This window comes from Electrona antarctica, assembly GCF_951216825.1.
Source record: "Electrona antarctica genome assembly, chromosome: 18".
NCBI classification, from domain to species: Eukaryota; Metazoa; Chordata; class Actinopteri; order Myctophiformes; family Myctophidae; genus Electrona; species Electrona antarctica.
The window spans coordinates 8,819,999-8,964,177 of NC_136799.1; the positions used below are offsets into that span (position 1 = coordinate 8,819,999).

Below are 144,179 nucleotides of genomic sequence, written 5' to 3' on the forward strand. Positions count from 1 at the left end.
TAGCATTATATTACATGTTTGTCTCATGTGAGAGCGACGACTGGATGTTCTGATGGAACTACAATGAGTGCTTTAAGACAGTGCTGGGAAGTGTTTGAGTTATTTCACAGTAGTTATGGATGTGTATGAAAGCAACTACAATGTAATTTCAGTAAACGTGGCTGTACTAGTCTCATCAATCTGATTAATTGTTTTTTTTTTGTGATTTACATCTTGGAGACACAGAGTCTAGCATGTGTTTTGAAACGGTGTCATTTGATACTTTTCCCCCGTGACATGGCATTTAAGTATCGCACACAAACAACTTGGGAATAGAATAATTTATTACTCTCATCGGAGGGATGCAAATCAATCGAGCGCAATCAATCATCAGCATTTTATGTCGGAGGCCAAGAAGGTGTCACTGTCAAAGTGAGCGCTGGTGAACGGTACCAGAAGCAGCCTTGATGGCACCTATCGGGTTATATCGGGTGACTCAGGAAAAAACATGTTCAAAAGAATCCTAGTCTCCTCTGTTGGCAGGCCCTTGGCTTTCGTCTGAGTTTACTCTCGGAACAAAGGCAGTTTTCAGTGCACCTGCCGACCCGCTGGCTGCCTGAAAAGAGTTAGTGCGACGATGATGTATGGTGTGTTTGTTAACCAGCATGAAATATGATACAAGGAGTGGAGTAAATAGCTCGTTTAAAACCACAGAACACGAGGAACCTTGTTGCACCACTGTTTGTGGCGTTTGAGGTGTTATGATGATGACATAATCATGTGGGACAGGCCCAGGGTCCATTTGGTTCCATGTGTAAACTCTCGGTTAAATCAAACAGTGGATTGTATTGTGTGATAGAATTGGTGGTGGGAAAACTTCTACGACAGTACCCCTCATGAGTATTAACGAGTTGTTTTGTTATTTGTATTATTTAGAAATCATTTTTACTTTGCAGGCAGGGCAGGAATTTCAGGGAGGCCACAAAGGTCATGGCCGTCGTTGCCCCTCAGTTTGGCCTTGTGCCCCTCAAGAAAAATGACATTCCCCAGCCGACTGTACCACTTTCTCCTATCTTTCTTGTCAATATGTAGACACACCAGTGTCTTGTTGAGATTCTGAATTCTTGACTCCCGTGAGTCCCCATCTGTAAAGCAATCCAGTGACTTTCATTGGTACAGGGCTGAGCATGGATCAAATTGTAAATAACATACCGGTAATTAATTCTTTCAATGGACTAAAATATTGTATTAGTTTTATTTGATGGGCCCTTCCTGCCCTGTCATTTGGCCTTTGTACCCTCAGAAATGGAACTTCCAGGCCTAGTTGTAGGATAATTAGACTCTGACAGTCCCTTCATTTGGTCTCAACACTATTAGCCTCAGTTGGAGAGCATGTGTGTGTGAAAGTGTATGTAGATAATGTTACAGTAGGTGTGTGGGTGCATATTTGTGTTGTGTAGCCCATTGGTTCCCAACCTTTTTATACTGAAGTACCAGCTCAGAAGATATTTGGCTCTCCAAGTACCACCATAATAACTGATGTTAAAATACAGGAGCGTAGACCTGCCCCTTTTGTTCCATTCCTAAGTCAATAATGCTGTAGCCTCGGAAACCCAGACGTTTTTATTTCCAGGGAGAAAAAATGCTGCTGCTCTGACAAAACTCTGCACAGCTGATAACTCTGCACAGCTGATAACTCTGCACAACTGATATTCCGAATGTGATTAATCTGTTCTCAAATCTTCTATTAACGGCTATGCTACGGCTATGCTGTCATGCTCATTCCAGCATGGCTGGATAGCCTATTTCAACCAATTGCTTGGTCAGAACTTAAGAACTACCTGTAGTAATTTAAATATTTCATTCCACTTCTGTTCTTTTTTGGGGCGTCTCCTCTGTGTACCACCAGTGGCACTAGTACCAGTGGTTGGGAGCCTCTGGTGTAGCCTATGTGGGTGAGGACTGGGGACACAAACATTGGTTATGGTTCTTGGGGCGGGCCGTTGTGTTGCATAGGCTGCCTACAGAGTACAGACCCCCTGGACCCCACTAGGATGGGTGATTTGATTGGCTGAGCAAAGTACATATTGAAGCTAAAAGTGAGGGCAGAAAATGAGATGATGTATGTCATGATAAGAGCGCCCCTCACTTCAATTCTAGAGGAAGTGTTACGCATGAGGATCTCACTTAGCCTGGCTAGATCTCACTGCCTGCAATAGCTATGTATTGTAAGCATGACTGTGCTAAAACCTTCCAACTTTGATACAATGATGCCACCATGTGGACATTGTGGAGAAGGCAGCTCATTGTCAACACGTTACTCTGCCTGTAGTTTACAGGTATGAAGTGTATTGGCTTATCTTTAATAAGTTTAGATCCTCATTTAGAATCCTGATTCCATTTGCTAGTAGTGTCCCATGAACATAATGGCTGATATCAATAGTGTAGTCTACTGATTTATAGGTTTATGGCAAGTACATTTAACCTGAGAAAGTTCATGTATTCTGACATGTCACTGGTAAGATGGGTTGTCTTGTCTAATTGCCAAATATAGCTCAACAATAATAGATGAATTTCATGTTTCATGGGATGAAATTGCAATACTTCATACTATCAGGGTTCCCACACATTTTTACCAATGAATTTCCAAAACTTCCAGAATATTAACCCAATGTTGAGGCATATAACAATCATGCCGCAATCTTCCTCATAAATGTGCAATGCCCACAGACAGGCAGTGTAGCAAAAATAAAGCATAGAATGCTATTCTATTCCAAAAGTTGAGCCAAATGTTTAGCTACACCCATCCCAGGGCATAGGATCACGCTGCAGCACGCTGTGAGCTTGTAGTTGTTATTTGTCACACATTAGGCTGCAATCACGCTGGATAATAACGACTGGTTACATTTCGTATATTTACGTTTTGGAATGAGTAAAAAAAAAAAAACATTCCAAACCTTTCCAAAATATTTCTAGAAATGTTAATTGTCTTGAGTAAACTGCATTGCAGTACAACACATGTATTTGGTATTTAGCACATACATTGCATCATGCCAACACAATTCTCCTTAGTATCGTTTGTTCAGCAGGTTACAAATAGGACAGAAACAAGCTTCATATAAATATCTTTATTAAAATCTCAGGCACAAGACGATGATACACCAAGAGAGAAAAAAAAAAAAAAAAAAACATCCCACCTGAGTAAAACCTTCAAGTCTTCTTCTCACCTAAGTCTTTTACGTCTGAAAATAAACACCTACCCTGAAATCGAGACAATCTCTGGTATATATACAGTATATACACAAGCTATGTTACAATATTTAGGGTCCATACTCCATATGATCTTAGCAGTGGTTTGGGAGGTAGAGTGGTTGCCTGGGCGTTCGATGCCCGGCTCCTCCTAGCTTCATGTTGAACTCTTCTTCAAAAACCCCTTCCCAGAAACCCTAACTTAACTGAACCTGGAACTGCTCCAGGAGTGCAGGTTTTGGTCCCCGGGGGGGCAGGTTGGGCCCCGATGAGCAGCGTGCCGGCTGTGTCTGTGTGTGTGAATCTGTGAATGTAGTAACGCACATTGTAAAGCGCTTTGGATAAAGGCGCTGTTGAACTGCAGAACAAGCATTACCATCTTGCTACACTATCTAGTGAGTGTGTGCGACAGGGAGATTTTGCCTGTCGCTCTGACTTGGACCCAGTGTCCGTAAGGCTTCCTGCTGCCGACGATATCCATTCGGGACGTTACCTTAGGGCAGTTTGGAGCTACGGTTGGCTTAGCCACAGAGTTCTGAGGAAACAAGAGAATCACGTATGAGAATCAAACATTTAACAAAAATGCCCAACATTCTGAACGTTGTCTTCCACAGCACTGGTACTCACATTAACGCTGAAAGAGATGATCCTCCGTTTTGGGGACATTCTTGGGCTGGCATCGTCCTCGTCGGACTCGTCAGTGCTCTGTTTAAAAAAAAGACAGAGACCAAAACCAGTTAGAGGGGAGCAGAAAACTAAAGACGGATTGAGCGTTAGCAGTTTGTGAAGCGTGGTTAGACTAATATGTATGTCTATGTCAATCCATTGTTCTCTACAAGTGTTAGCTTCCACAAACTGCAGCTCTCATGCATACAACCCCAATCCCCCCCAACCATTATATGATGGCAGCCAAAGTTTAAGCTCACACATAACATGAGGGATACAACTTTGGAACAACCAAAAGTATTAAAATAAAAAAAGATTATCTCTTCTCTGGTGATGTTGATGCTGGTTTTCAGCAGCACACGCCTTGTGTACCAACTTATCTTGGCATACGGACGGAGAGACTCAGGGACTTCTTCATCTGTTTTAGCTCTCAGTCACTATAATGCAGTCCACACGCCCTGCGATCCTTCAGCAAGTGGAAGATTCTGCTAAATAACAACGATCCATTTTCAACGGCAAGCACACATTTTCCCATTTGTCAAATGTATCAATTATGCCTTGCCTATGCATGTCAACTTGTCAAAAGACTATGTGAAGTGTGTACCAATGTAATACAAAATATATGAATTGGTCAAGAGACTGGTGTGTTACCAATGTGATACAGAATATAATATGAATTGCAAACATGTGGCCTACATCTATAAGAGGAATTAGCATTGATAACAAGAAATGTGTGAAATTGTGAGAAATGTTGATACATGTTCTAGTGTTTGAAAAGCAATCTTCTACCTTATGAATACTAAAAGGGCATTGTGAACAGTGACAACATCATCAATAATTGACCTTTCACGCAAACAATGGCTTCACCCATGTCACATGACTGGCACTCTTATTCTCCTAATCCCAGGTGCTGATGAGCGATCTAAGAAGACAAGATATAGATACAAAACAGAGCATGTGTGTTCCCTCGCGGGTCCAAGGGTTCACTCATCACAAGCAAATGCATACAGAGAACGCAAGACCTTATCAGCAGACAGTTACAGACAGCAGGGGTATGTGTGGTGGCCTAGATTGTGTTGGCTTCGGTTTCTAGTTCAACAATAGTCCTGACAGCTGGGAGCCACTTTGGTTATAGGACCGAAATGTACTTTTCATTAAATTCTAAAAAGTGCTACGGAGTGTTATGGTTGTGTAAAACAAACCAATTACAAACCTGCTTTAAAAAAAAAGAAAAAACTGTATAGCTTATACTAAAATATATAGAAGTCAAAATAAGAATTTTAGGCCCATTTATTTTTTAAATGGAAATCTATCATTAAAATGAAACTGCAGTTTGTTGCTGAAATCACTTCAATATAATTTGATGGTGTATTTCAAGTAAGCTCCCCAAAAACTAAAAAGTACTTCCTGAAATCACTTCAAAATAACCTGAATCTGATGGTGTAAGTAAACTTCCCCCAAAACAAAAATGTACTTACTTCCAGTCCTTAAAAAAACAAAAACAAAAAAAAGGCATTGTATATGATTAGAAGAAGAGCGGGTGTGTCTGTGTGGTGCTGTGTTAATATTCTGTGACTCTAATGAAACCCACCTGTGAGCGAGTCCTTTCATGGACAGGTTCTGGTCTCACCCGTTCCTCACGTTCAGGTTCTGGCGTGGACGAGCGGGAGTCCCGGTCCTCCAGGATGGGCCTGACGCTCTCTGGGAGCTCCAACGTCTCCACCCTGAGGATCTCTACGGCGTTGGCTGACGCACTTCTGAGGAGTTCTCTCTTTGCTGAAGAAGAAGGCATAAAAAAATAAATAAAAGGAAATCAGTCACCACATTCCTCCTAAGGTCTTTTAATCCATTGAGAACTGAGGACGCATCAGTGTCACAGAATAGCTTTTAACCACTTTTAACCATTATTTTAAACTTAGTTGTTGAAAAAAATAGCAGATCTACAATAGCTTGTAGATCAAGCTCATAGCAACTTGTAGATCAGCTTTTGAAAATGTGGCACAAATCCTTGAATATATATATATATTCTTTCACAGCAAACTTTTTTAACTCAATTATTTGCTTCTGGGAGGTCCCTGGAACAAAATATTTTCAGATGGGGGTCCGCAGCAAAATACAGATAATTCTGGGGGTCTTTCACATTTGAGCACCACTGAGTCTTAGGTCTCAACGGGTTAATGCTTTCAATCCCGATAATAAAACCTGTAAACAGCCGAGTCGACAGACTTCAGCGGTCAGTCATTGACACCGTGGATTAATGATTAATCCCATCACTTCTTACCATCTACACTCAAGCGGACGGAGCGGCCTGAAGACCTGGACCTGGAGCGGTTGCTTCTGGAAGGAGACTGGGATGTCTTGACGACCACCAACCTCCTGCTGCTGCTGCTGCTGTGGTGGTGGTGGTGGTGTCTCTTCTGGCTGTCGGACCGGCGGCGCGTGGACCGGTCAGTCGAAGGGCTGTAGGAGCGAGAGCGGGCCCTGTAGTGGCGCGGCGGGGAGCGCCGGCGGTGTCCTCCTCCGTGGCGCCGGCTGTGCCTGCTGTAGTGGTCGTCGCAGCGGCAACGGTCGGCCGGCCTGTGGCAGCGCGGGTGAGAGCGGGACCTGCAAATATGTCACATTTTAGTCACCTGGAATGTTTTAGTGTTAGGTTAGTCGACTAAATCTACAGTTGATGTAGTCAATTCCTAACATTTTAGTCTAGTTTTTATTCGTTGACAAAATATATTTAGTCATCATAGCATAGTTTATTTAGCTTCCATCGGTGAAAAAAAAACGGTAGTCAACTTTTTTTTGTGCCATAGACGAAATTTACACTGACCTGGGGCGGTCTGCACGGGAGACGCCGTTGCTGCTGGCCGAGGAAGATGAAGACGAAGAGGACCTGTGGTGCCTCCTGTGGTGGGCGGCCCGGCGCGAGGAGCGAGCTTTAATCTCCCCGGAGCCAGTTGACCTGGTGGTGTCCTCCTGGAAGCTGGAGCGCGAGTCCTGGTCAAAGATCACCTCGATGCCATCGGTCAGACGAGCACGGGCCATGGCGGTCGTCATCTTGGTCGACTAAAGGTGGGGGGAGATAAATCATGTTACGGCATGAAGTCGAGTTAAATGCCAGGAGATATTACCACAGTGAAAGCCTAAATTATAGTCATCACTACAATATAATTTGCTCACAATGTAGTGAGGTTTTATTTAGTCATATTCTTCTATAGGACCGTGTAATGACGATTTCTTGTATCAGCAGGGAGCTGTCAAAGGGCTGGTGCAAAGAGGCTCCTTGATGGTGTAGTTTAGGGGAGGGAGTCGAATGGCTTGAGTCCGGTATCTTAGTTCGGGTTTTATATTGCTTGAAGTATATTATATTATTGAGCTTCTTTCTATTGCTTCTTCTTCTTCTTACTCTGACTGACACTTAGTCTGTCTTGTGACTGGTAGATCTGTGCCACACTTTATAGGGTGACATGCTCCTTTTATATACTGTGGTGACATGACGTCGTGGCCTGACGTCACGCCACTGACCGTTTCCGTGACAGCAGACCGCTTCCCAAACAATGGGTTGGCCGGGACCCATTTGTGGGTCGCTGACCAATTTAGTTACAAACCAATTCAAAAGTTTTTCGAAAAAGCAATACGTTTAAGTAGTGAAAATAGCTGATCTACATCAGAGGCTCAGAGCCTTGTATTAAATGACAAGCTCACAGCTAAATATAAAAGCTACATATAAAAGCCAGCATAGCGTAGTTTGACCGTTTTGACTTGTGCTTTCGTCTGAATAAATGTACCCAGTCTGCATACTGTGAATTTGTGAAATAAAAACTTCAATCAATCAAGCATGAGATAACGGCCTGGCCTTAATACATAAGGCATGCTGCCCCCAGTCGGTGGCAACAGTGTGTAACTACAGCTTGCTGACTGGTCAGACTGGAGTGGAAATTTCCAGAACGAGGACCGTCTGAGGCTGAACGAGGAAGTAGGCCTCAGTTCAAAAAACACGTTCGACGAGTAGAAAACTATGATAAACACTGCATTATTTGCCAGGAAAAACACCACTTAATACGATACATACAAATCACACGGATATAGATTAGCCTACATTATTAAACAACCGACTGTTTTCCTATAACTGTTACTTTGCAAATAATAATTACGTAATAACGTTTACTCACCAGTGTAATCAACGGTTGATTCAGATGGCTAGTAAAAGAGATATATTCGAATTCTTCTGAAAGAGCGATGTATAATCAGAACGAGTACAATCGAAAGACGGATCAACAAAAATCGAGCGTTAAGTTATAGTTGTTTAGGTTTACAGCTAAATGTTCTTCGAAATGCGGCTGTGCTATTGTTGTCCGTTGTTCTCCGTTGTGTGGTCGTCGTGGAAATGATGAAGTCACTCGAGGCGGACGTTGCTTTATCGTCACTGTGGAAAATTCCACTGGCTTAAAAAACAACCCGGCTGTTCGCGAGGTTCACACTGGCGCGACATTTGCGCATGCCACTTGTTGCTGGGTGGCGATAGCGTCGTGTTTGTTAGGTGTAATAATTGTGTAATTAGCCTACTGTTATTAGTCAACACATATGTGACAATTGGCAGGAAAATACATGTAATTTAACAGATAACGTCGCATCATTATACAGCCTTATTCTGATTCAAATCCCTATGTTATATTTCGTAGATGAAATTAATTTATTTTAAATGAATTAATTAATTAATTTATTTATTAAGTATTTTTTTCTGGGATAGTTTTTGTATTCTATTCTATGGACATTCATTTAATGCGAAAATACAATTATTGTGATACGATAGTAAAGATACATATGGATAGAGTTACGTTGTCTTTTGTTAAAATAAACCGTTATCACTTCGGTCTGTGTCGTTTTTTGTTATAAGATTAGAGAGTTCTGCTTTTATATTTTACTATTATTTGTATATATCTTTTTTAATACTGTTTTTATTCGACATTTTGTACCATGAAAAATTACATCAGATTATGAAAAAATGCAAATGTTATATATGATACCCAAAAAACAGCTACACTATTATTTTGAGATTGGATTGTTCCATTCATTTATTGATTGAGTGCATACTTTATTGACAGTTTGCAAATAGTACAGAGCTACGATTTTACAATGACTGTTAAAAATAACACAAAAATCCCGAGGTCTTATTGTTTCCATTGTCTTGTGAGAGTGAGACATTTAAAGACATATAGCCTATAATAATTAATTGTAATCAACCCTATAATGAACGTATGACGAACTGAAGTAGATGATATGTAGTGGTGTTGCCCTTTAAAAACTGTCGGGAGCCTTATCGCGAGATCGTATGTAATCGCTGTCCCCTGCCCCCTGTCAATAGTTTGCTGCTGCACTTGAGGAAGCTTCTGAAATTCACATTTCTTCTCTGTTTGTACATTCCTCCACGTCGAATTGCGATGGATCTTCTAGCAGATTTGCCTCCCAGCTACGGATATGTCATATTAACGTATCTATACAGTTGGGTCATGTTGAGCTATCTTGGGATTAAGGTCGGGGGTGCCAGAAAGAAGTACAATGTCCAGGTAAGCCATCAGTTTTCCTATTCAGCTCGACTAAAGTTTGCTCGTTTTGCTGGTTTGCAGTCGGATTTTAATGTATCTATGGCTGCCAATTCAGAATACAGGAACAGCTTATATATTAATTGCTTTTTATGTGTCCGTTATCTTTGTAGTATCCCACAATGTACAGTGACAAGGATCAGGTGTTCAACTGCATCCAGAGAGCACACCAGAACACCCTGGAGGTCTACCCACAGTGGCTGGTCTTCCAAACCATTGCAGCTCTTGCCTATCCGGTATGTAAAATATGCACGAGATAAACACAGTCAAATCTTAAGTGTTAATTTTAATTCTGAGAGTGTACCATTTTTGCTGTGTAGGCTACCTCTTGGTTTCTATAGTCATTTCAAATCATCAAGTTTGTTGTTTTCATACATGTTAAATAATCTCTGCTGTCGGGCAGAAACCAGCAGAAACCAGTTCCAAAATATTAACTTTTCGGGAAATGGAGAGTGGGTGGAAAAAGAGAAAGAAAAACATCAATACTGCCTCATCAAAGTTGGTATTGGTGACTGACTTTAGAAGGTTTTGAAGGTTTAGTCATATATTGAGTTAGGGTTTAGTCAGAAGCGCTTTTTAATACATTAATACATTTCATTTGTTCAATATTTGTAAAATCCACACACAGACTTAAAGGGTGTTCAATAGCACTGATTTATAAAACATAATTTAAATAGTAATAAGTTGAAAGAGATAGTTGCATGTTTCTTCCCGACACTGGCGATATCTTAAAGAATGTGAGCGATGAGGGAGCGGACGGTAAGCCATGATCTTTGGCATAAATACTGAACAGATAACAGATAATCAAGGCTAAGGGTCAAGCTCGGAAAGCACTAGTTGTCACAGTGACATGGCATCTTTTCAGCCAATTTAAGAATTTTACAGATGAAATGCTCGCATCCAGAGATCAAGATCAAGATCACAGTAAATGGTAACCTCGTTCCAGGTTTTATCTTCATCTCAGTCATGAGGACATAAACCTATGAGAACTATTCTTACAGGAAGTACAGGGCTGCTATGTGGTACAGCCAGTGTTGCCAGATTTCAAGAGGAAAAACAAGCAACCAGGTCTAAAAACAAGCAACCAGGTCTATTAAAAAAAGCCAAAAAAATAAATTAGAGTTGCTTTACTAACGTTAGTTACAGTCAGAGAGTCAGTCAACCACTCCAACCTAAGTCAAACAAGCTACCCTTCAGGAATTCGTCACCGGTCACAACGCGAAACAATCTGTAAATCTCGGCATGCGTTGGCTACAGCGCTTTTGATGCAGATGTGTGAACAATGATGCCCTATACTTCATCATTTGTCTTTCAGTTGTCATGTCTGTGTCTTTCATCTTTATTTTATGACATAAATCATCTAGCCAATAAAGTATTCTATTCTGTTCTTTTCAAAATAAAATAAAAAATCATGTCACTAGCTTCCATTGAAAATGAATGGTAGCCTGTGTCTTTGTCGCTATCAAGTGACTGTGAACGCAGCAGTGTGAAGAGCATTTCTTGTACACACTGCCAGTAGGCTACAGAAGTACTTCCACAAATGTGTTCCCATATAGGCTATATATTTGTTTATACTTTTTGAAATATTTAACTTGAATTAATTTAATGTTTTGACCGTCTCAGTTAACAGCAGCTGTGCTGGGGGCCATCTGGGTGACCAGCAGGTTCTCATATGCCTGGGGCTACTATACAGGAGGTAAGTTCATTACTCAAACATCAGCACTTTTATTTGTGATGTAATAATGCTTTATCACCTTTTTTCATGGAATATAGAATATAATTCACACTTTAGATTAATAATAATAAACAGTTATTTTTTGTGAGTGAATACAGCATGGCTGATATTGTGTTTTGTTGGAAGTTAGTCTTATTATTCAGTTTTTTGTTTCGTTTTGATTCCCAGATCCAGCCAAGAGGATGAACGGTGCCTACGGCTACATTGGATACTTGGGAGTCATCGGCGTCTCCATACGCGTGGCCCTGCAGTTGCTTGGAGTCTTTTAACCACTTAAAACCCGAGGCCCATTCCACATAATCGTCTCTGTTGGGTAGAAAACTGTTACTTTTCAGGATTCAAATTCAACAGCAGCAAAAGTGCTGCATTTCAAGCTTGTGGATCCGCTACTTTTGATGATTTTGTGTGACGCTGTATGAGCAAGTACTACAAGTAGGGCATTCATTTACAAAAAAGAAAAGTTAGAAGAGATTTCTTCCCAACGGCAACGTTCTAAATGCTAAGGTTTTTCTGGAAAAAAACGTAGCTAAAATGACACGAATGCTTTCCCTGTTTTAATGGGTTAACCACTCAAAGTTTAAACCCTATTAGTTGGCGGGGTTCTGGCTTTGGTCTTATCTCTTTTACCCCTCTAAAAACCAAATATCTTCGCAGAAAATAAACATTCTACATGTAGTTGTATCTTTTATTATTGCTGAATATTCCCTCCCAGGAATAGGCAAGCTATAAGGTTCATGTGTTAAATTGATTGAAATCTGGTTTTGCTACAAAATTGAGATTTTTTTGGATGGTATTTGAGACAAAATTGAGATTTTTAGATGGTATTTGTGACATGCTCTTACATGTATGTGCAAGTGAAATGTTGAGGTAGACTCCATCAGGGCGTGCTAATAATGCCCAAGTGAAGGTATAATGCTATATGGTAATAACATTGAGGAATTTGATCTGTTTTGGCAGATATGCCAAAACATTGAACCACTGGAGATGTACAAATGCTGTAAATGCTTTTTTATATCATACAAAATCAAATGTGAAGCAAAATGTATTTAGTGAGTTGCTACTCTTGCTTTGTTGATGACCACTAACTTTGATGTGTCTTTCTGTTTTTACAATGTCCATTTCAGTTATTAAACAACACATGAATTGCAATAAACAAGGCATTGAGCGAGCATTTACCTATATAACCAATTGAATGTATGTTCACATTTATAATCTTTCTTTGTAACAGAGCTATATAGAGTGATTGTAAGCATTCCAGCAGCAGCATCAAGTAGGCTACCATGTGACTCACACATGAGCTCTGGCAAATCTGTTAGTTAAGCCTATACCAAATGGCTTGTTCAATATGTACAAAAAAATACAATAAACTAAATCTTGACTGATATCTTCCAAACGACTAATATTTTATGTACAACCTGACCTGATTATAAATGGTCATAACCTTGGAATTATGTTTATGCATGTTTGTAAAAAGAAATAAGGGAATGTAAAATAAAAATAAAGAGTGGCTGTTGTTATAGTCACTTTTGTCACTCTAGTGTTAACATAGTTCAATTATTGAACTATATTGAACTTCAATGCGTATATCCATCTATTTTGCTTTCATTGTTCAACCACAAAAGCTGTTACGCCGGAATTCGTGGCTCGTCGATTTATTTGACGCCAGATGATGCAGTTTTGCTATTTTCACGCTGGTTCCCTCTGAAAAGATTGTTTTGGTCTGCTTTGTTTACAATACCAGCCTTCGCATAGATCTGGAATGTAGTTGTTGCGGAAAAATAACCCTCATTTTGACAATTATTGGAGTTACTGAAATCGATAGGCCACTGATATCGTTGCAACAGACCTCCCAACATCAACTGGGTGTGGAGGGACTGCGCATGTGCATGACCGAATAGAGCTCTCTCGGAAGCAAAGTAGAGCGTCCAGGGGGTCTACATCAAAAAACCGCACAGAAAAGGTAATATTACCATACAATATGAAATGTCATTACTGTAATAATGTCCAGGTGGACATTTTGGTGTGTTAACGAGGTTGTCTTTTGAGTTAAACCGTGATTCGATGCGATACGCAACAACATGAAGGAACCTCCAAGGAAATGCTTTTAATGCCAGAGCCCTGAACAAAAGACTCCGACGTTGAAGCCCTCTTTTATCAGGCGTCACTTCGTCGTTTGTTGTGACACTTATAAGATGAACACTTTAAAGTCTTTGGTATGAAATGAAAGTTCAATAGGGGTGTTATTTATTATGAAAATTGTGATTTTTACACGATTGTTGGTTTGTGTATAAGCCAGAGATTGTTTCATCGGCGTCGTTATTGCACCGCATTTACGCATAAGGATACAGCGAAATCGAAACAACAGGAGACATTCTAGGGCTAAATCGAAACAGGTTTTTATTTGGCTGTCTCGTGTTAATTTCCATCATTTGCTATTTGCTGGTGTTGGAATATGGAATATATAATATGGTGAATTATCTATGACCAACAGATATTACATTTTAGTATTTGCATAATCTTTTTTCATACTGTCTTTTATTGATTGGTTAATTTGGTTGAATACTTTATTATACAGAAATGTAAACATCACAAGCCAGAGGTACAGTCAGACATTTAGGGCTAAAGCCTAAGGAAGGATAACACAAAAAGTCCTGGGGACTTGTTGTTTCCATTGTGGTCCTGTGTATTCAATTCATCAACATAGCATAAAAAATAACACCAAAATACAATATTATCAACACATATAAAACACTATGTACAGAGTAGCGAGGGGGGGAGGGGACAACAATGTATGAGTGAGTGAATGCCATCACCTCTACTCTATGGGGGAGGTGAGTTTAGTTTAAACCCTCCTGAAAGATGGCTTTTGTGTGTCAGCGTGTTTAAGACAGTTAACTTGAACCCTAACCTCAGAGACCACGGGCATTTTAACTTGAACCCTAGCCTCTGTCCTCTTTCATCAGTCATGTCAGGATTCCTGGACGGAATACGGTGTGGAGACTGTGAGTGCAATGTGGACTGGGGCGAGAGGAGGAACACCATCGCATCGATAGCAGCTGGAGTTCTGGTATGTTGTCAATTTTTTTAATTATAATTTTACCCCAATTATAGTCTGTGGTGGTTTGCCATTGTTTGTAATCATCATACTAATCAATACAACAGACTGACAACATGTCAAAGTCCTATTTGAGGGTAATTTATTAAGTAACCAATTCCAGCTATTTAGATGTACAATTTGGGAATTTAACAGCTGTGCTTATCCAGAGAGAATCATGTTACGTTCTCACTGGCAGCTACAACAATAACGGTCTACTCATTCTATTCATTTTCAATGGAAGCCAGCTGCTACAAAGGCTACAAGTCCTACAATAGCTACAATAGAGCTCTACAAATAAGTTGAGCTGGCTTCAACTTCAGATAGGGACAGATATAGTGCTTACATGTACATTCTGAGAACAGATATCCAATGCATGTTTCATAGTGTTTAAGTGGAATCTAGAAGGGCTTTTCTGAAATTAAGAGATTTCTAGAATTTCTAAATAAAAACAGTGAGGCTAAAGGTAAAGAGATCAAATTAATAGCTCAAGAAGAACACAACATATTTAGTAATTCCGTAGCACAGAAAAGTACATCAATGAAACAATAGGACAAGAAATGATTCAAAGTGGAGAGCTAGGGGTGAGGTGGAGACTGAATATGGTTGTTTTCAGACTGCTTGTTTACCTGTTGACTACTTGTTGAAGTACAGGGTGTCCACGATAGTATTCAATTACCCTATTGTGCTGAATACAAGACTACGTTTTTTTCAATGGATATATCCTAAAAAACTGGGTCGTATTACAATCTTTTTCCGCAAATGAGTCTTGAAAAATGGGGGTCGTCTTATATTCGGCACAATACAGTATTACGAAGTTATTACATTTATTTATGTAAATAAAATTCAAATTCGCATTTAGCAATACAATGGAGTTGTCGGATCTCCAGAGTGCTGGTTCTCAGGTAATGAATAGCTACTATGAGTCGATCTAGTATCCAGGTGACAAATACACTGGGCGCGGTCCCACTCCCCGGGCATGGTACTTCATAAACAATAGATGTTTTCACCTCATGTAAACTAGCGGTATCAGGAGTGACGACCGTCGATCAACATCGATTCATTCATGTCATTTCAGTTCTTCACCGGGTGGTGGATCATCATCGACGCAGCGGTGAAGTATCCGGATGAGACGCAATTCCATCATGCTTATCACACGTGCGGAGTCATCGCTACGGTGGCCTTTCTCATGTGAGTCATTTTACAGTATGAATATCCTTTAACCGTCCCTATTTTTGACAAGGCACTACTGGCGAAAATGCCCCCCCCCCCCCCCCCCGCCCACCACCCACCATGATTCAGTCTGAGTACCCTAGCCTACACATTTGTGTATTGGCCTCTCTATGAGCACCGCCTCTCTACTCTGTCTGTCTGCTCTGTGCCCGACGTGTGTGAATGGCCTTTTTGCACTGAATGCAACACCAGGTGAAACCCATAAACTGCTTGGTGTGCTAGAACAATAGAAGAGAAACTACCCGTTTTGCATAGACACTGACTTGCATCAACTCGTCCGTGTGTAGCTGCTAGCCTGCTACGCGCTGCGGACAGAGATACCAGAGAGGAGTGGTTGAAAAATGAATGAGCCAAAGCAAGTGCATTTTTTTACGGGAAATTATTAGTTTCTGGGCATTTAAAGAACATTCTTGGGATTTGACACCCTCCTTAAAGGGGCATTCCACTCATTTTCAACATTTTACTATGTCATTAATGTACCTTAGAGCTGTTGTGTGGAAATTTTAAAAAAAGTCCCCCCATTCTGTGTTTCCTAGAACTGGAGATCTGAAAAAAATCATTAAAATGGTGAAACACATCTTGATGATGTCATAAAGATGTGTTTCACCATGTTAATGATCTTTTTCATAATTACAGTTCTAGGAAACACAAAATGGGGGGACTTTTTTATTATTTCCACACAACAGCTCTAAGGTACATTAATGACATAGTAAAATGTTGAAAATGGGTGGTTTTCCCCTTTAAGTAGAATACCAGATCTGTGAATGTGTAAAGGTTATTGAAATGTTACATTTTGGGTTTAAAATAATAGAAACAAGTTTCTCTCCCAGTGTGACACCACAAGTTAACCAGCAACCTGGCCCATGTTTAGGCTATTTACACTGACGCACCATTGCAAAGTGATGATGTTACTGTTGTTTAGACTAGAAAGGGGTGCTTCAGGTGTTCAAGAGAAAATCACGGTATATTTATAACACAGCTCTCCTACAGATGCAAAATCTCCATCTCTTTTTAACTTCGCAAAATTGTAGCAGCTTCTCTCAAGCTTTATTTTATAATCAAATTGAAAGTTTCCATTGAGTTTTGTAACTCAACTTGTTCTTCCCTTATATAGACAGTCAGACAATTGCACTTACATTTACAATCTAGGCATTCTTGGTCTTCACCAGAGTCACTTATAACGTTTTTATGGTTTTGTATAAATTGTTCTTTTGTGTTTCTGTCTAGGATAAATGCTGTTTCGAATGGCCAAGTAAGAGGAGACAGCTACAGCGAAGGCTGCATAGGGCAGACAGGTATGTGTCTACACTACAGTCAACTTTGTTGTCGAGCTCATGCACAAATATAGGAACGTTAACATTGAATACATTAGATTTAATAAGCTATGAGAGATGTTTAGGTAGACGTGAATGGATACTGCATCAATAAGGAATCCTTTAATTATAGCATTTTACGTTTGTATGTGTGCAGGTGCTCGCATTTGGCTGTTCATCGGCTTCATGCTGGCTTTCGGCTCCCTCATCGCCTCCATGTGGATCCTGTTTGGAGGCTTCGTAGTGCCTCGTAAGTCCTGCATGTCTATTTTAGTTTACATAGTCAATTCATATGTTCAATTAATCTACGTGATTCATTTTAGCTTGTAGATCTGCTGTTGTCGCCTCAATTTTACCCCATACTAGAGATGCTAGGTTTCATGTGGTTAGAGATTTTACACAATTGAATGTAATACACAGTCATGTGCAGATCCCTTTCTCCATCTCTTACAGAAAAGCCTGTCGTGTACCCTGGTATTGCTATTTTCTTCCAAAATGCTTTCATTTTCTTCGGGTAAGTTGATGGTTCGCAAACAGTTTATATTTGCCACTGATCAAGTTGTTGCTGTAATTAAAACCTGTATGGTGCTTCATTATATTATGTAACAGCACATCCACTTTTCTCCTTTAGGGGTTTGGTGTTCAAGTTTGGAAGGACAGAGGACCTGTGGCAGTGATGGACTTTGTGTGTGTGTTTGCCTGTCCGTTGTTATACTCTCTGCTTTCTATATTGTAAAAGACAATATGCTTTAGTGTTTGTTTATATATAAAGACATTTTTTTAGCTTTCAGATTAACATATGTACATTATAATTTATATATCTCGCTGTACAAAGGCTTAATTCAGAACATTCGAAGCACAATTTACCATGATTGATACCTTGAAAGCCACCGTTCCTTTTTTATGTACCTTTCCAAATATGACATAGCTTGCCGTATGTCTCTCTGCAGTCCAGAGTTAACCACTCCAAATAAGTGTATCTGTAATATCTGCTTAGAATGGTTTACAATTACATCTTTGAAATCGTGTGTCTTGGGAGTCTAAAGGTCTTTCCTATGGAGAGTATGTCTGCATACTCGATTGGATCCGCAGGGATCGCGCTAACATGCTCCTCGTTTGAATAGACACATTTCTACACGCTGTGCAGAAGAAAAGTTCAACACGTTTCAACTCTGGCATATACCGTGAACTGTTCACCCTTTTTTTGTCCATACATAGTGCGTAATGAATACTGAGTAATGTTACTCCATCAGTTGAAACTGCGCTTGGATGGGAATTGTCTAAGACTCTAAGTCGTTGAGGTACAGTAACAGTACAAGCTTTCAGTGAGAGCAACGTGTCATGAATAATACTGTATGAAAATGATATATTTACTGAATGTAACGATATGGGATGAGGCTGTTTTTATTTCTCTCTCTGAGATAACAGTGTGGGATCTTCAACCTGGCAGTCATGAAGATGTATTGTTGATGGTTGATCTAACATGTACTGATGAACTGAGATAAAAGGAATGTTTGACAGTTGTGCTACATTATTTGAGTGTATCCTCCAGGCATACAGTACGTCTGCAATGCTTCTACAATACTGTACATGTGCCTATCACACACGGACAACAAGGTATTAACAGTCATGGCAACATTAACCCATTCAGGCCTAAAAAAAAAAAGTTTTCTAAATCATGACAATTTTCGGAAAGATTTGAGGCACATTTTAACGATTTTTCAATAGCTAAATTATAACATAATGTTTAAAACACCAAAAGGGGTTCCCGCCCAAAATGGGTTAATGGTTATTGTGGTTAAACGCTAACGTGACATGGATGCGTTTCTCAATGGATTAATAACCATTGATGTATTTCCAAAGATTTCAAAATGTTCACAAAAAAATGAAACGTGAAATTGGCAGATCTACAAGAACGCTACACGCTCCAAGCTTTTAAATCTGCTATTTTCACAGTTCAACAAAAGTGTATAGGGCTTTTGCACACTTACAGTTTATTAATCGTCCTCATCAACTATAAAAATGAAATTACTATTCACGAAAGGTAACAATTGTATGCAATTTCATACAAAGCTTGCTTCCAATGTGAGCCTCCCATCACCTGCTTCTTACTTCCGCACTGCAAGATGGGGGAACTGCAAAACACGAAAGCGCTGATTATCATGTCATCAATACATTTTGTTGTATTTTTTGCTACATTGTAGGATTTTTTCCCCCTTTTACATTAGTAATTGAATAGTAACAAAAAAAGTGAACAAGTGTTTATGACTATTATTACTATTTATTTCTCCTCATAGCAGTAGTAGTAATAGTAGGTTTTGAAAGCAGTAAAGTTCTTTACATGATGAAATAGGAATCAACACTGAAGTTGTTTTAAAAGATCACTGATTTTCAACAGCTGAGTTTAACAACTTTAACTGCTATATGTTTTGCTTGTTGCGATATTTCCGTTGCCACCTTATGGGTCAATTCTATCATCAGATGTTCAGTCCACTCAATGCTTTTTATTTACCTCCCAGAACGCCTGGTCATCGAAACATTTATTGTTTTGTGTTGGTCGCCAGAAGTTCCATTTGAGTAGAAGCCCTTCACAATATTAAAACAGAGCTGCAGTTAGTTACCACGCTGTGACACTGATGCTGTGAACTCGCCTGAGGTGAGCTCTCGGAAACTTTTGTTTTAATGCATGCAAGTGAAAACATCAAAACAACAATATTCAACTTAATGTACTTCCTGCATGCCTTCTTCTTAATTGAAAAATGACAAAGAAGAAAAGAAAAGCTCACCTGTTAGGATTCCCATGGTCATACTTAGACTTAAGGTGATGAGGAGAGTGCAAATATGAAACACAGCAAACCGGATTGCCCTGAGAGAAGGACATGCATTATATTATGTCAGACCATATCTATGTGTGTGTGTGTGTGTGTGTGTGTGTGTGTTTCAGTGGTGTAATCTGTGTAAAGTAACTAAGTACTATATTTACTGTACAATTTTGAGATGTTTTTACTTTACTGGAGTATTTCCGATTCTCAGGCAAACTTTGCCTGAGACTTACTTTTACTTTACTTTTTACTCCACTACAATTATTTGACACTACTACTACTATATTACTTTGTAGAAAAATAGCCACTCTACAAGCACACAATGTGTCACGATGCAACACATTATGAGCTTGTACATCTGTATCTATTATCAAATGATTTGTATACATTTGACAACTTGGTGAAATGGGACTTCCTGCATAATTATACTTTTGGCACTTTTCATACCAATACATTTGTACTTAGTTTATATTCAAGTACATTTTAAATTCCAGGTTTTCCTTGTAACATTGCAGTATACTTTTACGTAAGGGAAAAATGGTAGTACTGTTTCCACCACTGGTGTGTTTAGATATAAATACATATTCTCCTACGTTGTCAGGTCTTCAGAATCGGCCAGCTGCAGGATGAGATGAGCTAGCCATCCCAGCAGTCCAGGCAGTCCGTGTGTACACAGGACACCACAGGTGTCATGGCACTCGAAGCCAAGCAGCATGTGGAGCTACGAGACACAGGAGGTGACACAGAGCTATGTCAACTTAACAATATAAAATGACTATTCTTGTAGCCACCGCACTCTGACTTCTCTGGTGCGCTATCCTCTCACATCAGCATAATTTATAAAACAAAGGTACTGGGTCGCACACAGTGGCAGGAGGGAGTTTTTATTTGATTACAACTTGTAATTTAACCAAGCATAGCAGATCTACAATCCCTCGTGAGCTTGTACATCTGCTATTTTTAAAGAAGATGACAAACTTGATTTTTAAATGTGCCCAAAATATAGGGATGCCAGGCTGGTGCGGATAAATTAAATTCAGGGGAATGTGTTCATCTCCTGATTCCAAACCTTTAAGTAACGGAATCCCAGGGTTGATATTACTGCGGCAGCAAAGCCGATTGCCATGGCGACCCACGGTAGATGAACCACAGACATGGAAACCCCGATAGCAACCCCACCGGCAAGCGTGCACCTCTGTAAGTGGCCCTGATGGGGAAATGGAGACAATTTAGCACCGAATCCTCAATGATATGAATGTGTCATACATCATGTGTGTATTGTAGTCCTCTCCTCCCTCAAACCTTTTCTGAAGAGTTCCAGTTAGGGTTGCCACCCGTCCCTTAAAATACAGAATCATCCCTTATTGGAGAATTAAATGATGCGTCCCTTATTGAACCAATAAGGAACACAGTTTGTTCCTTATTTTCCTAAATAGCCTCTACACGTAAACACTGAATTTAACAATAATGAACAAAACAAAACACACGAAATATTAAAGTCAGCACAATTGTTCTAGCAGGAGGCACACAGTACCTAAAGTAGCCTAAACCAGTGGTCCCCAAAGTGGGGTCCGGGGACCCCCAGGGGTCTTTGAGGGAGTTCCAGGGGGTCCCCAGCTAAATGATAGTTTGGAACCAAATGGACCCTTATGGGTCTGTAACTCTGAGAGTGTACAAATGGAACCAAATGGACCCTCAGAGTTAAATTAACATTGATTTTACAATATGAATTGGGGGCCCAGAGATAGAAATGCCATTAAATGGGGGTCCGTAGACTAATGCATGTCAAACTGGTACTTGAAATTAAATGGGTTGAGAATCACTGCGTAAAAATCCTCTCTTATGGGGGTTGCTGGCATATATTTTGTAATGGGGGTCCGCGGGCTCCTAGTATAGAGTCCTGTAGCCATTCCAGCCAGGTGGGTTCGGGGAGTGAGGCCAAGTAGTAGCCTGACCAGTTTGTTTTGGGAAGTCTGGAGCCTTGTTTTAAGGGCCTTTGAGGTGCTGTGGTACCGTCCAGGAGGTGCATGCATAGTCGAGGAAACCTTGTACGAGGGCTCCTGTTAGGGTCTTCAAGGTGTCTTTGGTTGACTTTTGGTTGACTTTTTTTATTACGTTGGTGGCCATTTTATCACCGGAAAGATTTGACTTCATGATGGAACCTAGGTAGGTAATTTCATCTTTTCGTGTTCTTCATGTTCAGTTAATTTTCAGTTCTTCATGACCCAAACATCCAGTAAGGGCGAAATCCATTTGACATTTGACAAACATCTCCTGAGATCGATTCGGTATGGGACCTTATATTATTTATCATCTTATTTATCCGTGTTTTTACAAGATGTCATGTCAGTAGTATTTCTAATACCTGCCCAATAGCCCACATCTTGGCTGCTCTGGGGATAGGTTAGCCTGCTATTTCAGTAGACTATTATAGTTGATTGTTTAATAATGTTGAGTTTTAAAGTCTAATATAAATATAAATCAATATAATTAAATATTGTGCCCATTTAAAGAACCACTCGGATTCACAATCAGAACTCTTTATGTTGTTATGCTCATTTGGAAAACAAAATTCTACTTCAAAAGTTGTGGATAGCATTAACAATAAGTTGAAGGGAAACTTCAACGTATTGCTTCAACTTATTGCTTCAACCTATTGCTTCAACCTATTGCTTCAACCTATTGCTTCAACTTATTGCTTCAACCTATTGCTTCAACCTATTGCTTCAACCTATTGCTTCAACTTATTGCTTCAACCTATTGCTTCAACCTATTGCTTCAACCTATTGCTTCAACCTATTGCTTCAACTTATTGCTTCAACCTATTGCTTCAACTTATTGCTTCAACCTATTGCCGGCCTTGCCGCACACGCCTGCGCCGCAAGGCCGTGGCAGGCGTAAAGAGTGTCCCTTATTTCAAGATCTCAAAGGTGGCAACCCTAGTTCCAGTGGAATTTTGAGTTTAAAAAAATATATGAACCAGGATTTGAAGCCTCGCAGTCACCCAATAGACTACCGTAAATGCATTGTAATGACACTAATATGACACCAAACTGAAACATAAGAGAACATAATCACAACTATTTTAACTTCCCTAAACTGGTTGTCCACCTGTTTTAGTATAAATTTATATTTGTACTAACCATTCAAATCAGTCATTTTAGATTTTTGCGCTGGCTATTCAAAAAATAGCAGATATACAAGCTCAAGCAAGCTTGTAGCCTACATCTGCAATTTTTGATTTTTGTGAGAACTATAGCCTACTGATTTAGAAGGCATTAAGTCTCAATGAGTTATGGCCCTTCATGGACTGGCCTCGAATTACATTTAGCCCTTATGAGCCAATGCAACACACTGGCTGTTCCTGAGTGGAGGCTGAAGACAAAGGGTGACACCTGGTGGCCGTTTCCTTGCTGCCAGGTGCTCCTCGACTCTGGAACAACCGGCCTGTAGTGTAGAGTGTAGACAGAGCTCAGCTCAGGGCTTGATAAATCACCTGTCATCTTTTAAATCACTTCTTAAAATCTTCTCAAACTTCTCAAAAGGCCGCAATTAAACTTTTAAAATGTCAAATTGGATTAGAATTAGAAGTTTTTATTTCTCACTGGGCTGCTTTATATTTTACACATTTACACACTCAGGTTTTTATTCTGTTGGTCATTGAATCTTCAGTTTTGTGTAAAGAACTCATGTTTTAGCTTTATTTTGACGAGCGCTTTATTTATGATAGTTTATTATTATCATTATTAGTAGTAGTGTAATAACATCACAGCATCACTTTATTAGTGCTAGTAGTAATAATAGTACTACTAGTAGTAGTACTGTATATCCGCTCAACCCACTAATAACCACTTCTGACTGATGCCCTTTCCATGTTAGCTTTGGGCCATTGAAATAGAAAATATATAATTGAACATAAAGTGTACTAATCTCTGATCATACCGGATGGAGTCGTCCTTCGGGGCTTGTGAGCACAGACACGGCGGCTGCCGTCAGTGCGCTGACCGCCAGGGCCAGGTAGGTGCTGCACACCGCTGCCATCTTCCCTCCAGGACGGTCCAGCTCCACCAACTCAGAGTTAAAACTGGGCCAGAACATCCACAGAAACAGTGTCCCTGCATGGAGAGAGTGGAGTGGAGGCAGCAGAGCAGATGGGATGAATTCTAATGGGACGCCAGCTCACCTGTTGGCGACGGTGTTAATTTTTACATTTAGTTTTAGTCATATTTTAGTTGTCTGAAAAGTTTTAGGTTTTTTGCATGCTGAAAATAGCCAATCTGTCTACAAGCTCGTAGATCTGCTATTTTCAGAGCGCAACCAAACATAAAATGACTAATCTTTTAGTTCTACTGGATCTCTTCTCCACTAGTCCCTCCCTTAGTCTAGTTTTTATTTGTTGATGAAATTGTCAATGTATTTAGTCTTAGTTTAAGTCGTCATAGCTTAGTTTTTATCTAGTGTTCGTCAGTGAAAAAAGGTAGTCGACAAACATTTTTCGACAGTTTTAGAAGACGAAATCAACACTGGTTACCCCAAACCCCACCCCCCCAAAAAGCCTCCCCGGTCTGGTGGTACACACCCATCATGGAGAACAATCCTGTTTTACGGTCAAACTTCTCCTTCTCGTGTGGATGCTGTGATTCTTTGCGGTACAGGGTCCGTGTCAGCATCAGTCCAAAGAAGGACCCGAAGACGTGAAGCATCATCATGGTGTTCAGATGCCGGAGCTACAGTCACAAAACATCATCATCAGCTAAGATTTGTTCATGTAAACTTAAATTCATTTTGGTATACAAGGGAGCTGCAGTTACAATACATCAGTATTCGTATGAAAGCAAAAACATATATCAGCATGGCCGATGTCATTGTGTTAACAATGTCAATCAGCGTGTTCAGGTTTTGGTACCCAGCAGTACAGGTTAACAGTACACAGTGCAGGTAGGAAGTACAGTCAAAGGTTATGCTTCCCCAGGGGAATTGTTCCCATTGTGATCCATTTTACTCAATTCATCAGTAATACATATAAAACATACAATACAAATAATAATACGTAAGAAAACTCAGTAGCATATGGTATATTTACAGAGAAAGGCATTGGCCAGGCTATTGCATTGGTTTTATAGGCTCTCTCTCTCTCCCTCCTTCCCCATCTCTCTCTCTCCCCCATCCCTTCTCCGACCAAGCTCTGGTCTGACTACACACACAACAGAAACCGTTGCCTGCAATTTGAATGTTCAGACTCTGGTCCATATATGGGCATATTTTTTTCCAGACACAATGACAGACAATAAACTTGCACTGTATAGGTCTTTCCCCTAGGTCCTAGGACATAAGAATGTGTGGGGAATTTGGCTTGACGTTGAACATGCGTCACCGACTGTCCACACGTTGACATTAGACCGTAAAGCGCTCTTCACTCGTCACAAATGTATAATTAACACTGAGGATTTTACCTGTGTGATAATAATGCTATAGTATGCACACCACACGATGCACACATAGGGCTGTCACCATTACAAATTGAAGTTGACGATTAATTGTCTCACAAAGAATTGTGATGAACAATTGAATTGTGTTTTTTTTGCATTGAACATTGGAATGATACAATTTGTATTTCTGTTTGCCTTTTAGGCATCGTAATCACAAATTGCACAGGACAGATATGACAAATAAGTTAAATTTACGAAGAAATCACTTAAATATACAAAGAAATCACTTTGTTTTAATAATGTTTTTCTTTTCCAAAAAATGTACAAAATAGCAGAAATTGTTTAGGCCTATCTACAAGCTTAGCTATTTTTGAAAACATTTACATTTTTCGACATGGAAACGATTGCCGATTATGCAAAAAAGAATTGCAATCATCTCAAATAATGGCGATTATGTAATCATTGTGACAGGCCTATCCCAGAGTTAGTGTCGAAGTGTCGTTGAGCAAGACACTGAACCCCTAATTGCTAATTGCTCCTGATGTGTTGGTTGGTGCCTTGCATGGTTTCCGCCACCATCGGTGTATGAATGTGTGTGAATGGGTGAATGTAATGCACAATCTTTGTAAAGCGCCTTGGATAAAGGCGCTATATAAATGCACCATTTATCATGAAGAAGGCAGAAATGAGAACAGGAAGCTCTCACCTTCAGGAAGGCCTGGAGGAGCCATCCATTGAGGATGAACCCTGACACCTCTAGCAGTGCAACAAGCAGAAGCTGCACAGGGTTGGTCTTACCAAGCACCGCGCCCATCGAAATGAGGGCGGAAGCGGCGCATATCTCGGCAACAACCAAGCTATGGAGAAACACAATGAGCGTGTGAGCTTGTAAATCTGCTAGTTTTGAAAAATCTTGATAAATCAAGAAAAAATAGTGGTCATTTTGGAATAATTTCCTAATGTTTTATCTTCAACAGCCTTCTCTTATGGGGGATCCCTGTCACAAACTCTTTGTCCACGGCCAAATATATATCCATTTGGTGGTCATTGACATGAAAATGTTTGAGAACCACTAGTTTACTTATCATGTAATTAGTATTATGTCTGTAATTATTCAGACATTTACTTACAGTAGTGTGTCTATGTGTGACATTAAAGTTGAGCACAGGTGGATCTAGTTCGGAGGAGTCCAGTTAGGTCCAACAAGACAGAGGTAGGCCTACATATATTTTGAATATTTTATCAGTTTTTGATGCTTGTTATTTGGACAATATCCGTATACCTTCTCAGACCGACGGTGAACTTTCCCCTGAGGGAGGACCAGGACTGCAGGCCGTTGAGGACCACTGCCCACTGAGTGGCTATGACCGCCACAAGGAGGTTGAACCCGGAGCTGCTGAAGCCATACCTCACCAGAAACGTGCCGAGGAACCCAAAACCTAAAATCACTGCCACGTTCACATCCTGGAACACTGGGAGTCACAAACACAGACAAAACAGGTATAGTTAATGGAACAGTTCTAAACGTTGGCTCGGACTGCTATAGAAAAGAGGCTTGGGAAGCCTTATGCATTTCAACTGGGGCCTTTGATGACTCTACTCTCTCAGTGTCCAGTCCAAGTCAACCGACCACAAGCTTATCATCAGCAAACAGTAACAGCGGCCCCTCCCCGTTCCACTGCAAGGTCTGCATTTTAATTTTTTAAAGACCCCATTTAATTCAGAATGTGAAATGCTTATTGAGTGAAGGACTGACACTGAGGATCTCACTATAGATGCATCAGATAATGTTTTTGGATTGATTGATTCATGTTTTTATTGCCAAAATTGCATACATGTGTTTATATCTGTCAAAAGGATATAGGACACAAGAGAAGCCCAGCAAATAAAAAATATTCATACAATTTGTTAGCTCTATCTGACCAATTCCTCTAAACTTCTTCTCACCTGGGTAAAGGTCGCTGAAAGTCTCATCTTTCTTGTCGATGTGCTCGAGCTCAGCGCAAAAGGCGTATATCACAATTAATCCTGTCTGCAGAAACAAGAGGATGGGAGCCAGACGCGAACGCAGACTCGGTGCATACTGAGGAGCCATGACATAAATGTACTTTTCGACACAGTTTCTCACACCGAAGTCCTTTGAAAAAGGGAGCGCAACCCACTGCAAGGCCTGCTCTTATCTGATCCTGTTGCTGCCAGAAATACAAGACATTTTACGAACCAGAACTCTATGGAACTGCATGGAAGATTTTTTTTTAAATTTAGTTTAAAAAATGTAAGCCCAGGATTGTAGCTTTAACGGCTTTATTCTACTTTTATTACGTTAAGAATGGTCATGGTCAATGTAAAAATAAATCAATTAATTAATATTATTATTATCATTAGTTGATGTAGTTGTACTCAACCCTGAACCCTCTCTTTCCATGCTGGCTTTGGCCATTTAATAGAACATATTATTATTATTAACCTAATAATATTTTCAATTTTGCTTCAATATACTTACACACACACACACACACACACACACACACACACACACACACACACACACACACACACACACACACACACACACACACACACACACACACTACACACACACACACACACACACACACACACACACACACACACACACACACACACACACACACACACTACACACACTACACACTCACTCACTCTACATCCAGATTCCAGATATTTTAACTACCGTAATTAGATTTAAGCTGTTTTGTTTTTTCATCCAACCCAAAAGGAATCTGCATATTATTTTATATTATCTTCTGCAAATAGGAATAAACAGCACAATGTTTTTGTCCACATATTAGCCCGCCCCCTGCGGCCCACCATTGGACAAAAGAGCAATGCCCGAATTTGTCCACAAAGGAGCTGATTGGTCGACGAGCAACTCGTCGTGTTTTCCCCTCCCGCCCCTCTCGGTCACGACTGGCTCCTGCGCGCGACCATCAAAGTGGAAAAGCCCCGTCCGATTGGCCAGCGCCCGCGCGCTCGTCCGTCAATCACGTACGACGACACGCCGGTGCAAGATGTTCACACCTCGCCCGTACGACGGTGTGGCGCGGCGGAAAAAGAACAGATCTGCAAGCTCACACACAGCGCGTCCTCAGTGAGGCTGCGCCGAGAGGGAAAGAGGAGGATCCATCCTGCACACACACACACACACACGCAGAGAGAGAGAGAGTGAGAGAGAGAGAGTCCCCCTTTATTTATTTCTTTGTTTGCTGGCGGCGGGGGGACGAAAAAATAATAATAACAATAACAGCAGCGACATTTATCCCAAGCAGAAGAAGAAGAAGAAGAAGCCCCGGCCCCCCCACCCACCCACCCCACTTCATTTATTACTATATCATCATCATACATATATTATATATTATATATCTGTTTGTTTGTTCCTGGCTGGGAGGACACGCACCACGGCAGGGAAACTGGATCAGATTACTGTGCACTGTGTGCAGGGTATTATTCAGAGGCCAGCGTTGCGAAGGGGAGGAGGATGAAGCGGCGCAATGCGGACTGCAGCAAACTCCGACGGCCGTTAAAACGGAACCGAATCACCGAGGGCATCTACGGCAGGTAACGGCGAAGCGGGGGAGGGAGCCCCGGGAGGAGAGGAGAGGGACCCCCGGCCCGGCCTGGCCTGGCCCACCGGCCCGGCCTGGGACGGGACCGGACCCGGTGGTCCGCCGCTCACTCACTCGGGGCCCGGAGCTCTGAGAGCCACACACACACAGTACACAGACACACGCACACACACATACTGCCCAGTGTGTGTGTCACCTGGCTGGATGGAAGTACCAGCTAGCCCGTTAGCCTTCTTAGCTACCCTACTAGCCTTTTTTACGAGCATTACCAGTAGCTACTGACATTCAGTACACACATCATATCATAGATTTCCATATTTCCATTAGCTCTGTGTTGTGTACCATGGTGTCAAGTTAACGTAAATAAAACACGGGGGGGGGGGGTCTTCCGTAATTAGGTTTATTATATAGGTGGGCTTCAAAATATGACAGTGCTTCTGCACTTATGTTCTATAGATTTGTTTTTTGTTTAGACCCAACCAACGTCAAACGTAAACAACAACCCCATAGCATTGTGTAGACTAGAGTCTGATTTTTTTTCTTATGTACGGGGAAATGCAATTGAAAGTTTAAAACAAAACTGTGCCAGATGTGAAACACAACGTGCATTTTGAAACACAACGGGGTTTCCGGGGTTAACGTGGTTTTAGGCAGACTGACGCATCTTTTCTTTTAGCAAGTTAATGTTAGCTCAACTGTCTGTCACTCAGAGCAGTTAGCTGCCTATAGGCCTCATGACAGCCTGTTGTTGAAATCACTTCATGTGCTGCTGTCTATCAATCAATCATTGCCCTGGTAGATCGATCTATAGATGCTTGAATGGGTTCTGATAGACACTGACTGGTTCAGCTGTGTCAGTCAGCTGTCATTGTTGTGCTCGTCACAATTTCCAATTGGTACTTTTTTGTAAGCAAATGGTATGCTAGCTATAGTTGTTTAGGTGTCAAGGACCTCCCTCCTCAACTCTGACAGTATACAAATGGAACCAAATTAACTCTTAACTGTTCTATTTTTATACTGTCTGTCAGAGTTACTACAGACCTGTATGTATGAGTCAATTTAGAAGATCCCCCCCCTAGGGAACCCTGGTAGCCCCGACCTGGAGTGGACCCCATGGCACTTTGAGAACCACTGCACATTCCAAGCTGAAAATACTGCCAACAACAGCACAGGTTAATGCTAGAGACAGTCGACATGCAGCTGCAGTGCTGCTGCCGTTTTGCATTTTGCAGCGTGGAAGTCAGACTGGCGGGCTGGCTGTCACCTGCATTTGACTTCCTACATGCCAGCTACTGCACATCATGCAAAACAGCTACCTTCTCTCTCTCACACACACGCACACATGCACACATACACACATACACTGTACACACACACACACACACACACACACACACACACACACACACACACACACACACACACACACACACACACACACACGCACGTGCACACACACACACACACACGGCATCTAATACTAGATGTGAGAGTGAGGCAAGCGGCGGAGTATCTACCTGATGCTGCCAACAATCACAAATACCTCTTGAGATCAAGATGACATCCTAGTGTATAATATTTGCTCGTTTAGTTTGGAATGATGACTAAAACGACTACTTCATTCATTGTCCACAAGTCACATGCTGCAGTGTTGTCAACTCTAAGGCAAACTGAGCTCAGCACTGTAACCTGTGTCTATGATTGATTGATTGATTGATTGATTGAATGAATACTTTTATTAGACAGATATGTAAACCGCAACAGATTACAGTCAAACACTTGGTAGGATAAAAAAAAAATGTCTTTGCGATCTTGTTTCCATTCGGGTCCTATGCATTCAGTTCATAAACATGACATGAAAAATAACAACAAAATTCAATATCACAAAATATAAAACACGAGTGTAAGAAAATAAGTGGTCATTTTCTCTCCCTTTCTTTGGCCTGCTGAAAGATGGCTTTTCAAGCCCTGTAAGAGAGTACTGCTGGATTTCAGACGTTTTTATAGAATGTTTAAAAAACAACAACACTGGTTTATTTGCAATCATGTCACAAGCAAAATGCATAGAAATCCCCCCTCAAATTATCAAGGCATCACCATGTTTTCACTTTGCTGTTTTGCTTTGCAATCAAGTACACACTCGACACACCGAAACTTGGGCCCAAATGATTTAGATGCCACAATGTTGTAGCTTAGCCCAGTGCCCAGTGTGTTTATGGTATCTCACTCTCATTTAAGATGCCAGCTTTCTAAAATATATACCCTCAATGTGTACAGTACAGGTGTCCACTACAGTACAGTTGCGTCTTCTAGCGTAAGCTGCTTAGACAAACAAGGTGCATACACACATCTAATCTCCTAACAGCAGTGCTAGGCTGCTGCAAATACATCCTCATGATCACACTGTCAATGTCTCCACACATTCATTGATTTAATTATCCACTTATGTTGGTTCAGAGGTTAATTGGGTGAGAATGAATTGTTCTGTATTGTACAACAAACTAAGTGAAAATATCAGATCTACAAGCTCACAATGCATTGTCCTATTTATAGTGACTCATAGGAATAGACTACGTGACAACCAGGAATAGTCTGGTGACCACCAGAGAGACGGGTGAGAGCCGGGAATGGGTTGGTGACCCAGCCTGTGTCTTCCGTGAGGAGGAAGCCCAACAAACCCTTGGTGAGGCCTTTAGGAGGGCCATTCAAGCCACAAGCGGAGCCTGCAGAACAATTGCGGCTCAATAATCCACCACTCCTGAATGAAGTGCCTGGTGCTGGGAGTCTGGTGCAGCGCACAGGTCCTGGACCTGGTGAGACCTAGGAGGAGCCCGGACAGGAGTCAACCCACAGAGTCTAGTCCTTCCACGTGCCAGATTGATCTACCTCCCAGTCCCGGTAGAGTAGTTCTGGGGGAATGGATTGTGTGGCCCTGGCCTAATGGGACTGATCGAGGGTAGCGACTGGGACTTGTTCACCCCGGCTGGGTCACTTGAGTGAGGGGTATGATGTTCGAGAGACCAGAAACCCTGATGACCTTGGGATACATCACTGAGGATACGTCCCAGGTGTATCCATGCAATGTTTTTTTTTCCTTTTTTTTTTCTGTGCGATGCGGTGAGAGCTTGTAGATCTGCTAATTTGGAGAATGTTGGCAATTTCTGGAAAAAAATTCACCTATGACATTCTCAAAAGAGGGATGCCAAGGTTACAAGTGGTTGAAGAGTAATTTGTGTTCCAAAACATTATGTTCTGTGTTCTGATGGTGCGTGCGTGTGTGTGTGTGTGTTCTGTCCAGTACCTTCCTTTACCTGAAGTTCCTGGTGGTCTGGGCACTGGTGTTGCTGGCAGACTTCGTGCTGGAGTTCAGGTTCGAGTATCTCTGGCCGTTCTGGCTCTTCATCCGGAGTGTGTACGACTCCTTCAGATACCAAGGCCTGGTGAGTGTCTGTCTGATAATGCTGCACCACTGTTCCCCTTTTTAAAAAGCAGGGCGAAATGTGGTCCTTCAAAAAGTTTACAAAGCATGCACTTCCAAAAGATAAAATCCAAGATCATATTGATGTAGAAGAATAGAAGTTTGCGAACTGAATCAGGCTCCCGTAGTTAATTTTAGTATACTAGATTTTCAGACTGCTAAAACCGCTAAAATGTTGCTCTGATCAGAGTAATAGTCACTGAGTTATGACCATTTTACGTGTTAAGCACTGCCTTAGTTGCCCCATATGTAATGACTATTTTCATGACAGACACCTGAACAGCACCTCCGGGGGTCCCCCAACGCGGCCCCCGGTGTAGCTATTCTGATGGCCCGTTTGATGCGGGTCGGAACAACAGTTCGCCTCGCAGGTCCGCATGTTACAACGTCCACCGTCCGCCTGGCCACTCAATAGGTAGTTTTAACATAGGAATAGGATTAATACCACATTGACCTTTTGAGTGTCTTAGCTCTTCCTCATTTGAGGATGAGCTAAGATGAGATGAGATGAGATCCTCGAAACTTCACCTCGGTGATAATATGACTACTGTACTATTTTGTTTCGTCTACATTTGTAACCTTTTGCCCGTGTAGTTAACTTAGCTGAGCTCCAGCAAATGCACTCTATGATTTAGGGAATTGCATTATGATATCCGTATCCATATTATTACTAACATTTTGCATAATGTATTATTGTATTCGTTAGCGGTTGCTCTTATATCTTCCTTGAACATGCTCTGCTGCCATCCATACTGCTGTATCTGTTGAAGTCATTGCACTGATCTAATGGTCAGTAGGGGTCACTGATCTAATGGTCAGTAGGGGTTTTGCTGAGAATACATTTATGTTGACTGCTAAAAAAGATGAAGGGAATTAGACTGCTTTTAATCAAAACTATTTGAGGGTTTGTTATGTTTCAAGCAGTGTAGTATCTTGGGTCTTTTACATTCTGTTTAGTGTTTATCCCAGCCTTCCCAGCTTGTAATTCTCTAGAGCAGACTAGTAAATCACTGATCGTCTTTGATGTCTGCTGTTGACTTTGTTGCACTGAACATGTGATCAGCATAGGAAAATGAAATGGTAACAGCCAGCAGCTTGTTTTGCCGAATGTGTTTTTGTTGTATGTCCATGTTTGCTTTCACAAGCAACCACATTTAATGTACGTTACCTCTTCCCCCCCTACAGGCGTTCTCGGTGTTCTTTGTGTGTGTGGCGTTCACCTCTGACATCATATGCCTGCTCTTCATCCCTGTGCAATGGCTGTTCTTTGCTGCCAGTACCTACGTGTGGGTGCAGTATGTCTGGCACACAGGTAAGCCCTGAGTCACGCTTCCCTGCGCCGCGCGCTTGCTTTCACCACAGCGTGCGACTTCATCCACGTCCTCTTTGGCCGCTTGGCCAATCAACGAGCCTGGGTGATAGGAGGTGTGCTGGCTAGGGGTGTCACGATTCTCCAAATCCATGGTTTTGTTTCACTTTTGATTTTAAGGTCACAGTCTTTTTGACTGCAGTGTGCAGGTGCCATTCAAGCTCTTGATAGCAATTGGATATCTTTTATGCGGTCACAATTCAAATTTCACTCATTTTGATCGATTGTTTTTGATTGATTCTCGTGACACCCCCATTAGCGACGTCAACAAGTGCCCGCCTATGATCGGCTCAACAAAGTGGCAATGGCTTGGCAATGATTGGCTGAAAGAAAAGATATACATTGTAGTTGTATATTATTATTATTCAGTGGATGTATTTTAAAATGGAGAAATTAGAGGAAATCACTGTGCTTAAAATGGTAAATGGTGCATTTATATAGCGCCTTTATCCAAGGCGCTTTACAGAGATTGTGCATTACATTCACCCATTCACACACACATTCATACACCGATGGCAGCGGAAACCATGCAAGGCACCAACCAGCACATCGGGAGCAATTAGGGCTTCAGTGTCTTGCTCAAGGACACTTTCGACAGTGACTCTGGGGGAGCCCGGGTTCGAACTGGCAACGTTACGGTTACCATCCAGCCACCCTTGTGCTTCATTTACATCAATGCTGCAATCACAAATTATGTGAATGGAACAGCGCACAGCGTGTCCTTATAGAGAGACACACACTCGAGCAAAGACAATTCACTCAGTTGCTTTTGTGTATCATAGTTTATGTTTCTTTGTACTTTAATGGCAAACCACAAATGTCTCCTTCCGGAGAAAAGCGCTGTTGCTGAACTGGAAATCGGTTTGGTTTGTCTTTTGGCACGTTTTTTATTTCTATTTGCGTCACAGCGAAACTCCTGATGAGGGGGACTATCGACGCGCAGGCGCGGGGAGTGTGAACATTTCAGCTCACGCACAGCGAGCACATTAGTAAGTGAGTGGGAGAAAGCGATCCCTTGTTTGCTTTCATTGATAAGGTTGAGTGGCAACACCACGTATGAAAAGGCAGCACTCTTACTGGGTCCGAGCAGGTGCTGGAAGTATTGAGCAATGTCCACGCGTCACTCATTGTGTCATGCTATTTACAAAGAGCAAACTTGACTTCTCAGAATTCCACGTGGCGTCAGTACATTAAGCGAGCGGAGCGAGCAGCGCCGTATGGATCAGGTGTCAGGATAATTTCGAGGTAGGCCCCAGTTGACCAAAGGCCAGGAGGCAGATTGAGTTCCCAGTGGCACTGAGGAGATCCCAGCATCTCCCTGACGCCTGGAAGCCTTCACATCCGTGGCATGTCATGAGAGTATTAATATCTCTCATTACTCCACGCAGCCTGCTGGTGAATGTGTGAGAGATTATTTCGACAATGGACAGGGTCAGAGTCTGTGTTCAACTTCTGACTCTCATTTAGAGATTGTACAGAATGAATGTACAACTGGAATTCACATTTTGCTTGTGTTGCGAGAGTCATTGAGAGCTAGAAAGAAGTCTGTCAGTCAACTTTTCTTGCAAGTACATCATGCTTATCACAGCATAAAATGTAGCTTATGCTTTGGATGTGGACCTGTAATAAATAGATAAATATTGTTTCGTATTCTTCTTCTTCAAGTAAATCTGCAATGTGGAACTTAATATTATAATTCATATGATGTTATTTTAACTATCACATTGTGGTTTTGGTCTTAGTCCGATCGACTAATTGATTATTGTTAATTGGTTTACTCCTGCTTGTCTGTCATAACTGACATTTAAGGGTTAGTTCCCAAAATTACTTTTGTTCTATTGATTACTCACCCCATGGAGACTTCATAGATATTTTTGGTTTTTGTCGCATTTCTACGCCAATCATTTGATGACCAGCAGTGCTTCCCTACTGGAAGTGCAGCCTCTGCATAGCCGGTTATCAAATTATAGGCATGTGACAAAAACACAGAATAAATCCATGAATTCAAGGCTTCATGGGGTGTGTAATTGTCATTTTGGATGCGAACCCAACCCTGCCGAACCAACATCTTGTTTTATGTCTCTCCATTCTTAAGATATGAGTGATTGTCATTTACACTGTGACCTTGATCGTCAACCTCTTTGACCTAAAATGTAGTATTTGTTCAGGGCAGCCTGCTGATCAATCATTCCCACCAAGTTTCATTACATTCTGACCATCTGTTCTGTTCTCAAGTAATTTTGTTCATACCCCAACGGTTGCTCGAGTCGAAAGTTATATGTTCGGATAAGTGGATCCTGCTTTCAGGTTGCCCGACAGGCAAGTGCATTCGGTCTTCATTACATATTATTGGCTATTTGATTCATGAAGAACAATTTGCAGCCTTTTTACAACTAGCAGTTGCACTCATTCTGTTTTTTCAAAGTGACTGTCGCCACTCTGCAGTCATCGATTGGATATCGATTGGATTTAACATCAATATTTTCTACAAGCGCACATTTTATAATGGACAATTTACTTTTCGGGGGAAGTGGGCATAACCTTTGGGCAAGTAGAACATGACCTGTACTTGCCCTGCCCGACGGGCATGTGCCTCTGAGACCTTAGCGTCAACCCCCTGCATAACATACAGGCAATCAGACGCAGGGTCCGATTGCAATTCCCTGCCACACACATGCATGTGGGCAGGGTAAAAACTTAAGAGCTGTTGTGTGTTGTCTTTTGTGGTGTGTGTCTGTGTGTTGTCTCCTAACTGCTGTGTGCCTTCCTACTGTGTCCACAGAGCGAGGGGTGTGTCTACCCACGGTGTCGCTATGGATACTGTTTGTGTACATAGAGGCAGCCATCAGATTCAAAGACCTGAAGAACTTCCATGTGGATTTGTGTCGCCCTTTCGCTGCACACTGGTGAGCTCACGCCTCTCTCTCTCTCTCTCTCTCTCTCTCTCTCTCTCTGTCTCTCTGTCTCTCTCTCTCTCTCTCTCTCTCTCTCTCTCTCTCTCTCTCTCTCTCAGATGGTAACAGTAGTGGTACAGTTTCAAAACACTGGTTGCTCTCTGCGGCGAAGGCATGTTTCCAGTATACAATACAGGCCACTGAAGAAGTGATCTGAAAAGAACAGCTGTTCAGGATGATCAGGATGATCAACATGAAGTTACTGTAGTTCTGCCCACGGATGTACGCAACAAAGGTTGCAACATTTGGTGTGATCTAAGCTGTTCTAAATCCATCTGTTCTAAATCCATCATACAAATTGTGAAACAAGGAACAAGGAACAATTCGTACTGTCAGTTTCTATTCACCGTCCCTGTCACTGCTGGTTATATCCTATTGGCTCTCCCACCAATGAGGAGTTCCCACCGGGAGGACGCAGCCAGCGCCACCCACCGCCCTGCTCGCTCCACAACATCCAACACTCCCTGCTGACAGGTGCCACCACCACCCCAGCCCATAGGATTACAAATTACACCATCCCGACCCGGCTTCCCTCCTCCCCGGAGCACGGGCGGTTGTGTTGTGTTCGTCTACAGTAGGGCAGTGGTTCCCAAGCGTTTTAGCTCAACACCCAAAAGAGAAATTAAGACATTCTCCCGGGACCCAAACTAGTGAGAATAGCAGATCTACAAGCTCACAACGTGGCGCGAAGTAGTTTTCACTACTTCCTAAACATTTGTTTTCTAATTTATGTAAATGTCTTTTCTTTCTTTCTTCGTGAAATTACTGCAAAATATAAATTTAGTTTTTAATACATTTGTTGGGGAATGTTTTTTGAAAATATTTTTAAATATGAAAAACAACAAAAATAAAGGGACCCACAAAAAAAATGTGTCCGTGACCCACAAATGGGTCCCGACCCAGTGTTTGGGACCCAGCTACAGCTACAGTGCTGTAGCTGAACCCTCGACCACCGGACACACCACGGCGGACTTGAACCCCTAGACTCCACGGTGGTGGCCCTGGGCATGTACTGTACTGCCCCAAAGACATGCATGTTATATCTATGTACTGTACATACTCTGCTCCTGTCACTGCCCTTGACCAAGATACTGGCGTCATGTGGCATTACAACTAAACTAAGTTGTCAAATTTCCCCAAGGTGATAGTAGCTTATTACTTACTATTACCAGTTCCCCACTGCAGGCCTTAAGTTGGCACGCATTAATCTGCCGCGTCATGCGTGCGTAAACTTGAACTTGGCTGTGGTACAACTCTGTGCAGCATAGCAAACTATTACTTGAATTATCAATTGAAAGTGAAGTAGCAACTGTCTGTTCATGGGGAAGAGACCTTGGTGGATCTTTCTTTCTTTCTTTCTTTCTCTCTTTCTTTCTTTCTCTCTTTCTACCTCTCTCTCTCTCTCTCTTTTTTGAGTGGTTGCGAACGCAGTGAGCATTTACTATGAGACCCAGCAGATCATGTCTGTGTGTCTGTGTGTCTGTGTGTCTGTGTGTGTGTCACGCTGTAACACCACCCGCCCACCACCAGAGGGCGCAACTGTATCACACACAAAAACACACACACACATGCACGCACACACACGCACGCACGCACACACACACACACACACACACACACACACACACACACACACACACACACACAACTTAACTTAAAAACGTAACTTAACTTAACGTAAAAATCTTCTCTTATGGGGGTCCCTGGCATATCTTAACTTAAAAAAAAAACTTAAAAAGGAAAAACGCACACACACACACAAAAAAAAACTTAACTTAAAAAAAAATCTTAAAAAACACAAAAAAAGAGAATTAAAAAAAAAATACGTAATTTATTCTAATTGTTTTTGCAATTTACGAGCTGCGTTCGCTTCCCGCGTTCGCGCGTCTTACTTGTGTAAACCACTCCTACAACTGGCTTTGTTAGTTTACGTGTCTGTCTGTCCGTATGTCTGTCTGTTCGTACCAAAAAATGAGCATGGTTGCTATGGTCACCCAGTTCACACGGGTGTGATTTCATTACGTCAGACATTACGTCAGACCACAGCTGATCAGTCTATATAAGACCTTACACCACTCAGTTCACACGGGTGTGATTTTTTTTTATTTAGCTTTGGCTATTGGAAAATACCAGATCTACAAGTTCACAGCGTGTCACTTTGTTCCGCGCTGCGAGCTTGTACACATGCTGTTTTTGAACACTTTTTGAAAAATATCTTGGAAAAAGTACCGATTTAGAAGGCATTTGTAGACTCTGCCTCAGGTCTTAAATTAATGCTGAACGGTAGCTTCCTGCATCTTGGTAGTTACATACCTTGGTAGTTACATACATTCCTTACATTTGGGTAACATAGTCCATTTAAATACACATGGGGACGTCTGACACTTGTCATAAACCGTATCGGATGTTGAAAACCCTCAGCCTAATCTAACCTGAAATTGAGTGTAATGTTATGAGTAATCGTTAGATTTTTCAGTAATGTGTATTTTATTGAACGTAAGCTTTGTGTAAACGCGTAATGCATATTTATGTTCTCCCCTCCCCCCACCAGCATCGGCTATCCAGTGGTGACGCTGGGCTTCGGCTTCAAGAGTTATGTCAGCTACAAGATGCGCCTCCGAAAACAGAAGGAGGTGCAGAAGGAGAATGAGTTCTACATGCAGCTCCTGCAGCAGGCTCTGCCCCCAGAGCAACAGATGCTGCAGCGGCAGGAGAGAGAGGCAGAGGAAGGTAAGAGACAGGCTGCACGCCTGGCTTTAAATGTGTCAATGGTATGTCAATATGTAAATCTTTCTCCCCTCAGACACAGTATAGTTTACTATTTATTAGACAGACAGACTGAAAATAATAACTTTTATACTTGGCATTTAAACACTTAAACCCCAGCATCCCTGTTCTTGGGAACATTTGCCAAAAATAGCAGATCTACAAGCTACGTTGTGAGCTTGTAGATCTGCTATTTTTGGCGCACTGTATGTCCGTTTCACAAGGTATAATGCAGTGGTTCCCAAAGTGTGGTCTGTAACTCTGAAAGTGTACAAATGGAACCAAAATGGTCCATTTGGTTCCATTTGTACACTCTCAGAGTTAAATTAACATTGATTTTACAATACAAATTGGGGGTCTCAGAGATAGAAATGCCATTAAATGGGGGTCTGTAGCCTATTGCATGTCAAACTGAGGGTCCTTGAAATTAAAATGGTGGAGAATCACTGCTAGAGCCGAATGGGGGTCCGCGGGGATTATTTTGTGTCAATTTGGGGGTCCTTGACGGGAAAAAGTTTGGGAACCACTTGTGTAATGGGTCTAAGTGGTTAAACTGAAGTGACATTGATAAACTCCTAATATTATTCCAAGTATTCTGAGACACCCCTGCTTCAGGGCACCCTAGGGTGCCACGGCACCCACTTTGAGAAACCCTGATATACAGTGCGCACACACACACACACACACGCGCGCGTCCAAGTGACACACCCTCTCTGGGAAATATGTGACCCACATATGTGGAATGTACGCTATTAACGGTCGTCAGCATACACCCATGCTAGACCGCACCACTTATTCCATAGTTCCCGAGGGTGTGTGTGGGTTGTTTTGTAACTGCATCCTATATAGGGCCGAGCCCCGAGTAGGGATCCTGCTAGTAGTTGCATGGGATTCTGCGGTCCAATATGATGATGTGTTCTATATTTACACATAAAGGTCTACACTACAGTAGCCTCGGAAACCCAGACGTTTTTATTTCCCAGGGAGAAAAAAAAAGTCTGGGTCCGAGTCCACTTCAATTCGACAAGCGCAAACATCTCTCACTCTCTGCTGATTTCTGACCTTTGTTACATTTACACACATGTACACATGTACACACACACACACTCCTCTCTCTCTCTCTGTCGCTCTAAGTAATTAGTCTCATGTCACGCAGCTGCGCATAGTTTCTCCCGGCGGATCCTGCCGGGAGCTGCCTATGCCATAAAAAGCATAGGTGAGTTCCAGGCTAACACTACAGTGACGTACACTAAGCTCTGCACACTTTGCTCCTCTCACTCCCCGCGCTCCGCTCTCTGCTCCTCTCCTCCTCTCACTCCCCGCTCTCTGCTCCTCTCCTCCTCTCACTCCCCGCTCTCTGCTCCTCTCCTCCTCTCACTCCCCGCTCTCTGCTCCTCTCCTCCTCTCACTCCCCGCGCTCCGCTCTCTGCTCCTCTCCTCCTCTCACTCCCCGCTCTCTGCTCCTCTCCTCCTCTCACTCCCCGCTCTCTGCTCCTCTCCTCCTCTCACTCCCCGCGCTCCGCTCTCTGCTCCTCTCCTCCTCTCACTCCCCGCTCTCTGCTCCTCTCCTCCTCTCACTCCCCGCTCTCTGCTCCTCTCCTCCTCTCACTCCCCGCGCTCCGCTCTCTGCTCCTCTCCTCCACTTCACTAAAAAAATAGCGTGCAGATATTTGTCACAGTGTTCGCTTGATTCATAGTAAAAAAGCTTCCATGACCAGTTTGGACTGAAATGCTCTTTTGCAGTCGTTTCACATTTCAACATGTTTCAGAAGGCAAAGATACGTACTAGCAAGCACCTATAGAAGTGACTCTACAGATCAATGCGGACCAACGGTGATAACCCAAAACATTTAGCCAAGTCACTAGCGTTAAAGGACCGACACACACACACACACACACACACACACACACACACACACACACACACACACACACACACACACACACACACACTGAACTCTATTCTATAAAGAATTGCAAGAGTTTGGTTGGTGACAGCTCTCGTTTCAACGTCACTGAAGCATTAAATAAGATGTCAGAGAAAGCCAAGCTTACTCTTCATCAGAGCTATCAGGCCTGATAGACTCAAAGAATCTCTCAGTCCACGAGGGGTCTCTCAGTCTCTGACAGATGATTTGAATTGTGGACTCTGAAAGGGCAGCCCTTGGTGTACTAGCACCAACCATGCATATGATGTACTGGCACCAACTATGCAGGGGTAATTCCTTCCTTGTTACATGCGTGTTAGTCCCGTGTAGCCAGACCAGACAATCAGAGATCTCCACGTACTGACGGTGACATCTGGTCTGGTGACATCTAAATGTAATATATGAGTTGGAACAGTGGCGAGAACAGCCGCTAACCAAACGTACACCCGCTGCTTTACGGCCAAGCTACACCAGGCTTTTCGCGCACAAAACGCGCACGTTTACCCTAAACGGGCCGCGCGTTTAGGGTAAACGCGTGAGAAAAGCCTGGTGTAGCTTGGCCGTTAGAAACAAATCATATCACAGTCCCAATATGAAAGTCTTTGGATTGGTTCCGCAATGCAGTTATTTGAATGACGAGCTCAAGAAAGCATCATCTATCAGAGCGGACAGCTCTCACCCCCTAAATCCGGAATTTCAATTCTTGGCTTCCGGCCAACGGTTAGAGGCCCCCCTGCGACTAAAGACATTAGGTATAACTTCTCTCATTTATACCTACGTCCATTGGTGCTATCAATGATGGAAGCAGGAGGAGGTCTCTGAGGTGGGTGGGTGGTTGTAGTTGCACTTATATTTAAACAATACACTTACATTTATGTATGTTTACTGTGCTTTGATAGTTTATTATCTGCTGTAACATGAATTACCCAGACAAACTGTGACCCTAACCTACTTCCTGTACCTGCATATATATATATATATATATATATATATATATATATATATATATATATATATATATATATATATATATGCATCATGCACACTGTATCTCTTCCTCTTCTCTTTCAGCAGCAGCAGCTAAAGGGATATCGGAGGTGGACGTACCGCCGCCGGCCTCGCAGAACGGCGCCCTGGCTAATAAAAAGGCGTCGGCCGCCTCGTTGCCGGAGCTGGAATACAGAGAAAAAGGGAAAGAGAGCCGCGGAGGAGGAGGAGGAGGAGGCGACGCCAAGAAGCAACACAACAACAACGGCAACAGCATCCTGCCGTCGGTGGGGGACTCTAAACTCCAGGAAATGGAGTACATGGAAAACCATGTGAACAGCAGCAGCAGCAGCAGCAAACAGAGACTGACCTCAGAGCAGCTGGGCAGCATGGAGAACCTGCTGCTGAAGGAGGACAACAACTCCTCCTGCTCCTCCTCGTCGTTGTCCTCCTGCACCTCCTCCAAAAACTACAATAACGCTAGCGGCGGCGGTAGCGGTAACAACGCGGTGGCCTCCGCCGCTGCGCTCAACTCGTCGCCACGCGGCCACAGCGCCACCAACGGCAGCGTGCCGTCCTCGGCCGCGCCGCCGCCGCAGCCCTCGTCGACCTCGTCGGGGAAGAACGAGAAGAAGCAGAAGGTGGCGGCGGGGAAGGGGGCGTCGTCTGGGGGCTCCGCCCACGGCAGGGACCCCACGGAGAACTGTATCCCCAACAACCAGCTGAGCAAGCCTGAGGCGCTCGTACGGTGAGAGCGCTGTCGCACGCACGCACGCACGCATGCGCACATGCACACAGGCGTGCACACACAGGCGTGCGCACACATAGCTGTCTGTCACGATTACACATTTAAGTTGACCATTAATTGTCACACAAATAACTGCGATTAGTGATTGAAATGTGTTTTTATCAGTGATTTAAATCAATGTGTTTTTGGCATTGGACATTGGAACATATGAATACAATTCTTATTTCCATTTGGTTTTTAGGCTTCATAATCACGAATTGCACAGGGCAGATATGACAAATAACTTTTTAAATAGCGGAAATAGCTGATCTACAAGCGTATAACACGTGACGTGTTATACACTTGCCCTGACCAGTTCTACAACACTTGACATATTATAAGCTTGTAGATCAGCTTTTTCTGATATTTTTGGAATGGTATGGAAAAAACTTCAAACATGGAAACGATTTATGACGATTATGCAAAATAATTGCGATTATCTCAAAGAATTGTGATTGGGCAATTATGTAATAATTGTGACAAGCACACACACACACACACACACACACACACACACACACACACACACACGAACAACGCTGAGTCAGCAGCACGGTCAGAACCAACGAACAAAAGCCTATAGATGGTTTCGTTCTGTGAACCAGTTCTTCTCAAACATGTTCATGTCAGGGACCCCTGGGACTGATATGGATTTGGCCACGGACCCCCATTTGAAAAGATGATATATGCTATGGTAGGGAGCATAAAACGAGATTCATCAAGCATAAGTAGCAGACCTAGCGATTGCAGCTTGCACCGTAAGTCTATTTTAGCAGTAGTGGATGTTGACGGGGGCTTCACCGGTCTCCTAGCAACAATAGTTAGTTACGCGTTGAAACGCAGTGCGTGCTAACAAACAACTGTACGCACACATAAACACACTGACACAAGCTGTTTTTTGAGGGGCGCTAGCTTTGTGGGTTTGTGTAAACACAAACATTGAATGCCATTGACAATGAATGGCCAGTTTTGAGTGTTTGCGCAAACACATAGTCACATACATTGCGTAAAGTAACACAAACACAAATTGTACGTGATTGGCCGGAAGAGTGCCCCTCACTTCACACGGCTGTGATTTTTATTTTTAACTACACACACACACACACACACACACACACACACACAGTCACACACACAAGGGAGACCGATGAGTTCCACTGACAACAGGCATCCACGCTCCAGGCCTTTGTTCGTCCCCCAAAAGCTCACAGAACTTCTTCACACACAGAACATGTCAAGACAGACAGAGCTTCAAGCTTGGCTGTCAGTTCACGCCGATCATATTCTCAAGCTATGCTCGAGTGTCAGTTGGCCTACTTGGCTGGAGCACGATGGCTGCGTGAAATGTAGTTCTGCGAGATATGTGTGGAGGGAGGCCACCCGTGACGCGGTGTCGCGGCCTAACGCCTGCTTCATAGTTACTTGGTTTGTGTGCCAAATAGCCGACCTACAAGCTCACAGGCTGTGAGCTTGTAGATCGGCTATGTTAGGCGAACAACATGCATGCATTCAGTGCATGTTGCAGACGGCCTGTAAACCATGCATTCAGTGCATGTTGCAGACGGCCCTGTAAACCATGCATTCAGTGAATGTTGCAGACGGCCCCGTAAACCATGCATTCAGTGCATGTTGCAGACGGCCCTGTAAACCATGCATTCAGTGCATGTTGCAGACGGCCCTGTAAACCATGCATTCAGTGCATGTTGCAGACGGCCTGTAAACCATGCATTCAGTGCATGTTGCAGACGGCCCTGTAAACCATGCATTCAGTGCATGTTGCAGACGGCCCCGTAAACCATGCATTCAGTGCATGTTGCAGACGGCCCTGTAAACCATGCATTCAGTGCATGTTGCAGACGGCCTGTAAACCATGCATTCAGTGCATGTTGCAGACGGCCTGTAAACCATGCATTCAGTGCATGTTGCAGACGGCCTGTAAACCATGCATTCAGTGCATGTTGCAGACGGCCCCGTAAACCATGCATTCAGTGCATGTTGCAGACGGCCCTGTAAACCATGCATTCAGTGCATGTTGCAGACGGCCCTGTAAACCATGCATTCAGTGCATGTTGCAGACGGCCCTGTAAACCATGCATTCAGTGCATGTTGCAGACGGCCCTGTAAACCATGCATTCAGTGCATGTTGCAGACGGCCCTGTAAACCATGCATTCAGTGCATGTTGCAGACGGCCTGTAAACCATGCATTCAGTGCATGTTGCAGACGAGACGGCCCGTAAACCATGCATTAAGTCTAAAAAGTGCTATCTAAGGGGGTAGGGTAAGTGCTATGGGCCATGATGGAGTCTGAAAAAGTGGGTTTTCAGACTACGGCGGAGGATTGGGAGTGATGCTGCAGTTCTGATTGCAACGGGAAGTACATTCCACAGTTTTGGGGCCAGAAGGGAGAAGAGTTTGGGATGTGTGGAGCATATATTTTTGGGGGTCCTTGACATGAAAATGTTTGAGAGCGACTGACATAGAAACATGTTTTTTTTTCAGAAAACTGTCAGGATTTAGAATAATGTTTTAGAATCGTCTTCAGGTCTAAATGGGTTAACAGATCACACCAGTAAAGCTGTTTTTGGAGGCGCTAGCCCCTCCTATGCCCAGCTTAGTGTGTTTGTGTGTAGTGTACCCCATAACGATGATATGATTGGCTGCCGGCTGGGCAATGTGTGTGTATTCATACCCATAGCGATGATTTGATTGGCTGAGTATGTGTGTACCCCATAGCGATGATTTGATTGGCTGAGCACGGAATGTGATGTATGATGATAACAGTGCCCCTCACTTCACAGGAGTGTGATTTTTAATACGTACTGTAACATTTGATACACTTTGGGTGTTCAAAATGTGTTTTACCTGTAGCCAAGTTATACCAATATTCTCTTCCAAAGCGTTTCTTTTTAGACGTTAACTCTTTAATTCCTGGACCACTTTCTGTTGTTCACACATTTGATCTTCCATTACAGCTGAGTTGTGTCAGTAGCTGCTGCCACAGACGGGATGCTTTGTTGTGGCTGGGTGTTAAAAGGCTGTGTGAAGGACCTGGGTAGCATCAATTTGATCAAGCTGATGATGGACTGAATCTAATTGGCTGACCGTGATGCTTTCTGCACGCTGGTGCTCATAACCTACAACTAACGAGGCTAATTACTTTAGATTTCTTAACCACTTGAGCCATTATTTTATCCTTTGGCTATTCAAAAGTAGCCGATCTACAAGCTTATATCGCTCCAGTTTGTGGCGCTCGATGAGCTTGTAGATCTGCTATTGAGAAATCGTGAAAATGTGTGCTAATCTTTGAATATATATATCTTTAAAATGTTAACAGAAATCTTTGCTCCTGGTGGAGATGGGGGTTGGTCCCCCAAATGCATACCATTTTGGGGGTCCTTGACATGAAAAAGTTTGAGCAGATCACTGATATAGAAACGGCCTCAGGTCTTAATGGGTTAAACTTTAACCCACAAGCTCTTTTTGCGTGTCAAAAAGTCACCATTCCTTGAAGTGACTTAAAGTCTCATAAGATGTTTCACCAGACACTTATCTTCTTTTCTCAAATGAACAAGGAGGAGTATTTGGTGTTGAAACGATGGGATTAAAAAGTGACCCGTAACACGGGTACCTGCCTGTTGGCTCAGCCAGTTCGTTTTCATTGATTGAATTCATTTGTTATCCAAACGACGAGTGGATAAGGCACAACAACAAAAAAGCCTAGAAGACTTGTTTCCACTGTGGCCCATTACAGATTCAACACTCGAACAACTGCACAAAAACAACCAACATAATGCATACAAATTCCCCAAATAAATCATACAAAAAAAACTAAACTAAACGGGTGACCCCGTGATGAAGACCAGCCCAAGTCTGAGTTTGAGGATCTGAGTTCCGTTTTGGCATAATATTTCAAGCAAGGCTGGCTGACTAAACCTGTTACCCAATTTGGGCTTAATACAGACCCGTGTGAACACTACACGCCCAGACTTCCTGCCTGGAGTTGCGAGATGGCTTTGCTGATTCATAGTATAGTAGTTTCACGCTGGCGTCGCACAACACAAATGGCAGATCAACAAGCTCACAACAATGTGACACATCATGAGCTCCTAGATCAACTATTTACAATTTGTTTGTTGTGACACGGTGCAAACTATGTGTCAATCAGGCATGACTGGTTGCACCATGCCGTTCAGAGCATGAATCAATATGAGGGAAGTACTTTATTATTATTATTATTTGTTGACACTTTAACAGGTCAAGCATGCTCTTTAGTTTAGCATGTCTATTTCAATATTTTTTTGTGTCTAGTCACTCCACATGCCAGAATTGTACCTCCCAGTCCCGGCAGAGTAGTTCCGGAGTGGATCCAGCGGATTGTGTGGCCCTGGTTTTTCCCTATTGGGTCTGATCGAGGGTAGCTACCGGGACTTGATCACCCCGGCTGGGTCACCCGAGTGAGGGGTATGATGTTCGCGAGACCCGAAACCCCGATGACCTTGGGATACATCACTGAGGATACGTCCCATGTGATGACCTTGGGATACATCACTGAGGATACGTCCCAGGCGATGACCTTGGGATACGTCACTGAGGATACGTCCCAGGTGCATCCAAGCGATGTATTTTCGTTCTGATACATAAACCTAGACCATTTTACCACAGAGTACTTTTTGATTTAAGTAATGTTTTTGATTTTCCATTTGTTTTTTCATCATCGTGATCAAACATTACTGAATTTACCTGACTAATAATTGAGGCGATGTTGCTGCCTGATTAATAAGTGAGCAATGTTTGAAAATGTTGTTTGTGTTGTTAGAAAATGCATTGAAATGCAGCTAGGATGTAACTTAGATGAAAAGTTGGATTACCCATCTCAAGAAAGTCTCTGCAAGTTGATTTGCATACTGCGCTGAAATGGATGTAATGGATGGGCATATTTTGGAAAATGGTTCCACCCGTATGTTCTCTTTAAGCGGTGTTTGACTGATATTCTGACCCCAAGTGGTTCTTAGGGGAGTTCCAAATTCATGAACAGTTTAAACATTTCATACTTTGGCTTGGAAGGACTTGGGAGTAATAATGTTGACATTTTCAAACTCTTATGGGGGTCCCTCCCTGGCCCAACATCCTTTTCAAATGGGGAACCGCAGCCATGCATGTACATTTTGGGGGGTCTTTGACATGAAAAGTTGCATCACATCCTTGTGTGTTGTGTGTCTGTGTGTGTGTGTGTCTCCAGGCTGGAGCAGGACGTGAAGAAGCTGAAGGCGGACCTGCAGGCCAGCCGGCAGGTGGAGCAGGATCTGCGCAGTCAGATGGGCTCGCTGGGCAGCGCAGAGCGCTCCGTCCGCTCCGAGCTGGGACAGCTGCGCCAGGAGAACGAGCTCCTACAAAACAAGTGAGTGCTGGTGGTGTCTGCAAGCCGGTATCAGGTACGGTCGCTCTAAATCATCTCGCCCCTCGATTTTTCCGCCGACCTCACGCCGACCGTCCAACAGTTCTTATATTCTTTATTTTGTTTTACAGAGAATAAGGTTAGAAATAAGTTTAGGGTTAGGCATAGATTTACTGGGGTTAAGTTTAGGTATAGGGTTAGGTTTAAGGTGGCCTTACACTAGCCGATTTTTTTCAATCTGAAATCTGATAGCACCACACACTACAGGATAATCGGAGCGGGGCAGAGCAAATATCAAACATTCTTGATGTTGATCGGGCCGATCCCGATCGCGCTTTGAGCGGCCCCGAGCAGATCGATTGAGTCGGGCACCCCCCGAGCGTCAAAAAATGCCCGATTATCGGCTAGTGTAAGGCCACCTTTAGGCATAGTTTTACTGAGGTTACGGTTAGGAATAAGGTTAGGTTTAACCGTTTAAGCATCATTTACTTGGGTTACTTTAGGAATACCAGGCCGCGCAGTTCCGCCGGCTGAGTTGGTAAAGGGGCGAGTTGTTTGGTATTCTGCAAGCCAACTCTGTCAGACCCAACCCAGATATTTGTATCGGCCAAACCCGTTATCCGTAACGTCCCGATTTCTTTTACAAATGTCAACCTAGTCTCCCTATTTTTGGCATGTCGTAGGCGAACATTTTCATAGGCGAACATAGTAGAGCTACGAGCTCAACGTGTCGCATACACCAAATCTCGTCGCCAAGCTTGTGAACTTCTGCAAGAACTTCTACAAGTCGAACTTGTAGAAGTTCAAAGTTTTGTTTTTCTTTTGCCTATACTGCCCAAAATAGGGCGCCAGGTTGAAGGTGGTTAGGATTTTGTTTACTGAAAAGGCAATGGATTCTATGAAATATATTGAATTTGAGAGGAAAGTTAGTGCTGTACAACCTTGCTGTACAACCTTTCCTCAGCTGTTTGTGAGACATTTAGCTAAATGAACGACGATTGTTTCTGTAACTGTCCTAGCTTTGTGTTGACCAGATCCTTGGACTAATGGAACACCGTACTGTACTGTATTGGATACTACTATAAATAAGCTTGGCGTGCCATTTAAGACTGTTTTCTCATTTTGTAGCAAAACTGAGAACCTCTTGGTGTGTGTGTTCCTATCCTATCACAGTCGGATCTCATTTCATTCAACATGTAGTCTGTCTGAAGTAATGCCACACACACACACACACGGACGGACGGACGGACGGACGGACGGACGGACGGACGGACGGACGGACGGACGGACGGACGGACGAGTGTGACAAATCCTCCTTGCTCCTGTCAGTGTCCGCTAGCTAACAAGTGTGTATGTGTGCGTGCGTGTGTGCGTGCGTGCGCCCAGGCTCCACAATGCCGTGCAGGCCAAGCAGAAAGACAAGCAGGCGGTGGGCCAGCTGGAGAAGAGGCTGAAGGCCGAGCAGGATGCACGCGCCAGCGCAGAGAAGCAGCTCGCAGACGAGAAGAAACGCAAGAAGCTGGAGGAGGCCACGGCAGCCAGGGCTGTGGCACTGGCTGCAGCGTCCAGGTACAGTACACACTACACACATCAAAGAACTTTACACCAGGGCTGTAGCATCCAGGTACACACTGCACACATCAAAGAACTTTACACCAGGGCTGTGGCATCCAGGTACACACTACACACATCAAATAACTTTACACCAGGGCTGTGGCATCCAGGTACACACTACACACATCAAAGTACTTTACACCAGGGCTGTGGCATCCAGGTACACACTACACACATCAAATAACTTTACACCAGGGCTGTAGCATCCAGGTACACACTACACACATAAAAGTACTTTACACCAGGGCTGTAGCATCCAGGTACACACTACACTCATCAAAGTACTTTACACCAGGACTGTAGCATCCACACACTACACACATCAAAGTACTTTACACCAGGGCTGTAGCATCCAGGTACACACTGCACACATAAAATAACTTTACACTTAGGGCTGTAGCATCCAGGTACACACTACTCACATCAAAGAACTTTACACCAGGGCTGTAGCATCCACACACTACACACATCAAAGTACTTTACACCAGGGCTGTGGCATCCACACACTACACACATCAAAGTACTTTACACCAGGGCTGTAGCATCCAAGTACACACTACACACATCAAAGTACTTTACACCAGGGCTGTGGCATCCAGGTACACACTACACACATCAAAGTACTTTACACCAGGGCTGTGGCATCCATCCATGTGATTTGGGCGTGCCTTGGGTGAAAAGGTTATTTACAGGGGTGACCTGAGCCACAGATTGAAAACCACCGCTTCAGACAATTTGCGACGTATTTGAAACATTTTAGTGCTGGCTGAGAAAAACCCAATTCCTTCTGTCTGCCTTTACTGAATGGTGTCACTGTCTGATCCCTACAGTAGCCATGATTCACTGTAAGGGCTTCGGTCTCCAGAAGTTACCAAAGGCCATAATACTCCCACTAGAGCAGAACTGAAGAAATGTGTTCAATTTAGTGTAGACTAATATACGGTAAGTAGGGAGATTCAAGTCAGTCAGCCAAGATAACTGCTAATTTATTTAACAAACTGTCTCAAAGACTTTTAAAGTGCACAGGGTAGCCACACCGTTAAGCCTTAGTTGATGCTCCGTGGATGGCTGTTCTCTTTGGCACGCAACCCACTTCCCGTTGTGATGGCTGTTCTCTTTGGCACGCAACCCACTTCCCGTTGTGATGGCTGTTCTCTTTGGCACGCAACCCACTTCCCGCTGTGACGGCTGTTCTCTTTGGCACGCAACCCCCTTCCCGCGGTGGAGTATAAATTAACCATTATAACGTGTCTGGTTTTGTTTGTCCTCAGAGGGGAATGCACAGAAACGCTGAGGAGGAGGATCTCCGAGTTAGAGACGGAGTGTAAGAAACTCACAATGGACATCAAGCTCAAAGAAGACCAGATCCGAGAACTGGAAATGAAAGTGCAGGTGAAGTCCTTCTCGCTGGTGGAGAATTACATGCAGTCTGTTGAGTCACTGACGTGACTGTAGTTTGTGTGTCAAGGGAAATTCGTCATTTATTTTTTAGCAAAAACGACATTTTTGGGACTTGTATGTTCATTCTTTCTAGGCAGGCGCAACTTTATCTTATAATATTGCTAGTAATATTATTGCTGTAAAAATGTGTATTGCTAGTATAAAGTCGACATAAAAAACTCAACATGACAACAAATGGCAATTTCAAAATTCAAAGATTATTAATTTCTTTCACGTTCAAATAGTATTCCACTCCCGAAATTAGTTCTGACGGCCTTACTCTGACTACTACCTCCTCACTATATTTAAAATGGGGATAGCTGCAGGAACGAAGGAGTCCTCGTACCGAACTAAAATGAAACTAATTTGAAACTAATTTAGGAAAGCCTTGTCCTCACAAGAGACAGCTTGTGTCTTCTACCATCTGATCTACCTGTAGATGGATGTTAGCCAGTGCCACTGCTCTGCTGAACATCTGTGATCTAACTGTCCAACCGACTGTCTGTCTGTTGTCCAGGAGCTCCATAAATATAAAGAGAACGAGAAGGACACAGAGGTGCTGATGTCAGCGCTGTCAGCCATGCAGGATAAAACGCAGCACCTGGAGAACAGCCTGAGTGCAGAGACCAGGATCAAACTGGACCTCTTCTCAGCGCTGGGCGACGCCAAGAGGCAGCTGGAGATCGCACAAGGTGAGCGACGCGTCCCGTCCACCCAACCACGCACCGCAAGCGCACGCTATAACTTGCAAGGAAGCTTCCTTGTTTGGTAGCAGTTCTTTTTTTAGGGAATATCACCACTTAAGAATGTCTCCTGGCGGAAGGAAGCATAGAACATGATCGTTTCCTCGAAATCTCCCCAAACCAAGGGCAGTATTATGCGTGTCTTAAGTACCAGGTGACTTAACTTAAGACCTGGAGGCGTGGTCAATGCCATTTGGCTATTCTGAGTGGCCAAATGGCATTGATCACACCTCCAGTCTTAAGTTAAGTAATAAGACCTGGTACTTAAGACAAGCATAATACTGCCCCAAGAGTCCTAACTAGGTCAAGTGGTCCCTTGGGCGTGACGTCCCATAAGACCGTATAAGGCGTATAAGAATGTGATCCTTACAGTACAGCCAGTTATTTTAATGGTCTATTCATTTTTAACTTCCTCTGCATGAATACAATTGCATAAGTAGACAGCTTGTGCTCCACCCACCCCAGTCCCAATCTAATCTTTCATTTTTTTTCTAGATCGCTGCACAGTGCACACTTCTGCACAGTGCACACTTATATATACAGTGCACAGTGCACACACATATAGTCAAATACAAAGAAAAGCTCCAAAATGTCATCCATAGTTCCAATTGGAACCAACAGAACCAATACTTGGAGGTAATTTGTGCTACAGCAGAAGGCTTTTTGTCAATATGTTGAAATAACCACAACTGGTGCAAGGAGGGCTGATAACCCTGCTGCTGCTTAGGTAATCATCAGTCCAGGCCCCTTTCTGTTCGGCACCCTTCCTCCATTACTGAGCAGAATCTCACCATATGCTAATAGGACGGCTGACCTCGCCAGGAAATAATTTAGTTCCATGAGCACATCCACGCTGAAGATGAATATTAACCCATTTTGGTGTTAGCATTATGTTATGCTTTAGCTATTGAAAAATAGCAGATCTACAAGCTCATAGCGCGCCACCGAGTGGCGCGCTACGAGCTTGTAGGTCTGCTATTTTTGAAAAATCGAAGAACGACTGACATAGCTTTTTCAGAAAACTGTCATTTTCAAACAGACATTTTTAGAATCTGATCTCAGGTCAAAATGGGTTAAGTAGGTCAGGGGTTCTCAACCCGTGGGTCGCGACCCCTCGGGGGGTCGCCAAATTATTTTGGGGGGGTCCCCAAATAATAAAATAAAATAAAAAAAACTTTTTTTATTTTATTTTTTAATGCAACTGAATGGCTCGAAAATGGAAATGAAGAATTTACATATAGTACACATAGTACATGCATACACCTTCCCTAATGATTATATCTGGTTTCAGTATTTATTTATGGTGTATTGTCTCTATTATTAAGGTTATTGTAGCAGTCAATTTATATTGGGGGTCGGGAGGGGGCGGGGCGGGGGTCCCGAGACGTTGCCCAAGCATTTTCGGGGGTCCCCGGCCAAAAACGTTGAGAACCCCTGAAGTAGGTGATAAAGTGATGCCGTTTGTATTTGAAACAAGTGTCAACCTGTATGAATGAGGCATCACTTCATCACAGTGTCAACCTGTATGAATGAGGCATCACAGTGTCAACCTGTATGAATGAGGCATCACTTCATCACAGTGTCAACCTGAATGAATGAGGCATCACTTCAACCTGTATGAATGAGGCATCACTTCAACCTGTATGAATGAGGCATCACTTCAACCTGTATGAATGAGGCATCACTTCAACCTGTATGAATGAGGCATCACTTCAACCTGTATGAATGAGGCATCACTTCAACCTGTATGAATGAGGCATCACTTCATCACAGTGTCAACCTGTATGAATGAGGCATCACTTCAACCTGTATGAATGAGGCATCACTTCAACCTGTATGAATGAGGCATCACTTCAACCTGTATGAATGAGGCATCACTTCAACCTGTATGAATGAGGCATCACTTCATCACAGTGTCAACCTGTATGAATGAGGCATCACTTCATCACAGTGTCAACCTGTATGAATGAGGCATCACTTCATCACAGTGTCAACCTGTATGAATGAGGCATCACTTCAACCTGTATGAATGAGGCATCACTTCAACCTGTATGAATGAGGCATCACTTCAACCTGTATGAATGAGGCATCACTTCAACCTGTATGAATGAGGCATCACTTCAACCTGTATGAATGAGGCATCACTTCAACCTGTATGAATGAGGCATCACTTCAACCTGTATGAATGAGGCATCACTTCAACCTGTATGAATGAGGCATCACTTCATCACAGTGTCAACCTGTATGAATGAGGCATCACTTCAACCTGTATGAATGAGGCATCACTTCAACCTGTATGAATGAGGCATCACTTCAACCTGTATGAATGAGGCATCACTTCAACCTGTATGAATGAGGCATCACTTCTATGAATCGTTTTCATGCGAAATACTTGCTGTTGATTTTTCTTCGTGCTGTTTAGTCGTCACACTCCGTGGCGTGTAAAGACCTTTTGAAACGGTCCACTCAGCAATTCTGCAGCCACTATATTCTGTCTCTAAACAAAAGTCCAAAGCACTTACAAAGAAGCTTCTAAAGTATATGACTCTGCACTTTTACAGCTACAGCCGTACAAGTTGATATTCGTACAAGTTGATAATCATAAGAACACACAGAACTATGCCATTAACCAATTAAACCCTGGCTAATATAGGTGCCCCATGGCTATATACTTGGTATTTTCCCCCTCTACACCATATCTCTTCACCAGAAATGGACGATCTACAGCAGGGCTGCCCACACTTTTTTGACCAGCTCAACAAGATCTACGCACCCAAAATAAATATTATTCCATTGCTGAAAATAGTTATAAATGTACCAGAGGGGGCTTTGGAATTGCGGCGCTGTTACATACTGTATAAGACAAACGCACTTGAAATGGGAAATGGAGAGGGGGGAAATGGAATTGGTAGGGTTTTTTTTGTTTTTTATATAACTGTAATGCTACTGGCATTTTTTATATGAATCAACTAAGTCATCTTAATTCAATTGGCCGATGCCTTTTTTTCATATTTAAATTATATATTTTAGGGGCAAGTCATGTGGTCTACCTGCACACCCTTTGTGATCTGTTCGCGATATACCTTTTGGGCACCTCTTATCTACGGATGTTTTCGGCAAATGTTAACCTATCATGATGACTCATGATGGCCCAGAAAAAGGACGCTCGTGTTAGTGTCGTTCAACCCATTCTGGGCGGGAACCCCTTTTGGTGTTAGCATTATGTTATGCTTTAGCTATTGAAAAATAGCAGATCTACAAGCTCATAGCGCGCCACCGAGTGGCGCGCTATGTCTCCTCAACCCTACTGTTCCATCCTACTTATCTTATGACCCGATGGAGGCCCTGTCTCCTCAACCCTACTGTTCCATCCTACTTATCTTATGACCCGATGGAAGCCCTGTCTCCTCAACCCTACTGTTCCATCCTACTTATCTTATGACCCGATGGAGGTCCTGTCTCCTCAACCCTACTGTTCCATCCTACTTATCTTATGACCCGATGGAGGCCCTGTCTCCTCAACCCTACTGTTCCATCCTACTTATCTTATGACCCGATGGAGGCCCTGTCTCCTCAACCCTACTGTTCCATCCTACTTATCTTATGACCCGATGGAGGCCCTGTCTCCTCAACCCTACTGTTCCATCCTACTTATCTTATGACCCGATGGAGGCCCTGTCTCCTCAACCCTACTGTTCCATCCTACTTATCTTATGACCCGATGGAAGCCCTGTCTCCTCAACCCTACTGTTCCATCCTACTTATCTTATGACCCGATGGAGGCCCTGTCTCCTCAACCCTACTGTTCCATCCTACTTATCTTATGACCCGATGGAGGCCCTGTCTCCTCAACCCTACTGTTCCATCCTACTTATCTTATGACCCGATGGAGGCCCTGTCTCCTCAACCCTACTGTTCCATCCTACTTATCTTATGACCCGATGGAGGCCCTGTCTCCTCAACCCTACTGTTCCATCCTACTTATCTTATGACCCGATGGAGGCCCTGTCTCCTCAACCCTACTGTTCCATCCTACTTATCTTATGACCCGATGGAGGCCCTGTCTCCTCATCCATAAAGTCAGCAGTGAATGTACGTCATACAGCTGGATCACTGGCTATGAAAATAATTCCCCCAGTTCCTTTAACCCAGGGGTGGGCAACTGGCGGCCCGGGGGCCACATGCGGCCCCCACCTTCACTTAATGGGGCCCGAATGTTAATATCAGAATACTGATATAGTATTGATTTCAGCTGTTACAATTCCAAACCCGCTTTAATTACTTCATAACTAGTATTAAATGACTAGTACTTAATGACTAGTATTAAAATGTTATTGTCTTTTTGTGTCCAATGTAGTTATGTTAACAGTTCATAAGGTTAACTATAACTAAATGCATTTGAAATTCAATAAAACGGTTAATTTTCAGGATTCCAATTAAAAAATAGAAAAACATTATTCAGGTTTTGAATTCAAATATAGCAAAAATAGCCGACCTACAAGCTCAAAACGCGGCGCAGTGCGACGCGTTTTGAGCTTGTAGATTGGCTATTTTGCTACGACAGCACTGTGGCCCTCTGGAGTGTGTGTGGAAATATTTTGGCCCTCGCCATCGTCAAAGTTGCCCACCCATGCTTTAACCCATCAAGGCCTCAGGCCCATTCTACAAATATCTCCTGAATCCTAACAGATGCCTGGGGAAAATAAAAAAAACTCACGTTGCTGCTATGTCAGTGGTGCTCAAATGTTGTATCAAGAACCCTCGAAATGATATGTATTTGCCTGCCGAGCCCCATCTCAAAATATTTTTTTTGCTTTACAAAAATGTATGTATTCAAAGACTCGCACACGATTTTTCAGATCTACAAGCTCAATGAGCTTGTATAGCTGCTATTTTTGAATAGCCAATGTATAAGATAACAGTTAAGGTCCCTGCACACTTTTTTTTTTTAGCAGCGTTTTTTTCCGATTTTCCAAAACCGCCCCAAACATTGCTCCTATGGCTGGAACTATCCCGTTGAGATAGAATGAGCACTTCCGCATTCCATTGTTACAATGGGAGTCAACGCTACTGTCGCCACTCTCTTACTCTATTACTCTGTCCCAGTCTTGATAAGTTAATGCAGCGGTTCCCAAAGTGGGGTGTACGCGAGCATAGCCAGGGGGTACCCGACATAATTCACAAAAAAAATATATATATAAAAAAAGTTTTAACAATAAAAGTATGTTTATCTACGTGGTCATTTCTGCCAAGTTGCGCAATAAACGTATTTTTTGTGTTGTTCATTGTGTTTCTCCCATGTTTGCTTTGGGCCAATGGCTGACATGATTACTAAAACTACAACATCAGTCAACCTGTCGTGACCCCAAACAGTAACAGCAGGACGCATGCTGCAGAAACAACAAAAAGACTCAGGACACTTGAAAGGTTTCTGCGGCCGCTTCAGATGAGGGGGTACCTGGAAAAATGTCTACCCCAAAAGGGGTACCTGGTCCAAAGAAGTTTGGAACCCCTGGGTTAATGGCTCTGAAAAGAGAGTTCTGTGCTTCCCCCAGTTCTCTCAATGCTAATCTTCTCCAGTGAGGCAAGAGCTCCTTTCTGTGGTGGATCGCTGCTTGCTGCCCCATTTAAACGTCATCAATTTCACACAATTCCATATTCTATTCGTGTCCCGTAACGTGCTGTAAGTGTGTGCGTGTGCCGCACACGGAAGTTAACCAGTTAATTTCCCTGCCAAGGACTACATTGACTTTGATTTATGAAGTGCATCAATTTTGTCGTTGTGTCAGCCTGAGCCATTTTGCGCCATCTAGTGGTGGCAGGGAAGGAGTTGCCCCTCTGTATGCTATTGCTTAGTCATAGACACACAGTGAAAATAGAAGATCTGCAAGCTCACAACGTGTTGCATCATGCCATGTTGTGAGCTTGTCGATGGGCTACTGTCACTATTTTTGGAAATCTCTGCTTATAATAACGTTCCGAAATAGGGACACCGGCAGTGGTGCTACTAAGCAGCCTCTTGCATGGGTGACTGGTGGAGAAACATGCTCAATCTTATGTCTCTGCGTTTTAATAAAGTTATCATTTAACAATCAACAGTTGTTCCTAATATTCCTATTGGTAACAACCGTTATGGTGTGTAGACCAAAGAGCTCAACTGGATTTTTTGTTGTTTTTCTTTCTTAAAGAATTCTCTACATTTATAATTTAGCAACTTAGAAATATCTTCAAAGTGACATGAAAAAGTTTTGGGAACCATTGTTCCCATCCTCGGCTCACACATTTGATCTCGATGTGACAGACTCACCTACTGTGTGTGTGTGTGTGTGTGTGTGTGTGTGTGTGTGTATGTGTGTGTGTGTGTCTGTGTGTGTGTGTGTCTGTGTGTCTGTCTGTCTTTGGGTGTGTGTGTGTGGTCCGCTCCGCAGGTCAAATCCTGCAGAAGGACCAGGAGATCAAAGACCTGAAGCAGAAGATAGCCGAGGTGATGGCCGTCATGCCCAGCATCTCCTACACGGCCGACAGCAGCAACATGAGCCCTGTGACGCCCCACTACTCCTCCAAGTTCATGGACACCAGTCCCTCTGGCCTGGACCCCAACGCCTCCGTCTACCAGCCCCTCAAAAAGTGACCCGCCACCGCCGGACCCCCTCCAACCCTCCCCCCACCCCCCCCCCTCTACTACTTCCCCTCCAGCCATCCTCCAATCAAACGGTCTTTTCCGCAGTACCTCCCACCCAACCGACCGACCGACCCGCCACCTCCCAAGAGCCGCCCTCGGCAAGGTCTGCGGCGGCCGAGAAGGTGGTTTTTGTTTTCATTTCTTTCCCCTCCTCGCCCCCCCCCCCCCTCCTCGCCCCCCCCCCCTCCTCCTCCTCTTCACCAGGTCAGAAGGATGTCGTTATCGTGTGACTGTATTTGTTGTAGTTAAAACAAAAGACAAAAAAATGTAAAAGACTTTTTAAGGGACATTACGTCAACTAGGGACCGTCGCCCCTCCCTTCGGTTTTATTTTTTTCTTCTCTTCTTGTAAGTGTCTAGTGAAACCTCACAGAATCGGGCCTTTATCTTCATCTAAAGAGCGTTACTGCTCCCCCCACACACACACACACACACACAACCACCACACCCACCAGCACTTAACCAACCACCTGCTCTCGATGGCCTCGGGATGAATGGCGAGCTTACTTTCTTAGGTTTGGTTTCTTCTCATCAAGTTGGAACACGGGAGTTCTGATTTAACTGCGAATGTGTCCCTCATATTCTCTCCATACATCGGATGATCTGACAGATATAATACCCCCCCCCAATCCCGGCACCTCAAGGTAGGATGTTAACATGTGTACAATCAGAGGAATGTAGTGCATAAGTTGGCACAGACTCTCGTCCTGATGTGTTCATTAGATTTTTTTTTTGAATTGTCCAAAATCAGAGACCAAATTGCATCCTGCTCCTGGTCAATGGTTCGTTCTGCCTTTTGGAAAGGGATTTTTTTGTTGCTATCTTCAGTGTTCAGTTTCGCACAGTTAACACTGTCATCTGGAAAACGGCAGCACCGAGATGTAAATAGAGCAGTGGTTTTAAGTTAAATTAGCCCAGAGTTTGAGTGCGCAAACCCAGTCGGCTCTGCAAGTTCGGCATTAAGACAAAGGCGATTCGGTTTCCCGGGGTCCGTACTTCCCCTCAATGACGTCCAAAAATAGTTTTAAAGTTGTGCAAAGATGTCACTTAGACGAATTAGTGTCTAATAATAATGCCTTCTCAAAGTTCTGCATAGTTTTCACTCATTGTCATGATCACAGTGCCTTGAGACAGGACTTTAATTAGAGGATTAATGGAGACCATACGACCCAGCCTGATCTCAGCCCTTCTCTGCTGAATGTCAAGCATTTGGCCAAGCTGGAAAGGAACGATTTAGCAGCGACCATTGAGAGGGTTATCTAATGTCTGTATGACATTATGCCAGCTAATTGCCTCTGAACGCACGCAGTTCAGTGCTCAGGGGCAACTTCATTCTTCTTCCCACCAATGACATTGACCAGCTGAGGTTAAAGAGATGTTTTTTTTAACCCATTTAGACCTGAGGCCGATTCTAAAAAAAAAACAAAAAAAAAAAAAAACTCATGTTTCTATATCAGTGGTTCTCAAACTATTTCATGTCAAGGACCCCAGAAATTGGCTGCCGGCCCCAGTCTGAAAATATGTTTTTCCAGTGACAAGCAAGATTTTAGTTAAAAACTCTGAAAGAACATATAGTCAATATAGTCATATAGTCAATTTGTGCCACATTTTCACGATTTTTCAAAAATAGCAGATCTACAAGCTTGTAGCGCGGCACTCGGTGCCGCGTTATGAGCTTGTAGATCTGCCCAGAATGGGTTTTAACCTGAGTCCTATAGTTCTAATGTGAGGAGGATGTAAGAATGCGTTAAGAGAGAGCATTGAGAAATCTCCATTACCTAGTGAATAAATGCAGAGGACGTGTGCATCGTCAACTCATTACAAAGCAGCTAAAGGGGACGTATATAAAAATTATTATTATTTACCACATTGTTGATTTCAACTCGATACCCCAACAGCAGCTAAAGGGGACGTATATATAAATTATTATTATTTACCACATTGTTGATTTCAACTCAATACCCCAACAGCAGCTAAAGGGGACGTATATATACATTATTATTATTTACCACATTGTTGATTTCAACTCAATACCCCAACAGCAGCTAAAGGGGACGTATATATAAATTATTATTATTTACCACATTGTTGATTTCATGCAGCGCATCGCCAAGAATGTAGTTGTCGCCAACGAGGGGAAAACAAAGCTCCAGGCTGTCGAGACGAGAGCAAGCGCTGATGGAATTCACTTTGACAATCCCTGAAGAAACTTGTTTTTCTTTTCTTTATATATATATATATATATATATATATTCTCACGTGTCCTCCCCACAATATAATGATAGGATTCAGGATAAAAATGGGCAAAGTTGTCAATGGTGGTCTTCAGCGGTCCCCCCGCTAAATTAGCTAATATCGCATCAAAGTCAGTTTAACCTTTTTTAACCTTTTTATATATCGTTATTTTCCAAAATGTGCGGATCCGAAAAATACTTAACTTTGGGGGTCCTTGATATGACAAAGTTTGAGAAAAGCAGTGTCCTTTCCAGCTTGTGTGTTACACACTGACTGCCAGTAGGTGGCAGTACGTTAATGGGTGGTCTACTCACTGCACACAGGCGTGTGAGTGAATCTCTCTGCATGGTTGTTTCACCCCCTCCCACCCCACCCTACCCCCCTGCAGCCCTCAGAAGAACACGATCTCACAACCCTCTCTGGTCAGCTACTAGCTCCATGTTTCCTTCTTAAATTCTCACTTAAAATTGCACTGTAGAAAAAAAAAACAATGATACATGCTGTTTTGAAAGAGGGGAAACAAAACTGTAAAGTTGGGACTTTTGAGTTTGCAATGTATACAAGAAGAAACGAGGCTTTGGAAATGCCAAAAAAAAACAACAGAAATATTGTTCCACTCAATTCCCGCAATTTAAATAATTCTATTTATTTTTACGAAGATTTAACTCCAGTCCATGTGCCAAGAATAGAATGGTTCTTTTTTTATACTGGTAATAATTATGTGCTCTCGGAGAATGTACAGCAGATACATTGGACGCAGATGTCCTTGAATATCACTTAAAGCGACAATCCGTAACCTTCATGTCCTCGCCGTGGATTCGAACCCGGGGAGCGCTGCATGAGCGCTGAACTTTATTATTATTATTGACAGTTTCGTCAATAAAAACTAGACTAGAGATCCGGTACAACTAAATGACGAGTCATCTTACGTATGTTTGGGTGCGCTCTGGAAATAGCAGATCTACAAGCTCACAACACGTCGCACTGCGACGCGTTGTGAGCTTGTAGATCGGCCATTTTCAGCATGCAACCAAGCGTAAAATCTGCAATTCACGACGCCATCCCATGGCCCGCCAAAATGGATTTTCTTTTTTGTCGACTAAATCAACTGTAGATTTGGTCGACTAAAATCTTATGTTATTCAGTCGACTAAAGCTAGACTATAACATTTCAGATAACTAAAATATGACTGAAGCTAGATGGATTTTTATTCGAAAGACTAGAGACTAAAACTAATCAAACTTTGCTGACAAAATTAACAGCGGATCATAAGCGGGTACACCAGCTACAACCACTGCTTCACAGCAGTTGAGTTATATATTGTACTAACATCATCCAGATTGGTAAAACCATGCAAAAAAAAAAAAGTCTATTCACAAAATAAAGTTATGGATTGCAGTTTTAATTGAAGTGCGTATGAAGCAGGTAGAGAAATTGGGTCACCTGTTTGTAGTAGACTATTCACTTAGCTGAAAGTTAAGGGACGATAGTAAATTATTTTGTGAATGTTACAGTATTTTGCATCCGTTCTGGGAAATGGGTGTTCAAAAAGCAGTCAATCCTTCCGTTTATATACGCCTCTTTCTGGTATTATTGTATTTTTTCCCGCAGAGCTAGAGTCTGACGCGGTTCATCTTGAAATGGTCATTTTGTTTTTCGTGCTCGTGCGGTTTTCACCTACTGTATATGGAGAAGCTTCTTTTTTTCTTTTTCCCTTTGCGCAGATCGCTATGTCATTGGCTCTTGAAAATGTTGTGACAATTACAGTTTTAGTCGGTTGGTTTTGGTCAGCTGATGTTGAAAGTATAGAAAAGTGTTTTCGTTTGGGTTTTTTCTTTTTCTTTACAGTTTTCTATGCCCACGGTCACTGCTGTCTCCCCCGTCTCCCCCCCAGGTCTGACCGCCGCTGCGCGCTCTCTCTGTCTCCCCCCTCCCCAGGTCTGACCGCCGCCGCTGCGCGCTCTCTCTCTCGCTCTCTGCTCTCTCTCGCTCTCTGTGAGGTTTACGAGGAATAAAACTTTTTGTTTTCTTGCAAACGTTCCTAGTCTGGTGTCTCTGCTTAATTAATTGACGGCAATTTAATGGGAGGTTTATGTGACTTGTCATATCCTGACCTCCACTAGGGGCTTAATTTAACCATAAGAAAGAAAGAAAGAAAGAAATAGATTGTGTGTAGAACATTTCATGCAAATTTCTCAAAAATCCAGACAGAAATGATTTCAAGGGGGAGTGGTTTACCAGGCTAGTGATCATCATCATCTTACAATAAATGCAGCTACATACTAATTCCTACACGGGTTGTGTTTATTTTTATTTTTGTATTGGGTTTTTCTTCAACATAACATAACATAACATGGTGGGAGAGGGGAAAAAGAGGGAACACCAGGCAACAGACAAAACGGATAACGAAAAAACAAATAACAGATTCACACGCACACACACACCATGCCATTTTGGTCACACCGTAACGGGTTGTGTTTAACCATGCCCCCGGGCAAGTTAAGTTTACTGAGGTTAAGGTTAGGGTTAGGTATAGTTTTCTTGAGGTTAGGGTTAGGTATAGTTTTACTGAGGTTACGGTTAGGTTTAGGCTGTCAATCACAGCGACTGGCCAATCACAGCGCGTTGACTGCACAACCCGTGTAGGCTTTGGTATGTCGCACTCTGTATGTACGTCTGTAAATCCATGAATCTTGAGAAGCAAAGTTTCACTTTGAGCTCATCCCCTGGATGAGTCTTCATGTGTGTCTTCAGAGCAGCATTTTGGGTCATATGGGTCATCATGTGGTTCTTCAGATTTTCATGGCTGAATCTTTGTTCACATACTGTACACGCAAATGTATGAGTCAGCATGTGCTTCTTCAAATGTCCATTTTGTCTGAATCTTTGTTCACAGAATTTGCAAGCAAAGGGTTTTTCACTTGGATGAGTCCTCATGTGCATCTTCAGCTTTGAATTTCGACTGAATCTTAATTCGCAGACTGTACAAGCAAAGGGTTTTTCCCCCGTATGAGTGCTCATGTGTATCTTCAGACTTCCATTTTGACTGAATCTTTGTTTACAGACTGTGCAAGCAAAGGGTTTTTCCCCTGTATGAGTCCTCATGTGTATCTTCAGACTTCCCTTGTCACTGAATCTTTGTTTGCAGTCTTTGCAAGCAAAGGGTTTTTCACCTGTATGAGTCCTCATGTGTTTCTTAAGACTTCCATTGTGACTGAATCTTTGTTTACAGACTTTGCAAGCAAAGGGTTTTTCCCCTGTATGAGTCCTCATGTGTGTGTTCAGACTTCCATTTTGACTGAATTTTAATTCACAGAGTGTACACGCAAAAGGTCTTTCCCCTGTATGAGTCCTCATGTGTGCCTTCAGATTTCCATTCTTACTGAATCTTTGTTTACAGACTTTGCAAGCAAAGGGTTTGTCCCCTGTATGAGTCCTCATGTGCACCGTCAGACTTCCATTGTTACTGAATCTTTGTTTACAGACTTCGCATGTAAAGGGTTTTTCCCCTGTATGAGTTCTCATGTGCGTCGTCAGAATTGCATTTAGACTGAATCTTTGTTTACAGACTTTGCAAGCAAAGGCTTTTTCCCCTGTATGAGTCCTCATGTGTATCTTCAGACTTCCATTTTGACTAAATCTTTGTTTACAGACTGTGCAAGCAAAGGGTTTTTCCCCTGTATGAGTCCTCCTGTGCATCTTCAGACTTCCATTGTCACTGAATCTTTGTTTACAGTCTTTGCAAGCAAAGGGTTTTTCCCCTGTATGAGTCCTCATGTGTTTCTTCAGACTTCCATTGTGACTGAATCTTTGTTTACAGACTTTGCAAGCAAAGGGTTTTTCCCCTGTATGAGTCCTCATGTGTGTGTTCAGACTTGCATTTACACTGAATTTTAATTCACAGATTGTACACGCAAAAGGTCTTTCCCCTGTATGAGTCCTCATGTGTGTCTTCAGATTTCCATTCTTACTGAATCTTTGTTTACAGACTGTACACGCAAATGTTTTTTCCCTTTTATGAGTCCTCATGTGTGTCTTGTGTTGTTCGCAGACTTTACAAGCAAATGGTGTTTCTCCTGCATGTGTCCCCATGTCTTTTTCTATATCTTTTTGACCACATGTGTGGCCATTTTGTGTCTTGTGCGATTTCAGTGATTCGTCATTCGGTGGACCTTCCTCTGTCTCCTCCCCGTGCCAATCATCACTGTCTTCAGTGATGTCAGATTCGGAACAATGTGAAGAGAGGGGCTGGATATCAGTTGGTTGTGATGTTCCACAATCAGCTTGTGTTTCCATGTGTTCAGTTGAGGTGCTGGCTAGAGGCTTTGTGTCTCTATTTTCATCATTGTTGTCACCTTTCACCGCTAGTAGTGTCAATGTTGACCAAATGGCCTCCTCTGGTCTTTTAAGTTCGTCGTCCTGTACCTCTTTAATCTGTGGAGGTTTGAATTTCACGTGGACCTCACTAGGGCTCCTCTCCTGCTGTTCATCTTTAATATGTGGAGGTTCTAGTTTCACCTGGACCTCACTAGGGCTCCTCTCCTGCTGTTCCCCTTTAATATGTGGAGGTTCTAGTTGCAGCATGACCTCACTGGGGGTCCTCTTCTGCTGTTCAGAGGAGTCCTCCACTTGACACACTGTAAGGAGACCTAGGATGAGAGAGGAGGTAAACATCAGCAGAGAGAAACTTCAATGTGTTTTCTGATTGGATCAAATCAATTTACTACTACTTCTTTTTTTTCACTGTGCTGATCTTGTTCGCTCAACGTGCTGCATAATTATGCGCATATGTTAGTCTAACACGCCATAGATATATATATAAACTCTAGATAGCTCACCCGCGCTGTTGGCCATTGGAGAGTGACGTCGTTACGTGGCGGCCATCTTAGCTCGGGACACATAACATTGTGTCTATGGGGCATGTACTCTTAAATTACCATAACTTGCTCAATTTTCAACCGATTTTCAAACGGTTTGGTTTGTTATAAACGTCAGAGACGTCCGCATACTTATATGCTTTTATACGACGTTCATATAAATTAAGCAGATAAGTGTCCTGAATCATAGCCACGTTGACAACGTTTGTAATAAACCAACCCGTTTGTAAATCCGTCAAGATTTGAGCGAGTTATGACTGTTTCTGTTTGAGCTGCCATTGAACATACTGTACTGTAGCCCCGAAGTAAGATGGCTGCCGGGTGAACGACGTCAGAAACTCCGCCTTGAGCCATCTAGTGTTTATATATATCTATGTAACACGCAGCCTGAACTTTTTTAATGGGTGTGGCTAGCGATTCAGAGACTGGAGCCAGGCTAAGAGTGTATATTACACACCGGGGATTGGAAGCAGCAATTGCCAATGAATATTGTATAACACAGTGGTTCCCAAAGTGGGGTCCGGCGACCCCCAGGGGTCCTTGGAGTTCCAGGGGGTCCCCAGCTAAATGATAGTTTGGAACCAAATGGACCCTTATGGGTCTGTAACTCCGAGAGTGTACAAATGAAACCATACACTCTCAGAGTTAAATTAACATTGATTTTACAATATTAATTGGGGGTCCCAGAGATAGAAATGCCATTAAATGGGGGTGCGTAGAATAATGCATGTCAAAGTGGGCGTCCTTGAAATTAAACGGGTTGAGAATCTCTGATAGAGCCGTAAAATTCTTCTCTTATGGGTGTCCCTGGCATATCTCTTCAAATGGGGGTCCAATTAGTGTCAGTGCTAATTAGTGTCAATTTGGGGGTCCTTGACATGAAAAGGTTTGGGAACCACTGGTATAACATATGACCGCACACTAAGCTGATGTCCACAGCCACATACGTCGTTGCACTATCCTAGTTAGCACGGGGTGTGTGTGCGCGTGTGCGTGCTTGCGTGTGTGTGTGTGTGTGTGTGTGTGTACACATTAGGCTACTCACAGCCGGTCTTATTCTCAGTGCGCTTGTTGTCGTCCTCCAGGGTGCAGTGGGGCATTGAGGGTGGGCTGTCCTCCAGGGTGCAGAGGGGCATTGAGGATGGGCTGTCCTCCAGGGTGCAGAGGTGCATTGAGGATGGGTGGTCCTCCAGGGTGCAGAGGGGCATTGAGGATGGGCTGTCCTCCAGGGTGCAGAGGTGCATTGAGGATGGGTGGTCCTCCAGGGTGCAGAGGGGCATTGAGGATGGGCTGTCCTCCAGGGTGCAGAGGTGCATTGAGGATGGGTGGTCCTCCAGGGTGCATAGGGGCATTGAGGATGGGCTGTCTTCCAGGGTGCAGAGGTGCATTGAGGATGGGTGGTCCTCCAGGGTGCAGAGGGGCATTGAGGATGGGCTGTCCTCCAGGGTGCAGAGGTGCATTGAGAATGGGTGGTCCTCCAGGGTGCAGAGGGGCATTGAGGATGGGTGGTGCAGAGCAGAGTTCAGCTCCTGACTCAGGGCTGCTGAGTAATCGGAATGAATGTGGTCCTGAGCGGTCATGTAGTGACTGGACAGACGGCTGTCACTGTTGGGAATCTGCTTTGAGACACACACACACACACACACACACACACAGTTCAATAGGCGGCCGTAGCTGAGCCATGTGGGAATCAGATGGTAGCTGGTTAGACCCCCGGATCACCCAGTATGGGGGGGGGGAGAATAAATTACATTAAAACAGCTGAATATATGGACCAATCGCGTCATTCAAGATCCCGAGAGGGTTGTGCCAAGACCCGCCTGCCTCTGACTGGCCTGCCGGCACTGCCCGTCTTTGCTCCGTGGTTACCAGACCTTCCTCCGAGGTGGATAGTCTGGTGACACTGACGCGTAAATATTGCAAATATTGGGGGGTTAATAATTTACTATTCTGTCCATATCGGGTTGCAACTCGAACAGGGCTGAGTCGGCTCTAGCGAACTTCACAACGTTCAACACAGCAACTTGCGGATTTCAGTGCGCTCGGTGGAGTCTCTCGTGGCTCAAGTTCGCTAGAGACGGCGGCACGGCGCCCCTCCGTCGTGGTCTAAAACTGTACTTTATCGACCAAAAAAAAAACAGTCGGCGGTTGTTGAGAATCCCCCGCCCCGCAGGCACCCTACTACTTTTTATAGGTAGGGGCTCTTCACCCCTCCCTACTACTAGTAGGAGGGGGGGGGCAATGAGAGGCAGGCAGGGGCGGGGGGGGCGGGTCTTGGCACAACCATATTAGCGTTTTGAAAGACGCAATGACATGGACCAATCACAGTTAATCCCCCGACTGGATATTTTTGGTTACCTGGTACTGTTGGTAGTTGTAGATGTTTGTGTAGTAGGCAGAGGAGTGGGAGGGCTGGTATAAGTTATTGTAGGAGGTACCCATCATCAGCAGGTCTGCAGATAACTCAGTTTGACTCTGGCTGCCGGTAGAGAGGCTGGAGGTCAGGGACCCTGAACACAAGACATTAAGACAACACATCATGTTTAGCAACACAAACTCTTCTACAGTCCCATTCACTTCCCATTAGATATGCTGATGTACAGCAGTGCATGGTTCTCACACATTTTCATGTCAAGGCCCCCCAAATGTACAACAGTATTTAGTATTTATATAAAAATCCACTGTAGACTTGTTATGAGCTACTTACTGAAAGAAATTCCTTGCAGGTGATTTCCTTTAAGTATTGTAGTTTGGAAGCACTCGTTTTTAGTAAAGCCTCTCCTGCTGCCCCCTGCATTATGTGCAAATTCAAAACGGGTGGTACGCATGGGCTGTTGAGTGATATCCAACGAGCACTCCCAAACTCTGACACTCTGACACAAAATAACATGCACAGAATTTCTTGACAGGAAGTAGCTCATAACATGTATACGGTGGATTTTTATGAAACAAAAACTTTACAGATTGAAAGAGGATAATTCAAGCTTTCCGTGCAGCTGCAATGTTGGTGAGTTTGACGTTGTTTAATACAATTAGATAGGACTTTTCTATTTGGTGAATGGGCTTTCAATGGGAAGTTGTGCCTAGTTGGCAAGATGGCAGCGGTGTGCAAGTGCATAATGTCAATTGAAGTAGGTGTGAAAAGGCATTTTTAAAAAATCTAATATCAGCCTAAATATAACACCAGTATATTTTATGATTTTTGTTTCTCAAGCACTTTCACTGCATGGAAAGTCCTCGCAGCCTGCCATCAGCCTTGTTAAATAATTGCGTTAAAATATTTTAACGCATCGCAATTAACGCATGTGCGTTTACTACGACAGTCATGGCGGCGCCCACACCACATCGTGTTTCTACAGTCAGCAATGATTATGTTTGAGAGATATATCATTGCTGGTGTCATTGTTGTGTTTTGAATGAATGTATAATGGAAACAAGACCACAAGGTCTTTCTTCGGTGCTGTCCTTTTGGACCCTTTGTGCTTGACTGTACCCCTGTACTGTTTGCATTTCATTTGAATACAATATTATCAATCAATCAATGATGGGATGGAAAACTGATGTGTGCGTGCGCGCGCGTGTTTGTGTTGGCCCCGGCCCGCAACTCCCGCTGCGCGCGCATGAGTGTGTGTAGCCCAACACACACCGTCTGTGAACGCCGCGCGTCAAAACAGCCGCCTCCGTTATTTTCAATGAACCTATCCCACACCGGCGGCGTCAGACGCGCGCTGGCGCGCGTTCACGCCTTGCCTGACGCTCCGATACGCCGCCTTCTATTTTCCAGGCATTGCCGCGCGGTAGTGCGCCGCGTCCTGTGGGTGTTGCTGTGCGGCTATCACGCGCGGCAATACTGTGCCGCGTCGCTGCGCACCCGCTTCACAGACGGTGTGTGTTGGGCTTGAGAGAGAGACGGACAGACACAGGGAGAGAGAGAGAGTGTGTGTGTGTGTGTGTGTGTGTGTGTGTGTGTGTGTGTGTGTGTGTGTGTGTGTGTGTGTGTGTGTGTGTGTCAAAAAAAAGAATAGCCTAATTACCCTTTCTGCCATAACTCTGTATCGCTGTGAAAGCAGGTTGCATTTGACACACTGGCATTCTCTCCACCTGCAGCAATGTGTGTGTCCCTTCGACAGTGACACGACGATGTGGTTCCTGCATCGGGAACATGTTGGCATTCTTGGGGTCTTCTTGTCTTCTTGAGCAGGTGGCAGGTGAGGGTCCAGGCCAGTAGTCCATCTGCTTCTGGCACTAGCCTGCCTACTATGACATAGAAAGTGGCGCCAGGCGCGGAAAGTTCTTATAACGGCAGTGGGTACCCCCCCGCCCCGCCCCCAGTGCGGGAGCTCACAGTTTGCATTGCACAGTGCGCTATTTCCGAACACGCCCATTGTGTCAGTGGGTGCTTAAGTTCAGCCCTCAAGCACCCCCGGACTCGACGCCGCTGACACCACGCCCCTTAGAACTTTCAAATCCAAATCCAAATATGCTGGCACCCCGGGGTGTCTAGACAATGTTATGACAAATAGGATTGAGATGATTAAAACAGCCTATCATGTTCAGGTCATATGATGGTCACTGTGTACTCAACTTAACAACAAGATAACAACTTAAGGCTGAGGTTATCCTGAGGTTAATGGGTGGAGCAAGACCGATGTAGGCTACTATATATTAGATCCTGAAGGAAGTTAGTCACAACAAATGTTGTCTACTGCACGTCAGTATACTATGTAAAATGAAGAAAAGAAAAAAGAGATATTGTGAATATTTGTGCCAAATACATTCCATTTCTTGGAATGCAATGGCATCTTATTGCCACCTGGGGTCACTGCCTGCCAGTTTACAGAGGTTTTTGATAATCTTATGTCCACATAGACTTAACTCTACAGTGATGAATTCACTTCAATTCAGGCTAGATGAATGTCCTTTTCAATATCCCATTTAGCTCCAACAAAAATAACGTCATACATAAATTCCCATGCCACACAATCTTATCACAACATAACATGAAATATGTGTAATATGGTTTAAGTACCAAATGCTACTCCTGATTGTGAATCCATACATATCTCATATGTTCAGATTGGATAATTCAATAAAAAGTTAAAACAGTTAACATATTTTGGTAGGGCTGACGGGGGGGGGGGGGGGGGGGGGGTTGGCAACAGCCAAATGAAAACTAAATTTAACATGGAGACGGTCAGACGGATCCCAACTACTACTGCAATGATGGTGATTCTCAACCTGGCAAGTGTGCCACCGAATATTTGGCAAAACTAGATGAGACATAGCCTATGTAGCCTACACAAAACATTTATTTTTTGTATTTTCAAACTTCGAAAGTGGTTGTAACTTTAACACTAGTCTACCACTGTGCCTTGGCTCACTGGCATCTGTCAGTCTGTGTAATTAGTTGCTCACCTGTATACTATTTGTATAATTTGTTTGTACAATTACCCATGCCTTGTGAGTGCAGTCAGTCAGTTTGATGCACATTGTAAGCAGATCCGCTACTTCCAAGTTTACTCCTGTCCTGCTTTCTTTTGAGCCTACAGAGATCATATCTGTGAGTAGGTAGGCCTACACTGTAGACCACTGTATAGGCCAGCAGCAGGTGCTCAGATCACCAACGTAGGGTCCATTGGGCCACGTGGGCCGTGGCCTAGTCAGTTTAGAGCTGGCCCAGTCTAACTTCGAAGAGAGGGCGAAAAAAAACGTGCTTCCCGGGGACAGCAGCCTGCAGAGCGGACCGGTGAAGATCTTGCAGGCGAGCAGATCTTGTGGTGGTCTAGTTAGCCCGTAAGCACTGGACCAGGACTATGGTCTAGTAGTCTACACCGGACCAGAGCAGACCACACGGGCGGATGCAGATCATCATCTATGCTGAACGACGTCAACGCGGTATGTGCAACGCAGCGCCGACCCAAACAGATCCCCTTCATTCTCTTTTCATACAATAAGTGACATTACAATACATCCAAAAAACAACAGTAAACACTACAAGATAATCACACGAGAGAACAAAATAAACACACACAAAACAGCACTACTCCTCTTCAGCAAATTAATGTTCTTAACAAAAGTATATAAAACGACCCCACACCTCATGATACATTTCTTCTTTGTCCTTAAGGATACATGTATTAAATCTTTTCCAGAGGTAAGGTCTCCAACTACACAACAATCTACACAACAATGAATCCCTATGCTGTACATCAAGTCTGTATTGTACTTGTGTTTTGGGCCAAAACACAAGTAAATCGTAATCAAACTTATTTGTATATGACAATGGTGAACTTAAATGTTGAAGGCTAGGTTAATAGGTATTAGTCTTACTTAGCCAGGGAATCCCTTTAACATTATCTTAAGTTCCTGATTTGTTTTTCTTCAGTGTAGCTTTAAGTGTTACTTTCAGTTTCCAAGACAGCCTGGGCACACTTGAACTTCCATGCGCGGCCAAAGGAAGCTGTCTTTTGCGTAATTTCCGGGTTTTTAGACAGCTGGTGGATGGAAATGAAGCTCCACCCACGCGGCAGAATGCCGCTGGGGCCAGCTTTTCCGTGAATCTGGCCGACATGCCCATTGTGTCAGTGGGTGCTTCAGCCCTCAAGCACCCCCGGACTCGACGCCGCTGAACCACGCCCCTTCGAACTTTCAAATCCAAACTAGAAAAAGTGCCCGTCTGGGCACAGGTCTCCACCAGGAGGATAGGACTGTGTGAGATGTTTGGCAAAATGTTTTTTTGTTTGTTTTGTTTTTTTGCAACAATTTTCTTCATTTTGTTGAGGAAATGCAGAGCCAGATCACTCATAGCATGAGGATGGAATTCTGGATGAGCAGGACATGTGCATCATTTTAAACGAAACGGGCCACTCCTGAAAACTTTGGAAGGCAATCTTAGCCAATCAGTGTAGAATCTGAGAAATCCAACAGACTCGTCTTGATCACATGACTACAGAGATCATGTGTACCGATTTGCGTGAGATTTGGATGAAATCTGTGCGACTAACATAAGCAATATCTTTTGCAGAAATCGGCCTCATGGTAAATGGTGCATTTATATAGCGCCTTTATCGACGGAAGGAAGGAAGGAAGGACGGACACACACACACGCGCGGACGGAGTGCAAAACATACTCTCTCCCCATGCCTTCGGCCTGGTGGAGACAATAATTGGAACAAGATTGCTATGATTACACCAGGCCTACCGATGCTGAGGGGGTGTCTAGACAATGTTATGACAAATAGGATTGAGATGATTAAAACAGCCCATCATGTTCAGGTCACATGACGGCCTCATGGTCACCTACTCAACTTAACAACAAGATAACAACTTAAGCTGAGGTTATCCTGAGGTTAATGGGTGGAGCAAGTGGAACTGTGTTATGGGACTGCATGTAGGCTATACTCGACTCTCTGATTAACACAGTTTCCTCATCACAAAATGAATATAAGAATAACCTCACCTGAATAATCACCTGGTTTGTAGACCGATGTAGGCTACTATATATTAGATCCTGAAGGAAGTTAATCACAACAAATGTTGTCTACTGCACGTCAGTATACTATGTAAAATGAAGAAAAGAAAAATATCTGTGCCGATCATCCACATTGCAATAACCACCTGTGTTTTCCATCACATAAAGGCTCCTGAAATCAAGTAGCGTTGAGAGATGGCATCTGGCAGTGACGAAGAGAGACACAAAGAGGGGGAAAAAACCAAGGGGAACCAGGGAGAAACCACAGCGAAAGAACAACCCAGGATAAATCACAGAAAGCCGAAGGAAAGGAGCCCCCCCAGACAGCCTCCTCAGCTGAACAATGCGTGGATTTTATTTATAGCAAATCTCAAAGTGCTACAATAAGCAAATACATGAAATAAAAGAATAGTCATCACACCACTATAAACATCTAATAAACGGGAAGCCTAGCCCTAGCCCCACCAATGCATGGCTTTCTGAAATTAATGCCAAGTCTATGGACTTTGTTTGTTGTTTAGGGCAGTAAATGACAACGTGAGACATCTCGCTGATATAATGTGCCCTGTTTCTTACTTAAAGGACCACTTCACCACTCTTCAACCTATCTTCATATAATTGGTCCTCACTAATGTCCATGATAATACCACCATTTTTTTGTGTCTCACAAGGAGGGCTGTGGGAAGTTCAGAAACCCGTCCACCATGCTAATGACTTCATCGTTAGGCAGATTTTTTCCCCCAGAATCCACAGCCCTCTTGAGACACAGACTGAGTAGAAAAAAATGTGTGCTATTTCATCATGATTATTACTATAGAGGGTATGCATAAAGTGAATGGAAGAAAGTGATCTCTGTATGCCAGAAAGTTGTTTTTTTGCCACTCAGTAGGCCTTTCCGCATAACTTCCGGGTATGGTGATGATGTCACATACCCTCTATTAGTGAGGACAAATTATATAAAGATAGGTTGAAAAGTGGTGAAGTAGTCCTTTAAGAAACGACATGGTTCCCCTGTGCACAATTGGGGTTATGAAAAACGGCACTGTTTTTTCCTTTGTGAAGCTGGATGGACATTCAATTTATATTGTTGTCCAGTGATGCTCTACCTTTTTAAAATCCATCCATCCATCCATCTTCAACCGCTTATCCGTAGTCGGGTCGCGGGGGCAATAGCTCCTTTTGCTCCTCCAACAGCACCATTTTAATGGACCCCCAATTTGATCAAAATTAGGCTTTTTCACCTCTAGGACCCCAATCTACATGGTCAAAAGCCAGTATTGATTTAAGTGTGATTTACTGTACAAATGCTAGTTATTGCTAGGCCTAGTAAAAATACATCTTATAATATATGTATTTAATTTTTCACAGACATGAGCACATCAACAAAATCTGGTCGCCCCTCGACACTTTTCATTCAGTGGTTGAGAACCTACTGAAAATGACAGCCTCCTCATACCCTCCCCTAAACTTAACCGCAAGCATGTCGCAGCGCGGTCCTAATATTAACGCATGTTCGCCAACCTTAATCCTGTCGTTTTGGTCTACTGCCTACTAAAATGACAAGCCTCCTCATACCCTCCCCTAAACGTAACCGCAAGCATGTCGCAGCGCGGCCCTAATATTAACGCATGTTCGCCAACCTTAATGCTGTCGTTTTTTTTTTTATCAGTCGGCAGAGCATGTCCATACTCGTCGAAAACAATCGTACTGATCCGAACTGATAACTGCGGTCTTGTCCATTGATAACAGTCGAAGCGGGTGTTACACCAGGCCTACCGATGCTGAGGGGGTGTCTCAAGGGGCCAGTGAGGCGCTCCAACGTTGAAGCACTGGGCCCTAGTGGTAAGAGGAAGGACTGCAGACGGACCTGTGGATTCATGACGAGGAAACCCCATGCAGCTACTAGCTAGGCTTTAACATTGAGCGCTGGGTTGCACTTCCGCATTGGTTGGCAAATGCGGAAATGCGGACGTTCTGAGACGGTCCTTCCGGGTGCTTCAAAACGCCCAGTGAGCAACTTCCACTGACATGAATAGCAGGGAGGGGCGGAGCTTCGTGCCAGTTCAGTCTCTATCCTTCTTTATACTCTATGGGGTGTCTAGACAATGTTATGACAAATAGGATTGAGATGATTAAAACAGGACATCATGTTCAGGTCACATGACGGACTCATGGTCACCTACTCAACTTAACAACAAGATAACAACTTGTCGGCTGAGTATCCTGGAGGTTAATGGGTGGAGCAAGTGGAACTCTGTTATGGGACCCAGTGACGTAGACTCTGTGGGGGTGGCGGGGCTCGAGCCCCCATGAGGAATTAGACCTGAATAGTATATTCGCCTGGCGAGGATAATATATTAACGTGTTGTAACAATGAGCTGCCTTCTCCACAATGTCCACATGGTGGCATCATTGTATCAAAGTTGGAAGGTTTTAGCACAGTCATGCTTACAATACATAGCTTTTGCAGGCAGTGAGATCTAGCCAGGCTAAGTGAGATCCTCATGCATAACGCTTCCTCTAGAATTGAAATAAAAATACAATAAAATGATTAGTTATAAAATTACACAGAATCAACAATGGTGCACAATTAACATACTGCAGCTATGTAATGCAAGAATAGTAATAAATTAGAATAGCATATGCTATTGCCCGTGTGAAGTGAGGACTGCTCTTATCATGACATACATCATCTCATTTTCTGCCCTCACTTTTAACTTCAATATGTACTTTGCTCAGCCAATCAAATCAACCATCCTAGTGGGGTCCAGGGGGTCTGTACTCTGTAGGCAGCCTATGCAACACAGCGGCCCGCCCCAAGAACCATAACCAATGTTTGTGTCCCCAGTCCTCACCCACATAGGCTACACCAGAGGCTCCCAACCACTGGCACTAGTACCACTGGTGGTACACAGAGGAGATGCCCAAAAAAGGAGAAAAACAAACGAAAGTGGTAGAAATATTTGACCTTAATTGTCGAAGGTTTAAGCATTATAATTGCAACTGTAGGTCGCAGTTTACTATGAAAACCTGCATTTCCCGTCAGTCATGTCACGTCTCATGTCACGCCTCCATATAAGGTCACACCTCGTGACATCACGCCTCGTGACACTTCACGCCACCATATATGGCGTGAAGTGTCAAACCCTGGATGGCGTCAAACCCTGGATAGCCATACATGGAGAAGACTGAATCATCACCTAGATCTCATATGGAGCTGACCTGTTATGACATTCCATATGTTGATCCTTTAGTTCCGACACTATTATTGGTCCGACAGTCGACCTTTAACCTACCTCAAACCCTAACCATCGGATCCCTTCCCCACCAGTCCTTCGTCTTCGATGTCTCCCTTTTGACTGATACCTACCTGTCCATTCAGACTCTAGACGGGCCACAAAGTTATTACTTGCGCAAGCAGAGCGCGCAAGTAGCCTACTGCAGTGATTCCCAAATGGACCCCCAAATGGACACTAATTGGCCAACGGACCACCATTTGAAAAGATATGACAGGGGACCCCACATAAGAGAGGATTTTACGGCTCTAACACATTCTCAACCTGTTTAATTTCAAGGACCCCCAGTTTGACTTGCATTAGTATACGGACCCCCATTTAATGGCATTTCTATCTCTGGGACCCCAATGTATATTGTAAAATCAAAGTTAATTTAACTCACAGAGGGTACTAATGGAACCAAATTGACCCGTTAGGGTCCATTTGTACACTCTCTGAGTTAGTCCTTTAAGGGTATCCATTTGGTTCCTAATCGATCATTCAGTTGGGCCCTGGGGACCCCCTGGAACTCTCTCAAGGACCCCTAGGCTAGGGGTCCCTGGGCCCCACTTTGGGAACCACTGGCCTACTGTAATCGGCTGCGTATGTCGGTGGTGTCCGTCGGCCAATCAGGGATTGGCCGTGGTGGTGATGTAACTAAGGGAGCTGACCTGTTCTGACATTCCATATGTTGATCTGACCTCATCAAACCCTGTACGCTCCATATATGGCCAGTACATAATTTATTCCATATATCTGACCCCCCATCCCAAAGTGCCAGCGCTCGTCCAGCAGTCTGCCGTCACCCAGGCGGATGCGTGCACGCGACCTCGCCCGCTTCTCGCCCTCAGGGTGTCTTACTGGTAATGTAAAATAACTTTGCTTAAAAACACTTTCCAAATGTATATATTTTTTTAACATTTTGTGAAAAAAATAGCCAATTTAACACAGAAGTGCCCGGCCCCAATCTTCCTTGGTGGCCATGATGGATATATTATAGACATGGACACATATATATCAATCAGTTGATATATTATAAAACAGCCAGGTGCATAGACTGCACACAAGAGGAGAGCGTAAGTTGAGACAGCTGTTTTTCTATACAATGCAATCTGTGGCAACTGGCTCACGGTAAGATCCTTTGAGATTATGCTTAGTTATTTACAACTAGGCTTGAAGAAACAGAGGGGGTAATTAAACCCCACAGGGGTCTGCGTGAACTCCTTACCCTAGATGCATCCATAAGATAACAGCTGCATGGCATGTCTTAGGTCAAGCTCTGCTCTGCTCTATCTGTCTGTCCTGTCTGTCATGAATGCAACGTATCTTTGTCAAATATGCATCTAGAGTCAAGAATACAGTCTAACTATTTCATTGCAGGTGTTAAATAATGTTCTGTATATTTTATATGGTACATTCATTTTTATTGGTATAGTTTCATCTGTTGCTAAGTTCTCATAGGAAAACCTTGCATGACAGTCCTGGCTCACTGATTGGCCAGTAAGTAAGGACAATTCTGAGTCCCACCCTCATGAGAGGGGGGGGAGTTTTAAACTTGCATTAGTATATAGACTACATGTTTTCGTTCTTATGGTGTGCTCACTCGTACTAAGCTGATTTGAATAGGCGTGTGCGTGTGACTCCAAGGGCCTTTGTTCCCGAAAACTGCCTTGTAAAACTGCATTCGTACCTCTTTCAATAAAACTTGGATACGACTTTTAAGACAAAGAGAAACTCTCCGTTTGGACTTCCTTGACACACCACACCACTGCAAACTACACAGAACCGTTATTAAATATACTTCAGCCACCTATCCTGTTACACTTCAACAAAATGTGAAGCCGCAGTGGTTATGAATGTATGAATATTTGTGCCAAATACATTCCATTTCCTGGAATGCAATGGCATCTTATTGCCACCTGGGGTCACTGCCTGCCAGTTAACAGAGGTTTTTGATAATCTTATGTCCACAGAGACTTAACTCTACAGTGATGAATTCACTTCAATTCAGGCTAGATTAATGTCCTTTTCAATATCCCATTTAGCTCCAACAAAAAGAACGTCATACATATATTCCCATGCCACACAATCTTATCACAACATAACATGAAATATGTGTAATATGGTACCAAATGATTGTGAATCCATACATATCTCATGTATTCAGATTGGATAATTCAATAAAAAGTTACAACAGTTAACATATTTTGGTAGGGCTGATGGGGGGGTTGGCAACAGCCAAATGAAAACTAAATTTAACATGGAGACGGATCCCAACTACTACTGCAATGATGGTGATTCTCAACCTGGCAAGTGTGCCACCGAATATTTGGCAAAACTATAGATGGTATTTTATTTTTTGTATTTTCAAACTTCGAAAAGTGGTTGTAACTTTAAGTCTACCACTGTGCCACTTGGTGATGCATGTTGGCTCAGTCTGTGTAATTAGTTGCTCACCTGTATACTATTTGTATAATTTGTTTGTACAATTACCCATGCCTTGTGAGTGCAGTCAGTCAGTTTAGCACATTGTAAGCAGATCCGCTACTTACAAGCGTACGGTACTCCTGTCCTGCTTTATTTTGAGCCTACAGAGATCTAGGCCTACACTGTAGACCACTGTATAGGCCAGCAGCAGGTGCTCAGATCACCGGCGTAGGGTCCATTGGCAGCGGTGGCCGAACGGATAGCGGCGCGGTCTAGATACCGGAAGGTTCCCAGTTCGAACCAGCCGTCCGACACGTTAAAATTACCACCGCTGAAATGCCCTTGAACAAGGCATCAACCACTACGATGAAATGTGTTCTATGAGCAGGGCCTGGCTGGAAACAAGTTATTGAGCTTAGCCCAGATACCCTGGGTAAATATAGATTTCATTTCATTTCATTTCATTTCATTTCATTTCATTTCATTTCATTTCATTTCATTTCACGTGGTGCGTGGCCTAGTCAGTTTAGAGCTGGCCCAGTCTAACTTCGAAGAGAGGGGGCGAAGAAACAAGAAAAACAAACTTTGGCAGCCCTTGCGCATGCAAATGTCTGTTTAGTAGCAAACTACAGCACAGACCTGTCTGTTATGGTCACCAGAGATTTCGACCCAGGACTATTCGACCAACCGCAAATTCGAGTCCGTTCGACCCGTTTTTACCGGGTCGAATTATCTTTACTTTACTTTACTTTATTTGTTTATTTAGACAGGACAGAGCATATTAATGAACGTCACATGAACGTAAATACACCGGGATTAGCAAAGATGCTAATTTTCATCCGCAGTCCTCACACAAAACATAAAAACAGAAAACAGACAAACGGTGACAAACGGTGTAACCCCTAGAGGGTAGTAGAGTACAAGGTGACGGTGGTGATTAAGATTGAGGTAAATATTGTAAGCATGCTCCCCCAGTTGCATACTTTTTTAAGAAGGTTTTTTTGTAAACCTTCTTTTCTAAATGAAATAATAATGTATGCCTTATTGTAATGTTGTCTGTTTTGTCCTTCTCTCCTCTAAAATCATTTGAAAAGTAGCAGATCTACAGTAGTCCCCATCATTAAACACAACACAAGAGGTGAAATGAATTAACGTAACTGTTATTTTATTTGACAAAACAGGGCAGTGTAAAACAATTTCAAGTCAAAAATAGTAGTATATACAAAAACAATTGAAATAAAATGTATATTACAAAAAGACACAGAGCTGCTGCTAATGTGTAGACTGAACGTCACTTTATGACTGAATGACAAAATATAGTGTATTCAAATCACAGCATACAATCAATAAAGGCATTACCACTCATATATGATGCCTAATTCTCCATATTCAAGATTTAAGATGGGGAACATATACAGTTGGAGGGGGGTACAGCATTGTGTAAACAGAGCTATGTTACATTGTGTCGTTCTATATGGGAGAATAAAATGAGTGCAAGAATAATTGTCAGACAACACAGAGCTGCTGCTAATGTGTAGACTGAACGTCACTTTATGACTGAATGACAAAATATAGTGTATTCAAATCACAGCATACAATCAATAAAGGCATTACCATTATAGCTATAACTTTTCTTATATATCATACTTTTATACTTCATGTGATTATTCACAAAACCCCACTAGCAAAAAACGTCATACTCTGCTATGGGGATATACAGTTGGAGGGGGGTACAGCATTGTGTAAACAGAGCTATGTTACATTGTGTCGTTCTATATGGGAGAATAAAATGAGTGCAAGAATAATTGTCAGACAACACAGAGCTGCTGCTAATGTGTAGACTGAACGTCACTTTATGACTGAATGACAAAATATAGTGTATTCAAATCACAGCATACAATCAATAAAGGCATTACCATTATAGCTATAACTTTTCTTATATATCATACTTTTATACTTCATGTGATTATTCACAAAACCCCACTAGCAAAAAACGTCATACTCTGCTATGGGGATATACAGTTGGAGGGGGGTACAGCATTGTGTAAACAGAGCTATGTTACATTGTGTCGTTCTATATGGGAGAATAAAATGAGTGCAAGAATAATTGTCAGACAACACAGAGCTGCTGCTAATGTGTAGACTGAACGTCACTTTATGACTGAATGACAAAATATAGTGTATTCAAATCACAGCATACAATCAATAAAGGCATTACCATTATAGCTATAACTTTTCTTATATATCATACTTTTATACTTCATGTGATTATTCACAAAACCCCACTAGCAAAAAACGTCATACTCTGCTATGGGGATGAGGATGGTGGCTGCTAGCCTTAGGAATGTGATCGTTGATGGCCTGTGTCTCTGTGTCTCTTTAGCCTCCATTAGCCTCCATTAGCTTTGTAATTGTTTGGTAAATAAAAACACCAACACAATAATTGTTTGGTAAATCAATGTACATATTATTATTATTATGTCTCTGTCTCTCTCTCTCTCTCTATGTCTCTCTCTGTCTCTCTCTCTCGCGGTCCGGGTCGAAAAGTCAGGTCCAAGCGGGTCGAGAGCGGGTCGAATGGTCCGGGTCGAATAGTCCTGGGTCGAAATCTCTGGTGACCTCTGTTATAGAGCGGAGCGGTCTGTTATTAAAGCAATATGCCACAAGAGGTCTCAGGTTACCAAGACATAACACACTGTGGCTCTGAGTGCTTCCCGGGGACAGCAGAGCGGACCGGTGAAGATCTTGCAGGCGAGCAGATCTTGTGGTGGTCTAGTTAGCCCGTAAGCACTGGACCAGGACTATGGTCTAGTAGTCTACACCGGACCAGAGCAGACCACACGGGCGGATGCAGATCATCATCTATGCTGAACGACGTCAACGCGGTATGTTTTGATGAATTCCTGTTCTGTCTATAGAAGTGTCTATTTGTACGTCTCTAAATGTTTTGATGATTTGAACATGGTGGACCCTGTTGGAAACAAGTGTAATGCTTAATTGGGTCGTCCACTCACAGTTAACAGCCTTTGTATTGAGTTTGTGCTTGAAATGTACTGTAATTCTGCAAACTGTTAATAAATTCTTCAATCAATCAATCAATCAATGTGCAAGGCAGCGCCGACCCAAACAGATCCCCTTCATTCTCTTATCATACATAAGTGACATTACAATACACAAAACAACAGTAAACATTACAAGATAACCACACGAGAGCAAAATACACACACACACACACACACACACACACACACACACACACACACACACACACACACACACACACACACACACAAAATAGCAGTACTTCAGCTTCTTCCATTAAATGTGACAAATGTGACTGTATTCTGAAAACATTCAAATTATTAAAACAATAAATAAATAATGATGCTGGAGACGGAGGTGGCTCCTGGCATCAGTGGCATGGAAAGTATAACAACGTAGGCCTATAACACCAGGTCTAAATGGGTTAATAGGGTCTTACTTAGCCAGGGATCCCTTTAACATTATCTTAAGTTGCTGATTTGTTTTTCTTCAGTGTAGCTTTAAGTGTTACTTTCAGTTTCGCTGTCCCGCCCCCTTTCATGACGACGCCAGGCCCAGGAAATAATTCCCAATGCATTTTTCCCATAGACATTTCAAAAAGTATTTGTTTAAAGACCTTTTAAGGTACAAAGCAACTCGAGTTGGGACAAATCATGACAACACACATGACCAAACAAATAATTACAAAGAAGAAAAACAAAAACAAAAAGTCTTTCTAATTATTTGTTCGGCCCAAAACATTGTTTATTGTCATGATGTGTCACAACTCGAGTTGGCGTTGTCCGCGGCGTAAACGTCTTTATTTTGAAAAGTCTATAATGAAAATGAACGGGGAATTATTTTCCGGGTCTCTCGAGGGGGCGGGACAGCGACGCTCTATTCATGGAACTATTAACCTTTAGGCAGCCATAGGTCAACATGCACATTTATGAAGTTACAATTCAAACCCTGTTTAACAGAAACAGATCCAAGTGGTCCTGTTGGGATCAGGACAGAAACAGATCCAAGTGGTCCTGTTGGGATCAGGACAGAAACAGATCCAAGTGATCCTGTTGGGATCAGGACATAAACAGATCCAAGTGGTCCTGTTGGGATCAGGACAAAAACAGATCCAAGTGGTCCTGTTGGGATCAGGACAGGGCCCTGACTGTGGGGTTACAGCATGCACCACCACTGTATTATTATTATTATTTATTGTTAATAATATCTAATAATTAAGTCCTATTTTATTATTTTAATTGAATAAGATTGAAAATAAATAGCATATCTATAATCTGTCACATCTATATTTACTATTTAAAATAAGAAATCTACCATTAAAATGTGTTTTATTTTAGGCCTATCGCTTAGCCTTTTTTTCAAGGAAGATGTCTGGAACATTTTGGAATGTCTTTGTAAACTTTTTGGCATTTCTTAAAATGACTTGATCAAATAATATCTTCATTGTAAAACTGCTTTTCCACATTTGTTTTACATTCCCACAAGTAGAGAGAGTGTGTGTGTGTGTGTGTGCGTGTGTGTCTAATCTCCATCTGAAACCCCCTACTGACAAAATATTTTTTAATAATAAAGTTTCAAACTTTCATCGTATGCTCTGATGAAAGATCCGAAAGCTCAACATAAATTGAAACACGCACATGGTGCGCAAATGTTTCAAACAAAGAAAAAGAAAAAGCCTTTCAACATAAATTACCAAATTACAATATCCCAAAGGAAATGAGTATGACTTACTTAACCTCTTGGGAGTCGTTGCTTATATATATATGGAAATAATTTGGTTTTGATGAGCCGCTGCCCGCTGCGTTCTTCCGCGCAGCGCAACGTGCTTCAGTGGCTAAACTGAATGCAGTTCACTCAAGGGGCTGCGTGATATTTCAGTAACGATCCAGGGCCAGCGGGATTGATTGAACGTCCATTGTTCCCTGTGTTTTCCCTCATCATATCTCTATCATTGGAAAGGGTCGGCCTATTATGTAGGTTAGCTGCTAACAAAAGCGCTTATAAGCCGCGGGGACAGAGAGAATGAGAGCGAGAGAGAGAGATAAAGAGGGAGGAAATGTATAAAGAGGTGAGTGCTCGTCTGTAAGTCGCACACAGTGCCATCCATGGCCGTGTCACATCCAGGGGCCATTAGGACGCCACTGATCTAATGTGGGGCGAGTGTTCCGTCTAGCGTACAAACTGGGCTAGCCACGCTCGTTCACCACGCTTGTGTATGACACAGCCCAGACTGCCCAGTCAGTCTGATAAAGAATTCAATAAGAATAATTTAGCTTGTGGTATTAATGGAGTTTTTAAGTGGTGCAACCACTTCCTTAAGTGACTATGTGTGTCTCTGGGTGGGTGGCTGGCTGGCTGGGTGGGTGTGCAGGTGGTGAACCACCTGCACAGGTGGTTCACCACCTGTGCGCAACCTAACCCACACACAAACACATGCACATATTAACTGTATATATGGTGATTTTGGGTGGTACAGTACAGTACAGTACAGTACAGTACAGTACAGTACAGTACAGTACAGTACAGTACAGTACAGTACAGTAGAGGGTACAGTAGAGGGACCCCCACACGGTAACTGTCATTTCTCAACCGTTTCGGACGCGGGCGGCTCGCCAGAATTGGGCCGGCACCCTGGGTGCGTTCCTGTGGGTCTGGAATTCTCAGATTGTTATACAACAGGTCAGGTCAACATTTCAAGGAAGCAATCTGATTAGTTGAAGTAGCCATCTAGATGTGCTTCAAACGAGCATGATGGAACATTTAATCAAAACATAACAATCAGCTGCTGAGTTAAGAGGTTTCTTCCCGACAGCAGTGATATAATATAACATAACATAACATCACATATAATATTGCTTATTTTACTGTGCAATGACATGGGCTAAGTTATTGTGGAACATCTTTCCCCATTTAGCCTAGTAGCCAAAAAGTGAACCCGGACATGTTGAGTACACCAATGTTAGAAAGGATTAGTATGGGTCCCCAGCATGTAGAAACTGCCGGATGCTAACTTGCATATGTTGAGCAATTTTCATAATTGGCATAATATGTGACCATACCAAAACGGCCATGCCCACTTTTTAGCCCAATGAGTGTTTTTTTTGCAAAACTAATGCTTGGAATGGATTCAGCATCATGAAAACCCCCTAGTTTGACATGTCACATGCTACATAAAGCATGATGACATTTTGAACATTTTGCCTTCTATAGGTTGTAATTGTCACATATTATGCCAATTATGAAAATTGCTCAACATATGCAAGTTAGCATCCGGCAGTTTCTACATGCTGAACATGTACTCAACATGTCCGGGTTCACAATGGGGCTCTATGGGCTGGCTACTAGACTAATTAGCATAAGACATCCAATGTACTAAACTTCTGGTGTGAAATGGCAGAAAAGTAACCCCCACAAAAGGCCGCGTGCACCTGCCCCCTCATGCTCTCTGCACGGCCCTGCCTGATCAAAGGACTGTTGAAGATACAAATCAATTAGACATAGCCTGCCCTACAGTATGTATTTTACAAATATGGACAATTGTAACCTTTATTTTACAATTATTACCACCCCTGTTACCTATTTAGTAGTTTGTTCAGTCACCATCAAGGATTCTAGACCATTCTGCCATACAGAGCCAAGACAGTTCTATTTTTATTATTAAGCCAATTAAATAGCCAATTTACAAGCTCGCAACACAACGTGTCACCATCTGCTATTTTCACTACTTATGTGTGACACTCTTGTGCGATGAAGTATCGTACACTTTATCTTTTAACTTGTGTGTGGTGCTTTAAAGTTTGTGAATGTTCTATATTAATGCATAAATATGACCTAAAACATCAAACTTTCACACATGTCTTAAAGGTAGATAAAGATAACCCAAATAAACAAACAAGACAAAAACATTATATATGGTAATTTATGTATTGAGGAAAATAAGCCAATATTACATTTCTGCGAGTATAGCGAAAGTATGCAAACCTCTAGCAGTTAATTTGAATGTGAAATTAGAGTCTGTCATGTGTTTTCAATCACAACAATAAATGTCCTGCTTAGTTTTATAATAGGCTACAACCAAAACAATGACGACTCAAACAAAACAATATAGGAGCAAAACAGCAGCAGGTGAACCTACAAAGAGGAATTACCAGCACTCACTATATGCTGCATACTGTAATTATTATGAAAAGTGAAAATGAGTGGAATGCCCCTTTAAGAAGTTCAGAGCATTTGTTTGTCTCTGGCTTTCATTGCAGTCAGTATGTCCGAATTCATCCATGGCTCCGAGCGGGTTTTGACCCTGATGGTTCTCTTAGTACTGATGTAAATTTGGTTTTGAAGCCAAGCCATGCTTCTTTGACTAGTGTGCTCCTGAGCTCATCAGACCAATCCAGATTCACCAGTTCAAGGTTACAGACCTCGCTATAGAGTATAGGTTTTAAAGTCCCTTGATATGACTGTTTTGTGACAGCCAGACTTTAGTTTTTGTTTTTTGCGGGTACATAAAATCATAAAATGATCGCTAAGCCCACATACAATAACACCTTTCTTGGGGATTCTGGATTTGTCCGAGGTCAGAATGAGATCAATGAAAGTTTGAGTAGAATCACACACTCTTGGTAAGAACGAGTTTCTTTATTATATGTATTCGTTTTCTATACCCATGAATGACTCCTCATGTGTGACTTCAGATCTTTATATTGACTGAATGATCGTTCACAAAATGTACACTGAAAGGGTTTATCCCCTGGATGAGTCTTCATGTGTGTCTTCAGAGAAGCATTTTGGCTGAAGTTGCTTTCACATTCTGTACACGCAAATGTTGTTTCCGTTGTATGGGTCATCATGTGGTTCTTCAGATTTTCATGGCTGAATCTTTGTTCACATACCGTACACGCAAATGTATGAGTCAACATGTGCTTCTTCAAATGTCCATTTTGTCTGAATCTTTGTTCACAGAATTTGCAAGCAAAGGGTTTTTCACTTGGATGAGTCCTCATGTGCATCTTCAGCTTTAAATTTCGACTGAATCTTAATTCGCAGACTGTACAAGCAAAGGGTTTTTCCCCCGTATGAGTGCTCATGTGTATCTTCAGACTTCCATTTTGACTGAATCTTTGTTTACAGGCTTTGCAAGCAAAGGGTTTTTCCCCTGTATGAGTCCTCATGTGTATCTTCAGACTTCCCTTGTCACTGAATCTTTGTTTGCAGTCTTTGCAAGCAAAGGGTTTTTCCCCTGTATGAGTCCTCATGTGTTTCTTCAGACTTCCATTGTGACTGAATCTTTGTTTACAGACTTTGCAAGCAAAGGGTTTTTCCCCTGTATGAGTTCTCATGTGTGTGTTCAGACTTCCATTTTGACTGAATTTTAATTCACAGATTGTACACGCAAAAGGTCTTTCCCCTGTATGAGTCCTCATGTGTGCCTTCAGATTTCCATTCTTACTGAATCTGTGTATACAAACTTTGCAAGCAAAGGGTTTTTCCCCTGTATGAGTCCTCATGTGCATCGTCAGACTTCCATTGTTACTGAATCTTTGTTTACAGACTTCGCATGTAAAGGGTTTTTCCCCTGTATGAGTCCTCATGTGCGTCGTCAGAGTTGCATTTAGACTGAATCTTTGTTTACAGACTTTGCAAACAAAGGCTTTTTCCCCTGTATGAGTCCTCATGTGTGTGTTTAGACTTCCATTTTGACTGAATCTTTGTTTACAGACTTTGCAAGCAAAGGGTTTTTCCCCTGTATGAGTCCTCCTGTGCATCTTCAGACTTCCATTGTCACTGAATCTTTGTTTACAGTCTTTGCAAGCAAAGGGTTTTTCCCCTGTATGACTCCTCATGTGTTTCTTCAGACTTCCATTGTGACTGAATCTTTGTTTACAGACTTTGCAAGCAAAGGGTTTTTCCCCTGTATGAGTCCTCATGTGTGTGTTCAAACTTGCATTTAGACTGAATTTTAATTCACAGATTGTACACGCAAAAGGTCTTTCCCCTGTATGAGTCCTCATGTGTGTCTTCAGATTTCCATTCTTACTGAATCTTTGTTTACAGACTGTACACACAAATGTTTTTTCCCTTTTATGAGTCCTCATGTGTTTCTTCAGACATCGATTTAGACTGAATCTTTGTTCACAGACTTTACAAGCAAATGGTGTTTCTCCTGCATGTGTCCCCATGTCTTTTTCTATATCTTTTTGACCACATGTGTGGCCATTTTGTGTCTTGTGCGATTTCAGTGTGTCATTCGGTGGACCTTCCTCTGTCTCCTCCCCGTGCCAATCATCACTGTCTTCAGTGATGTCAGATTCGGAACAATGTGAAGAGAGGGGCTGGATATCAGTTGGTTGTGATGTTCCACTGTCCTCTAAATCAGCTTGTGTTTCCATGTGTTCAGTTGAGGTGCTGGCTAGAGGCTTTGTGTCTCTTTTTTCATCATTGTTGTCACCTTTCACCGCTAGTAGTGTCAATGTTGACCAAATGGCCTCCTCTGGTCTTATAACGTGGTCGTCCTGTACCGCTTTAATCTGTGGAGGTTCGAATTTCACATAGACCTCACTAGGGCTCCCCTTCTGCTGTTCAACATTAATCTGTGGAGGTTCTAGTTTCACCTGGACCTCACTAGGGCTCATCTCCTGCTGTTCATCTTTAATCTGTGGTGGTTCTAGTTTCACCTGGACCTCACTAGGGCTCCTCTCCTGCTGTTCCTCTTTAATATGTGGAGGTTCTAGTTGCAGCAGGACCTCACTGGGGGTCCTCTTCTGCTGTTCAGAGGAGTCCTCCACTTGACACACTGTAAGGAGACCTAGGATGAGAGAGCAGCAGAGAGAAACTTCAATGTGTTTTCTGATTGGATCAAATCAATTTACTACTTATTGATTGTAACAATTTGTTTTGTTTTTGTATTGGTTTTCACTGTGCTGATCTTGTTCGCTTAACGTGCTGCATAATTATGTGCATATATTAGTTGGACACGCAGCCTGAACTTTTTTTAATGGGTGTGGCTAGCGATTCAGAGACTGGAGCCAGGCTAAGGGTGTATATTACACACCGGGGATTGGAAGCAGCAATTCCCACAGCCATGCATATTGTATAACACAGTGGTTCCCAAAGTGGGGTCTGGGGACCCCCAGGGGTCCTTCATGGAGTTCCAGGGGGTCCTCAGCTAAATGATAGTTTGGAACCAAATGGACCCTTATGGGTCTGTAACGCCGAGAGTGTACAAATGAAACCATACACTCTCAGAGTTAAATTAACATTGATTTTACAATATAAATTGGGGGTCCCAATGGGGGTCCGTAGACTAATGCATGTAAAACTGGGGGTCCTTGAAATTAAACGGGTTGAGAATCTCTGATAGAGCCGTAAAAATCTTCTCTTATGGGGGTCCCTGGTAACCTGACTTTGCCAGATTGCGGCAGTATTGAGTTCACCAGTTCCCTCCTCCTGCCTGCATCTGGGATCTCTCAAGCAGAAACGATGAACCCGGAAGCAGCGGGACAAACATTTGATATCTCCATAATAATTTCGAGTTGTAGTCTTGTTAGGTTGTGTTTACATTTGTGCTGTGGCAGCGCTTCAATATGTCATATGTCGCGTTGATCCCGCCTCTAGCGGCCTCATACAGCCGCATATCGCTCCGGCCAGAATTGGACCGGAGTACATCATCTCTGCCTGAGAGTTCCCAGACTCTCCCTGCTGGCAGAATGCAAATGTTGTCCAGCAGGGGGAGTAGTTTCACCAGGCTAGGTCACTGGCATATCTCTTCAAATGGGGGCTAATTAGTGTCAATTTGGGGGTCCTTGACATGAAAAGGTTTGGGAACCACTGGTATAACATATGACCGCACTGAGCTGATGTCCACAGCCACACACGTCGTTGCACTATCCTAGTTAGCAAGCCACAGCGGACGGAATAGGTCAGTACTCTCTCTTCGATGAGGTGTGTGTGTGCGTGTGTGTGCGTGTGTGTTATACACATTAGGCTACTCACAGCCGGTCTTATTCTCAGCGCGCTTGTTGTCTTCCTCCAGGGTGCAGAGGGGCATTGAAGATGGGCGGTCCTCCAGGGTGCAGAGGGGCATTGAGGATGGGTGGTCCTCCAGGGTGCAGAGCGGCATTGAGGGTGGGCGGTCCTCCAGGGTGCAGAGGGGCATTGGGGGTGGGTGGTCCTCCAGGGTGCAGAGGGGCATTGAGGGTGGGTGGTCCTCCAGGGTGCAGACTAGGGGCATTGAGGATGGGTGGTCCTCCAGGGTGCAGAGGGGCATTGAGGATGGGTGGTCCTCCAGGGTGCAGAGGGGCATTGAGGATGGGTGGTCCTCCAGGGTGCAGAGGGGCATTGAGGGTGGGTGGTCCTCCAGGGTGCAGAGGGGCATTGGGGGTGGGTGGTCCTCCAGGGTGCAGAGGGGCATTGAGGGTGGGTGGTCCTCCAGGGTGCAGACTAGGGGCATTGATGATGGGTGGTCCTCCAGGGTGCAGAGGGGCATTGAGGATGGGTGGTCCTCCAGGGTGCAGAGGGGCATTGCGGATGGGTGGTCCTCCAGGGTGCAGAGGGGCATTGAGGATGGGTGGTCCTCCAGGGTGCAGAGGGGCATTGAGGATGGGCTGTCCTCCAGGGTGCAGAGGGGCATTGAGGGTGGGTGGTCCTCCAGGGTGCAGAGGGGCATTGAGGATGGGTGGTCCTCCAGGGCGCAGAGGGGCATTGAGGATGGGTGGTCCTCCAGGGTGCAGAGGGGCATTGAGGACGGGTGGTGCAGAGCAGAGTTCAGCTCCTGACTCAGGGCTGCTGAGTAATCGGAATGCATGTGGTCCTGAGCGGTCATGTAGTGACTGGACAGACGGCTGTCACTGTTGGGCATCTGCTTTGACACACACACACACACACACACACACACACACACACACACACACACACACACACACACACACACACACACACACACACACACACAGTTCAAGAGGCGGCCGTTGCTGAGTGGGGAGAGGCCATGTGGGAATCAGATGGTAGCTGGTTAGACCCCCGGATCACCCAGTAGTGTGTGTGTGGGGGGGGTATGAATGACATTAAAACAGCTGAATATATGGACCAATCACGTCATTCAAGATCCCGAGAGGGTTGTGCCAAGACCCGCCCCCGCCTGCCTCTGACTGGCCTGCCGGCACTGCCCGTCTTTGCTCCGTGGTTACCAGACCTTCCTCCGAGGTGGATAGTCTGGTGACACTGACGCAAGTTTACTCCATGGTGGGAAATAAATATTGCTCAGTGTTGGCATTGCCTTGGGGAGGGTAATAATTTACTATTCTGGGTTGCAACTCCGGGTTGCAACTCGAACAGGGCTGAGTCCGCTCTAGCGAACGCCGCAACGTTCACCACGGCAACTTGCGCGTTTTTAGCGAGCTCGGTGGAGTCTCTCGTGGCTCAAGTTCGCTAGAGACGGCGCCCCTCCGTTGTGGTAAAAAAAAACTAGTCGGCGGTTGTTAGAATAATAGTCTTAATGTTTAGACCACTACGCCACCGAGTTGGCTGGCAGAATTGGTTTTGTAGCTGTATTAGAAGGTGAGAATGCCCCGCCCCGCAGGCACCCTACTACTTCTTATAGGTAGGGGCTCTTCACGGGCAATCAGAGGCAGGCGGGGGCGGGACGGCAGGTCTTGGCACAACCATATTAGCGTTTTGAAAGACGCAATGACATGGACCAATCACAGTTAATCCCCCGACTGGATATTTTTGGTTACCTGGTACTGTTGGTAGTTGTAGATGTTTGTGTAGTAGGCAGAGGAGTGGGAGGGCTGGTATAAGTTGTTGTAGGAGGTACCCATCATCAGCAGGTCTGCAGATAACTCAGTTTGACTCTGGCTGCCGGTAGAGAGGCTGGAGGTCAGGGACCCTGAACACAAGACATTAAGACAACACTTCATGTTTAGCAACACAAACTCTTCTACAGTCCCATTCACTTCCCATTAGATATGCTGATGTACAGCAGTGCATGGTTCTCACACATTTTCATGTCAAGGCCCCCCAAATGTATATGTACAGCTCATAACATGTCAACGGTGGATTTTTATGAAACAAAAACTTTACAAATTGAAAGCGGATAATTCAAGCTGTACAATGTTGGTGAGTTTGATGTTGTTTAATACAATTAGATAGGACCTTTCTGTTTGGATGAATGGGCTTTCAATGGGAAGTTGCACCTAGTTAGCGCCTTGCTGGCAAGATGGCAACGGTGTGCATAAGGTCAATTGAAGTAGGTGTGAAAAAGCTTTTTTTTCCTATCTAAAATCAGCCTAAATATAATGCCAGGATCTTGTGAATGTGATTTTTGTTTCTCAAGCTCTTTCACTGCATGGAAAGTCCTCACACCCCCTCTACAGGCTTACAATACGTTGTGCTGTGATGCATTGTGAGCTTGTAGATCAAGGTGAGAGATCTTTGTGTAGAGAGAAATACTAGCTCACCCTGTAGCGAAGACTTGAATAACACACTGATACGGGCAGCGCACCCCTCGTGCCTCCGCCTCTCAGTTCTTCTGCCCCCTGCCCCAGACCACGCCCACCGACGCGTGTCATTGGATAGTTTCCGCACGCGCGTCAACACACACAGATCAGACACACACAAAGAAAGGGTAACCGGAGAACTTCTGTTTTGAGGAGGACATAACAAATATGACATACCTAACGCAACAACTTGTCTAAACACTTTCATGCCCACTAGCAGTGGCACGACAAATTAAATTAGATAATGATGATAATGATTCAATCATAATCGATGAGCTACAAGTGACTGACTGCATGCCTGACCAACTGTTTGTCTTCTTTTGTTTATCATGACATTCAGATGTCCATCGCAACTCAGTGTTGTGCAGCCACGCCCTATTTTCAGCATGCTACGCCATTCTCCATATTCAGACCGCAGCCATCTTGCCAGCAAGGTGATACCTAGGTGAGACTTCCCATAGAGAGCCCATTCATCCAAACAGAAAAGTCCTCTCTAATTATATTAAACAACGTCATCACCAACATTGCAGCTGGGAAAGCTTGAATTATCCTCTTTCAATCTGTAAAGTTGTTTTTTAATAAAAATCCACCGTAGACATTTTATGAGCTACTTCCTGTCAAGAAATTCCTTGCAGATGATTTTGTTCTAAGTATCAGAGTGTGGAAGCGCTCGTTATCAGTAAAGCAACCTCCTGCTGCCTCCTGCATTATGTGCACATTCAAAACAGGTGGTACGCATGGGCCGTTGTGCACTTCCAAACTCCAGCACTTCGAAAAAAATCATCTGCAAGGAATTTATTTACAGGAAGTAGCTCATAAAATGTCTACGGTGGATTTTTATGAAACAAACACTTTACAGATTGAAAGAGGATAATTCAAGCTTTCCCTACAGCTGCAATGTTGGTGATTTCGAGTCGTTTAATATAATTAGAGAGGACTTTTCTGTTTGGATGAATGGGCTGTCTATGGGAAGTGTCACCTAGGTATCACCTTGCTGGCAAGATGGCTGCGGTCTGAATTTGGAGAATTGTGCAAAGTAGGATCGTGCTTGAGTGAGTGCGTGCGTGCGTGCGTGCAGTCCGTGCACACCTGAGACAGAGGTAGAAGAGCTGGTGGTGGTGGAGGAGTGTCCCAGCCCAGACAACTGGCAGTGTGTACCTTCATTCTTGAACACCACATGGGGGCCAGTCACAGGGTTTAACAAGCACATCTCATTCTCCGGAGCCTGCTGCTGGTGCCCGGCAGCCTGGCATGATGAATGGAATTAATTTATAATTTGGCCATTCATGTGTGAGTGAACGGGTGAATTTATGCAAAATAAAACACTTTGGATAAAGGCACTATAACTAATACCCTATATCTATCTGAAAATGTGAAATGTGGAGTTTTTGGACGGCAGGGGGAAAAGAAAGTAGAAATTATATATGTTGACATGTAAAACCCCAGCTGGTTAAAAGGTAAACTTTGTATTATGCTAGGCTATTATGTTTTTGCATAGCCTATTAGTAGGCTACTGTATATTTTGTCATTCAAAGTTCTGATTAATTGAATATGAAGGACCCCAGCAACGGAAACAAAGTCTTTCTTCGGTGCTGTCCTTTTGGACCATTTGTGCTTGACTGTACCCTGTACTGTTTGCATTTTATTGGCTGGTGCGTGCGTGCGTGCGTGCGTGCGTGCGTGCGTGCGTGCGTGCATGCGCGTGTTTGTGTTGGCCCCGGCCCCCCTTAGTACACTCACACACACATGCCTGTGTGTGTGAGTGTGAGACAGAGAGATACGGACAGACACAGGGAGAGAGAGAGTGTGTATGTGTGTGTGTGTGTGTGTGTGTGTGTGTGTGTGTGTGTACTAATCAAACCTATTAATGAATTGTCTTGTTTTGGTCTTACTTTGTTTATAAATCCAGAGTAGACTCAAATTAGTATTGCCACCACCGTTTTTCATACAACGTTCAGTGTTGACTGTGTTGTGTTGTCTGTGGCCTACTTGTGTTGTTGTTTGCTATAACAATATGTATTGATAGCAGGCCATATTGATATTCTGTCATTTATCTTTCCATTTCCACGACAATATACAGGAAGAAATTGCATATTTTGGACATGGTTCGAATGGTGATTAATCATGATGAATTAATTTTGAAGCTGTAATTAATCTGATTTAAAATTTGTAATCATTTGACAGCCCTAGCGACAACATAATTGTATTTGTTTGTTGTTGGTGCTGCTGCATAATTGTAGCCTGTATACTTGTAGCCTTTTTCAATGCATCACTTTAATGTGGCGAGTATTTCTTATACATAGGGGGGTTTGGAAAAATATGCCCCCCTGCTGATTTGTGCCTGGAGACGACACTGCTTTCTTGGGTTTTATCCTGTTAGCAGACCTTGTATTTAATGTGCTTTACTGTGCTTTTTTTCAATCAATCTCCTTTACCAGTCTAATTGCTGAAGTAAATGCTTGCTAAACATGGTTGTTTCACACAATACACCCACTAGGCTAAGTACGTTTCAATCCAAAAAAAGAATAGCCTAATTACCCTTTCTGCCATAACTCTGTATCGCTGTAAAAGCAGGTTGCATTTGACACACTGGCAGTCTCTCCACCTGCAGCAATGTTTGTGTCCCTTCGACCGTGACACGACGCTGTGGTTCCTGCATCGGGAACATGTTGGCATTCTTGGGGGCTTCTTGTCTTCTTGAGCAGGCCAGTAGTCCATCTGCTTCTGGCACTAGCCTACTATGACATACAAACACTTGTCGAAAAACGCGTCCACAGTCAAATAAGAAGACTTGAGTTACTTACTTGCTCTCCTGAGAGGCTTCTCCTGGGCCTATAATCACATTAATATATCACACTCTGCACCCGATTACCGATTAGACCATATATGGCCAGTGGCGTGAGGTATAGGGCTATTGGGGCTCCAGCCCCCCCCTGGTGGCCGAGGGCCAGAAGGCAGCTCCCTGGGCTAAAAAGCCTAATTTCGATCAAATTGGGGGTTTAAGAAGGTGCTGTTGGAGGAGCAAAAGGAGCTGTTGCCCCCGCGACCCGACTACGGATAAGCGGTTGAAGATGGATGGATGAATTTTAAAAGGGTAGAGCATCACTGAATTAAACTGTAGAATATAGGCCTAGTTCTTTCACAGAAAATACAATAATGTTCAAACAGGGCTTGGTTTAGCCTATATTTTAGTATAAAATAGTATAAAATTAGCTTTACAAAGGCTAGACTCTTGTAGAGAGGTGGACTAGTGAGATATATGACTCTGTCCCTCATTGCGGGACATTGCAGTACTCTGGAGATAGTCAACAGACATATGAATGAATGTCCAGCCTACATGCGGTCCCATAACAGAGTTCCACTTGCTCCACCCATTAACCTCCAGGATACACAGCCGACAAGTTGTTATCTTGTTGTTAAGTTGAGTCAGTGACCATGAGGCCGTCATGTGACCTGAACATGATGGCCTGTTTTAATCATCTCAATCCTATTTGTCATATATTGTCTAGACACCCCCTCAGCATCGGTAGGCCTGGTGTAATCATAGCAATCTTGTTCCAATTATTAAGGGACCAAGAAGTCACAAAGTGACTTTGGTCACTTATTGTTTTTGTGTTTTTTCTTCTTCTTCTTCTTCTTCTTCTTCTTCTTCTTCTCCTTCCGCCAAAAATAGCAGTTCTGACTGAACCGTGCAGTCGGTTTTCGTGAAACGCGGGAATCTGGTAGAGGTCCATGCCAAACGGTGACTATGCGAAGCCCATGACCATTGGCCAAAGGGTGGCGCTATGGCACTCAATTGAAAATGCAAACTTTGAACGTGCATATCTCATGAACCATTTGACCGTTGGCAATGACACTTTGATACACATATGTGTCTCCTCATACCGAGCAACTTTTGTGTTCTGACTTTTGACCTCTGACCTTTAGATCACCCGCCGACTGTGGTGTCATCCGCAAACTTGATCACTTTGTTGGAGCTGAACAGAGCCACGCAGTCATGGGTGTACAGGGAGTAGAGAAGAGGGGGCTCAGAACGGGTGCAGGTCTTTTGTCCGACACCCAAATAGCCGACGGAACAATGGTCCGACAGTTTCGGACCATTGTCCCGTCGGCTATTTGGGTGTCGGAAAAAAGGCCGCCTCCCCCAGAACGCAGCCCTGGGGGGCTCAGAACACAGCCCTGGGGGGCTCCTGTGCTGAGGGGCAGAGGAGCAGAAGTCATTGTGCCCACGGCAGATGCATGCAAATTTCTGTTAGTAGCAAACCACAGCATTTGTTTTCAATGGTCCCCCATTAGCACGTCAGCAAACCCGTTCTCACCTATCGGCCGTGGCCGGAGATGCGCCACTAACCACCCCCCGCGATGCTAATTTGCCCAGTCAATCATTTAATCCACGATATGCGCCTGGCGGTGCCCATAGCACCACCTGGCGTGTCTGTCAGGAAGTTGAGTATCCAGCTGCAGAGGTTTGTGTTCAGACCCAGACTCTTTAGCTTGGTGTCTAGTATGGGGAGGATTATGGTATTAAATGCTGAGCTATAGTCTATGAACAGCATTCTCACATAAGACTTTTCTCTCTCCAGGTGAGAGAGGGTTGTGTGGAGAGCTGTTGCGATCGCATCATCCGTGGATCTGTTCTGGCGATAGGCAAATTGTGAGGGGTCAAGTGTGACTGGCAATGGGGATGTCTTTCTATGTGACAGTAGGATGTCCGCACACCGTTCTTAAGCTCCCAGTAGTATATTATTAGGATTCAATGTTTCGACCCCATCGGGTCTTCATCAGGAATCATTCCTGATGAAGACCCGATGGGGTAGTGGCACTTATACATGGCGGCCATCTTTGAACGCCAAGTTGGCCGCCTTCTGACATCTTGATGACGTGGCCCCCTGTCCAAAATGAAACGTATATGGTTATGGATAGCATGTGGAAATATTTTGGCGCTTTTGTCCGCCTGCCCGTCATTTTGCTAAGCTACCGGACTATGACTTTGGCTTGTTTTCTGCATGATTTCACAAGTGGGCTTGTTTTGTGTAACATGTAGCATGTTGGTGCCATGTCTGCTCATTATAAGCAACGTAGGGCTTGTTTTCTGTAGTTGCTTGTTATTACCGCTGTACTGGGGTACGTGAATTGCGAGTGATTAATTCCACGGGAATTAGTCACTCGCACTCGAATTATCATAAATGTGGCCAATTTTAGTTGGTTTGGTCTGTTTTCTAGACCTGGTTGCTGATCTGCAGTTCAGATGGCAGTCCTGTAAGGCAGTTGGGGATTAATATAATGTATGCCTCCATCCATTGCTTAGCTCTCATGTTTTATATTCATATTGTTTGACAACTTTAGGTTTTTTTTCAACCAGGTTCATGTTTTAGGTTGTTTGAGAAAGTAAAAGATGAGTGTTATTTTATTTTCATTTGCTGCTTTCTTTTGTTTCTGCGATTTTAGCTATTGTTTACATTGGGGCGAGGGCATTCGAACATGGGGCTAAATATGTATTATTTTATTTACAAAATGTTATAGCGATTTTATTTATTTAGGGGGGTAGGCCTACTGGGGGCTGCATACTGTGTTGTATATGACAGTTTGTCACCCCCTTCACATTCAGTAGATCCTGTGATCTTTTGTGGCCAGATGTAATTTTACGAGGTCTAGTAGGACTATAGTAAATAATACATTTAAAAAATCGCTTTAAAATTTTGTAAAATAAAATACATATTTTCCCCCATTCTCGAATGCCCCCCTGTAAAAAAACCCGAAAGAAAGCACAAATGAAGAAAAAAATACATTCATCTTTTAGTTTCTCTAATAACAACCTAAAACATGAACCTTGGTTGAAAAAACCCTGAAAGTTGTCCTTTAACGAGTTGCTCAGTTTGGTCAGGTGTCATCTGCTTCATTGTGGATGAGGAGCTATAGCTCGAAGAAAGTCACCGTCTCCACACTTTAGCGCAAAACGGTCTTAAGCTGCGCACTTCTTAAATTGCGCGCAGCTTAAAGCTTGAGTTTTTAGACAGCTGGTGGATGGAAAAGAAGCTCCACCTCCGCGGACTTTTTTGGCGGAGGAGAGCGTTTCCGGGAATCTGGCCGTCGCGCAAGTATTCCGCGGAGGTGGAGCTTAATTTCCATCCACCAGCTGTCTAAAAACTCAAGCTTTAAGCTGCGCGCAGCCGAGAACGTGCGCAGCTCTTTCGACCGTGTGGCAGCACCTAGTAGCAGACTATAGCAGTTGCTCATCATGCTGCAGCTTGAAGCGATATTGCCGCTTCATTTCTGCGCTGCTTTCATTCTGCAGAACTTCTAATTTAAACTAGGCCTATAGCCTCAAATCTACTATAGGCTTAATCACTTCCATGTAAGGGCAGCTGGATTCTGGAACACAATTGATTGATCATTAAAACAACTGATCATGAAAATAACCATGCTAATTGCTAAACGTGTTAAATGATCAGATGGGCGGGCCAAACGGAAAATAATTAAATACCCAGTTTAGGGGGGCTCGCATTATAACAGTGAGAACGTGAACTAAAATATAGCTTTAAATGTATCAAAGACGTTTATCCAAATAAAATAAACAAATGATCCATAAATATAATACTAGGCCTCAAATAAGTCCATTTGGCCTACGCACGTGTTAATCAATTCCCTATGGACCTAGTTATAAGAAAGGAAAAAAGGAATAGATAAACGAAAATAATAATAATAATAATAATAAATTATAATAATATAATTTAATATAATGTATAGTTATATATAATATTTGTTTATAATTATATAAAATAATTATATATATGAATTATATTATAATAATTATATAAATTATAATTATAATAATAATTAAAAAAACGAAATTACATTGTCCAAAAGGTTTAGGAGGCATGACAAATAGTCCCAGTCTCTATTGATCCAGGCTGTGGAAAACGGAGAGAGAGAAAAGGAAAAAAAAGTCAGGAATCATCTCAAACTTATTTGAATTCAAGATCCTGAAGAAAACTCTGTGCTTCTCCCGGCCGGGCCGGGCCGGGCCGGGCTGGGTCACGGAACGGAACGGAACGGAACGGAACGGAACAGCCTTGGATTCTCTTCATCCTGGGCTTGAACACCTCGAATATGCAGCATGGATACAGCAGGCAGTATTTTATATTCAGAGATATTCGCACAACATGCGAATCCTGAAATCTGGATTATATAGCTTTCATGTTATTTGTTTATTATTTAATTAACTTATTTAATTTAATTATAATTTAATACGTTTATTATTTGACGCAGCTTCTAAAAGCCGGGTTCTTCTATAAGCTGCTTCTGGCCAATCGGAGCACAGCGTCGTCTGAAGGAGGCGGGGCTCCTCCCACCACAGCAGACCGCACCAATATCGAGATTCGAATTAAATTATATATTATATTATACAATAATAATATAATGTTATACATTTTTAAAAATAAAGGCCGTATAATATTAATGATGATTTGACAAGAAGCCATGAAGAACATAGCATAGGCTATTTATGGAAATAAAAGTTTCTAAAATGATATTGATTGATTGATTGTACATTTTATTAACAGTTTGCAGAATTACAGTACATTTCAAGCACAAACTCAATACAAAGGCTGTTAACTGTGAGTGGACGACCCAATTAAGCATTACACTTGTTTACAACAGGGTCCACCATGTTCAATTCATCAAAACATTTAGAGACGTACAAATAGACACTTCTATATAGACAAAGAACAGAACAGGAATTCATCATATCATCATCATATCAGCCAACATGCAGTCGTTGAAGCGGTGATATGAGGGGAAACCCCGGTTCTCACCGGAGCTCAGCCTGGCTGGGGGGCTGGGGGGCTTCCCACTTCCCACTGCCCACTGCCCCGAGATAGGAATACATGAGTGGGTTAGCCAGCAGTCCAGGCCGGGGGTGGGGGACGAGGCCCGGGACTGTGACAGCCCCGCGATAGGGTCTCCTCTCTCCTTTCCCCCCTATGATGAATTCCTGGTCTGTTCTTTGGCTATAAAGTGTCTATTTGTACGTCTCTAATTGTTTTGATGAATTGAACAAGGTGGTGGACCCTCTTGTAAACAAGTTGCTTTATTGGGTCGTCTCGGAGGAACGTCTGGTGAGACCATGGGCGCAAGGGTTAGGCAGGCAGGGCGGTATTAACGTCTCCGAGCCTGTGAGAATTACCATGCCTAGTCTCTCAATTCAGTTCCTGTTGGAATGGGTTGTACCATTCTCAAGAAAGATGGCCATAGCTGAATGTTCCACCTGGGAAACAGAAGGTCCCAGGTTGATGGCTGTGTTCTGCCCCCCTCCTCCCCATCAAACAAAAAATGTTTTGTCAAAGGACAGGACGGAGATCACCGTGTACGTGTACAAGTGCACGGTCATGTGCCCGAGGCGGAGATTAATCTCCGTCAAATTAGTGATATGAAAACTGATCGCATCGCTCTACAGCCTAGAGGCTCTTGTTGCACAATCCTCGGTGTTGCACAACAGTGACACGTCATCAAAAATGTTCCCTGCCTGTTTAGCTGACGACAACGAAAATCTTAAAACATTCATAACTCGCGATCTAAATCATCCCGTCTAATTATGAAAAAAGATCCTGTGTTTGACGGCCCTCCGCTGTCCAGTCGCTAGTCGCGATAGATTTATTCTTACCTCCCGTTGTTGTCGATCGACTCTAGAGTAGTGTGGCTATTGTTAGCTGCTACACACACATTCACAACAACATCCGGTCCGTCGGTAAAAGTGGTCTGGGCGCTATAAACGATGGGCACATTTTATTAATGGATTAAATAGGCCCGGGCCCTCAAGGTGTTTTAAACATGGACAAGACACAAGACACGGACATGACAGGTGTCTTTTGTCCATGGAGGTATGTTGCTGTAACTCTTCCAGTGCCACGTGAGCTGACGTTAGGCCCCGCCTAACCTTTTCTTAAAGGACCAGCGCGAATCAACGAAATTTAGTTTAAAAAAAAAACTTTAAGCACAAAATGCATTTTGAGAACCCACACATTTTTCGAATACCCCTGTCATACAGTATTACCCCTGATAGGAGCTGATGTTCATGTGCGTGCGTGCGTGCGTGCGTGCGTGCGTGCATGCTTGTGTGACTCTGTGTCGCATGTGTATGTGCGTGCATGTGTGTGCGTGTGTGCCTGCAGGTCACTCACAGCGCAGAAAAGAATCGCTTCCACCTCGACACCCAGAGATCTGCAGGGTCAGCATCCAGGGGGCTGGACATACTGGTCACCCCCCCAGCCAGCAGAGTGGAAATGAGCTGATGGATGGGAAGTGACAGTAAATGACCCACAGCTCAATTCTTTAATGTGCAGCTATTCCACCCCCCCTCACTCACTCACTCACTCACACACACACACACACACACACACACACACACACACACACACACACACACACAGCCTCCATCTGCACACAGAAGCAGCACACGCCAGCCTCCACACGTGTCACGTGACGTAAACAAACAAAACAAAGCTAAGTAAACAGTTGAAACTGAAATCGAACAACTTAAATTGTTTGACTGTAATAATGTTTCCGAGTCGAGATTTTCATCTGATTGTTCCCTCTCCCGATATGAATTGCATTGATGTCCAACTTAAGCTACAATAAGGATAGCGATGCAGTGTGACAATCCGATGTGCCATCGTCCTACGAGTCTCCGCTCTATGGCCTTTCTTTATAAGAGCCGTACACTGTTTTGACAGAACATTGTCTGTGTGCATCCATGCTTATTCTACTTATTGTACACGCTTTAGTATTGCTTACACATTACAATTTGAGGAACCAAAAGCATAGATAGAATGTTACTATTATTTACTTCTAGGTGCGCCAATTGAAATATTGACTCAAGCAGCAATGCATAAGGCCTACTGCTTACCTGTATCTCATTGCTTACCGGCATGTTTATTTTGAGTGAATGGTTGGGAATGGAGAATTTGACTTACTGTTATTATAATGCACTAGCTTTAAAGAACATTATTCTTGTATGTGCCAATGTGGAAGTAAAAAGAAAACACGTACTGCATTACTGTGTCCTTTTCCATTGTTAGCATATATATACCAAGTTATGTCATGTAAGATGCAACCAATGTTATTTGTCAACCCATGAAGTTGATAATAGTGATACATATTGAACCCCAGCTAGTAGACTTGAATGCTTACAAAGCTTTGTAATCTGTTTTTTACTCTTCACATGTTCTTGGACAGTTTTCACTGTTATCTGACTAAACACATGGACAGTAATACTTCTTACACTGTTATGTATCAGACATGGTCAAATTAATCCTGGGCCAAATGAGACTATTATCAGACCATTTCTAACTAGAAAAAGTGCCCTTCTGGGCAGGTGTGTGTGTGTGTGTGTGTGTGTGTGTGTGTGTGTGTGTGTGTGTGTGTGTGTGTGTGTGTGTGTGTGTGTGTGTGTGAGTGTGAGTGAGAGAGACACGGCTTGGCCTGTTGTAGCGCCACCACGAGGCTGATTTGAAAACTGGCATTTCTTCCTCAGCTTAGTGGGAATATGCATGCACAGTTTCACCGCAATCGGACGCTGCGTTGAGTAGTTGTGGCGATTTGTACAAAACGGGTACTCCTGAAAAGTTTAGAAGCCAATTGTAGGCAATGAAGGTGGATTATGAGAAATCAAACAAACCCGTCTTGATCACATGACTATGGAGAGCATGTGTACCGATTTGTGTGAAATTTGGATAACATCTGAAGGAGTAATATTAGAAAATATGTTTTACATATGTCGGCCTCCTGGTGGCGCTATAAAGAGCAGATGTGAAAAATTCCAGGCAAAGGTTTTTCCTTGGCCTCTAGGGAGTTGGCATACAAAGTTATCCACAAATCGTGCAGTTGGAGGTAAAAACACTTTTCGGCCAGTTATAGCGCCACCATGAGGCTGAGTTGAAAATGTTCACATGGCATTTCTTCCTCGGCCTAGTGGAAATGTGCGTGCGCAATTTCACGGAAATCACACGATGTGTTCATGATTTGCAGCATTTTGTTTGAAACTGAGCACTCCTGCAAACTTTGGAAGCCAATCTTAGCCAATCAGGATGGAGTCTGAGAAATCTGAAAGACCCGTTTCGTTGAATGGCTCTAGAGAGACTGTGTACCAATTTGCGTGATGTTTGGACAAAATCTGTAGGTGTACTGTCCAAAAACTTGTTTTGCACAAAGCGGCCTCCTGGTGGTGCTATAACAGGCCGTTCTGGAAATTTTGGGGCAGAGGTTCATCGTTGGCATCCAGGGAGTGTGTGTGCGAAATGTGGCATCGACCGGGTTAACGATGCCGGAGATTAGCTGTTCACAGACGGACGGACGGACGGACGGACACACGGACGGACGGACGGAGTGCAAAACATACTTCATTTCATTTATTTTTTATTTCGAACATATTAAAACTTAAAAGAACAGGCAATGGAAATAAAGGAAGAACTAGATTTAAAATAATAATAAAACAAGAAATAAAACAAGGGATATCTAATATCCTTATAGTTTATGTTCGAAAAAGGGATAGGAAGAAGTTTAGTTAAAAACTTATCGGGTCCTACCCCTTCTACTCTCTCCCCATGCCTTCGGCCTGGTGGAGACAATGAAGAGGTTCAAAGGGACCCTTCACATTACAGTGTCAGTGCCACAGCTGAAATGCTAGCAAATGGGTATGTCAAACTGAAACAGTTGAATTACTGGTCAAGTAATAAATGTAATAAATGAAATTAGTACAGTACTTAAGTAAAAGTACTTAAGTAAAAAGTTACTTTCCACCACTGGAGGCAACACATTCTGGCAAACGCGAGACTACTGTGTCACCTCACGCACCGTCCTACACTTGTACCTGTTCGGTGTCAGATGGTGTTATGATGCTATGCAGAGCGGCAGCATAGCCGCATCACTCCCGCCTGATATAACAAATATGCCTGCAAGGGTAAAGATAAAATAAGTCTACTGAGAGTTCTTTTAAATCTCCACAGCAAGGCACTTGCTTATCAATTATTATTATAATTATTATTAGTTTAGGTCTATTTCTTTTCGTTGTTTTTTCCCCCTTTCTTATAACTTAGGTGTCACGATCCGTGACTATTTCTGCTGTGTTCTTGTGTTCCTAGTTTGTGTGTTTTAGTGTTGTGCTCTTATTTTGTAGTATTTAGTGTCCTGGTTTCCTTTGTGGTTATGGTTCCCTGTCTTGTCTCACCTGTGATTATTAGTTTGCTCCACCTGTGTCTTGTTGGTCTCTTAGCCTATCACTGTCTTGATTTTGAGTTTTGTTCACCTGTGCCCTGTTTTTCCCTGTGTGTATTTATAGCCCTGGTTTTTTGAGTTCCTTGTCAGTTCATTGTTTGATGTCAAGTGTGATGTTGCTTGTTCCCGGACTTTGGTGAATAAAACCTCCTGCATTTTGACTTCTCTGCCTCTGCGCTTCCCTGTCCTGCATTTGGGTCCTACCTGTACCTTCTTGATTCACACCGTGACAGAATGAGCTGACCCTTTTGGACCCAGCGGACATAGGTTTGTTTTTTGGATTTTTTGTTTTTTGGATTTTTGAAAGTGTTGAGCGAGCTGCTGAGGCCGTCCACCATGGCTGATAGCCACCAGCACAGCCTACCCCTTTCTGCTAAGGACTTTGGTGTTGCTAAGGACATATTTAATGAAGATCCACAGTTCCTTCACCAACTGGCTATTTATTGGAGGCAGGATCCAGAATTTGCCCAGTACATGGCATTCTTCAGATGGGAGAGTCGGGGTGCCATCTTTCCTCAAGTGCCTTCTCAAGAGGCAGTCCCACTGACCTCCCCTGCTCTTCAGCCCACTACCTCTCCAGTTCTCCAGCCTGTTCTCCAGCCCAGCTCTCCGCCCAGCCTGCCTGGCCCTCCGCTGCCCGGCTCTCCGCCGCCCAGCCTGCCTGGCCCTCCACTGCCCAGCTCTCCGCCGCCCAGCCTGCCTGACCCTCTGCTGCCCGGCTCTCCGCCGCCCAGCCTGCCTGGCCCTCTGCTGCCCGGCTCTCCGCCGCCCAGCCTGCCTGGCTCTCTGCTGCCCGGCTCTCCGCCGCCCAGCCTGCCTGGCCCTCTGCTGCCCGGCTCTCCGCCGACCAGCCTGCCTGGCCCTCTGCTGCCCGGCTCTCCGCCGCCCAGCCTGCCTGGCTCTCTGCTGCCCGGCTCTCCGCCGCCTAGCCTGCCCGGCTCTCCGCTGCCGTTGCCCAGCCTGCTCAGCACCCATGAGCCCTTCCAACCAGCTGTCGCCATTGATGTCCTGCCTGCGCCCTCTGCACCGTCAACAGCCCGATCGGCTGACCTGCCAGAGCCCTCGTCAGTCATCTCCCATGGTGATCTCTGTCAGCCCAAGGTCTTGGAAGCTCTGGTCTTGGGCTTTCTGCTCGGCTGCTTCCTCCAACTGCCAGGTGCGGGCGATGGCTCTCCATGTCCAGAATCTGCAGCATCCTCCTCGTCTCCAGGGTGTGCAGCATCCTCGTCTCCAGGGTGTGCAGCATCCTCGTCTCCAGGGTGTGCAGCATCCTCGTCTCCAGGGTGTGCAGCATCCTCGTCTCCAGGGTGTGCAGCATCCTCTTCTCCAGGGTGTGCAGCATCCTCCTCGTCCCCAGGGTGTGCAGCATCCTCCTCTGCAGTTCTGCTTGCAGCCCCGCCTGAAGCCCCGGCTCCAGAGCCTACGGATTCCCAGTCGTCTCCTCTAGTGTCATCCGTCTCGTCTCGGCCTCCGGGCCGACCACCTGATGACACCTCCGCCTCATCTCGGCCGTCCGGCCGTCCGCCAGACCACGCCTCTTCCTCCATCTCGTCTCGGCCTCCCGGCCGTCCGCCAGACCACGCCTCTTCCTCCATCTCGTCCCGGCCTCCAGGCCGCCCTCCAGACGGCGCCTTCTTCTCCATCTCATCTCTGCCTCCCGGCCGTCCGCCAGACATAACCAGCTCACTCTTGGTCCATCGTCCGGGCCGCCCCCCTGAAGTGCCCTGTTCTGTCCCCTCCCAGCCTCCAGGCCACCCACCTGAAGGCACCTACACTGCCCCTGTCCAGTCTTCAGCCTGCACATGTGGTGTCCTTGTCCCCAGACCCCTTTTTCTTGGTCCAGTGACAGTTTCCCTCCTCCGGACCCCCTCCACCCACCCTGCTCAGTGTTCTGGACAATGGTTTAGGGATGTCTGGAAGCCATCCCTTGAGGGGGAGGCACTGTCACGATCCGTGACTATTTCTGCTGTGTTCTTGTGTTCCTAGTTTGTGTGTTTTAGTGTTGTGCTCTTATTTTGTAGTATTTAGTGTCCTGGTTTCCTTTGTGGTTATGGTTCCCTGTCTTGTCTCACCTGTGATTATTAGTTTGCTCCACCTGTGTCTTGTTGGTCTCTTAGCCTATCACTGTCTTGATTTTGAGTTTTGTTCACCTGTGCCCTGTTTTCCCTGTGTGTATTTATAGCCCTGGTTTTTTGAGTTCCTTGTCAGTTCATTGTTTGATGTCAAGTGTGATGTTGCTTGTTCCCGGACTTTGGTGAATAAAACCTCCTGCATTTTGACTTCTCTGCCTCTGCGCTTCCCTGTCCTGCATTTGGGTCCTACCTGTACCTTCTTGATTCACACCGTGACATTAGGTCCATATAGGGAATTGATTAAGACGTGCGTAGGCCAAATGGGCTTATTTGAGGCCTAATATTATTTATGGATCATTTATTTGGATAAACTATGGGGTCTTTATTACATTTAAAGCTAGTTCAGTTCAGGTTCTGTTATAATGTGAGCCCCCCTAAACTGGGTATTTAATTATTTTCCTTTATACCTTTTGGTTTATTTTGGATAGTATGCTTTTTCTTCCAATATTTTAGTTTTCATAAAACAAATGTGATTAATTATAATTGTTTTCGCTCTTGAAACCTGGTTGATCTGTTCGAAAGGAAATTAGTTCTAGGCTAGTGAAGCCCTACAACATAAATAGAAATTATATGCCCAAGAGACCACAATTATTATCGTGTTTATGTTGATTTATTTATTTATATTCTTCTCGCTATTTGCAATTTTCAATAATTGCGTTCATGTTGTGTTAATTGTGGCCGCCTTTCTAAACTGGGATTTGGAAGCTGCGCAGCTCATTTGGCCTCACGTCAGAGGACCTAGTCGTTAGAATGCGTGCCTTGTGTTGGCCTGTGTGTTTTGGTGGATAGGTTTTCGTGTGGTGCTGTCAGTGGGCTGTGTGGTGATCTCCTTCTCATTCATTAAACTCGGTGGGCATCGCATATGCGCTGTTTTGTGTTCTTCAATCTTCATTGTATTGCCTATATGGCTATTATATTTCATTAATTGTCACGTGACCCTAAAAAGATATGCAGACACAGAGCTAGCATGCAAATAGCGCGTCATGTTCTTCTTAATTGTCTTGCACATGGCATTTATTGTATTATGTATTATGTATTTGGTTACCTTTTTTCGACTGTCTTTCAGTTTTGTTTTTGTCTTGTTTATGTGTGTGGTGTATACTGTATAGAGTTCTGTGTTGCTCTCCTCTCTTTCGCCTCTCTCCTCTTTTATTTAACCAGACCTGCATGCATCGAAATACCCGCTCTTTAATTTAATTCAAACTTGTTTAAAGTATTGATTCCGTCAAAGGTTTAAAAGTTGTTAATTGGAAGCATTTTTATTCAAATTGACAGACCTTGGGAGTCTCCCTTTACAAACCAAATGTCATTACTATCTGAAACTTATTTAAACAGTAACATTTCTGATGAGCAGATTCCGTTTAGATCTTACAATTACATTGATAAATATGCTCCTTGGAAATCTAATAGAGTCAAGGGTAGACATTTAAACTTGGATCAACTCTGATTTAATTAATTCTGTAGGCTACAGACGTCGAGATAATGCATGGGCAAAATATAGAGCCAGTAAAGAACAAGCGGACTGGGATTTTAACAACTGCGAAATTATTGTACACAACCCAAACTATAGAAACGCTGAGGCCGGCATGCATACTATACGCTCATTGTAACGAACGAATGTTCAATTGGGAACGGGCCCAATTTTGAGACAGTCAATTCTGCAGCATGTGAGCCCGGCCTAATAATAATAATGATACAAAAATATCGTATGTAAAATGTCATACAATTGTGTATTGTGCCATATTGCATAAACACTGAGGACACCTAATCGACTAAACAATTGTACCACTGTACCACAGACGAAAAACAGTCTAAGTCCAAATTTCATTCTGACCCCTCCACGAAAAGGCCTCGTTGTCCTGACCCCTTATCTATCATTTATACATTATAAATAGTGTGGACTTAGACTGTTTTTCGTCTGTGGCATTGCTTTTGTTTAAGCAAACATTCGATAGGTATACTGTATGTATAGCCCTATAACCTTGAGTAGGCATAACCTTGATGAGTGTGCATGTTTACAGTGGTGCAGGCTGCATGGATAACAGTAAGAAGAAAAGACCATTACACTATTAGCAGTGGCCTAAATCACTTTGCTGACGGCTTTGGAAAGTGATATTTATCCGACATGGGCTTTTAAAGGCCAAAGTGCGTCCTCACGTCCACTCGTAAAGGCTCGTGGGAAATAGGCTATAGAGAATGACAGCTTGGCACGCGCTAGAAGAGGCAAACTAATATTATTGTTTGCTTTGATTGAAAACATTATTGAACACGATACGTTGTAGGCTACTATGATTTGATTTGAATGTGTGTTCTAAATAAAGTGTTAGTGTTGATTATCGTGTATTGATCTAATTATAGTAAACTAATACTATACTAAAAAAGGATAAAGATGAAGGGAAAAGAGACCTGTTTAGCCTACAATAATGTTTCAATTTTACACATACAAATAAATTACACAATCAACACAAACACTTTATTTAGAACACAACACAACAAATCCTTCCTTAATGTTAACGAAGTCCACACCCACAACACCAGAGGGAGTGCAACGAACCATGTACAACCCAGATTCGGCACAAACAAGGGACTAAATTATTTTCGCTCCTATGCCACCAAAATGTGGAACGCCCTACCAACAGTCATTAAGACATGCGAATCCCTTGACTCCTTCAAAACCGCTCTCAAAGGGCACCTACGGATGGCTGCAATTCGAAACTGGCCCCCGTAAAATCTGAATCCCCCCCACCGCCCCCCCCCCCCCCCTTTTCCCCTCACTGTATATGTTTATTTTCCCTTTTTACCTCCATTATGATGAATTCCTGTTCTGTTCTTTGTCTATATAGAAGTGTCTATTTGTACGTCTCTAAATGTTTTGATGAATTGAACATGGTGGACCCTGTTGTAAACAAGTGTAATGCTTAATTGGGTCGTCCACTCACAGTTAACAGCCTTTGTATTGAGTTTGTGCTTGAAATGTACTGTAATTCTGCAAACTGTTAATACAATTTCCAATCAATCAAAATCATCATACGTACTTGACTGTATTATCTTTTCCCTCCCTGGAGTAAACTCGCATCAGACTATGCAGCTATATCCACCTCGGAGGACAGTCAAGACGGGCAGTGTCGGTAGGCCAATCAGAGGCAGGCGGGGCGTTACCATGTCTATGCTTTGCTCGGACGCAAAATAGATTCACGCCATCGCCACTCTTCTGATGTTCAGCCTAATAAAAGACCGCCGCCAACCCGAGCGCCGATGGGGCCTGTTTGAGGGCACCATAGATGGGTTCTATCATACGTCCCCATGCCCAACACCACGGCCATCGTCCGCAGCATGGCCTACTACGCTGAGGCCAATATATATATACGCTCATTGTTGAGCCCGCGGCATAATAATAATAATACAAAAATGTCATAACTATGTAAGTATGTAAAATATCATAACATTTTGTATCGTGCCATATATATAGCCTATTACTGCATAATTCATTCACCAATTAAAATACAATATAAAATACAATTGGAGATTTGTTTTATTCTAAAGTTTAAATATTTTCGTGAATTATAGGCTATTAATAGGCCTACTAATAATATCAATATATGAATAGAAATGTGGTTAAATGGATTGTCCATCCAAGGTTCTGCAACTCATGCAACACTGTCAAGGCTGCTCTCCATCCAGTGGACATGCATGTGATTTATAAATGCTCTTGTCACTGTAAAACGTCTGGGTTTCCGAGGCTATAGGCAAAAAGTAGCCTCGGAAACCCAGACGGAATTCTTGGAGTTTTTACTTTTTTTCTGAAAAATGTCCTAGATTATTTTTTTTTGTGTTACTTTTGAAATAATTGTATGAAATACTGCGAGGAAAAAAAGTAATCTTTAGTCGTGTGTTGTGACCATAGACTGGTTGTGACCCATAACAAAATTGGTCCATGACACATTGTTTAAACATTTCATCAATTTAAACGTATTTCATAAATATTAAATAAAATGAAAAAACTAATTTAAATAAATATATTTATATAGTTTTAACAAGCAGTGAAATTTGTTTTCAAAAACAATTTTTACTATAGGGTCTCGGGCAAATGTCTATTTTTTTCTTCTTTTTGATCCATATTTTGAAAATTGCTCTAATCTGCATGTCATGGGTGATGACATGCACATTACATGCACAATATAATTGAATTTTCTTTCTTTTATTTATAATGGGCTTCGGTGGCAACGAGGGCCAAAACTGGTGTTCACCAGGTGGCACTGAATGAGTTTTAATTGGGAACCAGAACCAGTGCCACCATGGGTTAATAGGCCAGTCAATCTAAGCTAAAAAGTGACCCAAAAGACATTGCAATAGTAATCATTCAAGGTATTTTATGTATCCAAATAACATATTAAAAAGGTTATTTATAATAAGTTGTATAGGCTATACGACGGTGTCAGGTGCTGGATGCTATACGCACTGCGAGCTCATACAGTCAGATCAGCTATTTGGAATGGCTCCCGTGTTAAGTAGTCAGATGCACATATTGATTACATGTATTTATTGGAAACTGCTGTATAGTAATTGGTGCATAATTGGTGCACTGATATAAGTAAACTTTTTTTTATCGTTTGTTTATGAATCATTTTATTGCGCGTCATACAGTTTATTTAACTCCCATGCTTAGCCTGCCGCCTGCCGGCTGTTTCAATAAGAACGGTGTTCTTATTGAAACACTAGACAGTTGAACAGCCTCTGTGTGTGACATGCATGCAAACTGTTTCTCTTGCCATCTGGACACCAACTTGGGCCAACAGGGCCTGCTGAGCATTTTTGCAGTACATGCCAGATGATGTGATAGGACACAGACACAGACACGCGCGCGCGAACAAAAGCGCTTATAAGCCGCGGGAACAGAGAGAACTAGAAAAAGTGCCCTTCTGGGCACAGGTCTCCACCAGGAGGATAGGAGTGTGTGTGTGATGTTTGGCAAAATGTTTAGGAGCAATATAAACGTGTGTGTGTGTGTGTGTGTGTGTGTGTGTGTGTGTGTGTGTGTGTGTGTGTGTGTGTGTGTGTGTGGAAAACCACCATTTCACCACTTAAAGGAGAATTCCGCTCTAGCCGTTTTTTACTAAATTCTGTTGATAATGTGTTAGCCTGAGCTAACGCTAGACCTTTCTGGCCTAGATGGGCTCAGATTTACGCACCCCCACCATTGGTTCACCGATCTGTCCGTCAGCCCTGGTCTCTCCTCCCCCCCCAGTGCAGCACTGTTATTGTGTCGACCAGAAGCAGAAACCACTGGTTGCTGGAGTATACCATTCTAACGGACTGTCAAAGTTATTTCCACAGAGTCGGCACACGTTGGTTTTTTTCTTAGACAGTGTGGTGGGTTCTTTAGCCATTCTCCTAATTTTCCTCGCATAGCCTCGTTTGAAGTTCCACTGGTAATGATTTCCTCACGGTGTTATTTTGACTGGTGCACACCGCTCAGAGCCCTGACGTCACATTATTTGAAGCGAATACGCGGAAGGGTTGACTCCCACGTTTAGGCCAGTGCAGCCCATGCGTAAATCCAGGCTTTCATTTTTCGCGCAGACGAAATGAAAGCCTGGGTATCGAGGCTAATAATGTGTATATTAACCGAATACATAAAAAGATAATTACAAAAAATAGGGCGCTGGTCCTTTAAGAAAAAGGTAGGTGGGACCTATAACGTCAGCTCACGAACCCGAAGAGTTACAGCAATCCATAAATAAAACAGTTTTCCCCCGATTGAATAAGAGAATATAGGGTTTGACCGGCCGTGCGGGTAACAGCTCTATGGGCTCAGTGGTAAATTAAATATCATCACTTGCACACAGGACCAGGGTTAAAATCCCGGGTAGGACACAGAAGTTACAGAGTAAATTATATACCACATTTATCTCTTTGACAAATTTCTATAAGCACCATGAATGTTCACCTATTTTCCCAGAATGTTGCTCTATTACGACATGCGCAGCATAGGAGGGTTCATGTGGCAGCTGCTCTGCACACTCAAGAAAAAAGATGGCGGCATACAGTACCTCGTCTCTCTCTTCCTGTTTGACTGTCTCTCTTACTCTGTGTAATCCCATAAAATCTCATTAGCCATGGCACATGTCTCTGTTTGAGGTCCTGCCCTCAGCTGGAGCTGAACAAACAGATGCTGTGTTCAGATTATTCAGTCCAAACCAATTTTTCTGACAGACGCCATGGTTCTGCATTGCCCATGTATAGGCCTATACCGTCTTTCTCTTGTTTTTGCTCTGATCTCTCTCTCTCTCTCTCTCTCTCTCTCTCTCTCTCTGTGGCGGGCTCATAATATGGGCTCATAATATCAGATTGCACAGCCTGCCCTGGCCAAATGTGAATTTTATACTCTAGTGCACAGAGGCTTTACACTTTCATTAGCTCACATTCTCCTCAGCGGTGCAAATGCCATGTCACAGGACGCTGGCAGGGGCCTCCTTGAGTGAGGCTGACAGGGCGGAGGTGGACGCAGGGCGGGGCCCCCGTAACCCTGGGGCCCAGGGGGACCATGATGGGAGGGAAGGAGGGAGGGAAGACAAGAGCTTCCGCAAAAGTCCAGTTTTCCCACAAGGCTTCAACCACAGACCAACCATCAACCAAACCCCTGGAAAAGAACACTGCCTGCATACTAACCTACAGAAAACACATGACTCAAATGCTTATAGGCGAATACCATTCGGACATAATAGTAGGCCTATTTGTTACGTGCATTTAAAGGCTTTGAAAGTGCTAAATCTTGATTTGAAACAATTTCACACTTAGTTACCCTGAGAGCTCCTGTTAGCCTAGGATGAGTTCCTGTTATTTTGGGTTTAATACCCCCTGTTTACCCCCTGTTTATTTGGTTTATTGTTCCATCTGTTGGTCTCTCGCTTTGTGAGGGGCTGGGCTAACCCCTGCTATATGAGGAGTGTATGTCTCTGTTGGAACTTATACATTTCACTGTGTTACATTGGTAAATGGTGCATTTATATAGCGCCTTAGCCAAAGCGCTTAGATTGTGCATTACATTCACCCATTCACACACACATTCACACACCGATGGCGGTGGAAACCATGCAAGGCACCAACCAGCACATCAGGAGCAATTAGGAGTTCAGAGTCTTGCTCAAGCTTTGACACTAACTCTGGGCCTGGGGGAGTCCGGGTTCAAACTGGCAACATTACGTTTACTATCCGGCCACTCTACCCCTGAGCCACCGCCGCCCTGAAACTGTAAGTCTGCTTCCTCCTATTTTGGCACCTAAATAATATAATCACTCATTCATCGAAACTTTGAATTGTGTCTCACAACTTATTGTCTCTTCTCCTTCACTGACTGAGTTCCTATAACAGATTGCATGGACACTCCCCCCACTACTGCCCCGGCAACTATCTATCTATTTAGATGTTAAAAGCTGCAATCTGGGACTTATTTTAACCTGTTGCGATTGGGCTATTTTTGCCAAAGATATTTGATGCAGACAGAGAAAACTCAGTTAACAGCAGGTTTAAGTGGTTAAACTTGCAAGAATTTAGTTTAGAGCATGCATTAAAATGAGCTGCAACTCTGGATATCATTTCTAGCAGATTGTTCCCTCCCACTCTGACTTTCTCCGCCTCATAACGATTTATAAAACAACACTAGGACTATTGTTCATTTCCAATTGTTTTAAGCAAGAGCTTAAGACACAATTACTCAATCTCACTACTGATTGTCTCCACCAGGTCTCCACCAGGCCGAAGGCATGGGGAGAGAGTATGTTTTGCACTCCGTCCGTGTGTCCGTCCTTCCGTCCTTCCTTCCTTCCGTCCTTCCGTCCGTCTGTGAACAGCTAATCTCCGGCACCGTTAACCCGGGCGATGCCAAACTTTGCACACACACTCCCTGGATGCCAACGATGAACCTCTGCCCCACATTTTCCAGAACGGCCTGTTATAGCGCCACCATGAGGCAGCTTTTCACATTTTGTACCTAAAACTGCACCGATCTGCGTGAAATGTTGCATGCACACTCCCTAGAGGCCAAGGACAAACCTTTTACCTGCATTTTCCGCATCTGCCTTTTATAGCGCCACCAGGAGGCCGACTTTTGTAAAACACATTTTTTGATATTACTCCTCCAGATTCTGTCCAAAAATCTCACAAATCGTTACACAGTATCTCTATGGTCATGTGCTCAAGTCGGATCTGTCTGATATTTCATATTCCATCCTAATTGGCTATAATTGGCTTTCACAGTTTGCAAGATTGCCCCGTTTTGAACAATAGCCTCAAATCATGAACGCAGCATGCAATTTACGTGAAATCTTTCACACATTTTCTTACTAGGCTGAGGAATATATCCCACCCTTTTCACATTGGCCTGTTATAGCGCCACCAACAGGTTGATTTTTGCAAAACACATTTTTGGAACAAAATGCCTCAAATCGGTACACATGATCTCTGTAGTCATGTGATCAAGACGAGTCTGTTGGATTTCTCAGATTGTACACTGATTGGCTAAGATTGCCTTCCAAAGTTTTCAGGAGTGGCCCGTTTTGTACAAAATGCTGCACATGTCCTGCTCATCCAGAATTCTATCCTCAGAGATGCTATGAGTGATCTGGCTCTGCATTTCCTCAACAAAATGAAGGAAAAAAAATCCTCCTAAACATTTTGCCAAACATCACACACACTCCTATCCTCCTGGTGGAGACCTGTGCCCGGAAGGGCACTTTTTCTAGTTCATTTTATGATTATTTTAATTTGTGTATACTACATGTTTCTTTTTGATGCTTATCATTTCATGTTTTATTGCCATGTTTTTTTGTTCTTGCTTATATACGCTCTGGATTATAAGAGTGTCTGCCAAATGCCTAAATTGTAAATTATGTATTTTTTATTATCTTATTTGTGTGTAAAGCACTTTCACTGACATTTTATTATTATTATTATTAAAATGATTTGAAATGTTCTTCTTTGTGTGATTGTTTTTCTGCTGATTAATCAAATGTTTTAGCGACACACGGTGAACCCAGCAAATAGAAAGGGGAAGCGCGTAGGCCTACATACATTAACATCTCTGGCAGGGCATGAGGGCATGCTGCATGCCGATACGAGAATCGTTTCTGTCAGCCATTCCCCCTGAGAGATGAAAGCAAATGCTGGCTCTGTCTCAAACTATTAGGACAAGGGGCTGCCCTCCCCTCCCCTCACCTCACTTCAGCTCCCCTCTGCTCAAAAAAGTGTACAGAATTATGTTTTTATGTGGCCTTTTGACCTGGGCCTCGATTGGGCCTTTTGAGAAACAAAAAATCACACCCGTGTGAAGTGAGGGGTGCTAATATATTAAAGTCTAACTCATGATTAGGTGATGTAGGCCTAATGGTGATGTAAAACAAACGGTGACAATTAAATTCTCTTTATTGTTAATGGCATTTAATGTTTGTGTTAGGGACAATATGACATAAATCTTCCTTTCATTGTCAATGGCGTTTTGTGTTGACTGTACCCTGTACTGATTACATTTCTGTTACCTGTAGCCTACTGATTACAATTCTGCCAATAAAGTATTCAATCAATCAATAAAAAACCCTCCCTATCTAATTATTGTACAGTAGGCCTATACATATGTTGATATTCATTTTGTATTCATCTTTAGGGCCCCGAATCACACCTTAGAAAGCACAAGTGTCTAGAAAGCATTAGTGTCTATTTCAAACACAAGTGTTTTTTGACTGGTGAGTCATGTTTTGACAGCAGCCTGTCATAATAAAAAAAAAACTCTATAACGTGGAGTGTTGGACAGTATTAAGAGAGAGTTGAGCCAGAAGGCAAAGCTCTCTGTCTACCGAGCAATCTTCGTTCCTACTCTCACCTATGGTCATGAAGTGTGGGTCATGACCGAAAGAATAAGGTCACGAATACAAGCGGCCGAAATGAGTTTTCTTCGACGGGTGACTGGCATCTCCCTTAGAGATGGGTGAGAAGTTCAGTCACACGAGAGAGACTCGGAGTAGAACCGCTGCTCCTTCGCCTGGAAAGGAGTCAGCTGAGGTGGTTCGGGCATCTGGTTAGGATGCCTCTCGGGCGCCTCCCTAGGGAGGTCCTCGACACACGTCCCACTGGGAGGAGACCCCGGGGCAGACCAAGGCGCAGTTGGAGGAAATACAGCGACCCGACTATGGATAAGCGGTTGAAGATGGATGGATGGATATTGATTTTGTATTCATCTTTAGGGCCCCGAATCACACCTTATAAAGCACAAGTGTCTATTTCAAACTCAAAGTGTTTTTTCAGTCATATTTTGACGGTAGTAACTGCCTGAAGAGCTTATATAGCTTGTTTCTGCCCCAAGCAATGATACGTTCTGTGTGACTGTATTACAGTTTAAAACATTAATAAAATGTTTAAATGACATAGATTAGAAACAATTTACAATTTAGGCATTTAGCACTGACGCTCTTAAGAAAAAAAAACATGGTAATACATCAAATACATAAAAATAGTCATCATGAATCATACATAAGCTAAGAACTTAATAGTGGAATATCTATATAATGAAACTGTGCGTATACACTAAACACTATAGAGTGCTATGTGTACAACTGTACATGATAAAATGCTATTTAAGTATATGCATACACCGTAATTGCAGGTTTAAAATTAATACAACTTTAGAATGAAATATATATTATAATCCATTGGTTTCTGTATGAACAAGAATAGCCACACCTCCAGTCGCTGTCATAAGCACGGGGCACGCTCCTCGTGATCACGGCAGCAGGCGCACCTGCAGCCCATCAAGTATAATCTATGCTTCGTCCCGCGATGGTGTCGCGCACGCAGACCTCTAGGCTCACAAAACAGTGGCATCCGCGACGCGATGTGAGCTTGTATATTATATATTAGCTGTTCTCTGTTGCGCAATGAAGTAGGGTGCACCTCACTAGCAAAACACACAAGAGAGGTTGAATGAATTGAAACTGGCTCCCCAAAACAACAGGTTTGGAGATCTGTTGGGAATTGAAATACATGAAACAGTCACCCGTGCGACCAAGCAGTCTCAATGTTTGTAAACAAATAACTGGTCTACCAGGATTTAACGTGTTGTTGCTGGTATTCTTTTCTATTGGGGAGTTCTTTGGATAGTCTTGGTTTATGTCGCCATCTGCTGGCGGTTTGATAGGCGCCCTCCTCCTTCTCCTCTCCTTCCCTAGCAACTGTTGCCAGCTCACCGCGTCCAACTGTATTAGTTGGAAACCGAGATTTGACTTGAGCCAGCCAGGTGGGCAAAGAAGTTAACTTTTACGTTAAACAACACGAGGGAAGCAACAACAGCACTCACATTTAATGTGTGGAAAGGTACGTGGATGTCGGCTTTAACGTAGGCTATACATTATTGTCTCCACCAGGCCGAAGGCATGGGGAGAGAGTATGTTTGTCTCCACCAGGCCGAAGGCCTGGGGAGAGTATGTTTTGCACCCCGTGTGTGTGTGTGTGTGTGTGTGAGAGAGAGAGAGGTGAGTGAGTGAGTGAGTGAGTGAGTGCGTGAGTGAGTGAGTGAGTGCGTGCGTGCGTGCGTCTGTTACCAGCTAATCTCCGACACCGTTAAAACCCAGTCGGTGCCATATGTTGCACGCACACTCCCTGGATGCCAACGATGAACCTCTGCCCCAAATGTTCCAGAACGGCCTGTTATAGAATTGAATTGAATTGTATGTTTCTCTCCACCAGGCCGAAGGCATGGGGAGAGTATGTTTTCCACTCCGTCCGTGTGTGAGTCCGTCCGTGTGAGTTCGTCCGTGTGAGTCCGTGCATGTGTGCGTGCGTTACCAGCTAATCTCCGGCACCGTTAACCCAGTCGGTGCCAAATCTTGCACGCACACTCCCTGGATGCCAACGATGAACCTCTGCCCCAAATCTTCCAGAACGGAAACCACAAATCGTTACACTGTATCTCTATAGTCACGTGTTCAAGACGGATCTATCCGATATTTCATATTCCATCCTAATTGGCTAACATTGGCTTTCAAAGTTTGCAGGATTGGCCCGTTTTAAACAAAAAGCCTAAAATCTTGAACGCAGCGTGCGATTTACGTAAAATCTTTCACAGACTTTCCTACTAGGCTGAGGAATATATCCCACCCTTTTCACATTGGCCTGTTGCAAAACACATTTTTGGAACAAAATGCCTCAAATCATCCAATTGCCAACCAAAGCGTAAGAAGAAATGGCACCCTTTTCACACTGAACTATTATAGCGCCACCAGGAGGCCACAACCTGACCTGGCGGGGACCTGTGCCCCGAGGGGCACTTTATCTAGTATTTGTCTTGTTGTGACAGGTTGAGTTTGTAGTTCCACTTCCACAGCCAGGTAACTTTAATGTCAGGTTAACAGTTGCAGGCTGTATTCATTTATTTTTGTACTTATCTTTTTGTTGACTGTTGTATTAGCACTATAGCCTGTATAAATGTTGGTTGTGTTTATGTCTATGATTTAGCATTAGGCCTACTAACCTGACCTGAGAGATTATAGCCTATTGATGACTGACCACCAATAAGGGACCAATAAGGTATTTGTTTGTTCTGCATATAGGGCCAGGGGGTCATGCTCTTTATTTATTTAGGCGTACTTATTTTAGTAATTAGATAACAGAAGATAGTACAGTCTATTCATGATGTAACGACAACACATTGTGTCTGTAGAAATCCTTGATGGTCTGTGTTGGATGCACAGTGAAAATGTGAGATTGCTAAACCTCTTGTATTTACCTTATTCACCTTATGTTTATCACAAGCCAAAGAACTCTGCTGTACTGTGATTATTCTAGCAGAACATGCACATTTGACGCCATCTATTGCCACAACATTAGTTAAATGGAAAAAGAAAGTAGGGGTGAGTAGTAATGTCAGTTACTAAGTCTAAAATGATTTGGTCTGTAACAGAATGGAGGAGGGAAAGCTCTTGCCTGGTTTAGGGTTACAGAAGAAGCCCCACCCGCCCAACAAACCTCCCCAACAACCCAAACCCAGAGTTGTAAGTCACAGGAGCACGCTCCCTCCTATCAGGACAAGCCCAGTCACTGAGCAGCACGGGCTCTACTCCCAGCTCATCTCTCCGGCTGCCACGCCTAAAATCAAAGTAATTACTGTATCCAATGCACATAATATACTTGTACAGTTTGTGTATTGCTGTTATTCCACTGAACGTAAATCTGGTTTATTAATTAGAGTTACAGAGAAGGAGCAGAGACTCAACAGAGTTTACTTTCTATACGTGCTTCAGAGTACTACAACACTCCAACAGGTATGGTATTAATATATATGTGTTTCTGGTATATAGGCTACAAACTGTTATCGTATTGTTTAATAATGTAGATTATCTTAGTAAACCGATATTTTGTTCCACACTAGATCTGTCCAGCCTGGTTGAAAGTGATAAACATGGACCTACAACACAGCAACCAGAGATCACTGATTTCTATCCTGGTGGATATGCACCCAAGGTCCAGCTGCCACTCCAAACTGTACCAGGACGGATTCCCCGCAAGCTGGAGATAGAAAGGTAGGTTTGTGTGTGTCATGGTACAGCAGGTGAAAGGAATTTTAATTTTGAATAAGGGTTTGTCTACTACACTACACCTAACCTTGGAAGGCTCAATAATGATAATAATAGCTGCTAGCATTTCTACTTACACACATGAGAGAGAGAGAGAGAGAGAGAGAGAGAGAGAGAGAGAGAGAGATTTGAGTCCGTGAAAAGGCACGGACCTGTGGTAGTAAGTTTCCAGATACACACAGCAACATCTTCTGTGTGTAATTCTTTTGAACTCGAGAGTGTCAGAAATGGAGTTAAAAAGATCATTTGTACTGTGCATGAACCAAGACTAACAGAAAAATGTCTCTTTTCCAATTAGACGCAGGAGGGAGTACCTGCAGGTAGACATAGCCCAGCTCCTGGCAGAGAAAGGCATAGACGCCAACCTGCTGATGCCAAGGCATTGGGGCAGGGATGGTCAGGTGACCGCCCCTGACAACCTGCTGATGCCAAGGCATTGGGGCAGGGATGGTCAGGTGACCGCCCCTGACAACCTGCTGATGCCAAGGCATTGGGGCAGGGATGGTCAGGTGACCGCCCCTGACAACACCGTCCCACCTGATCACGTGACCACGTCAGAACCTGTGTCAAACTACCTGTCCTTGGAGGTGAGCATGTTACTAGAGGCCTCATTCACATGTATCAAACAAATGTTCTGTGCTCTGTCTGTAAGTAATGTAAGTAAGTAAGTAATGGCTGCCACAATGCAATTCCAATGGGAGTCACATGGTTTGACCAGACATTTGTGTTTGATTGCTGATTGCTGCCTCATCAAACCATGTGCAATTCCAATGGGAGTCACATTGCAATTGGAATTGCATTGTGGCAGCCATTAATCACAGACAGAGCACAGAACATTTGTTTGATCCGTGTGAATGAGGCCTAAGACCGGAGTAATCTTTGAGTATCAGTGCAGTACTCGGTAATCACTTGAGTATTTGTACTTTTGTATACTAATGGAATCCAAAAGTTCCAAAGACAAATGTTGTACCGTACGGTACTTTTGACACACACACATACATACATACATACATACATACATACATACATACATACATACATTTCTAGGAAGGGGGAAAAGTACATTAACAACCTAAAACCGGCTAAATACAATAGTGAAACAGATCTACAAGCTCACTTCAGATTGTCTAATTTAGAATACAACAATCTTTGCATACGATTCTTTCCCCCATAGATCTTTGACAATGAGGACTATGACCCCCGTACGCCTGAAGAGTGGATGGCTCTGGGTTGGACGGAAGGATCACCTGATCGCAAACCTATACCTGCCAAAGCCCTGCTGCCTGCAACTGACAACACTCCACCAGGTAAGTAGCGCAGTCAGACCGGACTTGAATTCTACCTATGGGGACGGATTCTGCCAATGCTTTTAAATGGGAACGGAGCAGTTTGTTGCCATTCGCGGATTTCGTAAAAATAAATAGAAAGTGCTCCAATTCCATTGAAAAGTAATAGCAGAATCCACTCGCATAGGCAGAAGTTTGGTGTGACCGCACCCTAAACTTATTTTTAGTGAATAACATGTAATTTTAACCTGTATGGTAGAGGCTGATAAATGTAAAAAGTACAATATAACATAACCTATCTGCAGTGGTTTCAGGTGGTCTAGTTTTATAGTTTTTAGTTTTATTAGCACACAACGCGTTAAAAACAGAAGATATAAAATCATACCATATTGTACAGGAGAAGTTTAGAAACCTAGAGGCTTACAGAGAACTTTCACTTTTTGTAGCATCAGAAAAAGTATTTGTACAGGGGCTCCCTCGTAAAAGAGATCTTGATCTCAATGGGTTTTTCACTATACAGAACAGATAAATAAAATAAAAACAACATCTATTGAGCAATGTAGATCCTGTATTTGGGTAGGAAAGGTGCTGCTTGCCTGAAGCTCAATGTGCAATATCTCCCCCTGGTCAAGTGGTTCTTATAGTTCATGGCGTGGGAGACTTGTGGGAGTTCGAATAGTAGTACATCCAGTTTACAGATTGCAGCTTTAAGAAAGAGTCTTTTCTGTTCTGTTCTCATGGCTGTGTTTTGTTCCCAAAGTGGACCCCAGAAACCCCGGCCTAGAATACAGCTGGTGTTTTGTCGGGGTTCTGGACTACTGTCAGGACAAAGGGCGGTACCTCGTCCAGAAGGCCGACGAGAACGGCAGAGTGACCGATGGAAAAGGAAAGCCTGTTCTAAATGGAGGACACAAACCAGGCAAGTTCTACTATACCGTTGCAGAAGTTTGTACCATGCCTCTGTAATCATAGATTATCGTATCCTTTCTGATTCTGAATGCATACCTCTTTGTATAACCGCGTTCAAGATATAGCCCCCATTTTAGCCATCATACCCCCCCCAAAAAAATCATAATGTAAAAGAAAATGTTCAAAAACAAATTGCATTAATTTTGAAAAAGCTTGTTGATCGGCTATTGTCGTTGTGCGAAACCGTAAAAAAAAAAAAAGTATGAAAGAAATAGGGCCCCTTCTCTTACTGTATACCTCCATCTCTACACACACGGGGCGACTGTGGCTCAAGAGGTAGAGCAGGTCGTCCAATGATCCATGGGTCGGCGGTTCGAATCCCGGCTCCTCCTGGCTACATGTCGAAGTGTCCTTGGGCAAGACACTGAACCCCAAATTGCTCCCGATGTGCTGGTTGGTACCTTGCATGGCTTCCGCCGCAATCGGTGTATGAATGTGTGTGTGAATGGGTGAATGTAATGCACAATCTATGTAAAGCGCCTTGGATAAAGGCGCTATATAAATGCACCATTTACCATTTACCATTTTACCATTTTACACCCAGGTGTACCCCATGTGCTGACAGCCACCCAGTACTGGGTGCCCAGGGTGAGGCTGTTGTTCTGTGCCGAGGACCCGCGTGTCTTTGCAGAGCGTGTCTGCTTTGCCCAACGCCTGAGGGAGAACTCCGAGGCTCTGATGTTCTACCACCTGGCAGTGGACTGCATGCCCGTCTGGGTCGGCATGCCCTCCCTGGACACCCAGCGCCTCCAGCATATCAGAGGGCACGTCCTGTCCACGCCCGGCCTCACACTGGAGACGTAAGCATCGCTGTTAGGGTTCACATGCGTTCCCTCTCCCCGTTCCTTTTTTTGAGTGGTGCAAACCACTCCAACAACCAGCTTTGTCTGTATGTTTGTGTACCTGTGTACGTGTCCGTGCACAGGTGAGCAGCTGTGGTCTGACGTAATGTCAGACCACAGCTGATCAGGCTATATAAGACCTTGCACCACTCAGTTCACACGGGTGTGATTTTTTTTAGTTTGAGCTGCTTTTATTCCGAAAAGCACCTGTTAGGCTGTTCTTCTCACCATGTGGTCTGGGGGACCTTGACGGGGTGCCATGGGGTTTTCCCGTACTGGTTTGTAACACTAAAGGAGTGCCTTACTTGCATTATATGTTGTACTAGATACTAGATGATCGTCTCACATCTAAAGCCCAAACCACACCAAAGGGTCGGGTTGGGACAATACTGTTTTTAAGGTAGACCACACCAATGCAACTCACTGCAACTCAATGAGTTGCATTGGTGTGGTTTACCTTAAAAAGAAAAATCCTCCCAACCCGACCAATTGGTGGGTGTGGTTAGCCCCTTTCGGGACCCTCGGTTGCCTTTTCTGAATTTTGGACGGTGCTATGTGTGGTGTGAGGTGACAGTAATGTCACCTGATGAAGGCCACTCACGGCCGAAACGTCGTGTCCTGAATAATGTCGGTGTTTTAACAAAAATAAACACTGTTGGAGCAAAGACGGGACTACAATGTTGTGTTACATACATCATTCACAGCCTGCAGGATGGTATGGACTGCCTTGAGGAGGACATTAAGCTGGAGTACGATCGCACCATGAACCGCCTCAGCTTTGACAAGGTGGTGACGTCCCGCCCAGAGGACTTCTGTCACATCACACTACCTCAGAAGGAACCCCAATGTGTGCCACACCAAGGTAACGCTGTCACATCACACTACCGCAGAAAGAACCCCAATGTGTGCCACACCAAGGTAACGCTGTCACATCACACTACCGCAGAAAGAACCCCAATGTGTGCCACACCAAGGTAACGCTGTCACATCACACTACCGCAGAAAGAACCCCAATGTGTGCCACACCAAGGTAACGCTGTCACATCACACTACCGCAGAAAGAACCCCAATGTGTGCCACACCAAGGTAACGCTGTCACATCACACTACCGCAGAAAGAACCCCAATGTGTGCCACACCAAGGTAACGCTGTCACATCACACTACCGCAGAAAGAACCCCAATGCGTGCCACACCAAGGTAACGCTGTCACATCACACTACCGCAGAAAGAACCCCAATGTGTGCCACACCAAGGTAACGCTGTCACATCACACTACCGCAGAAAGAACCCCAATGTGTGCCACACCAAGGTAACGCTGTCACATCACACTACCGCAGAAAGAACCCCAATGTGTGCCACACCAAGGTAACGGTGTCACATCACACTACCGCAGAAAGAACCCCAATGTGTGCCACACCAAGGTAACGGTGTCACATCACACTACCGCAGAAAGAACCCCAATGTGTGCCACACCAAGGTAACGGTGTCACATCACACTACCGCAGAAAGAACCCCAATGTGTGCCACACCAAGGTAACGCTGTCACATCACACTACCGCAGAAAGAACCCCAATGTGTGCCACACCAAGGTAACGCTGTCACATCACACTACCGCAGAAAGAACCCCAATGTGTGCCACACCAAGGTAACGCTGTCACATCACACTACCGCAGAAAGAACCCCAATGTGTGCCACACCAAGGTAACGCTGTCACATCACACTACCGCAGAAAGAACCCCAATGTGTGCCACACCAAGGTAACGCTGTCACATCACACTACCGCAGAAAGAACCCCAATGTGTGCCACACCAAGGTAACGCTGTCACATCACACTACCGCAGAAAGAACCCCAATGTGTGCCACACCAAGGTAACGCTGTCACATCACACTACCGCAGAAAGAACCCCAATGTGTGCCACACCAAGGTAACGCTGTCACATCACACTACCGCAGAAAGAACCCCAATGTGTGCCACACCAAGGTAACGCTGTCACATCACACTACCGCAGAAAGAACCCCAATGTGTGCCACACCAAGGTAACGCTGTCACATCACACTACCGCAGAAAGAACCCCAATGTGTGCCACACCAAGGTAACGCTGTCACATCACACTACCGCAGAAAGAACCCCAATGTGTGCCACACCAAGGTAACGGTGTCACATCACACTACCGCAGAAAGAACCCCAATGTGTGCCACACCAAGGTAACGGTGTCACATCACACTACCGCAGAAAGAACCCCAATGTGTGCCACACCAAGGTAACGCTAGCTAGCTTGATTGGTGGTTGTTTCTGTTAACCCATTTAAACCAGAGGACGATTCTACAAACGCCTTCTAAACTAAACCCATGTTTCTATGTCAGTCGTTCTCAAACATTTTCTTGTCAAGGACCCCCAAAATTATATGTAATTGGCCGCCGACCCCCATCTGAAAATATGTTGTTTCAGGGACCTCCCCCCAGAAGCTCTGAAAGAATATATATTCAAAGATTTCCACCGAGTGCCGCACTAGCATACCCCATTATGTGCAAATTCAAAACAGGTGGTACACAGGGACGTCGAGTGATATCCAACGAGCACTTCCAAACTCCAACACACAAAAAATAATCACCTGCAAGGCCAGAACGTAGCTCTAACATCTACAGTGTTACCACCTGTCTGCAGGGTTGGTTCCAGTCCCCGACTATTCCTTCAAGAAGAACCGAGCTGCGTTCACCTTCAACTCCCTGCTGACCAAGCCAGAGGTGATCCGCGTGCTATCTGAAGTCCGTGCTGCGTGCAACAGGGCGGCGGCCATGAGTCTGTTCCGTGTCACCTTCACCAAGTCACTGCGCCTTGAGGAGTTTGAACTTACCCAGTCTCAGACACATGCACAGGTATATTGCTACCCAACAACTACACCGTAATATTTTGTCATTTGCATCACCCACACCAGCATAAAAGCAATGCCTCAGTCTGTGATTACTTCACCTGGTTGGCAGTAATGTAGAACAGCAGGAACAGAAAGTCCTGCGTTCGATTCCCGCTGGGGATGTTGTGGGCGCTGGGGGCGTGTTCTCTCTTCCGCGTCATCGGTGCCCATACCCTAAGTGGGGTTGGAAAGGGTCTTTCTTTGTGGAGTTTGCATGTTCTCCCCTTGCATGTTCTCCCCGTGTCCCCTATGGTAGGTACACTCACAAAAAACATGCAGTAATCCTAGCTGGTCTCTAAACTACCTCCCCTTGGCCAGCCAGGGCGCCTGATGGAGGGGAAAGGAACTGGTTGGAATAACGTGTTACTTCCACGCGCTACGTCCAAATGGGGAAACTCCCCCCTGTCAGGTTAAAAGAAGCAGCTTGGACGCTCATGCACTGAATGAAGCATGAGGTCAGTCCGTTGCTCTCCCCAGGTTGTCGGAGGGAGTGTAGAGCCCATGATTACATTAGAATAATTTACATTGGGTGAAAAAAAATGGCTTACAAAATCGTGGGATGAAAAATTGAAGTAAACAAATCACACATTAGTACATGGTCATATAAACATTTTCAGTCATGGCATTGCATTTTTGCTTTTAACCCATGCGCTCTCCTCTCGCCACACGCTGCAGGTCGGCTCCTATCTGTGCAACTCGTGGATGACGTCGCTGTGCAACGCCATTCGTTCTGAGCTGAGGGACATCGGAGCAGGCTGGTACGACCTGACCCAGTCTCGCTGGGACGTGTACAGGATGTCCAAGCTCTGCAGGCTGCTGTCTCTGGTTCGCTACCACCTGCAGGACTCGTTGCGCTTCCTGGTGCTGGACTCGCTGGTCAGCCTGACGCGCTTGGTGCTGGACGCCTGCCGTGCTGTCCTGACCTGTCCCCAGGACATGGTCTGGGGACCTGACCTGATCACCAGCCCCTACAAGTAGGAACACATGCGCGGGTTGCATACGTTGGTTAGACATAACAACAGTCCTACAGTCATCAGTCGGACAACACCGTCACTCCCGACATGCGCTGTGGGTTAAAACTAACCCGTGGCTCCCGACATGTGCTGCGGGTTAAAACGAACCTGTGGCTGGTTAAAATTCACCCGTGGTGTCCGCGTGTGGTTAGGGTTATAGGTTAGGGTTTTGGGTAGGGTGTCGGACTCATGACTGTAGGACTGTCGGTATGTCTAATTCACAGCGCGCATGCACATATACGCACACATTAATTGATTGGCCTCATATGATGAATACTGAAAGTGAATTCCCAAAAAGTCTAAATGAAAAGTATTTTTTTATTTTTTTATTTGAATTAATCTGGTATTGTGGTTTATTGTTTGATTTTATGTGACATTCTTGTGTAAACCACATCAATGCAACTCCTTGAGTTGCAAGGGGTTGATTTGGTGTGGTTGACCTTAAAAAAACGTTTTGTCCCGACCCGACCCTTTGGTATTGTTTGGGCTTAAGACCTCTAGAGAGTGTGGGATGTATCTTCTTTGTTCTCATAATATGGTGAGCTTCGTTTTGGCAAATTGATTTGACTGGTGTTTGTGTTGCAATGATGAACATAGAAAAAGAGAATGTGAGCACTCGTCAGTTGAGAAGATCACCAGTGCTCACTTGGTCCAGTTTAGTGAGTGCTGGTGATCTTTTTTTTTTTTTTTCAACAATGTATTTATTTTCCTTTTTTACACACAAATGACAATACAAATATACAAAAAAACAACAATGAACATTACAAGACAATTACTGATATAAAGAAAGCAAAACAGCAATAACCAAAAAACAAAAAAAAACAACAACAGCACTACTCCTCTTCAGCTCCATCCATTAAATGTGACAAATTATTGTTCTTTATGTATCTTATAAAACGGCCCCACACCTCCTGAAACATTTCTTGTTTGTCCTTAAGAATGTATGCAATCTTTTCCAAAGGTAAACATAAAGACAATTCCCTGAACCACAGTGTAATACTTGGTTTGTCTGGCCTCTTCCAGGTCAATGCTATCACTCTCTTAGCTTGTAAAATACATATATCTATAAACATTTGTTCATTACGCTTTATCTTGTGTCCCTCTGGATATAGACCGAGCAGGAAGAACTTTGGTTCTGGTACAATATTTATTGACAAAATCTTCTGTATTTCCTGCCTGACCTTCCCCCAAAACTCCATCAATTTTGGACAGGACCATAGACAGTGGAACAATGTGCCTCTATCTTCACCGCATCTGGTGCATGCTGGTGATCATTTTAATGTAACAATGAACATGCCATGTCATGTGTTGTGTGTGTTAAGCTTTATTTATACACTCCGTTGCACGATGCTGTCACTTGCAGACACCGTCGTACTACGGAGCACAAATTGGCCTTTTACATGTGTTGCTTATACTGTACACTCCAATATCCACTACCTCTAGGCCTAAGAAGAACCCTCTGTTTTTGGTGGACTTGGTTCTGGACCAGACTGGAGTCCATTACAGCACTCCACCGGAGACCTTTGAGCTGTCCCTCGTCAACCTGTTTGATAAGGGCATTCTGGCCACACACAGTGTTCCACAGCCTGATAAGGTAAGTAAGAGATGCAATACTGTGTATTATGATGACCTGTATCATACTGTTTCTAAATGAAGGAAGCACGCACGGTCAGGAAGTCACTTGAAGAAGGAGAATACCAGCAGCACTCACGGATTAGTCCTTTAAGGCACTTTATTGTTTTATTTTAGTAAGGTGTGCTGCAAGCAGCACAACAACCAACGTGTTTCGGCTGTATCATACTGTACCATTCCGAAAGATTTTGGGACTGTTTTTCCTACAATGCACAAAACAGGGATGCTAGATTTTAACTGCTACATTTCTGGTTGATGGGAATGATGATGATGATGATGATGATGATGATGATGATGATGATGATGATGATGATGATGATGAGAATCACGAGGAAGATGATGGTGATGGTGATGATGATGACATTGAACCAATGTGCTGCTCTCAGTTTGTGATGCAGAACCTGTTTGTTGGCGGCGAGCCTGTGCTGGAGTCGGTGGTGTTGTGGGAGCCGCTGGTGTCCCAGCTGAGAGAGGAGGTCCGCGCTGCCCTGCGTCAAGCCGCCGTACCCCTCAGGGCCTACGCTGCCGAGTACCACAAATATCTGGAGCTACACAACTCAGACATAGAAACCTTTCTCCAGTAAGACTTACAAATCTTCTTTCGTTTATTTCCCTTTCTGGAAATAATCAAAAATAATGGCGCTTGTTGCACAGAAGCTAATTTAACCCTGTAGACCTGTGTTGTGAAAATGAATGATTCTAAACCCTACTTTGTTGACTGGATCGTTTGAGCTGTTGTAGATCAGCTAAATGCTTCAGCCAAATGCTCACCCCAGAATATGGACGCTATAGGATTCATATGGTTAATTTGCTATTTTCATTGGTTCGTCTTCCAGAGCCCACCACAGTCGGGTGGACGGGACGTCCCAGGAGGTACAGAGGGAGGTGGTCCAGCACCTGCAGGCCATGGAGCGGCTGTGCTCGTCCCTGCCGACCTCCATCGCCATCGGAGCGTTCGCCGTCTGCGTGGAGCCGGCGCGCCAGGCTCTGGCCCAGAAACACAGAGCGCTGGCCGACGCGCTCCTGCAGCGTCTCGCCTGCAGGCTGCGCAGGCAGCTCCATGACGTAAGTCACTGTTTCCCACTGCATCGCCTCGCCTGCAGGCTGCGCAGGCAGCTCCATGACACAAGTAAGACGCGCGAACGCGGGAAGCGAACGCAGCTCGTAAATTGCAATAACAATTAGAATAAATTACGTACTTTTTTAAAGTTTTTTTTAAGTTCTCTTTTTTTTAGTTTTTTTAAGATTTTTTTTTAAGATTTTTTTTTAAGTTTAGTTTTTTTAACGTTTTTTCTTTAAGTTAAGTTTTTTTTAAGTTAAGTTTTTTTTTTAGTTAAGTTGTGTGTGTGTGTGTGTGTGTGTGTGCGTGCATGTGTGTGTGTGTGTGTGTGTGTGTGTTTTTGTGTGTGATACAGCTGCGCCCTCTGGTGGTGGGCGGGTCGTACTTTTTTAAGGTTTTTTTTAAGTTCTCTTTTTTTTAAGATGTTTTTAAGATTTTTTTTAAGTTAATTTTTTTTTAAAGTTTTTTCTTTTTAAGGTTTTTTTTTAAGTTAAGTTTTTTTTAAGTTAGGTTGTGTGTGTGTGTGTGTGTGTGTGTGTGTGTGTGTGCGTGCATGTGTGTGTGTTTTTGTGTGTGATACAGCTGCGCCCTCTGGTGGTGGGCGGGTGGTGTTACAGCGTGACAGACAGACACAGACAGACATGATCTGCTGGGTCTCATAGTAAATGCTCACTGCGTTCGCAATAAGTCACTGTTTCCCACTGCAGCGTCTCGCCTGCAGGCTGCGCAGGCAGCTCCATGACCTAAAGCCCTAACCACACCAAAGGGTCGAGACAGTTTTATCGTTGTCCCAGCGGTGTGATATGTCTTGTTGCACGCTGACGCACGTCATCCCAAGTCATCCCAAGTGATTCAACTGGTTGAATTCAACGGCCCAAACCACACCAAAGGGTCACCATGCAACTCCTCGCAACCGTTTGGACCCAAGGAGTTGCATGGCAACCCTTTGGTGTGGTTTGGGCTCAGGTCACCGTTTTCCAAACACTGGGTCGGGAACCCACTTGTGTGGGTCACAGACCAATGTTTATGGGTCACGACTCGAGTAAAAATCCCATTTTCTTTTACCTACAGTTGAAAAAAATATATATTTCAAAAAAATTATTTTTTTAAATAATTTTATACATTTTAAAACAACCGATCAAACAAATCTAAGAAGAAAGAAAAATATTAAGAAGTAAAAATAGTGAAAATAGCCGGTCTACAAGCTCACAACACGTCGCTTTGCGCCGCGTCTAATCTCTCTTTTGGGTCACGGGCTAAAAAGTTTGGGAACCACTGACGTAAGTCATCAAGATGGGCTCAGTAGGTGGAAATATATCAGTCAGATATACTGGAGCGGCTTCATGCTGTGCTCAAGGGCGCATACATGTACTCAAGGGGTTAATATGCTGCATTACTATGTGGGTGTATTCAGTGTTTGCAAGACCCACATGTCATTCGCTGATTTGGCAGTCAGCTGACCAATTGGGCGGGGTATTTAAGCTCACCTAGACTAGCCCTTTCCACACCTAAGCGCAAAACGGTCGACAGCCATGCACTTCTTAAGCTCTGCGCAGCTTAAATTCCGAGTTTTTAGACAGCTGGTGGATGGAAAAGAAGCTCCACCTCCGCAGACTTTTTGCGCGGAGGAGAGCGTTTCCGGGAATCTGGCCGTCGCGCAAAAAGTCAGCCGAGGTGGAGCTTCTTTTCCATCCACCAGCTGTCTAAAAACTGAGAATTTAAGCTGCGCGCAGCCGAGAACGTGCGCGGCTCTTTCCATAGTGTGGCAGCACCTACTGCATGCTTCTTCCTGCCTTCCTTATGTGATGTGATGTTTGCGCCCAGCACCACTCCAGCACCACTGGTGGGCTCTGCTATTTCTGTTCCCCATGGGGGGGGGTTGTTGTTGTATATCTATCTCCCTGCTCTTAATGTTTAATGATGGTGTTTAATTGTGCCGAGCAGGGGGAAAAATGTAGCAGAGCCGAACGCCAAGATAAAATATTATATGCACACTTGTATTCTCATTCTATAATAAATATTGGTTAAATCTATTTGTGAATTATCTGACTGAACTAACTGTGTGTGTGTGTGTGTGTGTGTGTGTGTGTGTGTGTGTGTGTGTGTGTGTGTGTGTGTGTGTGTGTGTGTGTGTGTGTGTGTGTGTGTGTGTGTGTGTGTGTGTGTGTGTGTGTGTGTGTGTGTGTGTGTGTGTGTGTGTGTGTGTGTGTGTGTGTGTGTGTGTGTGTGTGTGTGTGTGTGTGTGTGTGTGTGTGTGTGTGTGTGTGTGTGCAGGCATGTGAAGCGTGTAAGGCCACCAGTATCAAGCTGTATGAGACACCCAACAGCATCGAGGAACTGACAGAGCAGAGGAACTGGATGAAACAGATCCCAGAACAGCTGAAGAGCCACGAGGTGCATAGAAAAGAACCTATAGTATTTTTTTTTAAATCTCATGTCTTATTAGATATAAGATGTATATTCAACGTTTTTCTTTAATCTTCTCACAACAGGAATTGATGAGCCATATCCTGTCAGACTATGAGATGCTTGACACGTTTGCCTACAGCCTGCCATATGTGGACTTCAACATAAAGTAACTACTGCATATGCCATCATTTGACAATGGTCCATCTACATTTTTGGGAGCCGTTTTCTGTTAAAGGGGCCATATTTGGGTCAAATATCATATTTGAATGATGTTTAGGACACAAGAAACACTTTCCTGGGGTTTTTATGTGTCTATTAAATATGTGTTTCTAGATATTTTAGTTATGATGCCATGTTCATGACCAAAATGTGTCATGAAAACGTGGTCTCACTTCCCACCTGGAATACATGTTGTCTCAGTAAGACAGCTCAGTGGCCTTGTGGTTAGAGTGTCCGCCCTGAGACTGGGAGGTCGGGGTTCGATCCCCGGCCGGGTCATACCAAAGACTCTAAAAATGGGACCCAGTGCCTCCCTGCTTGACACAGCATCAAGGGTTGGATTGGGGGTACGTCCCTGCGACATACTAGTGTCATGTCCAGGGGGTGTACTTGTACATCAAGCTGCCTCACGCTACAGAAACAGGAGATAGGCTCCTGCCCTATGGGCCTCATGGCTCGGCAAGGCTACTTACTACTACTACTCGGTAAGACAGCCCACATGGGGTGTCTCCCAACCACAAGTGCACCAAATCATTATGGTCAATGTAGGAATTAAAACATCCAGTCAAACACACAGACTACATTATTGTTCTGGCCATATGTTGCAAATTTCAAATTGTGCTACTGTTACCTTACTACGAATACTATTAACATTGAGTGACTGCAGTTTCTTCCAGTGGTGAAATGGCCCTCTAATGAGCGTCCTTTGTGTTTTCTCTCTGCAGGTGGACAGCCGTCGGTTGGCCTCAGAACCTGATGAAGCAGGTGACAGTAACTGAAGCCCAACATGTGGAGAGTGAGGAGCGCTTCCACAAGGTCCAGCTCGTCGACCAGAACAACTTCCAGGAGCGACTGGACTCTCTGCAGGTCTGCTGAGACTCCAGAATGGCCTTGATATTTTAACCAGTTTTTTCGTGGGTCATCACTAGGCGTTCATCATAGCTATGGGCTCTTCAGTGAATCGAAACATGCCAATCATGGAACACTTGCATTTTACGCTTTCATTTTGCAATACGCATTATATTGACCTGACAATGATACCAGAAAAACGCAGATGGAATAACCATTAAGGATAATTGTCACTTCATATTGTGAAAAGTGTATCTGATGAATAAAATTGACAGCCGATTTAGATCAAGGAGGGACTCAAATTATAATGTTTTAACATTCTGTATTGAATTTTCTGGAATGTTTGACATACTCAGTCACAGGTCACATACTGTAGGTATACTGAAGCAAGGCAGGGACTCAAATTATTACCCTTACATCTGATCAAAATGGTCATTGAAACCCCTACAATGGCATATAGCGGCTTAGGTTTATTCTTTCAGTTGAATTTCAATTTCCTTTTTCTTTTGTTAATGATGTTTAGAAGATCTAGAACACTTTCCTGGGGGTCTTTATGTGTGTAATATGTGGTTTTAGATATTTTAGATTATAGCAGTGAGCCCAGTGTCTATGATGTTATGGACACTGGGCTCACTTACTTCCTGGACTATAATTCCCATAATGCTTTGGTGCACTGCTCCTCCTTGTGGATAGGGAGGGCTGTCTTACTGAGACAACATGTAGTCCAGGAAGTAAGTGAGCCCAGTGTCCATGACATCAGAGACACTGGGCTCACTGCTAAAATCTAAAATATCTAAAACCACATATTACACACATAAAGATCCCCAGGAAAGTGTTCTAAATCTTCTAAACGTCATTAAGATATATTTTTTTGCAAAAAGGGTGAAGTGTCCCTTTAATGTGTGACTGTCACTGTGTTGGACTGGATTTTCCAGATGCTGGTTGCCGGGTTCAGTGCTCACGTCGACGCGGGTCGTGCACACGAGATAGCCAACGAGGTGAGGCGTGTGGCCAAGCAGCTGAAGGAGTCCCAGACCATGGCCCAGACCTACAACAACAGAGAACGTCTCTTTGGAGTCCCTGTCACTAATGTGAGCCAAGAAATGAAGGGGGGGGGACATGATTATACCATGGCGCCGCATTTCTTTCTTCAGGCACAATTTGATTGTCATTTCCCCAGTGGTGGAAAAAAGTACTACAATGTTTTACTTCATGTTTTACCACTTCACCACTTTTCAACCTATCTTCATATAGCCTCCGAAATGTAGGTGGGGGGGGGGGGGGGGCATATTAAAATATAAAAAGGATTTTATTAATATATCACAAATGCAGCTTAACCCATTTTGACTTGAGATCAGATTCTAAAAAGGTCTTCTACATCCTGACAGTTTTCTGAAAAAGCTATGTTTCTATGTCAGTCGTTCTTCGATTTTTCAAAAATAGCAGACCTACAAGCTCGTAGCGCGCCACTCGGTGGCGCGCTATGAGCTTGCAGATCTGCTATTTTTCAATAGCTAACGCATAACATAATGCTAACCCCAAAAGGGGTTCCCGCCCAAAATGGGTTAATTGAAACTAACTGTTGAAACAGGAGTAGATGATCTTTAATGGTTTTAACTGATTTATTCTTTTCAGAATCAGAAAGACTTTATTGTCACACCTTAAAACATAATAATTAACAGTAAAATAAGGGTGAAATGAATATGCCAGGGCTCCTCAGACTTTCAGTTCATTAATAAAAATAAATAAACAAAATATGGCTCTATGATATCATTATATAACAAAAGATAAACACATAATAAAAAACTAAGGTGCTAAAAAGAAAGCATGCTTTTGTAAACAATAAATACAAATATGAATAAACATACAACTATCTCTACTCTTCCAACTCCCTGGCATCGCCCTCACTGCTCTTGTCCTCTGGCTTGATGTTCTTGCAAAATGTGCCATGCAGTTACAACAAGCAGAAAGGCACTGTGTACTGAAATGCACTGTGCACAGTTCCCCTCTCTGTTCATTGACGGTACAGGGTCATAGCCTTTGTCACCAAGCTTACAGTACATGATGCACTGGATTATGGATGGAAACTTGGTGCCAGGTGGTGGTACACTGGATGTACATCCAGTGATGGACTTCGCAGCAGCAGACAATCTCTGGTCTGGATATAAGCTGGGAGAGAGTGCTGTGCTGCGGATCCTGTTGTCGGAGGCAGTTTTTCTGGTTCAATACTCCCAGTAGCAGTAGTCAGCAAGACTGCTGCCTGACAAAGTGGAGAGGGCTATGGAAGTTTTTGGACATCCAAGCCAACAAGGAGGACATCATCACAGCCAGCTGTGAACTATTCATGTTCATGTTCCATGGGAAATCGCACAAACGTTTTGGGGACTGGAGATTTGACATCTTCAGCAAGCGGGCCGCTATACTGGGAGTATCAAACCAGAAAAACTGCCCCCGACAGCAGTAGCCGCGCAGCACAGCACTCTCTCTGAGCTTATATCCAGACCAGAGATTATCTGATGCTGCGAAGTCCATCACTGGATGTATATCCAGTGTACCACCACCAAGCTTCCATCCATAATCCAGTACATCATTGTACTGGATTATGGATGGAAGCTTGGTGACAAAAGCTATATGAGTCACTCTGTACCCTCAATGAACAGACCCCATCACACCAGAATATCTTCTGAAGTTAGTCAGTTGCAGCTATGAGGGGGAGTGTACACAGTGCATTTCAGTACACAGTGAGGGCGATGCCAGGGAGTTGGAAGAGTAGAGATAGTTGTATGTTTATTCATATTTGTATTTATTGTTTACAAAAGCATGCTTTCTTTTTACCACCTTAGTTTTTTATTATGTGTTGATCTTTTTTTATATAGTGATATCATAGAGCTATATTCTGTTTATATATTTTTATTAATGAATGCCATGGTATTTCTTTCTTCGGGCAAAATATGATTGTCATTTCCCCAGTGGCGGAAAAAGTACTCAAATGTTTTACTTCATGTTTTACCACTTCACCACTTTTCAACCTATCTTCATATAATTGGTCCTCATTAATAATCATGATAAAATGGCACCAATGTTTTTCCTACTCAGTCTGTGTCTCATGGGAAGGCTGTGGGCAGTTCAGAAACTAATAGAAGCTATTAGAAACCGCAGGCTTTCTATTACTGAAAAGTTGCAATGCGAAATTGGAAGCCATCATTCTCACGATAATACAAAAGCACAGCACAACTGCCCTTGACAACAGGAGCCGCGCAGCACAGCACTCTCTCTGAGTTTATATCCAGACCAGAGATTATCTGATGCTGCGAAGTCCATCACTGGATGTATATCCAGTGTACCACCACCAAGCTTCCATCCATAATCCATAATCCAGTACATCATTGTACTGTAGTATGGATGGAAGCTTGGTGACAAAGGCTATGAGTCACTCTGTACCGTCAATGAACAGACCCCATCACACCAGAATATCTTCTGAAGTTAGTCAGTTGCAGCTATGAGGGGGAGTGTGCACAGTGCATTTCAGTGCACAGTGATTGATTGATTGATTGAAAATGTTATTAACAGTTTGCAGAATTACAGTACATTTCAAGCACAAACTCAATACAAAGGCTGTTAACTGTGAGTGGACGACCCAATTAAGCATTACACTTGTTTACAACAGGGTCCACCATGTTCAATTCATCAAAACATTTAGAGACGTACAAATAGACACTTCTATATAGACAAAGAACAGAACAGGTGCATTTCTGCTTGTTGTAACTGCATGGCAAATTTCGCAAGAACATCAAGCCAGATAACAAGACCAGTGAGGGCGATGCCAGGGAGTTGGAAGAGTAGAGATAGTTGTATGTTTATTCATATTTGTATTTATTGTTTACAAAAGCATGCTTTCTTTTTAGCATATTAATTTCACCCTTATTTTACTGTTAATTATTTTTTAAGGTGTGACAATAAAGTCTTTCTGATTCTGAAAAGAATAAATCAGTTAAATCCATTAAAGACTGTCCATCTACTTCTGTTTCAACAGTTAGTTTCAATTAAGCTGCATTTGTGATATATAAATTAAATATATATACCTTTTTTATACTTTAATATGACCCCCCCAGCACACAAACAGAAAAGTAAACAACAAAACCTTAGCCTAGGCCGTTCGGGTACCCCAATTTTGATTGGCTCCCACAAATTCCCCAAGGGAGATGGCTTGGAACATTTCTTTCTGTGATAGTAGACACCTTTATGAACACATCTGTGAAGAACGCTAGTGGTAAGCATTCTTTTGTTGCAGATTTGCCACAACTTTTGCTAATTTTCCCTAACTATTCCCGCTCCTGCCGTGTCACAGTACGACCGCCTGCAGAAGCTGACGAAGGACTTCCAGCCGTTCAGGGACCTGTGGACCACGGCGTCCGACTGGCTGCGCTGGCACGAGGGCTGGCTCGGCGACCCCCTGTCGACCGTCGACGCCGAGCAGCTGGAACGCGCCGTCCACGACGCCTTCAAGACCATGCAGAAGTGCGTTAAACACTTCAAGGACGTCCCTGGTAAGTCATGAAATCTATGGGGTACAGCCCCTATAATCATACTAATCGATCGTAAGGATTGTAAAGAGTATGTGATTTTACTAAAATAATCGATAATTGACTTTGGGTGAAATGATAGAAATTTGTAATTTGGTTGAATACTGAAAATAGCTGATCTACAAGATCACAATGGGTTGTGATGTGACATGCTGTGAGCTCGTAGATCTGCTATTTAATGCGTTTCATTAGACATTTTCTGCATCAATTCGTTGACATATATATCAACAAATATTCACAAATATTCGAAACAAATAGAGATGCACTTCTCGATTATTCGATTAATTAATAATCCCAAAAAGCAACGGATTGTTTAGAATAGAATTGACGCAGTCACTGTGTGATTTGAGGTGGTTCATTTTGGTAGGCACGGATGAACAAGGCTTGCCGTGTTCCAGCCTTAGAAGAAAACACGGAGGTTAAGAGCATTACCACTTTCCTTCCAGACTGCCAGATGGTGGCTACAGATCTACTGGGCAGGGTGGAGCGGTTCCGCCCCAACGTGCCTCTGATCCAGGCCCTGAGGAGCCCGGGGATGAGGATGCGCCACTGGCAGACGCTGGGAGAGCGCGTCCACATGAACGTCATGCCTAAGGCCAGCCTGACCTTCTCCAGCTGTCTGGAGGTCGAGCCTTCTAATGATAATCTTAATACTGAGCTGACCATAGAAGAAGTCCAGTTGGCAATTAATAAAGCAAAGACAGGAAAAGCCACAGGCATAGAATACCTGCCCAATGAAATCTCGACATCACCAATGCTGTCTCACACACTCTACTTGGTCTGTTTGAAATGGGAAGAATTCCCTCTATGTGGTTCACATCCTTATAACACATATCTTTAGAAGTGATGACCCAAGGGTGCCCCTTAATTATAGAGGGATCAGTCTGTTGAGTACAGTTTGCAAGTTATATTCCTCTATACTTGACGAAAGGCTTATGTTCCATCTAGAGAATAGACATCTACTTGAAGATGAACAAAATGGATTCCGCAAAGATAGAGCTTGTATTGACCATCTCTATTCACTATGTACAATAATAAGGACTAGGTTAAATGAGAGGAAACCCACATTTGCTTGTTTCATAGATTTCAAAAAAGCCTTCGATCTTATCAACAGGGACTGTTAGAATATGGAGTAAAATAAATTAACTTTGTACAGATTGGTTTCCAACACCACTGGGAGTAAAACAAGGAGATAATCTCTTTACTTTATTTGCAATCTATATTAATGATCTAGACAAAAGTCACAAAACTGTGGTGTGCAATTTTGCAGTGAGCATCCTTTTGTACACAGACGATATTGTTATACTGGCCGAAAGTGAATCTGATATGCAAAAAATGCTATGCACCAATGGCAGCAGTCTCAGGAGATATGGGATGGGAACCTTGTGAGGTTCGGTGGAAGGTCTGCACTGCTAGGTTGTGGAACAGATTAGTAAATATGAATGACCGCGGTCGAGATCATGGATTTCACAATGCCACGCCAGACTTTCCGGTCCTTCATTGCCATCCCCAGTTCCTGCTTACTGATATATGTGTCCCTAGCGATGACATTAGGGAACGATAGTTGTCTACCTCTGGTCTGCTTTGAGGCAGGATTCCAGAGAAGAAGGGAAGATATAACCTCATTGTCAGCTCTGTAGCAGTGGCCGGCAAACTGTGTTCTTCTGGATCGGACTAGTGAAGATTAAACACGGGGAAGGTTGCCGTATATTAGATTAGTCGATGGGTGGCTCTTCCAAGACAGATTTTGCACTCTCATTAGAAGGCGGGTGTAAATGCCATCCAACTGTTTCTCTCATTTCTTTGAAAGTGTCCATGTCTCAGAGCCATAGAGTAGAATCGGCTCAACGTCATATCATATGACTGATAATAGACTAACAAAGTATTTAAGTGGGACAAACAACAGAATGGACCATGGATAGAGGACATGCGTAACATGTTCTGTGAATATGGAATTGAGGATGTTTTTCTTGGATTGGAGCAGGTTAATATTGTGCGGTTAAGGGAGATACTTTTTGATAAGGTCAAACGTACTTGGGCAGAAGAGATCTGGAGAAAACCAAGATTACATACATATAGGGAAATCAAACATGACTATTATACTGAAAACTATGTTTTATTTAATCTGCCAAAGAAAAAAAGATCACTTTGTGCCCAGATTAAATGAGGTATACTGCCACTTTATATTGAAACGGGTCGTTATGTTGGGCCAGATGAAGAAGATCGAATCTGCCAAATGTGTGATCTCAATGAAATAGAGAATGAGTATCATTTTGTGTTGTATTGTTCTTTTCATGGTACGGTTAGAGAAGCGTTGTTTAATAATATAAACATATGTTAATATGATGGGAATGAATGATGCACAATTTATTAACCGTTTATTTGAAAAAGACTTATTTAAATTGGCAAATTATCTAGAGAAAGCCTGGGATCTGAGGAAAGGGCTATGTACAGCCAGTAAGGGATATGTATGCTAGTTACGGTATTTTGTTTTAGGTTTTGTTCTGCTTTGATTTGTTGTATTTGTATTTATGTTGTATGCGATCAGTAGTATCGGTAAAGAAGTGTATAACTGCTTATTGTAACTTGTGTGAAAACGCGTCATATAATCCCATGAGGGATTCATTCATTCATTCTGCAGATGGGCCTGCAGAGACACGTCGCCGAGGTGGAGCACGTGGCCGAGGTGGCCGCTAAAGAGTACGCCATCGAGCAGGTATACTACGCTGTCAAGGTCCCAACACTGTGTCTGTCTCTCTCCCGATTGAATTCCCGACATTAATAACCACTTCAACCCTAGCCTCGGAAACCCAGACGTTTCTATGTCCAGGGAGGAAAAAAATCGGCATACAGTAGCGCAAACGTCACTCTCTTTCTGCTGATTTCTGATCGTCTGCACCTTTGTTAAATTGATGCACACAAAACACACACACTCCTCTCTCTCTCTGTAGCTCTAATGAATTAGTCTCATGTCCTGCAGCTGCGTGTAGTTTCTCCCGGTGGATCCTGCCGGGAGCTGCCTATGCCATAGAAAGCATAGGTGAGTTCCAGTCTACTTTAACCCTATATACCGGCGTAGATTTTGACCATTTGAAAATAGCCAATCTACAAGTCGCCTACTCGTGGTAGGCACTAGTACTGTATGTAGGAAATGTCCATATTGGTCCATTGCATGATCTTGATAACATTGGAAGCGGGGGGCCACTCAAGGTGCAGCTGTGCCTTTGCGCCGCTGAGACAAAAACAGTCCTTTTCATGATTGGAATGAAAACGTTCTTCTAAATCATGACAGTTTTCTGAAAAACTTTCTGTCAGTGGTTCTCAAACATTTTCATGTCAAGGACATCCCACAATTGTATGTAATTGGCCGCAGACCCCCATCTGAAAATATGTTGTTCCAAATGTGTCAACTATAAGTACGCTGTACACAAAAACACTGTCTGGAGGCATTTAGACCCCCCCCTGTCCAACATGCACACACACACACGCAGAAAATCTGTGATGTATGTAGTATATCAGAGATTTTAGTCAGCTCTGAGTTACAGTGATTTAACACCAAAACGTCACTGTGCGTGCGGCATGACCCAGCCACACAGTTTGTAATGCATTTCTTCTGTCTCCTCCAACCACCATAGGCTCTGGACAAGATGGAGGCCGAGTGGTCGACGGTGGCGTTTGACGTTCTGCCCTACAAGGAGACGGGAAGCTACATCCTGAAGAGTCCAGACGAGGCCTCGCAGCTGCTGGACGACCACATCGTCATGACTCAGAGCATGTCTCTCTCTCCCTACAAGAAGAGCTTTGAGGAACGCATCGGCGCCTGGGAGAGGAAGCTCAGAACGGCTCAGGTAAACGTGTGACGCACGCACGCACGCACGCACGCACGCACGCACGCACGCACACACGCATGCGCGCACGCACACACACACACACACACACACACATACGTGTACATGGCTTGGAAAAGTAGGGGTGCTGGGGGGGCTGGAGCACCCATTCATTCATTATGCGGCAGTGGCTCAGGGGTAGAGTGGCCGGTATAGAGCAGCCGGATGGAAACCATGAGTTTCCCAGTTCGATTCCGGGCTTCCCCATGCAGAGTTAGTGTCGAAGTGTCTTTGACGCTGAACCCATAATTGCTCCCGATGTGCAGGTTTCCTCCGCCATCGTTGTATGAATGTGTGTGTATGTGAATGGGTGAATGTATAATGCACAATCTATATACAATGCACCATTTATATACCATATTGCAGGATGTGCTGGAGGAGTGGCTGACATGCCAACGTTCCTGGCTCTATCTGGAGCCCATCTTCAGCTCCGATGACATCACCCGCCAGCTGCCCGCGGAGGCCCGGAGGTACCAGAGCATGGAGCGCGCGTGGAGGGCACTGATGAAAAGTGCCTTTGAGAAGCCCCAGGTCAGTACAACACAACACAACACCACACTGCTCTGTGCTTTGAGAAGCCCCAGGTCAGTACAACACAACACCACACTGCTCTGTGCTTTGAGAAGCCCCAGGTCAACACAACACCACACTGCTCTGTGCTTTGAGAAGCCCCAGGTCAACACAACACAACACAACACAACACAACACAACACAACACAACACAACACTGCTCTGTGCTTTGAGAAGCCCCAGGTCAACACAACACAACACCACACTGCTCTGTGCTTTGAGAAGCCGGCCCAGGTCAACACGACACGACACGACACAACACTGCGCTTTGAGAAGCCCCAGGACAACACAACACAACACTGCGCTTTGAGAAGCCCCAGGACAACACAACACAACACCACACCACACCACACTGCTCTGTGCTTTGAGGAGCCCCAGGTCAACACAACACCACACTGCTCTGTGCTTTGAGGAGCCCCAGGTCAACACAACACAACACAACACAACACAACACTGCTCTGTGCTTTGAGGAGCCCCAGGTCAACACAACACCACACTGCTCTGTGCTTTGAGGAGCCCCAGGTCAACACAACACAACACAACACAACACCACACTGCTCTGTGCTTTGAGAAGCCCCAGGTCAGTACAACACAACACCACACTGCTCTGTGCTTTGAGAAGCCCCAGGTCAGTACAACACAACACCACACTGCTCTGTGCTTTGAGAAGCCCCAGGTCAGTACAACACAACACAACACCACACTGCTCTGTGCTTTGAGGAGCCCCAGGTCAACACAACACAACACAACACAACACAACACAACACAACACAACACAACACAACACTGCTCTGTGCTTTGAGGAGCCCCAGGTCAACACAACACAACACAACACAACACAACACAACACAACACCACACTGCTCTGTGCTTTGAGGCTTCGTACACACATAAAGAACAAATGTTCTGTACTCTGCCTGTGTTTCATGGCCGCCCCAATGCTTTTCCAATGGAAGTCATGTGGTTTGACCAAACACTTGTGTTTGATTGCCCCCCATCACACACACAACTGTTTGGTCAAACCACGTGACTTCCATTGGAAAAGCATTGGGGCGGCCATGAAACACGGACAGCACAGAGCATGTTCGTCTGATATGTGTGTACAGGGCCTCAGAAGCCCCAGGTCAGAGCTGCCTGCGACAACACCACACCACACTGCTCTGTGGATTAACCTGATTACTTAGGGGCTGTTCACACCTAAGAGGCAGCTGTCTCCCCGGTGTCTTCTGTGTGGCAAGGTCACAA

General features: G+C 43.6%; 6 protein-coding genes across 9 annotated transcripts in view; 4 read left to right on the plus strand and 2 right to left on the minus strand.

The window, feature by feature from the left end:
• Nucleotides 1-3,092: 3,092 nt before the first annotated feature.
• rsrp1 (arginine/serine-rich protein 1) lies at nucleotides 3,093-8,295 on the minus strand. 3 transcript variants are annotated; one of them, XM_079528778.1, is made up of 6 exons: nucleotides 8,058-8,295; nucleotides 6,716-6,951; nucleotides 6,176-6,498; nucleotides 5,486-5,670; nucleotides 3,856-3,933; nucleotides 3,093-3,763 (listed from the first exon to the last, which is right to left on the minus strand). In XM_079528778.1, the coding sequence occupies exons 2-6, from the start codon at nucleotides 6,940-6,942 to the stop codon at nucleotides 3,617-3,619; spliced, it is 960 nt and encodes a 319-aa protein (XP_079384904.1). In that variant the 5' UTR covers nucleotides 6,943-6,951; nucleotides 8,058-8,295; the 3' UTR covers nucleotides 3,093-3,616. The 3 variants fall into 3 exon arrangements, with proteins under 3 accessions (XP_079384904.1, XP_079384906.1, XP_079384905.1); XM_079528780.1 differs by lacking the exon at nucleotides 3,093-3,763 and adding an exon at nucleotides 4,738-4,816 and having other exon boundaries at nucleotides 3,891-4,379; XM_079528779.1 differs by lacking the exon at nucleotides 3,093-3,763 and having other exon boundaries at nucleotides 3,891-4,816.
• A 933-nt stretch (nucleotides 8,296-9,228) lies between these two features.
• mgst3b (microsomal glutathione S-transferase 3b) lies at nucleotides 9,229-12,725 on the plus strand. The gene is made up of 4 exons (XM_079527588.1): nucleotides 9,229-9,452; nucleotides 9,602-9,724; nucleotides 11,112-11,184; nucleotides 11,392-12,725. The coding sequence occupies exons 1-4, from the start codon at nucleotides 9,327-9,329 to the stop codon at nucleotides 11,490-11,492; spliced, it is 423 nt and encodes a 140-aa protein (XP_079383714.1). The 5' UTR covers nucleotides 9,229-9,326; the 3' UTR covers nucleotides 11,493-12,725.
• Nucleotides 12,726-13,071: 346 nt separating this feature from the next.
• On the plus strand, nucleotides 13,072-18,383 carry tmem50a (transmembrane protein 50A). The gene is made up of 7 exons (XM_079528175.1): nucleotides 13,072-13,183; nucleotides 14,187-14,290; nucleotides 15,396-15,508; nucleotides 16,778-16,845; nucleotides 17,021-17,113; nucleotides 17,317-17,377; nucleotides 17,495-18,383. Exons 2-7 carry the CDS (start codon nucleotides 14,189-14,191, stop codon nucleotides 17,538-17,540), a joined length of 483 nt encoding a protein of 160 aa, XP_079384301.1. The 5' UTR covers nucleotides 13,072-13,183; nucleotides 14,187-14,188; the 3' UTR covers nucleotides 17,541-18,383.
• Nucleotides 18,384-18,705: 322 nt separating this feature from the next.
• Nucleotides 18,706-27,209, minus strand: rhd (Rh blood group, D antigen; the record flags this gene model as incomplete). Its single annotated transcript, XM_079528134.1, has 10 exons — nucleotides 18,706-18,998; nucleotides 19,376-19,449; nucleotides 19,650-19,729; nucleotides 20,279-20,406; nucleotides 20,755-20,892; nucleotides 23,628-23,800; nucleotides 24,265-24,412; nucleotides 25,821-25,971; nucleotides 26,397-26,586; nucleotides 27,062-27,209. 10 exons carry the CDS (start codon nucleotides 27,207-27,209, stop codon nucleotides 18,972-18,974), a joined length of 1,257 nt encoding a protein of 418 aa, XP_079384260.1. The 3' UTR covers nucleotides 18,706-18,971.
• Nucleotides 27,210-28,275: 1,066 nt separating this feature from the next.
• On the plus strand, nucleotides 28,276-61,765 carry maco1b (macoilin 1b). 2 transcript variants are annotated; one of them, XM_079528132.1, is made up of 11 exons: nucleotides 28,276-28,711; nucleotides 32,018-32,159; nucleotides 33,383-33,509; nucleotides 36,349-36,472; nucleotides 39,072-39,250; nucleotides 42,286-42,949; nucleotides 48,229-48,387; nucleotides 49,771-49,953; nucleotides 51,270-51,390; nucleotides 51,956-52,130; nucleotides 58,610-61,765. In XM_079528132.1, the coding sequence occupies exons 1-11, from the start codon at nucleotides 28,632-28,634 to the stop codon at nucleotides 58,810-58,812; spliced, it is 2,157 nt and encodes a 718-aa protein (XP_079384258.1). In that variant the 5' UTR covers nucleotides 28,276-28,631; the 3' UTR covers nucleotides 58,813-61,765. The 2 variants fall into 2 exon arrangements, with proteins under 2 accessions (XP_079384258.1, XP_079384259.1); XM_079528133.1 differs by having other exon boundaries at nucleotides 42,289-42,949.
• A 56,341-nt stretch (nucleotides 61,766-118,106) lies between these two features.
• Nucleotides 118,107-144,179, plus strand: part of dnah1 (dynein, axonemal, heavy chain 1) — a gene marked incomplete at its 3' end in the record, with an annotated part of 91,088 nt that continues 65,015 nt past the window's right edge. The window contains exons 1-23 of the mRNA XM_079527405.1: nucleotides 118,107-118,445; nucleotides 120,031-120,226; nucleotides 120,316-120,391; nucleotides 120,499-120,649; nucleotides 121,002-121,290; nucleotides 121,878-122,010; nucleotides 122,750-122,908; nucleotides 123,524-123,758; nucleotides 124,505-124,662; nucleotides 126,467-126,678; nucleotides 127,389-127,687; nucleotides 129,170-129,320; nucleotides 129,745-129,938; nucleotides 130,195-130,423; nucleotides 132,693-132,812; nucleotides 132,911-132,993; nucleotides 133,772-133,913; nucleotides 134,831-134,986; nucleotides 138,244-138,442; nucleotides 138,925-139,103; nucleotides 141,120-141,194; nucleotides 142,114-142,326; nucleotides 142,732-142,896. Coding sequence (XP_079383531.1) covers nucleotides 120,032-120,226; nucleotides 120,316-120,391; nucleotides 120,499-120,649; nucleotides 121,002-121,290; nucleotides 121,878-122,010; nucleotides 122,750-122,908; nucleotides 123,524-123,758; nucleotides 124,505-124,662; nucleotides 126,467-126,678; nucleotides 127,389-127,687; nucleotides 129,170-129,320; nucleotides 129,745-129,938; nucleotides 130,195-130,423; nucleotides 132,693-132,812; nucleotides 132,911-132,993; nucleotides 133,772-133,913; nucleotides 134,831-134,986; nucleotides 138,244-138,442; nucleotides 138,925-139,103; nucleotides 141,120-141,194; nucleotides 142,114-142,326; nucleotides 142,732-142,896 — 3,813 coding nt within the window. The 5' untranslated portion in view covers nucleotides 118,107-118,445; nucleotide 120,031. The remainder of the gene's footprint in view (nucleotides 118,446-120,030; nucleotides 120,227-120,315; nucleotides 120,392-120,498; nucleotides 120,650-121,001; nucleotides 121,291-121,877; nucleotides 122,011-122,749; nucleotides 122,909-123,523; nucleotides 123,759-124,504; nucleotides 124,663-126,466; nucleotides 126,679-127,388; nucleotides 127,688-129,169; nucleotides 129,321-129,744; nucleotides 129,939-130,194; nucleotides 130,424-132,692; nucleotides 132,813-132,910; nucleotides 132,994-133,771; nucleotides 133,914-134,830; nucleotides 134,987-138,243; nucleotides 138,443-138,924; nucleotides 139,104-141,119; nucleotides 141,195-142,113; nucleotides 142,327-142,731; nucleotides 142,897-144,179) is intronic.

Bases quoted from the DNA above. Each gene is read 5' to 3' on its own strand.
- tmem50a (XM_079528175.1), top strand. From the start codon at position 14,189: ATGTCAGGATTCCTGGACGGAATACGGTGTGGAGACTGTGAGTGCAAT. The intron at 14,291-15,395 runs GTATGTTGTCAA...ATGTCATTTCAG, and splicing joins CGATAGCAGCTGGAGTTCTG to TTCTTCACCGGGTGGTGGAT. The intron at 16,846-17,020 runs GTATGTGTCTAC...GTATGTGTGCAG, and splicing joins AGGCTGCATAGGGCAGACAG to GTGCTCGCATTTGGCTGTTC.
- mgst3b (XM_079527588.1), top strand. From the start codon at position 9,327: ATGGATCTTCTAGCAGATTTGCCTCCCAGCTACGGATATGTCATATTA. The intron at 9,453-9,601 runs GTAAGCCATCAG...TTATCTTTGTAG, and splicing joins GAAAGAAGTACAATGTCCAG to TATCCCACAATGTACAGTGA. The intron at 11,185-11,391 runs GTAAGTTCATTA...TTTGATTCCCAG, and splicing joins CTGGGGCTACTATACAGGAG to ATCCAGCCAAGAGGATGAAC.
- maco1b (XM_079528132.1), top strand. From the start codon at position 28,632: ATGAAGCGGCGCAATGCGGACTGCAGCAAACTCCGACGGCCGTTAAAA. The intron at 33,510-36,348 runs GTAAGCCCTGAG...CTGTGTCCACAG, and splicing joins GCAGTATGTCTGGCACACAG to AGCGAGGGGTGTGTCTACCC. The intron at 39,251-42,285 runs GTAAGAGACAGG...CTTCTCTTTCAG, and splicing joins GGAGAGAGAGGCAGAGGAAG to CAGCAGCAGCTAAAGGGATA.
- rsrp1 (XM_079528778.1), bottom strand. From the start codon at position 6,942: ATGACGACCGCCATGGCCCGTGCTCGTCTGACCGATGGCATCGAGGTG. The intron at 5,671-6,175 runs GTAAGAAGTGAT...CTTCTTCTTCAG, and splicing joins CGTCCGCTTGAGTGTAGATG to CAAAGAGAGAACTCCTCAGA. The intron at 3,764-3,855 runs GTGAGTACCAGT...TTGTTTCCTCAG, and splicing joins TCATCTCTTTCAGCGTTAAT to AACTCTGTGGCTAAGCCAAC.